Source organism: Epinephelus fuscoguttatus, linkage group LG13 (genome assembly GCF_011397635.1).
Source record: "Epinephelus fuscoguttatus linkage group LG13, E.fuscoguttatus.final_Chr_v1".
NCBI classification, from domain to species: domain Eukaryota; kingdom Metazoa; phylum Chordata; class Actinopteri; order Perciformes; family Serranidae; genus Epinephelus; species Epinephelus fuscoguttatus.
The window spans coordinates 4,527,490-4,671,668 of NC_064764.1; the positions used below are offsets into that span (position 1 = coordinate 4,527,490).

At 40.9% G+C, this 144,179-nt stretch overlaps 1 long non-coding RNA gene across 8 annotated transcripts; it reads right to left on the reverse strand.

Annotated features, from left to right (window-relative positions):
• Positions 1-4,529: 4,529 nt before the first annotated feature.
• Positions 4,530-106,856, reverse strand: LOC125900121 (uncharacterized). 8 transcript variants are annotated; one of them, XR_007450810.1, is made up of 6 exons: positions 106,592-106,856; positions 90,439-90,557; positions 89,485-89,623; positions 88,960-89,045; positions 8,597-8,697; positions 4,530-4,859 (listed from the first exon to the last, which is right to left on the reverse strand). It is a non-coding gene; the product is annotated as an uncharacterized LOC125900121 (long non-coding RNA). The 8 variants fall into 8 exon arrangements; XR_007450805.1 differs by lacking the exon at positions 8,597-8,697; XR_007450807.1 differs by lacking the exons at positions 4,530-4,859; positions 8,597-8,697 and adding an exon at positions 58,876-61,399.
• Positions 106,857-144,179: the final 37,323 nt, after the last annotated feature.

The following is a 144,179-nucleotide window of genomic DNA, read 5'->3' on the forward strand; positions in this document are numbered from 1 at the left end:
GGTTGAGTTAACTTTGACCTCATGACTCACAGCTTATTCTTCCCGTATAGAAAATGTCTCTGTTGCTCTTTCTGTGTTTTTGACCAAAAGGTCATTCTGGTTGTTGTTATATTTTTTCCCATTTGCTTGAAACTTGTTTTGCAGACAGTTTTGCAGCTTCTGTTACCTTTGGTGGCAGCACAAACCTCGTGAACATCTATAAGGCGAAATGTGAAATCCCAAAACACAATTAATCCTATGGGCCCGATGCACTGTGAATAGTGCCTCCAAATTCACACCTGTTCTTCTCTATGGATTTTCTCCGCGACCAAGCGTCATAGTGAGAAGCCTTTCCGACAGAGTACTTGTCGGTCGTCCAATGTTGTCACAGCAAAAGAAAATCATAAAGTTACACTAAAATTATACGTAACAAAGCTTTCATACAACTTTGCACACACATTACTCTTGGATGGATTACTCGCAAAATGCAGGGTCGCACAGAAATGCCACGCATATCACATGAAAGTGCAGGACCAGAGCTTTCCAGTGATACCACACACATCATTGTACTGTCATCCCATCACAATAGAAATACAGATCAAATGTCTACAAAATAAAAACCTGACGAATTTCTTTACAATCCATTATACAGATCTTGTTATCAGTCACTTCATATAGTGAGGAATATCGTATCTTACCACGTCTTAGGCTTGTGTGTGTTTCTCCCTGTCTATCCACATTTGTAGTCCGGCTTTCAAGATGCAAATATCTCCATATTGTCCAGTTGACACTCCATCAAACTTTGTATGACAAGACCAGCGCATTTACCTTTGCGCACCCAGACAACTGCAGCCTAATTATGCATGCTGACAGGGCAATAGTCACCATATACATTGAGGGGGACACGCCCCCCCCCATTCAGGTCAGGTCAAAGAGCAAACAAACTGGCAAATATTATCTTAGAGGACATCATTGCATTTGGTTGACTATTTTTCTACGATCTTAGATGTAATTATTGCATGTTTCTTTCAGATAAAACACATTTTTGACTTGTGAATGAGTCAATGGAATTTCTTGCAATAATGAAAAAATACTGGCAATTATGTCCGCCTGGCACAAACCACATGTTTTGGACAGCTGTGAAGTGACAGAATGTCCCACCATCATGGTTCTTATATTGCCAGATTCCAGAGAGTCTCCCCTCTTCATATATGGCAGAATATGTCAACTTCCAACTTGCTATGCTGAGATACATGTAAAAATGTAAGAATTTAGTCACATGGATTTGTTTTTTTCATTGATATAAAAATTAATATAAAATACAGGCACATAGAAGAACATGGAATGATGGCACATCTGGTTAGCCCAGATTGTCCTGAAAAAAACAAGATATAGCATGTGTATGTAGCCTTTATAATGACTGTGATATGAGCTTAAAAGTAAAGGCAGTAAAAATACCCCAAAAAAGGCCTAGGGCCCACAGATGCACAGACTGAATGTACTGATTATGTCATTAACCGAAAGGCATCAGTGATGCATCACGCATATGCCACCAAAATGCCTGTCAACAGACTGATTTCACTGGTCGCAAAATATATGGAAACACATAGATGTAGCCTACATGATAAAAAGTAGCTGGTTTGTGGTAACATATCAACCTACACAAAGTAGCAGGCTAGGTGTTCTTTGGCAATAGTCCAGTCCTGGTCTAGTTGCCAAACTATTTGTTTTGGCAGAGCCAAATAAATCATTAAAATAAATGTAACCCACTTGGAAAGGTAAGTAACACTAGACCAGGATACTCTAGATTCGATAGAGGGAGTGATGAAGAATGAGATGGAACACCGACTGAGTAAGAGGCAACCACACAGAGGTAGGTTTAGCAACAGCAGTGTATTAACACATATGAAAAAATAAACATTTGTACAGATATGGCCAGCCTTTCAATTTGTTTTGTTTTAAATTGTCTTTTAACCTGGGTGCACCCTTTAAAATAAAATAAAATAAAATAAAATGTCTCTTGTTTCCAAGGAGGAAAAAAAAATAAGGATTGTTCCTTTAATCTTTCCGAGTTTCTTTTCTTTTAGTCCTACCACACCGGCAAAACGACAGGCGAAGAAGAGAGGGTCCTTGTCACTCCAGCTCTAGTTGATCACACGGTTGGCTCGCCATCCCCCATCCAGGGAGAGAATCCAGAATCCAGGATCCAGAATCCAAGGTCTCCAAAAACCCAGCCTGTATAGCACAACAGGGTTTAATTTAAACTATTCACTTCTCTTAACTGTACAGTTTGTATTTTCCAAATATAAAATCAATATCCAGTAATGTAACTTCACTGTTAACTTATGACAAGGTAACTGTTGTTAACATATTAAACAAATTAAACTTCACTGTTTTCCTTTTAGAATGAAACCAAAATCATGAAATGACTGATAAACAATCAAATCCACATGTGAATGAGCATAAAATCACTCAGTTCAATGCCCACCTTAGATTAAAGTAAATAAAATAATGCAATCATGTAATATTCTGTACCTGTCTGCACAGCACTGCACTACACCGAAAAAAAAATTTAGTCTCATAACCCATGACACTGAGCTTAATGATCTCTTTTCACTCACACCATGTAACAAGCACACATACTCTTTTTTCCATTTACACACCAGAAAATAAGCAACACTGTGAGCTAATGCTTCAACTCGGTGGCTAACACACCACGAGGGCTTGCTAACGCTAACACACACTCACAGCACTCACCGGAAAAGAAATTTAATCGACACAGGTAAAATTCCCCCAAATCGGCTCGAACAGTTCCTCTTCTTCCACAGCTCCTCGGTATTTACGGTAAGGAGTATTTTTCCGACTTTTTCCACTCCAACTTCTGCGTCTCTGCGCTCGTCCTGCCGCTGCTCGGTGCTCTGGGTGTGTATCGTCTGCGTCTCACTACCTCGCACCAAGGGGGTGAGACGTGCGCCAATTTCTCCCAATAGCAATTCAGCTACACTCTGTGAGCGAATGGCATTTCTTTCTCTTCACAGAACCACTCTTAACTTTGACCTCTGGGATAAAATAAATACATAAATAAATGGGATAAAATAAATACATAAATAAATACATAAATAAATTAAATACAGGTTGAAATAAGGACTGCAATTAGGAATGAAATGAAAATCACTGTCAATGAAAGAAAAATATAAAAAATAAAATATCTTTAACTGTTGTAACACTTTTTTCAGGTAGGTAACAGGTAGGTTCTTTTTCCCTTTTTTTTCAGGTTACAGGCTAACATACTTCTCTTCCTTTCAACAGGTTACATTCTTACAAAACTAACATATTTCTTTTTTTTTCCCACAGGTTACATAAACAAACAAATCTTAACCTGTTGCTTTATCAACAATAAAAAATTGTTGATAAATGGCGCTTGTAGAAGTGTTGTATAAAAGCAATATCACACTCAAGGTTGTGCTGTTGTACTCAATATCAGCACAGTCTGCAGCCTTGTGCCTACCACCAAACTACAGCCATGCTGATACACAGTAGAACAGCACTCCCTCTTGTGTGATATTGCTCAATTCAACCAAAACTAAACTGGTTCAGAACTTGAAAAGTTAGTTCTTAGCTGGAACCAAAAAATAGCAGGTTTTTCTTAACCTGAAGTGCAAACTGTGATGACATCAGTGGGCATGTCATATTCTACAAGTTGGAAACAAGTGGCAACCTCCAAGGCTGAGCAATGAAGCCAATGTGGAACTGCCTGTCCCAGTACCCACACTTCCCCTAGAAATACTCACTTGCACTTGGTTGTGCACGTTCACGTTTAGGCTACTGGTGTCCCAAAACAGAATTGAGGTAGTGGAAGTGGTTTCCAACACTTAAAACCCGCCCTAGATTCCAAGGGAGCCCGGACCCACACTTTCAGCGAAGTCGAAGATGAAATTTCCCAGAACACCTTGTGAAGTCAGCAACTTTGGCAAGTTTTGGAAAACAATTTGTTACTGCACGATCGGCATGTCGGCTATACAAACAGATGGTTGGACTAGCGTAAACTCATCAGCAACTCGGTTGAACACAGTGTCAAAATATTTAAACAAATCAACTTACCCAAATAAAATCAATCAGAACCAGCCAAGATGTCACAGGCACCTCCTGTTTTCAGCATTTCTTCTCCGTTGATTCATTGATGGAGAAGAATAAACATAGCACACGCCACAACACAAGTGCTGCAGCCGGCATTTTCAAACCTGAATGACTACCGGTATCTTGCGTCACTACTACGCATGACGTATGCCTGCACGGCGGCCACGCCAATTTGCACGAAGTGGTGTCTCATTTCTTAGGGAAAGATCTCTACCCTAATATTTCTCACTTCCCTCACCAAGGGTTATCTTGCAAACGAGGGCACTCAATACCAAGTGGAAGATTTAAGGGGTAGAAATGGTATTGGGCCTAAGGCTGGCTTCAAAACAGCGTATAAAACAAAACAAAAACAGTTTTGGCCTCTATAGTTAATTTCAACCTTCATGACATCTGGACAGGGGGTGCACTAGTTTCATACATTTTTATTAAGGCCCAGTGTTATGCATATTTAAATACAGGGCTCCTTGATTAACAGGCTGTCTGTGAGGAATCGCTACTGGGTGCTGCAGTCTTTGAGTCAAAGCCACCCCTCACTCCTCCACAGCTCCAGCCTCTCATCCAAATATGGTCACTTCTGGCTCCAAAATCCAAGATGGCGACAGTCAAAATGCCAAACTCGAGGCTTCACAACAGCAGTCCACAAACAGGTGATGTCACAGTAGCTATGTCCATTATTCATGCAGTCTATGGTTGGAGAGAGAGGATGAAGAAGGCAACAATGGAGTATTCGAGAGGGTATTCATCTGAAAAAGAGCAGGCAGTGGTCTCTGTAACAGTTGGTCCATGCTTGTTTTTTGAATAAAAAACAAATATCTCTAATAACAGAACAAAAACTCACAGGTAATCAATGTGATATGTGACTTTGCTAGTATTGTTTACCCTTCATTGATGACCCATCCTTGATTACAACAGTACATCTCAAAACTGGAAGAAATGCCATCTGGTTTGCCAGATAGCACCAATGTTCCATGACTCCTGAACAGAACTGGTTCAAGAACCAGAGCTAATTTGGTGTAAAGGTTGTATGCGTGTGTGAACCTCTAACAACTTAAACCTCAAAAGTTGTGTGTGTTTTTAGAGTAAGAGGTGTTCTGAACAAAACACATGCACAGTTTCAGGCCAATGACACTAAAAGTCTACAGCCATGCCAACAGATCTGTTATGCTGTATTGAGACACAGCAGTGCTTTGAACTGAATGCTAACATCTACAGACTAACATGCTCACAATGACAACGCTAACAAGCTGATATTCAGCAGGTAAAATGTTTACCATGTACGCCAGTATACACGGTAAACATTTACCCAGCAGTGGGCTTCATAGTGCCATCTGGTGGGCCATGTGGTTATACTGACAGTATAGGCTACGGATCCCTGCTGCTTACAGTCTGGCACCTGGTTGCTACCCTTTTTTTTTCAAGCCTCGACCTCACCTGAGAGCTGTGGGGGTATGGAAATGGTGCTATGGGGTAAGAAAATACAGGGCAGAGTCTCTGCAGAAAAATACATTGCCATTAATTTTTTTTTTGATAATTTACAAAGCTAGTTATTTTTATTTCTAACTGTGCTCAAGAATGCACATAAATAAAAACCTTAAATTAAAATGCATTATATCAGTGACAGTGACCAGTTACTTTGGAATATCACCAAACCAATCCTAACACATCATCAGATAAAGACAAATGTGTTTTGCTACTGTCAGCTAACTAATACTCTCTCGGATGCAGTTATACAAAATAGATTGCTTTTTGAAAATATAAAGGTAATGTGGAAGACAACCCTGCCCCAGTGCAAGGTCCAAAGCCTGTGTTGATGTAATATGACCCTGAATACATTAAATGTGGATTCATAATAGCCGACAGTGATGCTGAGCTGAGTGTTGAATGTGGTGAAATCCTGTCAAATGAGGTGCTAAAACCATCGAAGCTCCAGAGACACATAAACACAAAGCAGCCAGGACGAATTGGGAAGCCAAAAGAATATTTCCGAAGGAAAAGGGACCGGGCTTCAGGCCCAACAGAAAGTCATCACAGCATTAACGGCTGACAGTGGCATAACACATATTCACAGCTCAGTTTGTTATTTCAGTTTTTTTTTGTATTCTTTCTATCTTTTTGTCTTATTTTTTATTGGAAATTTTTTAACGATCAGAAGTGGTCTTAAAGGGATAGTTCAGATTTTTGCAAATGGGGTTGTATGGGGTTTTGTATTGCATACAATTGATGTCAGCCAGCACACCCCAACTTCAGTTTCCCATCTGTGCTCTTGTCAAAGCCACCAGACCCCAATGACAAAACCAGTAATTATAGCTCTCTGTACACAGGAGCTTCTGTTCTACCACTGCAACGTAATCTCATATAATGGTTTGATATCCCATGAATTTGCACCCCACTAACAATGCTATGTCCATAAAGTACAGTTACGTCATTAATATTAAGGTACTAAGGTTAGGTTTAGGAAAAGAAATACGGTGAGGACGCACCTTAAAATGACTAGGTTCACTCAAAGTTTACACAAATCCCAACATGTGGGACTACTTCCTCATTTACTGCTGTCAGTGCATTGGTCATGTGATTACAGCCTTTCAAAATACGTGGGATATGTACGATTTTGGGTGCATTGCCTTTTGTACAAAAACATATGCAAAATTTGTGAGAACAGCCTGACCACTGCCTTGATCAGTAAGTTAGTTTGTGTTATTGTGTGACTTTGGTGAATCTGAACAAACCTTTTTAAACGCCAAGGTTACACAATCACACAAACAAGCTAACTTATTGAGGCAGTGGGTAGACGAGTAGCTCCTGTGTTCAACAATGTGAAATTATTGCTTTTCTTAGTGGAGTCTGGCTTTGAAGAGAGCAATACAACGGTTTAATTTTCCCACTGGAAATCACTGTCTGACATTCAGGTTTGTTGCTGACCCCTCAGCAGCAGTAGATTCCTTAGCTTCCTTGTCAGATTCCAGCCTGTTCCTTCAAACCAGTGGTCTGCCAACTGACATTCTCTGTATGTAGTACACTGTCTATGGATAAGTACCTCAAACAATCCCACTTCAAAAAATCTCAACCATTCCTTAGGATGGATTCAAACCCGGTCCACTGCAGCAACAACCTTGTACATGGGGCGCCTGCTCTGCCACTAAGCCACCAGCACCCCTCAACCATTCCTTTCAAGTTACAAATGCTTCAGAACACTTAGTGGATGCCATCTTTGCTTCTTTCGGTCCAACATTGACGCTTTGTGTGTGAATTTTAATGCTCTTAATTGTTTTACCCTCCTGAACAACCATTACCAAAACATATGTAACAGTTACATTTTGTCTGAGAACAACAAACCATTTTCCCCTGAATGATTTTGAAGAATTGCGCGTTGCTGTGTATTAGAGGATTTATATGTATTGTTCCCACCCTCAGTGTTTAACTTCGGAGGCAAATGAATTATCACCGATGAGACTGTGTTAAGCCTATTAAATGTGTCATTGTTTGTGACTTAAGGCAGCTCATCAGCGATCAACAGTTTAAGAGCTTGGGAGTGAAACAGCCTGTTTGTTTTGTGATAAGTTCTTTCCATTAAATCTATATATTTCACCTAGTTGTAAATTTTTGGAGAAGTTGAGAAAATGACAACTCACTCAGTACAATGAATCCAAAATGAATCCAGTAATTCATGAATATGAAATGGAGCCAACTTGGGAAATAGAATATATACAGCTTAAGTTCACCTGTACATTTTCTCAATGCAGCAAAAATTCTTTACAGACACTCGGGCCACTAGTGACCCATTTCATAGGCATCCTGGAGTGTCACAGTTCAGGCCAGGCAATGCAGCGTATAACCTGGTTTCTGTGTGACTGCTCTTCTATTTCTCTACCAGTTCTCTCCATTCAGCAGGTGACGGCTGTCCTGTCCTCACATGGCACTCTGCTGTGTTCTAAAACTGTTGACTACATGCTGAGACATCTACAGCGTGCAGCGACCGCCGTACTGTCAGAAACACAACAGAGGATTTCAGTGTGTTCAAGTTAGAGCTGGCGAATTAATCCTGTACAATCGTCTATTTGAGTTTATTTTCCTTTATTAGTAATCATAGATTCTTGGCACTGAAGCAGCAGAACATTTCATTTCAATAGGTTAGAAATAGTCCAGCTGTTGTCCTGACTGTCTTGTTTATGAGGGCAGATGAAGCATCCCTGTTTTGTGCCAAGATTGATGTGCAAAGTTACTCGCTGACAGGAGATACAGGTTGTTGTTTTCTGGTCAAATTGCATTTGCCACAAAGATGTCATCAGTGAGAGATGAGGTGCAGCGACCTCCGAGGATGATTAGAAAACATCATTATATCCCCAGCTGTGGGACACTAACTATTTATGACTGCTGGTGATTCATTCCGTCACCAAAGTGCATAACCTTTTCCTGTATTATCTTCTCTGTGGCCACAGAACAAGGTGTCATCCGCGTGGAAAAATCTGTTTTGCCAATTCACCTTCCTCCGGTCCTCAACTTCAGCTTTGATCAAGCGGCAGGGCTGCTGATGGGAGCAAAGTGCTGCAACCGGAGCCTCGGCCCATGCAGATGCTGGGATATCTGTCAGACAGCGAAATGATTTGTTATGCAAACCATTATTCATATCTGACAACATTCGGAGTGGCTACTTTGGTATTAATGGCCCCTCACACTGGAGAGTCCTTATTGATGTTGACAGGCACACCTTCTGAATAGCATGCCCATCTCACAGACCTGTGACATGACTAATAAATGGAAGAGTGATGGTAATTTAATGCAACCGTGTTGCTATTTTTGTGCATACTACGCTGTGTGCTTGCAGAAAAACCTTAATGTACTTGGATATTTCCTTAGAAATATTAATACCCTATAATTCAGATGATATTTCCAGTTTAGGTCTCTGACTGTCAATTTGTAGAATTAATTTCAGCGGCATCTGTGAATTTGAGGGCACAACATTGTGTCTGCATGGCAGCTTTGTCACATTTAATGGTTCAAACTTATTGGGGATGTTTTCTTCATACTCTAAAACTGAAGGGAATAAAGTTTGACAACCTCCAGCCTAAAGATAAAATTAGGCTCACTCATACTTGGAAACAAATTAAATTAAATCACTGAACTGTATTCAATACATTCCTCCTTTAACCATATCCTAAAAAACATAACCATACTCAACATGGATGTTTTTAAAGGAATGCTTTACCTCACAAAATGACCATTTGTGTATCAATGAGTATGTTTACATGCACACTAATATTCCACTATTATTCCAAATATAACAATATTCAGAATTTGGTGCAGGTCATATACACAGTATAATGCTGTTTGGACTTTCTGAATTAGGCCTGGTGGTTGAAAGATTCAAAGAGGGACGCTGTGTTTATGGTCCAACATGTCCACCACCGGCAAAAAAAATAAATAAAATAAAATCCAATAAATTCTCATCCCAAGTCATCACATATCACCACTTTGCCTGTGGACTTCCATATCTTCATATTACATAGGTATCCTCCTGCATCTGCTGTTGATGTACACTAGAATGCAACAAAAGCACTTGGTTAGATTTAGAAAAAATAAACATCATGGTTTGGCTCTACATTCATATGGGAAGCAAACAGTGGGCTCCCAGGTGAAAGTCTGGGGTTTGTTGGACCCATTCACCACCCCTACTGCTCGCGCTATAGAGATTGTCCAGCGCCTTATGTTGTGTCGTCACAGACAGTGTTTCAAACTGATGCTGCTCGTCCACATATCATACTGCCGCAACAGATGCCATCCGGCCACGTCATGAACTGATGCTGCTCATTTGCGCATCATATTGCTGCGACAGGTGCTGTCTGGCCTACCAGCTGCGCATCATAACACACTTAAACATTTCATCCAGGTGCATTACAAATTGATGCCACCTGGAGACATATCGTACCCCAATGAAAGGTGGCTTTTGGTGTCGGTGTCTGATGTAGAAATCCCTGTCAGAGTGATGGTATTTAACAACTTCAGAATCAGAACGGACTCAAAAATCCTATTTTGATGGAAAGAAGCAAAATGACACAATTGGCTCAATCTGTTCCACTGTTCTATGTTTTGAGGTGATATACAACATGTTGAGGTACAATAGTCAGAGTATGCAGGGCTGCATGTAATCAGGAGTATTAGAGGAATATTCATTTTCAATAGTCATGTAAACAGCTTAGTAGGAAAATTGGCTCTTCCATAGAAAGGGGAAAAAAACGGAATATTTTGTGGATGTAAATGTATTCAATGAGTAATGGTGAAGATGCTTCTGCAGGAAATGAACATTAAAAAAATTAACTTGATTGACTGATTGATTGATTAGTTGACTGATTAATTGGGGATCATGTTTAGCAACAACAAAACTATATCAAAACATCCATTTACAAACTCTCACACAACTCATGCAGTAAGTCTCATTTAGTACCTCCCAAACCTCCCATTTATTTTCCAATAATGAACTTTTGTGCATGCATTTTTGGTAGGATATAATATAAATGGGAATACGTTGATTTGGGAAGTACTGAGCATACAGCTGGATAAATGAGACTTGGATTATACTGCACAAGCTGTGTAAGAGTTTGTGAACAGATGTTTTGACATGGCTTTGCTGTTGGTAGACGTGGTCCCCAGTCAATCAGTAAATTAATGTTTGCCATTTTACATGGAGGCATGCAAGAAAAACAAACTTTTCCTCATGAATTCAAGGTAACACAGCATGACTCACTGATTTACAAATATTCATTTCGTGAGTACAGTATTCCTTTAACGCTTACCTAAAGGATAGGTCTGGTGATATTCTGTATATTTTTTCTTATCACAAAATCCCATGAAAAGACTATGAACAACTATGATCCTGTTTTAAATAGTGTGTGTGTGTGTGTGTGTGTGTGTGTGTGTGTGTGTGTGTGTGTGTGTGTGTGTATTATATGTGTTCACCAGCTCACTCTCTTTGGCAGATTGTCCGACATATGTGCCACAGAGTTACAATCTTTATCCTGTCTGCTGACTGATTTCTGTCTGTTTGGGGGTTGTGCTTTCCTGCTGCTTCCTTTTTACCAACTCTGTTGTTGCTCTGCTTCTCCGTCCTTCTGTCACAGTCTAATACCCAGGTAGATCTCAGTGGCCTCGCTATCAGCTCTGATCTAGAGGTGCATCACAAGAAAAACGAGTTTCAGATTAAATAGTTTGCAGTTTAAAGGTCTGGAAAAATGACGTGTAATGCTGCTCATGCTAAACCACAACTGCTCATTAATTGACATTCTCTCATTTTGGGTCAGCCTGGATCTATTATACTCAGGTTCCCTTCTTAACGTGAGGTTTAGATGGCTTTTCCTGAAGTCATTTTCAGATCAAGTCCAACATTTTGACCATTTGAGTTCCTCTCTGTCTTCAAAATCTGATCGCACAGCTCTGTCCTCCACAACTACCAAACATGCTCTTATTGCTTATTGCTCGTGGCAATTGTGTCAGGTGGAAACAGAGATGTGGTACTTATTCTCAAAAATGTCTCCTCCTACTGTGACTTAGATTTGACTAATTTGTATATCACAAGCAATGTATAAATGTAAAATTTGACCTGTCAAGCCCTCACATACACGACACCGTCAGGGGCGATTGCTCTGAGACAACAAGGGAGGCTGAACTTCCCCTAAAGTTTTGTAGAAGAAATGGTCAAATATGCACTATTGAATTTAAATTAAAATAAGAGTTTACACTGCATTAAATGTGGGCTAGGATGCGTTTCATGACTGTGATGTTCAAACGTCAGCTGTTTATCACCAGGTTTCCAAACGTGACCTCCCTGTGATACATTCTCGTCTCAGCACGGTGGACACGGAGCCTCCGAGCTTTCCTATGAGACAGAGCTGAGCAGTTTTTTTTCAGTGCATTAGTTGATCCATCCAATCCATCAGCACAACTTATATTTCAATATGACAACTTGCATTCCATTAGTTCTTATTGTCTCTCTTGGATGACATACACTTTTAGTAATAAGTGGATCTTCAAGTGTTTAAAAGAATATGTATTGACACTCTCCCTGCCTGAGTAATATTTTTAAGTTGCCAGCCACCGGCAGCCTTTTTGATCATATTCAGTAATCTGTCAAGACCAACAGAATAATTTGTTCTATGAATATGTAAACAGTATATTAATTAATAAAGAACAGACCTTCTCTTTTTATACACACAAAAAAAAAAACAACAACCAAAAATCATGTTCTAAAAATGTCGTGTGCAGCCTCATTCTGTGAACGATAATTGAGTTGCAGACTTCCATCTGTGTCACCGGTGATGTTTGGTGGAAACGGGCCATTATATGACCATACATGTATTTAGGTGAGTAGACATTCCTATTCCAGTGGAGTGTCTTTGTGACACTGTCATCTTTACGAAACAAATTAAACAGCAAGATAAAAAGAATCGGACTCAGACGGATTTGTTCATTGTGAAATCATGAGGTAAGCATTCTAGTTATGCAAACAAGATGTATTGTTTGAAACAGCCCAGTGGCTGAACTACTTTGTGATTTTAGTTTCTGAAAGCAGAGGCATGGCCTCCCTCTTTTCTTTAATCTTTTCCTCTCCCTCCAGGCAAGTATGCAGGACAGGAACGGGAGAGAAAAATTATTCTTTTTTTCTTTTCTCCATGCCCAACCAAGGTCAGTCAAAGCAGTCTGCAGAGCTTTAAACAAATTAATCCCTTACCTCTGGGCTTCAGGTACCATCTATCTACGCTGTAATGTGATAAGGGGACAGGGTAGAGAACAGGGAACCAGCAGGTGCTCAGCGCAGCTAACACACACTCATTTCATCACCTGACACTATTCCTATTCCTATTACACCCACACCGCGACAGCCTCCAAGGTGACTATGCCGCAGTAACAGGAAATGGGAAAATGGCTTATTCTTCCTGGTTATCAAAATCGCTTCAAAATAAGCAGATCTCCTGTAAATCCCTGCAGCTGATGTGCGCTGGCGCTGCATTAGGACTGATACACCTACGGCAGCCTGGATCTCCCTCAAGGCATGTGGATCTGAGGAGAAAGCATCGCTGCGTCAGAGTGAAAATCCTTCACTTACATGCAGACCCAGAGCAGCTGTGCTTTTGTGGCAAGTATAGATTATGGCAGTTTCATATCTGAAGATGTAGGCATTAATGAGGCCGGATGGAGGTGGTTTGTTATATGCGGCTGGGTAATGTGGTGATTCTGAGCAGACGGTGATCTGGCTCTGCATTGTGACAGAGTGGGGGAGAGAGCAAAGGAAAATGAAAGCTCAGCAGAAGGAGGGAGTGAATAGGGTGATGTATGGCCATCTCAATGCCCTTATGACATTTCCATCAACCTATAAAGACTTAATGGAGGATGCATTGTCACACATGAAAAGGAAGGAGAGAGGTAAGGCAAAGAAAGCCACTTGAAATTCTCAAGGCGGAGGCTAAATGAAAGAAATCAGGGGTCAGGAAGGGAAGGCATTTAACAGGAGCCGGCGTATTGTCAGGAGAAGTGGAATAGCATGTCATCTGTAAAAGGAAACTCTGAGAGGATGATATCACACCTCACCTCTGCTCACCTCCTTCTTTTCCTTCCATATCTTCCCCCACCATCCCAGAATTAACTGGTGTGTCTGTGCAGAGACAGATCCCTGTCTGCTGAGTGACGACGGAGTCTAGTGCATTTCACGCTTCCTGCTATTGCCGCTCATCAGCTGCGGGGAAAACATCAAGCGGAGCAGGCTGCGAGGATGTCACCGAGCCACTGATGGATGGCAGACAGCTTGAGGGAGCGTCACTCTTGCTCACTCATGTCTGCTGAGTCTGCTACAATCCCTCAGAGGTTTATCATTTTGCCGTTTCTTGTCTTTTTTTTGTAAAGATCACCGTGCAGCATATGGGAATGAGGGGCTGAGCTCGTATTGACAATTTGCAGATTGAGGAGCTGAGAATTTGTGTTGTTTTGTGTGTGAAAGTGAAAGTGTGGTGAGATGTGAAATGAAATTCTTGTCTCGGCACAGCAGATGGAACGATTCATCTTCCTGGGTTTGAAGTGACAAAATCAAACCTAATGAGGAAACTAGATCTGCATGTACAAATTGACTCACAAGAATGTCACAGTAAGAGCAGATGAAGGAGTAGTTTTAGTGTCATCTTATGTTGAGTCACTCATCACATGATCCTTTTGTCTAATTGACTGTGTGCTGAGTAGGAAATATGTGTATTGTTTTGGGTACTTCTCAAACAGGAATTTCCAGTCAATTCTAATTCTGATGCTATTCTATTGTTCCCCAGCAGCCAGAAAAAAGCCATTGGACTAAATGCCCATTTGTCTAACAGCCCATTTTCCCAACACAAATGCCCATTGCTCCGAAAATACACACTTTATCGCCTGTAATCAGTCAGCTTCAATATTTTTCTTCCAACTATGGTGAAGACATGATCCACCGTACTCTCCCTCTGATTGACTTCCCCTGATATTCTACCCTAACCAGTCTCACTCCCAGTGCCTAAACCTAACCAACCTGATCAATGAAGGCAATGATTACTAGCTAATCAGAGGCAGAGTTGGGCAAGTCATGCCATGGTTGGAAAAAAACTGGCACCAGGGAGAGGGTTGATCTGTTCAGGCTGCTCTTATAAACTTGACATACGTTTTCCTACAAAAAGTTAAGCACTGCAGTTCAAACTTATCCCACTTAATCATGAGCTCATAACCCAGGAAGGCTGCAATCACGTGACCAATGCACTGATGGGAGCAAGAAAGGATGTGGTCCAGGGCAGTCTGTAAGGAGGCAGGTTTGGGTGGTGGATGATGGGTAACAAACCACAGAACTTTGCACAGGAGACATTTGTTGGGAACTGTGTGAACTTTGAGAGAACTCTGAGTCATTTAAAGGTACCTCACCAAGTTTCTCTTCCTAAACCTAACTGCATTAAGGTACTTACTGCATAACTTTATGTTAATTGTGTAACTTTACGTTAAGGATGTGACATCATTTGTCAGTAATTCATTAGGTATCATAAAAACTGTTGTGTGTGCATTTTCATAGGGTATTATGCGAACCGTTTTATGAGGATACGTTTATCTGTTTAAGAGAGTGTGTATTTTTGGAGCTGTGGGGCCCTGTAGCAATGAGAGTTTTTGGTATAACAGGCTGTCAATCAAATGGGCTTTGGTCCAATGGGACACTTTTCGGACTATCGGGGTTTCAGAATAATAAGCCATTGAAAAAATGTCCAGGTTGTCAAATTCTGATGCTTTGTCACTCCCACAGTGTGTGATACTGATGTCAAAGGCACCCTTTAGTGTCTTTATGAGATGCACCAGGCTTTCAACTAATTCCGCTGTAAATCCATCCATGGCAATACTTGACGATGAGAGCAACTGATGTATTACAAAGTTTGGAGGTAGGGGAGGTGGATGGATCAAACAAAACATGACTTCCACCTAGGAGACTGCAGATTATGTCCCATGGGACAGCAAAAGTCAATGCTGATTAATGAAACATTACGTAACAACGCATAACTTGTGTATGGTTGTCATGCACTGATGTTACTCACTTGTCATATGTACATCATGTTATGTAACACACTTATTTTAACCAAAAACATGATCATCAATGTTACAATGTGTTTCAGTTATGCATCACATAGATACACTAATGGGTCCCCTGTTTGTCACTATGAGATGCTGAGGGGCATGAAAAAGCATTGGTATTTGAAGACCTGGGAATGAGAACAGGTTGGAATTCTTTCTCAACCAATTGTTTGTGCGCCCTTTGTCTAAACATGGAAACATGTACTGATACATCTCTGCACATCACACCACCTTAGTCGCAGAAAGTGATGATGAGTGCGGTGAAACTCAGTGGCAGGGAGGTGCTGTCTGCGTGGAGTAGTGACATATTGAACATAAAGAGGTATGGGATATTCAGGGTCTCAGAATCATAAAACAACACGGCAGAAGCCATCATTGTCCTCTCCACAGTCACTGTTGGCATAAATCTCTAGCCTCCGGGGTTTGGAAGAGATGTCACCTGGAAAAATGCAATGTCAAAACAATGTCATTTCTGCAGTTCCTGCAAAACTTTCCATCTACATACACTAGGGAGCATGTGTAAAAGGAGTAAACAATGCTGAATGACAAGTTGAACACCAGCGTTGTTTTCTGTTTTTGCACTTCACTTAGCCTTGGTAATTAATATTCTGCTAAGCAAACAGTTTCTCCTCTCACTGAACTTGAACTTTGTCGTGTTTTGGCAACTTTCTTGCCTTCTAAAAATTACATTTATATACGATTAATTAACAACAATAAAATATATCTCATTACTACCTGCTAGCATAATTGAAAAAGCATTTTGAAATGAAAATATCTGCAAAGTCACCACTTTTGTAAAAATTTGTTTTCTTACAATATCCATTTGAAAGGCATATTATGCAGAGTCTTCCTAAAATCTTCCTAAAAAGCAATGTGTATAATGTGTATGTGTATACTGTTTAAGTAATAACCTATCCCAACTGACACTGGGCAAGAGGATGGGTACAACCTGCCTGGAAAGGTTGCCAGACCATCACTGGGCTGACACATAGAGACCCCCCACCCAGGGTTTGAACCAGGAACCCTCTTAAGGTTCTTGCATATGACCAGCATTAAAAATCTCTTGATGCCCGCTGTGCCATTGTTTTCCTATGGAAGCTGGTGTTAATGCTAACGTCAGGGTACATTTCAACTTCGTTGTGTTGTGGGCTTCACCGGCGTTTTGACACGACGCTGAAAGTTCAATTTTATTGAACTTCAACCCCGTTTGACGCTGACCTTTCCATGTGGAACCAATGATTCTGCCGCTGGCAGCACTTTCCCTCGGCCGTCAGTGCGTGCATATAATCAGCGTTGGGTCAGGCTGACGGCGAGCACTGCGGCGTCGGCAAATTGGCAATCATGTGCCTTTACTGTGAGGTGAAAATACTAACCAAAGCACCACCGTACCTCTAGTCCTGGTAATACCATTTACAAACAGTAAAAGTAACTGACTATTACGGCTTAGAATACCTTTAAGGCAACTGGAACCATTTCGTTCCAGCTACATTTATTAAATTATTTATAAACAACTGATAAAATAAGACTTCATCAATTCCACACTGGGAAAATTCTCACGTTACAGTAGCTCAAGAGTCAGAAGGAGAAGAATAAGGGAAAAAATGACTGAGTGATAAATAAAAATACGATAAAATACAGAAAAAGATAAAAGTACAATCTATATACATTACACCTTTCACTTATACAGATACTGTCCATGATTGACGCTTGTGCAGAATAACCATAATACACAGATGGTGTGTATTATCAGGGCTGCCCCTCCCTAAACGCAGAACACGCGCTGTGCGTAGGGCCTCATCTTCCATGGGGGGCCACATTTTGTGCGAGGGGACGCATTTGCGCATATGCGCAATGGATGTGCATATGCGCTGCCGTGAGGCGCGCGTGGAATCAGCTCGAGGAAGGAGAGAAGAGACCTGACCGCACATGCATCGCTGCAATGATTGACAGCACTCAACATCTGAACAATCAGAGGTGTGCGCTGGCAGGCACTTGCAGAGCTGCAGCAGGTGAAGAGTTGTCGACATGTCGTTCAAAAGAGCCTCAGGAGTGTGTGTGGGGACGGGAGGGCGGATGCTCCCAGAGAGGGGAGAGGGAGGAATATAGCTAAATAAGATGAAAATAGAAAAGAATGTCTCTGTATTTTATTTCTGTTTTCAGTGTTTAATTAAGGTGGGAGAGGCGGAGGGCTGAGGGAGATCGGACGCCTCCAGAGAGGGGAGAGGGAGAAATATAACAAAATAAGATTAAATAGGGAAAACCTGTCTCCCTCTTTTATTTTATTTTCAGTGTTTAATCAAGGGTGGGGGATTGAGGTGGTGGAAGTCACTTTCTTTTGATGAGTAATTGATGGCTATTTGTGACTCAGATTTGTTTATTTATTTATTTCAGTTTGAAGTTATTTTTATTTAATATTTATTTATTTATTTCAGGTTGAATTTTTTTATTTTATTTGACTCATACAGCCAAACTACTGTATCTACAGTACATTTGTTATTGCCAGTAAAGGTTGTCAAGTTAAATGGCAAGTTGTTGTATGGTCATTTTGTACCTATGATACATTTGGCATGGGGGCCTCCAAATAAAATTTCGCTTAGGGCCCCAATTTGGTCAGGGGCAGCCCTGTGTATTATACTTACTAGAATGGATATATATATATATATATATATATATATATATATATACATATATATATATATATATATATTATTGTATGGTAAGTGGTATTATATATCTATATATTTTTGTATTTATCCCCCATAAAACTTCACTTAGTCTCAATAAAACACCCAGTCCCTTTTACTAGACTGGTGTGGCTACACATTTAGACAAATGAAGGCCTGCCTCAATTAGATGTGTGGTCTGGATCCCAAGCAGTTAATTTTAATAGAAGTACTTTGGGTGTATAAAACAGGGTCGTTGGCTACCCGCTGGAGCTAATGTTAGTTAGCTGCTAAGATCATGCATACAAATAAAAAAAAAGTTTGAACTTTTGACAGAATGGACATGCTACACATTGTTAGCTTGAATATGTTCTTTATAATTCAATTGTTCAGTTCATTTTACTGAAAAAAAATACCAAAAATAATTTGTTCAGATTTACAGTCATTGTAAACAAGAGGGATGAAAAAAAGGTGGTCACTCCAAGTCAAATTATGTGTTCATCCCTCGTTTACCCTGTAAGTTATTCATATTTCTTAATAAAAAGAATCAAAACATTTTTTCATAAAAAATTAATCCAAGTTGTGAGTATTGTTAGGATAGAGTAGTGTTGTGTTGGTATGTCGGGTGCCGTAAAACATGTATCATAACTCTCTCTGATGCTCTGTCTGTCAGAATTAGATCAAATGAATAATTCGTAATTAATATATTATCTGAAGCCTAATTTTATACAAGTGGTATTCATAGTGGTTTGAAAAAAAAGAATTATGTTGAAGAATAGAAGAATAAAAAGACTGTATTTTCCATCTTTGCTGAGCAACAGTGACAAATCCATAGTGGCTCGAAATCTCTGCAGGTCCCCTTGGCTATATGGAGCATTTTAGTGTCTTTCAGCTCCTTGTTTTGGTTTCACTGCATGCAACATCACCGTTTTGATTGTGTCCCTAGGCTCTCATTAATCTTATTTGCAGCTGTCGCATGTTAACTGTTGTCAGTGAAAAAGCTCAGAAAAACTCACTTCTACCCCTTTTCCTCCAAATTAGCTGTGGTTCTTCAACCAGTTCAGGATTCTTGGAACTGTGGTGCTATCTAGCGACCCACCCCTTGTTCCACAAGGTATCTGTAGAACTATGCTGAAAAACTGTAAGCATAGTGAAATGCACACAACGGTTCAAAATTAGGTGAAGGAACCAAAACAGATGTGGTTCCATGTTGGAGGAAAGGGGGTATCTGTGTGACTTGCCCGGCACAAAACAGCAGACAGACAACATGAACAATATTTAAGCAAACTGCCACCCTCCCCTAGCCTTAACTCAGTTGTTTCAGTACTCTAAACCACACCTAAAAACATGTAGGATGCTTGTCACAGGACAGGAACCATCAACCCTCACAACTTCTGTTATACAAGACCACACAGCACTTGAAAATATGTTGCCAGGAATGTAATTAGTGCTGGGGAAGCTGCTATAATACTGTAGTTAGTGAAGCTACACTCTACGCTTTATTGGAGTAAGTTAAATACAGAAATACAACACTTCAGCAATCAGGTTACCAAAACGTATTATGCAATATTATGTGATCATTATCCTTTTAGGAGTATAAACAAGGAGCCAGCGCTTCTTTATTACCCTGTAAAAGTAGACGACAAAGGGAAAAATCAAACAGCACTCCACAATATAAAAAGCAAAACTCAATTAATTCTGCTGATTTGCATGCCTCATTTCTAATATTCACTGCATCAGCAATGATAAAGTGTAGATGGCAGGCTTATGCTACAGGTGTGACCTCCATCCGTCTTGTCTTTTCCTTTAATTGCCTCTACCATGCAGACACTGTAGCTGTGACTGCTCATGTATTCTTACACTTCTTCATCACTAGTCTTCTTCTCTGGTTTTGGCAAGAACTTGACTGGAAGTTGCAGGTAAGGTGCCAAGGGGTGAAGTAGGGCGTGTATCAACACAAATAGCATATGGACACACAAAGAGGGCATAAGTACACTGGTGTGAACTTCCTGCACATCTGTTGACACACTGAATGTAGGTAGAGTGATGAACCAATGTTGCTGCCTTCTGCCTTCAGATAAAAGACCGCATGAATTGTTTGTCAATGGAGGCCAAAGAGGTGAGGGACTGCAAAGATCAAAAACCAAAAAAGGTCCTTGAGTATATTTGTGATAGCAAAGGGTGATTATAGTTGTGCCTGAGATCATAACAGCAGTAGATAAGAGTGGTCTGGAGCTTTTAAAAGTCAAGAAACATTTTATAGATTCTGTCATTTCAAGTTATTTTCCACAGTTACTATCCATTTCTGAAAACATCTAATCATCTGTTTATCAGGTGCTACAAGATTTAGTCCATTCCCATGTTTCCATTACCCTTTGTATTAAAAGCTCCCTTTCATTAGCGGCATTGTGGATCACACACTACTAGAATACAGTTCTCTGTTGGCAACAGTGTTAATTTCATCAATGAAATTTTTTCATTAGCATTCTTTTTTCCATGACAAAAATGAGATGATGATGAGCTAAAAATAGGTCTTGATAATAAAAACTAATACGAAATCAATGTTTCATTTTCGCTGACGAGACGTGATGAAAATGTTTGTGGTGGACTTTTCGACCCTGAAGCCGAGAACTGCCATGCTTGTAAGCCATATTCGAGTGCCACAGGAGCAATAGGCTGGTAAACTCCAGTGAATAGTCTGCACCAGGATGCAAAAACACTCACACCAGAGACAGCGTCAGCCATTGGTGTAAGTTGTGAGCTGTAATTCAGCAGTAAATAATCAGCCGTGAGTGTCTGACTGTGGATGGTGGAAGTGTTGGATGTTGTTGGATTTGTGGAGTTTGTTAGTTGCAGTGGTGTCTGTTAGCAGTTAGCTCTGCTCAGTAGCCACTGCAGAGCCAGCAGCAACCAGCCGCTGAACTTTACAGCTGATTTCCATAGGGCTCTCCTCAGTCCTGACTTGAGAATGTTTATGGTTTGATGCTGTTTAACAGGCAGATGGGAGGCTCAGTTATCTGTGAGTGTTCCTGGGCTGTACGTAAACAGTCTAAGCAGATTGAGAAAGATTGCAGGCTTTAATTAAGTTATGCCTCTGCTTCTTAAAGAGGCAACAGATCGGATTTGTTTTTTTTTAGCTTGGTGCCACCTAGTGTCAGCAGTGTTGCTCGCACTGTCGCAACGACCAAATTGACAGTGGGGATCAGAGATAATCAATAAAATGTAGGCTGTTAAGCCACCAGTATACCTCTATGTATATGTAGAATGAGAAGGTGTGTGGACACTCTACTAAATAAATGAGTAAAGAGACTGAGCAACAATTATCAGATTTATCTGAAGAAAAAACAAATAGTAATGCAAATAATTATACCAGAATGCACAGTACCAGTACAAACAACTCACAGTAAATTATACCAATATGTACAGTATCAGTACAAACAACAGTAGACACGTAAGGGATAATGTATAGTGAGCCGGTGACTGTTGAAAAATAACTCCCGACAGGGGAATGGAACCCTGACGCACAGCGGAGTTATTTTTCAACAGTCACTGGCTCACTATACATTATCTCGCTTAGACCATGTATGGTGCTCCCTCCATCTCTTGAACGCCTGACTGAGGTTTACTCTTGTTTTTCCTCTTCTTTTATCACTCTCCTTTTTGTGCATCCTCAGACAGATTAGCTTGTTTTCAAATGTTTTAAAAAATGTTATCAAAAGTAATGATAATCATAATTATTGCATTATACTGTATTAGTCCTTACCCTACCTGTAGACAAGTTCTTACAAACAATACAAACAATGGTATTAAGTGGAAGGTGGCTGTTCGTAATAAATTACTTTTTTGGACTTTAAACATTTATCTCAGCATTGCAAGTTATTGATAACGAGAGTCAAGACTCAAGCCAGCAGCAGCCACATGTAGAAAAGTGGATATACAGTGAATGTCTATACTTATGAGAAATGGCTTAACAACTAAACATTTCCTTCAATTAAACTGATAAACTGGTTTATAAACAGTGTGCTCAGTGCGCACCTCACAACCGTGCGTAATAGTCACGCGTAATGACCGCTCCTCATCGGTTAGACTGCACATCTTTCATGTTTGTCTCACTGACAGGTGGAGAGCCTACAGACTGGTACCCATTAGCTACGAGCCGCTCCGTCACAACCGTGCGTAATAGTCACACGTAATGACCGCTCCTCGTTAGTTAGACTGCACGTCTTTCATGTTTGTCTCACTAACAGGTGGAGGGCCTACAGATGGGTACCCATTAGCTACGAGCTGCTCCGCCACTGACTGCTCTTGCCCTGTCCTCTCCCTCTTCTTTCTCTCCTGTCATCTCTGACTATCACTAAACTATGAGCTTATTCATTAGCTTTTAGCTTAGCAGCACTGGTAATTGAGTAGGCTTTTGAACAATGCAGGAGAAATGTTGCAGACAGTTTATATTATCAGCCTGGGCCTGGGGCTTGTTGTAACAGTAAATGGGATGTGTTGTAACTTGTGTAAGTTAAACTGTGTCTGTGTGAGTGTACATCTTACCCTGCGATGCGCGATGTGGGCAGCCGGGTCCAGCCACACGCTGCTACTGCTGCCAAATACTTACGGCTGTGAGCCCCGCCTGCTGGAAAGAGCGTGGGATATACCACTACTAGGAATGGGAGGGGGGGACAAAATCTTTTAAGATTTAAGATTTAAATAGCACATTATTGCACGATTATAATGAGCACCGCTTACATTGTGCTTTCAATAAATACTATTGCATTGTTCAAAAATTATTAATTGTGTCTCAAATTATTCTAGGGGGGTACAGCTTTAACATCACTGGTTTCAGAACATAAAGCATGTCATTTGCATCAACAGTCAATTGGCTTGTAGTGAAGTCTGCTGGTCAAATCAAAATGACCACAGATGGCGTGTTCACTTGGTGCTCCGTCCCCGCCGAGCTCTCTGTTTCTGTCCTCATGGTGTGCCGGTGTCAGACAGTGGGTATGTTCTTATGCCCCATCACACACAGACATTCTCATTGACTGATTAATCGGTGCTGGTTATTTATATTACAGTGGTGTATTTGTTATGAATACAGTCCATCTGATGCTTGTATGGTTTCTGTTTTTTCGCCTTTTCATCACTACTACAATTGCAACTGTAGCCAGTGTCTCACTATCACTATCCTCATTCATATTTTAAGAGGCTACAAATTATATTCAGCCACAAAATAAGCCTGAAAATCTGGAAATCAGAATGGAAGTACAGAGAGTTGTTGCATAGAGATGATACACAGTCTCATCTAAATTAGTTGCACTGATGTGAACCAGCAGGTTTTTAGAAAGTTGCAGAGTGGTACATTGTAATTAGTTGCCTGTTTCAACTCCTTGGATTCTGTTAAAGCCCAGTTCAGGCGAGAGATTCGCAACGAGATGAGATGTGATCCCTCAGTCCTCCTCCATGCTGGGCACACAGTGTTCCTCCTTTACATTTACTGAGCACAGTGGTGTCACAGTGGTGATGGGCACATGTTTTGCACTGTGGTACACAGACAGTCACACAGCACAATGCTGTTTCTCTATCCAAGACCCCATATCTAACTCATTTAGTCAAATATACCAGTGAGCCTCTTCCCTCACCTGCCTCCACTTCAGAGTCCATTTAGCAACTCAGGCTGCTTACGCTGAAATGTTTTGCTGTTTTTTTTTTTTTCATTATATTTGTTGCCATTGGAGACAGTGTACATTGTGTTTATGTTTGCTGAGAGTTGAAGGATGAGTAGTGTGTGTGTGCATGTAATTCTATAGCTGGGGGCCTCATGAAGGTCTGGATCTCCTATTCAATTTCAAGTATTGCAACCGAATGAAGACAAGGGACAATCAAATATAATCAGCGAAATATAATTGCAGATGGGTGAATAATAGACAACAGAAAAATAAAGAACTCTGGCTCTGAAGTTGCCCTTGTGTATGTACAACCCCATAGAAAAGTGTACAAAATGTGAATGTAAAAAAAAAGCAAAAGTTGCTGATACGAAGAAAATGTGACATGTACAAAGCACAACTCCTGCCCTGTGCTTCATTACAGAGTCATATTTTGCATGCATGGGCAGCTGTATGTGATATGAATCCATGATGAAGTGTACAGATGTCAGCCTTTTCTTGCAGTCAGATAAACCAGCATGGCTTGAAATAAAATCAGCATCCATGCTTTCCAACTGTCTCCTCTAGAGGGGATGAAAAAGCATGACAAAGAATGACAAACAGATGAAAGAGAGAGGACAGAAAACTGAATTCTAATCAGATTAGATTGAAGAACAGAAGTGGTGATTAGCAACACAGGCAGCGCTCTGAATGGGCAAGCAGCAAGTTAACACTACATACCATTTGCACGTTACAGCTGGTCTCCTGAGGAATGCATTGTAGTGTAATAAATGAGGACCACAATTACACCAGCACCTTTCCATTGTATTTCTAGCAAGGGTGCTGGTACCAAAGCTCCTCACTTGCAACTTGATTCTCAGTTTTATTCTCTTGAAACCATGTTGCTTGCTGTCATGGTCCTTTACCTCTGTGCCACAGCTACAAACTGTTTCTGTGTCAAATCTGTCAATCCTAATCCGGCTCCAAAGAAAGGCCACAACAAACTGCTCAGGTACAGTGTCTCTCTAGCAGAGCAGGGAATATTACATGTTGGCATGTTGACTGTGTTTGGCCACCTACCCATCGAAAAAGGAGGAAAATGCAACCTTAAGCAACCACCAGAAATAGCCCACATCACACAACCCAAGTTAATTTTGTCTTTGGTGTTTGTGTTTAGAGTAGGGGTTAGTGATATAACAGATATACTCCATGTATCGCAGCTTGTTCCACGTGGGATGTATGACTATATTGCAAACATCAAGTATAAAATGTCAAGTCATTTTTTGAGAGACTCATTTCAGCGGATTGGTTCTTTGCTCTCTCCTATGGATCTCTCTCTCTCTTTCACACACACATATGCACACATTTTTCACATCACTGTATCACCGTTTAGACTAGTCCGATGTTTGTAAAGTCTATAAACACAGTGATTGAACAAACATTACTATTTCTTGGCCGTTAGCGATGTCTGTAATAGGTAATAACTCATTAAACGGTCCGTGAAAAAAATATTTTTTCCAGCGGATATCTTAGTTACAACATGATTGAGCTAGCAAAGCAGTTTTGTGTTGCTATGTGTAGTATTTATTCAGTTTTGGGAAATCACGATGTCTAGAAAGCATCAGTGGCTGCAGCTGACAGGGACAGTTAGCATCAGGACGTCATCTGTTCAAAGCCTCCTGTTGTCGGATACGACATGAAACTACTCCAGTTAGCTCAATCATGTTGTAACTAAGACATCCACTGGAAAAAATATTTCTTCACGGATGAGCACACGTTTGATAAAACAGAGTTTAATCTCTCTGCATCGATTTTCAAGCTCTCTGTGTGTTTGTTTCCTTGCGGATGAGAAAAGGGGGAGCGCACATTTCTGAGAAGGCGTGTCCTTTTCAAAAATGCAAGAGGCGTTGCTTTGTTGCCAGCCGTTTTCGCCGGTGTGTTAAACACACTTTAGAAAGGAGTGTCCCCAGACTATCAGAAGGCGGAGATCTCTGATTGTCTGGTGGCGAGACTAATATTAATCTTGTGTCTGTGTGTTAAACAAAGGAAAGACAGGAGGTACCTAGCCTAGGATGGCATGAAGACTGGAGGCAGGGGGAAACAGCTAGTTTAACAAAATATGTATGTGTACCAACACTCATGGAGCATAGTAATAAACATCTTGTTTGTTTAACTTGTACACAATCAGAATTTAGAATGAACAATTTGAGGTTATTTCTCAGTGAACAGCAACACAACTTCCTGAGGTCTTGTTGATACTACTGTACCTACATGGAGACTAAAACCAAAGCCTGACCTCACCAACAGCGCCTGGAAACCCATGCTAAGCCTGAAATGCTAAATGCAAGTAGTGGACAGATATTTCTGACAAGCAACTCATCTAAAATCACAAAGTACACTTGAGGGTTCATGTTTCCACATCACACTTGTGTCAAAGGCATGTTGGACAATGATTGGCTTTCAAAGTTGTGATGTCACAAATAATTCCCCTGCAGCAGGTGCATGTGAGAGCAGCTGTGTTGTGTCAGCCTCTGCACAGTGAAGCTGAAACATCCCAGTGAAATATTGATGAGGGAAACACATTTCATACAGATGAGATATTGCTTTATTAGTGAGATTTAGAGGGTTTGGTAGTTGTTTTTCCTCTGCCTCCCATCTTATGCTAAGCAAGGCTGACCACATTTTGACTCCAGCACTGTACTCAGTGCACACACATTAGATTGCTTTTAATGCAATGTCCCTGCTTTCTTACAGGAAAGCAAAGATGAAGCTAAGATGTCAGCTAAAGTCAAACATCTTTAAATGGCCAGTCAGGCTGTTAGCAGTGCTGGACATTAATATTGCTCATTTAGTGATGTTGCACATGGCAGTCGGAAAGATGTCACACACCAATAAACATACATTTTGGATTATTTGTAAGCTCATAAAACTGCAACTAAAGCACCCTTATGGAAATCTGGGAATATTGCATTTCATTTCATATTTTCATTTTCTGTGTTTGCATTATTATGAGCAGAAATTTCCTGTGTCCATCTCATCTCCCATTTGTTGTGATCTGACCCGTTTCTCTTGTTAATTATCCCTCTGGCAGTGTTTGTGTGTCACTGGGGCATTGAAGTCTGGAGGATTACAACCACATCAAAACAGGCCACACTGACTTTTAGCCAGTCAGCTGAGGAAAAGAGAGAAGAACTCAGGTGTTGACTGGTCAGCTGCAGCAGGACACTGAAGCATCTGTAGATCAAAGGACACAGAATCAGTCCCAGTCTGGGGGGACAGAGGGACTGCAGTGTCCTGTCATCTGCTCTTACCAGGTGGGGAGAACTTGGACATCTGGTCCTGGGATTGAGGAATGGTCTCACTTGTCTGGGTCTGGTTATTGTTATGGGGAGTCTTTGTATTCAGCAGTGGTGTGATCAAACAGCTCTCTCTGGGTTGGCTCAGATTGATTATAAGGTTCAGAAATGTGTCACCGATGGAGCACTTTCATTAAAAATAAATTATAGTTTTGTGTTGTTGATCTGAAAGTTTTTCTTATAATAATATATAAATGATTTATTTAGGGATCGCATAGCTTTGACTGCTATGCGCATCAGTGACTAATAAATAATGATATGCTGTTAATATTTTAAGAGACAAATCAAAATTATGATAACGGTCTAATTAATTTATTTAGGTTTAGAATATAGGGCTGGGATTGGAGTTGTATTTTAAATTATTTTGGGGATTAGTGCGTATGTTATCAAATGGACGAATTATGATAGTGCTTAATTTCATTTTTATTTATATTAATATATTAAAAAGAAATGTCACTGAAGTCTTGAAATCATGTAGAGCATCACTCTTCTTAATGCTTCAAATTCTGTTACAGAGCTGCCTCATACAGATTGAACATGAAACACAGTTATGATCACAGATAAGGGCACAGTTTTGGTATTCAACCAACTGCAAAAGAAATACATTTAGAAAGAGCATAAATATTGGAATAACTCTTTGAATCAATGCTCTGTAGATGTAAATACTTTCAGAAAGCACAGAGTATGTGTTAACACCATTCCTTCACCCTTTTCATTGAACTAACAAATTTGTGTCTGAGTTGGTTATTTGAAGGTCCTCTCTATATGTTTTTAATATCAGCGGAAAAATGTTTAATCTGAAAGAGCCTGGTTGTATTGATGAACTCAAAGAGAATTATCACCAATTCTGCAGTTCCTCTGAGTTTTACAGAGTTTTAGCATCTTTTAGCTTATAGTTTTGGCTTTTATGGCTCACAACTTTATTGTTCACTTTGATCCCTCTCAGTGACCTCAATTCCAGCAGAGCACCATAGACTGTAAAAAATAATGTATATTGGCACTGAGTTAGGCATTTCAGCTGTTGCTATCTTGTTTTTTTAAAGACAGAAGTGTTTGGACCAGGGGTTGGAGCGATGGGGGAGTGAGAGGTGGATGTGACTGAAAGACAACAGTGACACCCTGCAGACAGCCTTTCAGTCAGGTGACCATGCCCTTTAAAATTTGTAACTTTGGCTCTTAAGAAAATATGTACTGGTTCGGAATATAAAATTCAGCCCCCCTGTAGTTGTTGCAGCTGTGTGCTGTTGGACTGCATTTCCCAGTGTTCTCCTGTGTTTTCCCCGCCCCTTTCCCCAGTGTCTGTCTGTGTCTTGTGGCTTCCCTTCTCTGGCTCCTGGCTGATTACACTCACCTGGCTGACTACACACACCTGGCTGATTACTATGGGGTGCCGTTTGTAAAGTGTCTCACACTGAAAATAACATCAACATTTTGCCACATTTAGCTTCAAACAATGTTTAAAAAAGTATTGTGATTTTTTTAACGTCACCTTTTACCACATTTACAGCAATATTTGTTAACTTAGAAATATATTAAATAGTTAAATCTAAATATTAAATGTGGCACCTAAATGTTAAATGTTAAATCCAAATATTAAATGTGGCACCTAAATGTTAAATGCTAAATATAAATATAAATATTAAATCTAAATCTAAATCTAAATGTTAAATCTAAATGCTAAATATAAATATAAATATAAACATAAATATAAATGTTAAATCTAAATATTAAATCAAAATCGAAATCGAAATGTTAAATCTAAATGTTTTGGGTGAAACTAAATATTTAGCTAATATGCAAATTCACACTGCTGGTCACCGGAAGTACCAAAATAAAAGCTCGAGATGGTCAGACTGTTTATAGAATCAAATAACGAATTAAAACCAACTTATCAGGGGAAATAGACACTTGAACATACATTAGCATGATAATAACTACCTAAAATAACAAGAAACGTGTTTGGAGAAATTTTATTTGATGTGTACTTTGAGCTGTTAGTGTCCCTTCTGAGGGAATCACCTTGTTGTTTACAAATACTTCCAGGTAGAAAACCAGAGATATGCACATCTCACGTTTTTCACGTCACTGTATCACCGTTTAGACTAATCTGGTGTTTGTAAAGCCTATAAACACTATGACTGAACAAACATTACTATCACGGTCTGAAATTAATAACATGGTTATCGTAGATTAGCGGGGCCCCGTTAGCGGTGTCTGTAATGACTCACTAACTCTAAACGGTCTGTGAAGAAAATATTTTTTCCAGCGGATGTCTTAGTTACAACATGATTGACCTAACTGGAGTAGTTTAATGTCGTATCCGACAATGGGAGACATTTAACAGATGACGTCCTGATAGCTTTGCTGCTGCGGCCACTGGTGCTTTCTAGACATTGTGATTTCCCAAAACTGAATAAATACCACACATCGCAACACAAAACTGCTTTGCTAGCTCAATCATGTTGTAACTAAGACATCCGCTGGAAAAAAATATTTTTTTCACGGACCGTTTAAGAGTTAATGAGTCATTACAGACACTGCTAACGGGGCTAAGAACTGAGCTTAGCTTAGGTTGTTAATCCCTCTGAAGGGACACTAACAACTCAAAGTACACGTCAAATAAAATTTCTCCAAACACGTTTCTTGTTATTTTAGGTAGTTATTATCACGCTAATGTATGTTCAAGTGTCCATTTCCCCCGATAAGTTGGTTTTAATTCGTTATTTGATTCTATAAACAGTCTGACCATCTCGAGCTTTTATTTTGGTACTTCCGGTGACCAGCAGTGTGAATTTGCATATTAGCTAAATATTTAGTTTCACCCAAAACATTTAGATTTAACATTTAGATTTAGATTTAGATTTAATATTTAGATTTAACATTTATATTTATATTTATATTTATATTTATATTTAGCATTTAGATTTAACATTTAGATTTAGATTTAGATTTAATATTTAGATTTAGATTTAGCATTTAGATTTAGATTTAATATTTAGATTTAGATTTAGATTTAACATTTAACATTTAGGTGCCACATTTAATATTTAGATTTAACTATTTAATATATTTCTAATTTAACAAATATTGCTGTAAATGTGGTAAAAGGTGACGTTAAAAAAATCACAATACTTTTTTAAACATTGTTTGAAGCTAAATGTGGCAAAATGTTGATGTTATTTTCAGCGTGAGACACTTTACAAACGGCACCCCATAGATTACACACACCTGCCTTCCATCAAGCTCATCAACCTCCAGTCTATATCTACCCCTGGTTCTCACCCACTCATTGCCAGAATGTTGTTCAACCCTCTGTGGTAGTTCTCTCAGGCCAGACTTTAAAAAAAAGGGACAATTTATTGCTTGTGGTTCCCTGTGTTGTTTTCGCCTTTTTGTTAATCCTGATTCTCCGTATGTTCCAGGACCAGTACGCATCTGCCTCTCCGTTCTCCAACCAACCTGCCAGCCATCCACCCATCTGCTCCCCAGCCAGCCCTGCTCATCATTCCCCTCACCCTTCTCACTTGACCCTTGGACCCTGCTCACCACCATTCACCATTTTTTCCTTTTGTTGGAATAAATCCTTATTTTTTCCACCAACTGTTTGTGTCCTGTGTGTGGGTTCCCCCAGTGTTCTCAACCGTAGTGTTCATGAATGGAGACATTAGCTATACAGACCAAAACTGTTTTTTGTACCAGACTGTCAACATGTTTATTTCTGCTGTAAAGTTGGGCATATTAAAATGGGGGTCTGTGTGGATTGAGTGGCTTCTGGAGCCAGCCTCAAGTGGCCTTTCGATGAACTGCATTTTTTGGCATTTCTGCATTAGCTTCATTTTTCAGCTTCAGGGTTGGTTGCCGCTTGAGAAACATGCAGCTGTGCTCAGTTACAAACCTCTGATAAACCCACTGGGTGCTACTGGCACCAAATGGCGGACTAAGGTGGCGGGTGAACATAAACAGCTATCCAAGATATATCCCAAGTAAACTGAAAGCTGCTCTTGCTCTATTTTTAGTTTTAAATGCATGGTTTCATTTGAAAGGTAACACTGAAGTTTCATCTCCAACAGTCATAATCACTTTAACCTCTTGCACTCCACCCCCATTTTGTAGCGAAAACGCCTAAAATGACATACCCAAATTAAAAAACTTATAAAAAATTAGAAACACTCTAGGTGATACAGAGACAGAGTAATGGGCCTCTGAAGTCAGTAAAAAATTAAGATTTTGCCTAAAATAAAATAAAAGTTTTCCAGGATGAATAACTGTCTGTGGCTTCATCTGAGCAGATAAATGACACTGTGGGGCTGTAGGCACACTATCGGTGAACATTTGTTTCAAATTTGAAGAAGATTGCTCAAAGTATGACCATTCTACAGTGATTTTTCCATGCAAAGATCCACGTGGAGCTCCAAATGACAAGAATGCTCACTCGGCTTCAAAACAGTACTATCAGTGATCAAACAACACTCAGCCAGCTTCAAACGTTGTACCTTATTGAAATCAGGTGTGATTATGATAGCTGATGTTGTTTTATGACACAGAAACACCATAAAATATCACCAAATGTGCTGTTCATAGTAATTAAAAGTAGTTAATGTTCATTGTCTCTTTAAGAGCTATTGTTTACTGATGACATCATCAACACTCACCTTGTAGTGCAGGAAGTGTTGCAATTGGTTTGAAAGGAGGCCTCATGGAGTGAGGAGCAAATCTTCATTGGTCTTTGCTACATTTCATGCCCTTTGGAAGCCGCTGTCGGTATGTTTTTCGATTGAAATATGTTTTAAGTTACTTTTGATGGTCGTATTGAGAAGTTAATGTTGAGTTTAATCTCTTTTTGCTTTATCCCACCATGCTGATGTTAGCATATTAGCTCTTGAGTAATTATGCTAGCTGGATAAGATATGCTTTATTATAGCTAAGTGCATAATATGTTGCTAGTTATTTAGCCTATCTCTGAAACACAGAAATGTTAATTCATTGACATGCTGAATGTACAATGCAAGATTTATTAATGATGCTCAGTGAATTTCTTTGTGTTTTGTAGTTTTACCCTACTTCTAATGGCCAATAAACGGAGTTGAGCCAGACCCTCCAGCGTGGTAATTTAGGAGAGGAGTTATCTGTCTGCCAGTCTGTGCAGGGCGTACAGAGGTGGCAGAACACCAAATAAAGCCATATGAAACGTGAAAGTTATGATCCCACTTTCTAGGAGTGAGAATCTTACCTTTTATAAAAGATCTAAGTCCCCTCTAACGGCTCCGCTTAAGATCACAAGTAATCCTTTAACTTTTCCCGTTGAAAAACAGCATGACATGACTTGTCACCACTCATTGTGATTTTGGACTTTGTGTGTTTAGGCTGCTCTGGTGCGAAATACTAGCCTGGAAATCCAGACCCAAATCTAAAAAGATTTAGGGGTCTGGCCATGAGTAATGAAAATGGCCCAACTCGAGGGGCATGCAAGCATGCATTTGTAAATCACTGCATGCAATTGGATAACACTACGACCAATCAGAACAATACACGGGGTGACGTATAGGCCTACGCTTAGCTACCAGCGGAACTAACTGGTAGATTAGACTCTTGCCGTATCCGTTCGGCAAAACAGCAAAAACATCATTCTTGCAAAGGAAAGACTCGAGCGCCGTCTTCTGTTCCTCTTTTAGAGAAAAAGCCAAGTCTAACTCATTCATTGTAGCGGCCAAAGCCATTTCCATCAACTGGTGTTCATCTGTAGCCATCTTGCAATGTTTACTGACTGATTCCGGACTTTGTCGTTGCAGCGCTGTCGTCATCTGTTTAGCTCGCCTCTGGCCCGCCTATATCAGATACACCGATGTGATTGGTGCAGCTCGGTTTCATGGGCATAGGTAATGAGCATCATTATTGATGGCCAGAGTGACTCGCTGAGCAAATTCAAATTGTGCTCTCGCAAGAACTCTGGATTTCCAGGGTAGAGAAATACATAATGGATAAAAGCAAAAAAAAGTCGACACCTTCCTGAATCCAGCAATACCAAACATCACATGGTTTGATGACGTAGTGCGCCTGTGAGATACCATTTAACAGAGGAGGGAGGGAGCAAGGACATCGGTGTCCGGGCGGAGTTAGAGAGGTTAAAGTGCTTCTGTCACTCAGTATGTTTACATGCACACAGTAGTCAAGCTAATCTCATAGCTCGGCTAATCAGTCAAGTCGGACTTCTCGTCTTGTCTGAGTATACATGCCGAAGAGAAAATTTTATTTCTGACCAAGTATGTCTGACTCTAGCCCAATAGGCGGTGCTGTGTCCTTTTTAATATAGTACGTACTGAACTAGTTCCAATTGACCTGAAGAGGAAGCTAACGACGAATGAAGATGGCGGAGCACGAAAGTAGTTTCCTCGTCCTTCCAGAAGTGCGCCTTCTGCTTCTCCGTTGCCATGGTGTTTGTTTATTTGTTTTTCCGGGAGTTACTGCACTGCTATATGAACTGCTGCTACGTGCTACCCATCTATAAACTAAATTGGGAAAAACAACCAGCTCAGTGACCTAGTGGTTGTGGATTCGATCCCCGGCGGGGTCATACCAAAGACTATAAAAATGGGACCCACTGCCACCCTGCTTGGCACTCAGCATCAGGGGTTGGAATTGGGGGTTTAGATCACCACATGATTCCCGAGCGCGGCACTGCTGCTGCTCACCGCTCCCTCAAATGCGGAGAACAAATTTCACACACACAGGTGTGTGACAATCAGTGGAACTCTAATCTTTCCCATAATGCAACAGATGAGCCATTTCTTTATCCTTTATGTACATTTGTAACAGCCTGTGGTGCCGGGAAGTAAGTTTAAACCTCTTGTGGAGGTGAGGAGTGTCATTGACTGCAAGACCCATAAGCTATCAGGCCAATCACTGGCTACTGATTAGCTATAACCAGGAAGTGTGAGGTATGCACAGCAGAGTACTGCTCCTATTGGCTCAAATGAGGTATCAGTGTGAAGGTCAGGAGTTTGCTACCATTTTGATATCCAATTTACATGCAAACTAAAGAGATTATGGATAATATGTGGAGAAATATGAAATGAAATGATGCAACAGCAGTTTGGGGATATCTATGGATGTAATAATGTGTTTGGACTAAAGACTTTGATGCACTTTGATTGTCTGGACCTTTGGGAGTGTATGAAGGCTTTGGGCATTTATGTTTGCATAATATTTCTGTTGATTAAAGTCACGATTCATAGGTCAGTAATCACTGTTTTTTTATTGTTGTTGTTGTTTTCTCTCACAGAATCGTTAACTGAACTCACTGTTGTGGCTGTATCTTGAAATAGTCCACTTCAATAGAACAGATGGGAGCGTAGCTTTCGAACAATAGGTCGAATGTGTAAACCACTTCAACAAAAGCAAATACAACAGTTGCATATATTGGGACCTCAGCCAGGTGTTTTAAACAATAGAGAGGCCTTAACAAAACCAGTGAGTCTGAGAACAAAGGAAAGCGCCAGGCCTCCATCGGTCCAGTAACTGTCAAAGGTGTAAATCACTTCCACAATTCAAAGACAGCGGCCAGATCCAGGTGGAGTCAGGCGGAATTCCCTCTGACGTCACTGAGTTACTACTAGGGAGCACTTCAAACATTTGAATTCAACCGACCTAGGCCGCCCTTTTTCTTGGCTCACTGGACGAGGAAAGACATCTTTTTCTTTTGTTTGAACACCCCACTGAGAATCAGAGGAACGCCGTGCAACCCCGCCGTTCCTCAACATCTGCAGAGTTTGGAGAAAACTCTTTATCCAGAAGAAGACGAAACCACTGAGGCCCCACTTCTTCAAACGAGTCGACTCCACTGATCCCTCTTCCACCACGCCGAGGACAGCCCTTTTCATCCCACAGCGGCCCTGCGCACTCATCCCAGTGCAACGGACGGGACACATGCTGTCTTGCCAAGCGACCCAAGTAAGGGAGCTTCAGTCTTGGCAGAGACTTAATACTAAGCATGTAATCTAAACTGTGATTGCGACCTTTAAGGACTGCCATGTCCGTTTTGACAATCTGATCATTGATTGCTGCTTGTTGTTGTGCTTGCCAGAGCAAATTGATTGTGTCATTTGGTGGATAACCCGCCATTAGTGTGCCAGCTACACACTCACAATATGCTGCATTCCTATCTGGAACAAAGACCAGTGGACGGTAGGCTGACCCCAGTTAATCTACCGTCCACTGAGGGCTAGGAAGGTCACCATTGTGTTCCTCCACGGCCGCTGTTCCCTTGCGCCAATTCCGAGCGCCTGCCCTCCTTTTCCTTTTCTCCCTCTCTCTCTCATGTACACCTCCTAACTGTGGTAAAATCCCACATTGCCCGGTGAGCAACTCCTCAAGAGACGTTCACCATTACCACAGTCTCCACACACGTGTTGGCACAGCTACTTTGTTAGAGAATACAGTGTGTTTGATCTCGCAGGATGCCATCATCATCTTATCAGGCCAGCCGTTTTATGACCCATTGTCTTGCTCTAGTCTTGCTCTAGTATGTTTATTAATTCAAAAGCTTGATTGTTTAATCGTTAATTGTTAAATAAATATTTGTAACTTTACTAGAGCAGTCCTCTGTGGTCATTTGTGCATTGTTTATTGTATCAACAGCTGGTTGTGATGGTCAGTGCTCGGGTTCACGCCTTCTAGATTATTTGATTGTTAATATTAGCCTATATTAGCAAACGTTTGACTAAATACCGGTTGGTCATTGATCCCTGTATCCAGGGTGGTGCCCTGGAATTATTAATTTATATTAACGATTTAATTTCTTAATTAATTGCAATTAGTAATTAATAATCTATAACCAACTCCCAACATGTACATGTCATTATCATCAAATAAAACCGTACAAGGGCCCACAGATGGACCATTGGATTTTTAAAGTAGAAGATAGGTGAAGTTTTGGAGACCAAACCAGAAGTAAAATGAAAACTGCCCCAGTGTCTGGACCCACCAGCTATGGGTCTGACGACAATAAAATCCCCAAGGGTAACTGCCAGTATTTTGAGCTTATCCTATGTAGCCAGCAGCTATCGAAGATTTACTGTTTCAACTGCAGGTAATATGAATGCAAATAAAGTTTTAAAAAGCTACTGTAAAGTTAACTAATCTGGGCTAACTGGGTCTTCACATTCTGCCTATTTTGCTCCCCACATGGGCTGTTTACATGCCGTTCAAATGATATTGTGCAATACTACTCATACTAATGGACACCAGAATTCCTCTGATATCAAAATCTTGTCCCATCACCTTCGGATTTTGCATACACATGCAGATTTCTGTTTATTGAGATTAATACAGGCCTTACAATATCCAAGTTTCCAGAAACATGACTGCTAATGGGGAACTGCCCATTGGTTCGACAGCCCATTGGTTCGACATCCCATTGTTCCGACCATATTAAACCCTGGTTAGGTTCAGGCACAAAAAACACTTGGTTAGGGTCAGGAAAAGATCATGGTGTGGGTTAAAATGAAAAAGAAAGTAATAAACACATAAGCCGTGAGCCTGCTCCGCCTTAAGCCTTTCCCAGCTGACCCAGAGCCGGTCGGAGCGCACCATACGCCCGCCACGAGCCGTTCAACACCGCGAACAGTCGGACTAATGGGATGTCAAACCAATGGGCTGTCGGACCAATGACATGGACCCCTGCTAATGTTGCTGTGTATCTGTTGTATGCATAAATAGGCAACTGCTCGCTAACACGGTTTCGGTGTTGACTTTAAATGTTGATAATGTGTCATTATCTAGCTTGTGTTGCTGCCCCCTAGTGGTCAAAAGATCAATTAATGCTGCTTTGAATGCCAAAGATTTAACTCAAAAAATAAAAAAATATAAAAAAAATTAAAATCTTTTAACTTTCCCCCGGTCGAGGCTAGTGGGTAATGAAGGAAGTGCCTTTGTGGTGGCTGCTCCAAAGCTTTGGAATAGCCACCCGCTTTTAATCCCTCCATTGACACTTTTAAGACAAATCTTAAGACGTACATGTTTTCAAGTACCTTTTGTTGCTCTTAATGTTTTTAATATTTTAGTATTTTGTAATCTTTTATGTATGTAATGAAGATTTCCAGTTGTATTCTGTTGTTCTCTCTGTGTTTTGTGTACATACAATGTTACTTTGCAGTTTCTACCAGCATTTATTGCTGTCACTGTTATCTAAATTTTAGCTACTATTCATGTGCCATTCACTTTAAGTTTTACAGAACTTTTGTTAACTCTGGCTGTTTTTAAATGTGCTGTATAAATAAACCTGATTTGATTTTGATTTGATTTGAAGTGTTTTGGCTATCAGTGAAGCTCTTGTCTAAACTAATTACTGATTATGAAAGCATTGCTCATCCACTTCACCCACCAGGAAACCAACCAACAAAATGTCACCTTCACGCTACCACAAAAGCCTTTGAGCTTGTTAAGTCGTGACTTTAATATAACTTTTCAGCAAAATAATTCACAGAACTGTTTTTAACCCTGAATGTGATATCATTACTCAGAAACATGTGTTCTAAGAGTAGGAGGAGGTCCCATGAGCTGTTAGTAATTTCATAACCATAGCACCATATGCTGAGATTTCATCTCCAGTGAGCTCGCTTCACACTCTTCGGGTTTCGGGAGCAAGCTTTTAGCTCTATAAAGTGTGTTACGACTCTAACTCTTCCTGCAATAACAGCAAGGCACTGCTATTAATTTATACAGCTCTGTGGAGGAACATGTTACCTTTGTCCTCTAAACCTGTTAACAGCTTCACAAGAATATCAATTAGATCCACAATCCATAGCTATTAAAAGCTGACACTGCAGATCAGTGTTGTTTCAAGTATCACACCTTCACAGAAATCATTCACATACTCTTGCCCATTTTAATTATTTTCTGTGCTTTGTTCTTAGCCTAAGACAACCTCATTTAAACATGTTCCAGAAAATTCTCTAAACTCTGCAGCAAGACTTAGACCTTGTGCATATTGTCTCTTCCATGTCATACGCTATTGTTCACAGGCATCATAACTCACTGTGTGGTTCCCATGGGAACCAATGCTTATTTCTATAATTTTGGTGACTTGGCAGCAGCAATGTAGCAAAACCTGCCATCTCCTTGGTTCGTGGAAGAATAATTCCCTGCTGTCCAAAAACTGTAAAATGTGTTTGTGTGCGACTGTGCCAGAGAAAGCGTATGCATGCATGCTCTTGCCCTTGTGTGAATAAAAAGAGATTGATGATGAGCTGTTATGATAAATATGTTTTTGAAGCATTAGCTTATCTGGCCTTGCATCCAATCCATGATCCATTAGCACCCCATTAAGTTGAGTACATACAACACATCGCATTGATGAGAATGGATTCATCACTCACGCAAACAGTATTGAACTATGCTGAGTACTGGCTGATGCTACTTTAAAATTCTGCCAAACTTAACTGCACGCAAGCGAGGTCGTGTCTGATCAACACATTTTCACATTGGTTTCTATCTTTTGAGGTGAACAAACAGCATTTGATGAGCGCTTACTATTGAGTCTACATGGAGTCAATAGAGCAGAGGGTCAATATAAGAGGTGTTGTTTTCTCTCAGATTAAAACATTTGCTTTGTGGTGACAGACAGACCTATTTCAAGCCCTCCTCAAACACAGCACTGACAGGCCTGCTGTCCACTGGGTTTGTTCAGTCTCTGTATGGACCTCTGCAGCGCCTTGAGACTGCACAAATCTTAAGGGGGTTCTCTTGGGGTATTCAAACAACAACAATGGCAGGGGTATAAATCTCCTTATATAGACCTCGACTTTGATAGCAAGGCCTGGCAAGGTTTATTTAGCTAACTGTTGCTTCAGGGACTTTGCTGACATGGGCCTCCTTAGTCAAACACAGGCGGTGTTTTCACGACACAAATTGGTGTGACTGGCAGACTTTGGATCATCCTTTTTCTACATCGAAATGGCCTCCTCTGAAAAGGGGTTGGAAGTGAGACTAAACAATGCTTGCCTACCAGATGGGGGACCTTTTTTATTTTTCAACAGGACACTGTTTGCACTGTGTCATAAATCTGTTAGTCTCTTTGGCTCATTAGTAACATATATCATCTGTCAGAGTGTATATCAAAGTGCACAGGACAAGACTTCTTGTGTTCCTCACCAGAGTCATGACAGACTGTGGAGCTATGGTCACCAAGTGTACAGTGATGGTTAAAAAAGAAGAGAAGAAAACAAATAAAAGTGACCTGTGCTTTTTATAGTGCATGCTACAGCTGTTATGTATTCATTATCCTTTTGCCTCTGCTGCCAGTTATTTTATATTTCACATTATGTTGAAACAAAGGTTCCTAATTTTCTTAAACCACAATACACATTCAGTGTTTTATTAAGAATTACATCAAATTTGTTCTGTTCATACAAAATATTTGCTTACTGTTTAGATTTTCAGGGCCATCATGCACACATAACATCTAGTGATTCTATTTTCATTTAGCTCTTTGAGTCATTTTAAGTATTAAACATCTTTTTAATTGGCTAAAAATATGATAATAAACATCAAGATGTCTCTCAAGCTTACATAGCACCAATTGCTGCACTGAACAGTTTTACCCTGCAGAAGCATCTGTATGCAATACCTGGCATCTCTACAAGCCTTAAGCCAAATAATTTTCATTGTACAGTCTGAATTTATTTCTTGTGTTGGGCTCAGAAAGTGTGGTAAAAGAAAGGAAATGGTAAACAGCCTTTATTGTAGTGGCTAACTTGTCAAATGAGCCAACATGTTGTGACCACTGTAGGCCTCCATTAGGGCCTTGAAAACTAACACATTCTCCCTCCTGACATATCAAACACAGATGCTTGGTCAGCACTGTAATAATATCACTTTTTTCAGAAATATGTACCATAACTAACCTCAAAACCAAACAACTCATAACAATGTTACTTTTGTTATTACATCACTACCGACTTGACAAACAACAACCACATCAGTGGATTCTTTTTCATAATTGTCATGCTGCGCAGGCGTGTCACAAAGCAGCAACGAATTACTGTTAGCAGGGAGTAATAATTAAAATAATATTATTACTTTTTAAAAAAAGTAACAAGTAATGAACCCAACACTGTCAGTGGCCTGTCACACCATAATATGAAAAACTGTGTACTCTGCTGTGGTCCGTTTTGACGTATCTTACATCATCTTTTTTTCAAAATAAACCTCAAATTTTTAGAGGAAATGTAGAGTCTGTGCTCGCAAAATTTTTAACTTAGTACATAGGTAAAAAAAAAAACAAAAAACCTTTTTTTAAGACTTAGATCTTCAGGTTTAGACAACAAAATAACATGGTTAGGTTTAGAAAAACACATCATGGTTTGGCTTGAAATAACCACATTTGTTACTGTCATATGTAACAGCATAGCATGTTATACATACTAGCACACTACTTTGTTATTATAATAACTCAATGGACTTTTGGTTTGGTGAACAGATGGTGCCCGGGTAAAAGGCGAGAGTTTGTGTGACCCATCCACCTTCCCTCTTTCCTGCTCTGTATGGACTTTTTTGCTATTTGTACCACTGTGCTTGCCCAGAGCGTCAACAAATGCCACTGCCTGGGGTGGCTGATGCTGCCGCTAAAGGGTGCTTCCATGCGCAAGTTGGGAGTGAGGCCTGGTTGTAAAAGCAGACAAGGGTGGGGCCTCACCTATATAGTAGCAGCAATCAATTGGAGGCAATCACGACACAGATATTAACATGAGAGGTCAAACAAGTTAAAAATAATGAAAACAAAATAAAAAATAACATGAGATTAAACAGGGCGGCACGGTGGTGTGGTGGTTAGCACTGTCTCCTCACAGCAAGAGGGTTGCCAGTTCGATCCCGGGTGTTCTGTGCGGAGTTTGCATATTCTCCCCGTGTCAGCGTGGGTTCTCTCCGGGTACTCCGGCTTCCTCCCACAGTCCAAAGACATGCAGACTGGGGACTAGGTTAATTGATAACTCTAAATTGTCCATAGGTGTGAATGTGAGCGTGAATGGTTGTTTGTCTCTGTGTGTCAGCCCTGCGATAGTCTGGCGACCTGTCCAGGGTGTACCCTGCCTCTTGCCCGATGTCAGCTGGGATATGCTCCAGCCCCCCCGCGACCCTCAAGAGGATGAAGCGGTTAGAAGATGAATGAATGAATGAGATTAAACAGAAAATATCATACATCATAGATGGAAGTTATAAATCCATGTTTTACATGTAGACTGTGTAGGGGCATACTGATAAGTTTGATGTTTATTGCCCTGCCCCTGAACTGACCCCGGTCAGGAGAGATGCAGTGTGCCTGACCAAGAGGATCATGTGAGATGGTTCAAATGACTTTGTAAGTCATTAACTTCACCTTGGATCCCCGCTGCTAAAAGTAGGCCAAAACTTCCATAATGTGAGTGAGCTGCTGTGTGGTGAAAAGTGAGGTCGAGCAGGAGGCTTAGTTAATTATCCCGATTTTAATTTAGGTTTCATTAGGTCTAAGTGAAAGGTTTTGCACATTCCTGCGTTCCCCATTTATAATATAGGCTATTTTAATATACTCTCCCACTATCGCCAAACTAAGTAACTCACACGAGTGTTACTTCTCATTTCATTCCATTTATATACTGTAAATTTTGTGTTGTGTCATATAATCATCATTTGCTATTCATTTATTCAGTTGTTACCTATTTAGTTTAAATAAATCTTCATTTATCGCCAAGTCATTGTCTGTGTATATATCTTTTGGACAGGAGCTGAGATCACTGTATAGAGAATTCATAACCCAGATATTGAGATTGATTCATTGATAAGAGCGCTGACAAATTAATAAGTGATTTATGGAGTTATTAATTTGTGTGCAAATATTCTCAAAGAGGTATTTCCCCTACAGCTGTCAGAAAAATTGGGAGGCCTACAGAAAACACAAATTACAGAAAATGTGAAGTCTATATTCTCATTGAAACCAGAAACCATGTTATGCTACTACATCCAGCAACTGTGAACTGTGATGTCACTATTGTTTTTCTCAGGGTGTCTGTAAGTCCTGAAAAGTCTTAAAATGCCTTAAATTCAATTTCATAAATATTAGGCCTTAAAAGTCATTAAATGGAATTTGAATTTATGAAGTCTTAATTGCCACAAACATTTTATCTCATTTCATATATCCCGCTTTTGAAGTCTTTTTGTCAAAATGAGTCAAGCTCTTCTGCATGAAAGTACGTTTTTCTGATGTTATTAATCTTTACAACTACAACTGAACTTAATAATAATTAGTTTATAATTAGCACTCACCTGTTCACAAAATGTAGAGTAACCTAACTGACTCATTCATTCATTTTACTTAACTACTTATCCTGTTAGGGGTCAGCTGGGGGACTGGAGCCTATATCAGCTGACATTGGGGTTGAGGCGAGGTACACCCTGGACAGGTTGCCAGACTATCACAGGGCTGACACATAGATACACACAACCATTCACTCTCACATTCACACCTACAGGCAATTTAGAGTCACCAATTAGCCTATCCCGAAACCTGCATGTCTTTGGACTGTGGGAGGAAGCCGGAGTACCTGGAGAATATCCAGGCTGACACAGGGAGAACATGGAAACTCCGCACAGAAGGGCTCCCTCACCCCGGATTCAAATCAGGCACCCTCTTGCTGTGAGGTGACAATGCTAACCACTGCATCACCGTGCTGCCTGACCTACCTACCTCTGCATAGGATCACATATCGTAGGGATCTATGAGACCGAACGATGACCGTCACCACGGTCTTTACCTTGAATGATGCCCTCATCACCCTATCCTCTAGACCTACAGTATATCAACAATGTCATGTGACTGACCATAGGAGGCTTGGCTCACCACCCATAAAAGCACCCGGTGAGCACTCCTCCTCCTCTTGCTGGAATGCCTCAGCCCATTCTGAGTGACAAGAAATGGTGATGTCATCATTCGGTCTCATAGATCCATAGTTATAGTCATAACTTACAATCTATTTCGTCCTCACTCAAACCATCACCACGGTCTTTACCTTGGAGGACTAGTGCCAGCATTGTCGCAAAGAACAGAGGACTCCACCGCCTCACAACCGTGCCCAGCAGCTGAGAGTAACACGGCCGAACCCAGTGGAGCAGGGGATGCCATGTTGACTCTGTAGAACCTGGAAAAGGTACAGGAAGTACTCCATGTTGCAGCTACACAGATTTCTGAAAGAGGAACGCCCTTCAAAGCAGCCCAGGAAGTGGCCACACTTCTGGTGAAATGAGCTACCACATGGCCCGGGACGAGGATATCTTGACCAGAATAGGCCTCAACAATAGTTTTGACAATCCAGTGGGACAAGCACTGTTTAGATACAGGGTGGCCCACTTTCTTGCCACCAACGCAGACAAACAGCTGAGAGTGTGAGTGCCGCAAAGACTGAGTGCGCACAACATAAGCCCTCAGTGCCCTCACCGGGCACAAAGTAAGCAGGCCAGCATCCACCTGTAGCAGAGCCTGACCTGGTTGAAATGCGCTGATCTCAATCACTTGATTCACCATTTGAAAGTTCAACACTTAACACAAAAATGAGGGGTTAGGCCATAAAGAAACACCCAAGTCACCAGCCTTCCATCTCAAACAAGACTCACTCACAGATAGAGCATGCAATTCACTCACTTTCTTGGCCAAACAGAAAAGTCGCCAAGAGAAAAGTCGTCTTATGGGACAAAAACTTAAGACTACACTGTTCTATGGGCTCATAAGGGGCCTGCATCAGGGACCTTAGCACTACAGGGAGATCCCACGATGGAGCCTTGGGGGTCCTACTTGGTCGCAGCCGGTACGCACCTCAAACACATCCTCCCGTCCGCAGAGCAGCGTGCTGGTGTTTACAGAGATATGGCTGAATGGGGAAGTACCGGACACGATCGCCGCGCTGGACAGATACCAGCTCATCAGACACGACAGGACAGCGGACAGTGGTAAGAGGAAAGGAGGAGGGCTGTTTTTGAATGATAGATGGTGTAACTCTGGGCACATCACTATCAAGGAACATCATTGCTGCAGGGACATTGAGCTGCTGGCTGTTGACGTGAGACCATATTATCTACCCAGGGAGTTTTCTGATGTCATAATGGTAGCAGCGTATGCCCCCCCCCCAACTGCAAAGGCTGAGTCCTGTGGAGTATGGAGGAGAATCATATTAGATTCCTGGTAGGGGCTACATACGATATGTTACCAACTCCCTAGAACCTAAAACTGTGGGTAAATGGGGACCCATCATGCCCATTGTGTTCAGGTACCACAACCTTAAAGCATATTTTGTCAGGCTGTAAAGTTAGCTTGTCACAAGGCCGACATACATGACGACATAACTAGGTGTTGAAATATTTAGCTGCAGGCATCGAAGGGAAACGAAGAAAGCAAATTGAGAAGGTTTTAAGAATAGGAGTTTAGCAACTCAGTTTGTCCACAAGGGGGAGAAATACAGAAGGGATAACTTAGTAAGGAGGCAAGGGTGTGGCCACCTAGAAGGTGTTTGTGATTGGGAAATGCAAGTAGATTTAGGGGGAAAGCTTGTTGTTCCCGAGGAAATAGTTTGTACCAAGCAGAGGCCTAACATAGTGTTGTGGTCAGTGAGTCAACGGATAGTTTATTTCATTGAGCTGACAATTCCTTGGGAAGACTCAGTGGAAGAAGCCTATGAAAGAAAAAAAGCTTAGGTATGCAGACTTAGGAGCAGAAGCTGAGCAGTGAGGATGGACAGCTAGGATTTGTCCAGTGGAAGTGGGGTGTAGGGGATTCATAGCTGTTGTGTATTGATATGAGTGATTCATGTTCTTGTGGTCTTACACTGCCACCTGCTGCGCTTGTACTGCGCATGCTTGCTGTGTAACAAAAATAATAAAAGCCTTCCCCGATGTACGCACATGAAGACGTCTCCAAGAGTTTATATTGTATGACCGGTAAAGCTGGAATACTACCATAGGATACAATAATAGCAAGATCAGCTGTCTCGCTCCTGGGGGAACTCAGAGTGTGGGGACAGAGTTTGAGGAAGACAGAGAAGGAAATGTCAGACAAAGCAGCCACAATAAGTCAGTGGATCTGGAAGAGAAAAAATGTCAGTTGGGGGCCAGCAGGGGTCACTACCAAGCAGGTTACATAACTCCTTGAGATCAGGTGGAGAGATCCACCAATCAGTCCTCTCAGGAGAAAATCCAGGAAGAGGAAGGTTATTTAAGTGTGGGAGTGGCCTATTTGAATCCCTTTTGTTTGAGACCATGCTGCAAGGTGAGTGTGTTTTCTGATCCTGTGAGTTTATCTATCTCCTTTTAAATTTAGCTTATATTGGAGTTACGCTATGTAGTGTGTGAAATATAGTATGGTGAATGTGCTAGGAAAGGTAGTATCAGCACTGTCTCTACCTGGAGCTCGCATGTATTGAGCCTGGGTTTGTTGAAGGTGGCAGTGCTGTTTGGGCTGAGAAAGCCATGTGTAAGTGTGATCTCTGGGGACTTCAACCAAGCCTGTCCTTCCACCACCCTGCCCACCTTCACCCAGTATGTTTCCTGCCACACCAGAGACAATAAAACACTGGATTTATTTTATGCCAACACCAAGGATGCATAGAGAACTGAACCAGGTCTTTGTGAACTGGTGCCTGAGGAACCACCTTCAGATCAACGCGGGGAAAACCAAAGAGCTGGTGGTGGATTTCCGCAGGTCCAGACTCCTCCCCCAACACCGGTGAACATCCAGGAAAAGGACACTGAGATGGTGACATCTTATAAGTACCTGGGTGTTCATCTTAACAATAAACTGGACTGGACTGATCACGTAACAGCACTATACAGGAAAGGCCAAAGCAGACTCTACCTGCTGAGGCGGCTCAGGTCTTTTGGAGTGCAGGGGGTGCTCCTGAAGAACTTCTTTGACACTGTGGTGGCATCAGCCATTTTCTACGGAGTGGTCTGCTGGGGCAGCAGCATCTCGGTTGCAGATAGGAAGTTACTGGACAAGCTGATCAAGAAGACCAGCTCTGTCCTGGGATGCTCTCTGGTCTCTGTGCAGGTGGTGGGAGAAAGGAGGATGACCTCTGAGGACTAACAATTCTCACCCCCTGCAGGAGGAAATAAAAGCTCTGGAGAGCTCCTTCAGCAATAGATTGATTCACCCAAAGTGTGTGAAGGCATGCTATCGCAGGTCCTTCCTGCCTGCTGCTGTCAGGCTACATAACCAGCACTGCTCACAATAAACCACACCATGGACACTTTAGGGACACCATCAACACTTTATAAACACCACTATAAGCATTGCTGTCCCCCTTGTTGATGTTATTTGCACATACAATATTCACTTTGCACTAAATATGCTCACTTTAATCCATTGCTCACTTTGTAGCCACTGCTCATTATTATTATTATTATTATTATTATTATTTATTGCCATTGCTCGTATTTTTTGTACTTTTTTTTTTTTTTTTAAGTTTTTAAATATTGAAATCTTTAATCTGACCCTTTCCCCTTGACTGCTGTAACACTGGAATGTCTATCAATAAAGGTGTATCTTATCTTATCTTATCTTATCTTATCTTATCTTATCTTATCTTACTGATCTCCTTGATGGCATGTTCCCAAGGGGAACCCCCTGGAACAGAAGCCCCCTGTTCCTCCACTGGTGTAACACCCGGAGACATGTACGTGTCACCCGAAGTGTCACCTGCCTGTGCAACTTTGGGTGGAGTTTGAAGGCATTCAGCCACCTCTGCAGTGGCCGAGCCCTGAGGAGGTCCAAAGGAACAACAGCCACCGTGGCTGAAATCATCCCCAGCAGCCTCTGAAAATGAACCATTGCTAGCCTCCTGCCAAGAACCGATCCAGGAGGGCCAGAGTTTTCATCACCCTCTGAAGGGTGGGGGATGCCATCATTGTCAGGGAGTTCAGACAAAGACCCACAAAAACTGCCTGCTGCTGCAGTTCGAGATTGCTTTTCTTCACATTTACCTTGAAAACCAAGGACTGCACATGTGAGCTCACTCTCTCTGTGTCTTCTATGACTTGGCTGCGGGATGGAGCACAAATTAGCCAATCATCCAAGTTGGGAAGGATCTTGATCCCCGAAACTGGAGAGGAGACAAGGTAGCCCCCGCCACCCTGGTAAACACCCGAGGTGAGAGGGACAGGCCAAATGGCAGGAGTTTAAACTGATAAGCTTGGCCTTGGAAGGCAAAACGAAGAAAGGGTCTGTGTTCTGGATAGATGGGTACATAGAAATAGGCGTCCTTCAGATCCACTGAGGTGAACCACTCTCCCCTTTCTACGGCTTCCAGAATCTGAGCTATGTTCAGCATCTTGAAAAGTAGAACTTTTATAAACGTGTTTAGTCACCTCAGGTCTAAGATGGGACTAATCCCACCATCTTTTTCGGCATGAGGAAATACATGGAGTAGAAGCCAACAAGCTGTTCGCCTGGAGCTACTTTCATTATCACATCCTTTTGGAGAAGGGTCAAGATTTCCTCTGCCAATACCTGTGCCTGGGTGGGGTCCCTGACAACAGTCATGCTAAGCCCGGAAAAAGGAGGGGGGTGCCGCCAAAATTGAATTCTGTACCTCTTTGATACAGTAGCCAGTACCTATGGGTCTGACACTGTTTCTTCCCAGCTTTCCAAGCATAGCTGGGAACAAGTTTCGGTGGCTGACCCCCGCACATCCCTAGGTGACACCCCCCTGAGGTCCTGGACCTTTGAGAGGGCGCTTCCTCCGGGGCACATCCCTAGATGAGGAGTGAGGCTGGGACCCTTGCCGGAACTGCGAAGGTTGCCTTGAACCACCAGAGGCTCCTGCCATAAGCCCATGGCTCCTGTCGAGTCCAGAATGACTGCGGGACAGGCTGGGAGCCCCTAGGTTTCCACCTGGCAGCCGCAGCCCTGCTTAATGTGGGCCAAACGGAATCATTTGTATGCCGGGATTGTTCAGCCTTATCCAGTACACCCTGGGAGTCAGGGTGAAACACATGTGCCGGCGCAATCAGCATATTGGTCAGCTCATTCCGAATATTTTCCGGCAGAGATGTCTGCGCTAACCAAATCTGCCTCCGTGACATCATGGCAGCAGACATAGATGCACCAATGTCCCTTGTAAGCTGAGAATGGGTGACAAGAGCAGCATCAATCAGGCTCTTGGTGTCCTGGTCATCAGGATTGGCAGTCCTCCTAAGAGCTGTCAATAAAATAGCGGGAGCATTTCCTGAGCGGGCTGCTTGTGTGGATGCATTATATGGCGACACACCAGCAGCACAGTCTCGCGCTCTGGACTCAGAGATGTCAAGGCCGCCATTTCCCACTCTACAGGAGGCATATCCCCTAAACCAGTCTCCGGAGCATATTGGGTCTTAGCCAACCTCTGACAACCAGCATTCAACTGGGGCACCCCACTGGGGGTATTCCTAAGCATCTGCAAATAGTCCTCTGCCACAGGCACAGAGACAAATTGCTGGGAGTGCTGGGACTGAGAAATGACTGCCCAAACCCTGTCCACCAGGGCAGGGGCTTCCATGGGAACCTTGAGACCCACAATTTTTGCCGCACTCATAACCTTTGAGATGACATCCATGGGCGAGGGCTCAATGTCACCCATATTGCTGAGGCAATATGGCTGAGGTGAGTGGACTTAAGCTGTTCAGATTCAGAAGCACCCTCAGACTGCTCGTCACCCTCACAGGGTGAATCATTGGCACAAAAAGAGAGGACATCAGGCAGAATTACACCATCATCCTGATAAGGGGATAGCTTGACAAGGGAGGGTTCTTGTGAGCATACTTGCGCCAATGTGGCTGCCTTAACGGGACGCTGGGCCTCCACCCTACCCAACCTCTCTGACAAACCACATATGGCAGCCAGGATCTGTAGCTGAGTGTCATCCTGTGGACCAGTCAAGCTACTAGTCAGGTTAGGTGTTTATCTCATTATTAGACTCCATTGGCTTCAGTCAGGGTGTACAGAAACCCACTCACTGTTTTAACCATACCCTCGATCTAGTTCTGATGTATGGAATTGAAATTGATAACCTAACAGTCTTTCCACAGGATCCCTTGCTATCAGATCATTATTTAATTACTTTGATTTCTTTTTACTCGATTGCACGCCACTCAGCAACAGTTACTATACTAGATGTTTATCAGATAGTGCTGTTGCAAAATTTAAAGAAATGATTCCATTGTCATTAAATTTAATACCATCTCCTGACAGGGGAGGGTTCTTCTGAGCACACTTGCACCGATGTCACTGCCTTAACGGGACACTGGGCCTCCACCCACTGTTCAGTAACAGAGGTTTCCCGTACCGACTTTAAACCCTCCTGAACTGATCGTCTTATCGATAGCGCCGTAGGCTCGCTGCAAACAACACTCTTAAAAAGAAGTTAACACAGCAAAGAAAGTTCACTCCTTGGTACAACTCTCAAACCCCCTAGAGGCAAAATTCATGACCTCTTGTCCTAAGATAGTACCTATCTGCCCCCAAACACAGCTGTAAGACCTAATATATATTTAGATTGCTTCTCCCGGATTTCTCTTCAACAACTGACCACAGTTATTTCTTCATCTAAATCATCAACGTGTCTCTTAGACCCCATCCCAACTAGGCTACTTGAGGAAGTCTTACCTTTAGTCAACACTCATATATTAGACACGATCAGTATATCTTTATTAACAGGCTATGTACCACAGTCTTTTAAGGTAGCTGTAATTAAACCTCTACTAAAAAAGCCCACCCTGGATCCAGAGGTGTTAGCCAACTATAGACCAATATCTAATCTTCCCTTTATGTCAAAGATCCTTGAGAAAGTAGTCGCAGACCAGCTGTGTGATTTTCTCCAAGATAATAATTTATTTGAGGAATTTCAGTCAGGATTTAGAGTGCATCATAGCACTGAGACAGCACTAGTTAAAATTACAAATGATCTTCTGATTGCTTCAGACAAAGGACTCGTCTCTGTACTTGTTTTTATTAGATCTTAGTGGGGCATTTGACACAATTGACCATCCAATTCTGCTGCAGAGACTAGAACATTTAATTGGCCTAAAACGTTCTGCACTAAGCTGATTTAAATCTTATTTATTGTTTATTTATTTTATTGTTCATGATGAATCATTTCTTAATTCTAAAGTTTGTTTTGGAGTTCCACAAGGTTATGATCTCGGACCAATCCTATTCACTCTATTAATGCTTCCCTTAGGTAACATCATTAGAAATCACTCTGTAAATTTCCATTGTTATGCGGATGATACACAGTTTTATTTATTGGTGAAGCCAGAAGAAAGTAATCAATTAACTAAACTTCAAAATTGCCTTAAAGACATAAAAACCTGGATGAGCTCAAATTTACTTATGTTAAATTCAGACAAAACTGAAGTTATTGTTCTTGGCCCCAAACACCTCAGAGACTCTTTATCTGATGACACAGTTTCTCTGTATGGCATTGCTCTGGCCTCTAGCACTACCGTAAGAAACCTCGGAGTAATATTTGATCAAGATTTGTCTTTTAATTCCCATTTAAAACAAACCTCACAGACTGCATTTTTTCATCTGCGTAATATTGTGAATATTAGGCCTATCCTTACCCGAAAAGATGCAGAAAAATTGGTCCATGCTTTTGTTACCTCTAGGCTTTATTACTGTTATTCCCTATTATCAGGTAGCTCTAATAAATCTTTAAAAACTCTCCAGCTAATTCAGAACGCAGCGGCACATGTACTGACAAGAAGTAAGAGGCGAGAACACATTTCTCCTGTTTTAGCTTCTCTGCACTGGCTCCCTGTAAAATCCGGAATTGAATTTAAAATCCTACTTCTTACTTATGTGAGGGCTGGCACTTAGGTTAGAAGCACCACCCCTTGTAGGTAGGGTTGGAGAGCCCTCCCTCTTTATAAGGACAGGTGAGAGCAATTTGTGCCTCTTTGTCTGAGGCCTGGTAGCTGTGTGGTGGGACTGCTGTGTCTGTGCAGGTAAGGGAGATTTGGAGAGGAATCTAAGGTTGTATTTTGATGGGAATCTAACCAGTATTCTTGCACAGAATTGTGGTGTAGCTGTTTTCCCTCTCAACTCAGTTTGACGAAGGCCCTGTCGGCCCATGCTGAAGAGATAGGCCGCTGATCATTCTGGCCTTTAATTTCATAATACCTCAGTATTATTAGTGATGTGTCCAATTTAACCTTTTAGGACATGAGTCAGCCTTCACCTTTCTCCTGAATGAGTCACAGTGTAGAGCCAGTCAGCTCCACTGGTGCCAGTCTCTTAAAAGGGTCAAAGCTGGAGAAGGTAAAACAAACTGTATGGTAATGTAGGAGGGTTATTCCCTCCAAGGAATGTTTGCCAGTCTATTTAATGGCTGTGTTTTCCTTTTTTATTTAGTGCCAGACTGCTGCTTTGCTTGGACTGAGGTGCCATGCGGTCCGGTTGACGTGTCTTAAATACTCTTAAGATTGTGGACTTTTACTCAGCTCGTCATAAGATGACTACCGCCATCCATCTTTGCTTTGATGTCTGATTTGTTCCATGTAATAATCTGACTCCGTTGAGATAATTTGTGCCCCAGAACCAACCGAGTATTTATATTGTATTTTCTTGTGTTTGTTTTTCAGGCAGAGGGAGGATCTGCGGGGAGTACGCATGGTATACACACCCTTCCTTGCATGCAGTGTGGTAGGCCTGAAGTGTCGTGAGCACACAAACTAGTCTGTAGATTTACCTCAGTTTGCAAAGCACTGCAAAGCACTGCAACACACACTGCAGTGATCACGGTGTGCACGTGGTGAAGTGATTTGGGGTTTTGTGATAGAATCTCCCCGCGGTGACTACCCTGCCTGATATTTTTTCTTCATCAGGTAGTGTATTCCACATTCCTGCTTGTTTTCATCCATACGGTAATCTGTTGGTTCAGCTACTTTGTAGTTTTAAATATTAATAGTGTAACATTAAAAACCTTTTCTTAAACTGATTGTCCTTTTTCTTTGATTTTTTTAGGTCCATTACTGCCCCTTTAATCCCCCTTTTTATAATAAATACTGAGTTTTTGACTTGAATGCACGTCTCCGGCTCATGTATCTGTGAAAGAATTTCTTTGTTGGTTTATGTAGAGACCCTTATTGTACACTGGGGTGGGCCACATTTATAAAGCTCTAAATGGTCAGGCTGTGTCATACCTTAGAGAGCTCATAGTGCCATATTATCCCACCAGAACACTGCGCTCTGAGAATGCAGGGTTACTCGTGGTCCCTAAAGTTACCAAAAGTAGATCAGGAACCAGAGCATTCAGCTATCAGGCTCCTCTCCTGTTGAATCATCTTTCTGTTGCGGTCCGGGAGTCAGACACTGTCTCCACATTTAAGACTAGACTTAAGACTTTCCTTTTTGATAAAGCTTATAGTTAGGGCTGGCTCAGGCCTGCCTTGTACCAGCCCCTAGTTAGGCTGACTTAGGCCTAGTCTGCCGGAGGACCTCCTATAATACACCGAGCACCTTCTCTCCTTCTCTCTCTCTCCCTCTCTCTCTCTCTCTCTCTCTCTCCTTTGCGAACACTCATGTCCTGTTACTGCATCTCGCTAACTCGGCTGTACTGCATGTCACTCACTAGGCTTCTTCTCTGGAGCCTTTGTGCTCCACTGTCTCTCAGGTTAACTCATATCACAGCAGTGCCTGGATAGTGTGACGTGTGTGGTTGTGCTGCTGCCGTGGTTCTGCCTGATGCCTCTTGATGCTGTTATCATTAGTCATACTTCTACTGTTATTATACACATATGGTTATTGGCACATATGTATACTATCATACTTTCAACATATTGTACCACAATAGCCGTAATTACAATATTACTTTCATTAATGTTGTTGTAAGCTACTGTCATTACCGTCTGTCCTGCATCTCTCTCTCTCTGTCTCTCTCTCTCTCTCTGTCTCATTGTGTCATACGGATTACTGTTAATTTATTATGCTGATCTGTTCTGTACGACATCTATTGCACGTCTGTCCGTCCTGGAAGAGGGATCCCTCCTCAGTTGCTCTTCCTGAGGTTTCTACCATTTTTTTTTCCCCCGTTAAAGGGTTTCCTGGGGGAGTTTTTCCTTATCCGCTGCGAGGGTCATAAGGACAGAGGGATGTCGTATGCTGTAAAGCCCTGTGAGGCAAACTGTGATTTGTGATATTGGGTTTTATAAATAAAATTGATAGATTGATTCGACACAGATTGAGGAGCATGTTTCTTACCTGAGCCCTGCTCACGGCCAGGAGTGTGCTCTTGCCTACGCTTCCAGAAACATTTCTTCGAAGCATGTCTCCTTTCCTTCGGCTGAGCAGATGGAGGCTGCACTGCCCCTGCACGGACCGACTGCTCCACCCTTCTGGCTTTCTGAATGCACTCCTCCACCAGCAGCTCAACTGCTGCTGCACAGGGATTCTCAATATTACTCATCAAATGTGACATTCCCAGGCAAGCAGGGCATTCACGGTGGCCATCACGGGGGTCCATGACACCCCGACAGAAACAGCACAAATGTGAAGCCATTACGGCACCACAATTTTCAGTCAGAAGGTGGAAAAAAAGTACCCAACAGCGACGGATAGCTGACAAAGGGGAAGAACAATAAGTAGGCTGCTCACAGCTAGCTCCAGTCACAAATAACTGAAAAAAGTTGAATTAAATCAAATTTGCTCTGAGACACCCACCAGTTTTTTGCAACAAGGAAGAAAGGAGGGTTGGGGGAGCTGGAAAATGGAAGCCCAACAACTCCGAACAGAGCTAAAGGGCAATATAACCAACCAAAAGGCAATAATAATTAACTTAAAGCCGACTGTATTCCTTATACAGAGAAAACAAAACACATAACTACAAAACAAACTTACCTGCTTGTCCTGCACACAGCTCAGTAAGGAAAAATATGACTTTGTGTCCGATAACAATTATCAAACAAATCCAGCAGAAAAATCAAATCAAAACTAGTCTCCACTCCTCAGTGTGCACAAACGCATGGGAGGGGGACCTCAAAAAACCCCGCACTGCAGACAGTGAATTAATGGGGAAACACAAATGCTCAAAAAACAACAAATGAACAGCTCTTTAACTGCGGCAAAAACGTATGTTTTTAAACTTAATCCCCCTGAAGAAACGGCTTGAAAACACCGCAAGACAACAGCATTCACCCGAAAATGCAGCTAGAGTAATTAGTTACCGCCAGATGCAACAAATTAGGTTACCTGAAACAAAGACGAGAGGTTAACACATGCAAAAAAATGCACCAAAAAAATTATAAACAAATGAACCTTTATTAATTAGTGTACAAGCTTTTATTGAAGCTCTTGGCTTATTTTGTCTTTTCATGAAGAACCGAACATAATGCATTTCTCATTGGAAGATCTGTAATTATATCTGTGATAAAATATTCTGAGCTTTCTAATGTATGCCAGGTCCTTCTTCAGCAAATTGAACCTTCTCATGGACTGTGGCCACGTGATAACCAGTGGTCATTCATGCAAAGATCGGAGATGTCTCCTTTCAAAGATGGTCTATGTCATTGGAGGACGGCTCCCCTGACACCTGGGCAATGTCATTTTCATGACTATTGTTTCTTGTTTATGCCACAATTCCTCTCCATTCTAGCCACAAAGTGAATTTCCCTTTGTCTTTTTCTCCATGACACAGGCATCCTTTGTGCATAATCTCCATGGTAAAATAAAGGTTGTTTGAGAGTTTCTAACAAGATATTCAGAAGGTATTATTCATTTCTTAAAAATTTATCCTCTGTGCTCAATGATCAGCCAAGTCCTCATCTCCTATGCATCAACCTTGGATGAAATTATCTCCCTGATAGAATTAAAAAGCGCACAAACTGGAGGATGCACTGTCTTCCCTTCCGCCTACTGAGAAGCAGCGAAGCACTTCTCCTTGTTTCTCTCTTACTCTCATCCAGAAGCGACTCCTTCAGCCTATACGCCATTGTTCTTTCCTTACCCATACGCCTAATTAGATGCCTTTGATAAAGTATGAACAGAGAGAGGGACCCAGTTGGTGTGGATCCTCTAATGCACCCTCCAGTGGCTCTCACATTGATCCCTTTCTCTGTGAAGCTGCCGTGAAGACTGCACATAGACTCAGCGTGGGCTATCATAAAAGACAACGGAGCACAAGTGGAAAACAAACTCAAAAAGAAATGGGCTGTTTTATTTTATTACAGGCCGCCAAGGCTGCCCAACACCTGATGGGGATACAGCTGGCATGCTAATGCAATGCTAATTGTAACCCAAACAGATCAGTGACATTTGTTGAGCAGTTAAACGGGAGCCCTCCTGGGGGGTGTTTATATTACACCAAGATTTATATGCTTACGATACATTTAACCCGCCACAGTGACATCTACAATTGTCCAAGACGGGGCTTGGGAGGTACATGAGTTACGAGTTTAAATTCCCCAAGTCATTTGCAGCCTGTGAGGTAGTGAGGCTGACGGCGTTGTATTTGTTTTTCATCAGTGAGTGTTTGGCTTGGCAGCGTGTGTCTACAGGCAGACCAGGGTGGGAGAGGCAGGCAGAAGGGGGGAGATTGTGGATTTCGTTGTATGAGCCAACAGGATCCAGCGCCTCAGCAGACAGTGATTGGGCTGTGGCCATTGTAGCCTCTCTGGGGGAAAAGGTGCCAAGTGCTTGTCCATTTTAACAGGTTCTGTACTCTCTCAAGACAACCCCCAACACACCAAACCCCAACCTCTTACACCATACTCCTGCTTGAGTGCAGTGAGGATGCAACACGAGTGTTGCTGACATTTTCCAAAACTGCCTTAAAGCATTTTTGCTCAACAAGCTGGCAAAGGAGGACTTCAGTTGTTGGATAGCCTAAAATGAGCTCAAGAAATATGCAGAAAACAGTAAAACAGTATTTTAAGGAGCAATTCCAGGATTATGTCAAGAAGTCTGACACTGATCTCATTCCTATGCATGCAGCATGGAACTGGAACCATGTTACATTTGGCCTAGCTTAACTACCTAACTACTACTGAAACTACAATTAAGCTTCAACTTTTATATTTAACATCATGCCAAATTTTCATGCAATGCATTTATTGTACCTAAACTAATTAATGTACTACCTAAATGAATCAAAAACTTAAAGATACTTTGAAGCTAAATGCTTTTTTTTCCTCTTTAGAAATCCGAGTGGGAGGCCAGTTTTTGTGTTCAATAAAGCAGCAGGAGCACAAGACTAAATGCAAACGTACTTGTAGGCTACTAATAAATGCAGCTTACATGCAGGGACGTAAATATAGACAGCACAGGCAGTGCAGCTGCACAGGGGCTCATGAGGTGGTGGGCCCATAGAGAGTGGGCTCTCCTACAATGTGTTTCGGTGGAGAATGGGCCCTTATGAGTGATTGCCACCTTGAATACATGCCTCTGATTAAATCAAAATCAAAATCGTGCCATTTGCTATATAAGCCCCTGAAAAAGGCATACCCATATCTGTCATGTTTATTTTCTTCAGGTTTTTTTTTTTTTGTAAAATAATCAATAGCTTCTTTAACAAAATGATATGGTTATTCTATAACAATAATCAACTATTAAAATTGTTAAATTAATAATTTCTTCATTTCTTTAGTATTTTTTGTCATGTGCAGGTATGCAGTGATTATTGCAGGGTAATATGTATGTTGATCTTACCCAATGTCAAGCTTCTCATCATGTGACAAGATGAGTCAAGTACAGAGAGCATTTTGTTAGCAGTGATGCTGGAGAATGAGATGCACAATATTTAACATCTAAACTGATTAGTGGTGATCTCCATAAACAGATATCTGTGGGCATCAGAACAAAATTTTGTTTTCAGTCTGAGTAATATTTGCCAACTGTGTTTTGGTAGGCTTTGGTTGTCTGCAGGTAAACAGTCCATTAGAAGAGCAAAACAGGCAGAATGCATTGGCTGGAATGCTATCTCAGAGTCCATTGGTTATTGTCTAAATAGAAATAGATGCTTTATCATCATCGTACGATAGAAGATGGGTTCCAAGATTGGAGCAATGTTGACATTACTAATGAGCTATCCAACTAACTGACATTAGCAGTGCACATTTTCTTCCTGGTGGTGGACGTGCATGTTCGTTGATCCAAAGACATTAGCTAAAAAGCTTCTGTTGATTGTAACAACACAGTTAGCTGTAGGCTAAGTCTTCCATTACATTTCCATTCTGGTTAATGCAGAAACAGGGGGCACCAACCCTGTCACCAGAAAACCCCTCACGCAACAATATTTAATTTGGCCCCAACATAATTCAAACCTTTAAAGATGAAATTGACTATAAATTATGCTGTATTTTTCAAAACTACAGAAATACATCCAGATCTCTTGGCAAAAATAGTGTCACATTATTCATCCCCACTGAGTCTGTTTATGGACATCATACACATTCTCAGGTTTTTAGATATCAAATGCACACAGATGGGTGAATGTGATCATCCTCATAATTAGTACCAACAAATCATCAGCAGTAAGCACTAATGAACTCCTTCCACATGAAAGCTTGATGAGCTGTGTTTATGATAATGCACATGCACACACACACACACACACACACACACACACAAAATGTCCAAACCATGTTAACAAGAGGGGAGCTTTTCACAGTGATACAGTCCTACATTGCCCGAACATCTCTAAAGTGGGCATCCAAGTTCAGGTGTTCTGCAGCTACATTCAAACATCCACTCTGTCACCTGACAGCAGTAATCAGCAATGGTCTTTTGTGAATATAGTTAGTTTATTGGGTACTAAGATGCAAGAAATCTGTCCTGTAAGGATGGGTTCCTATAGACAGCTTCCCTTTGGGTCCAGTTCCCAGAGATGTCAAATACCAATATGACATGATACACTGAAAACCCACCAGCCCACTTAACTTTGTTAAAAGATGTGACGCAACATTTACATTTAAGAGTAAAATAAATTGTCATTGAGAGGAAAGGTGAATATGTTCTGATACAGTAACCCTATTTCAACAAGACAAACCCATGACTGATATTTAACACTGTGCAACGTATGACATCTGTGACTTCTTTTTAACTATATGTATGCATGTATAGGAAAATACGTAGGAATGCATATATGAGCATGTTTATTCAAAAAATAAATAAACAACAAAGGAAGTTAAAAACAACCACCTTTTTTCTCTACTTGTGACCTCACATGAGGGGAAATTTGGAATGGTTTATTCAACTGCTGAAATTTCTTCACATTAAAATTTTGGTAAACAGTAAGGAGCTTTGTGCCTTTACAGTCCTTAAAGTTCCTCTCCACTCAAAACTGTTTTGCTTATTGTTACTTAATTTGGATGTGTGACCTTCACTGTGCAGAGTTTGCCACTAGAAGACTGTTTTCATATTCACCTGCTGAAGAGAGAGTTCTGTGACATTCTGTGACATTTCAACTAGTTTGGAGCCAATCACGGTCGAATATGCAAATAGAAATGTGATGTGGAAACATGATACCTACAGGTCACACACAGTGGCAATGGACTTTTCAGTAAAGTAGGAGTTATCTTGTGCCCAGCAGTTAATCAATCAATCAGTTTTATTTATAAAGCCCAATATCACAAATCACAATTTGCCTCACAGGGCTTTACAGCATACGACATCCCTCTGTCCTTATGACCCTCACAGCGGATAAGGAAAACTCCCCCAAAAAAACCTTTAACGGGGGAAAAAATGGTAGAAACCTCAGGAAGAGCAACTGAGGAGGGATCCCTCTTCCAGGATGGACAGACGTGCAATAGATGTCGTACAGAACAGATCAGCATAATAAATTAACAGTAATCCGTATGACACAATGAGACAGAGAGAGAGACAGAGACAGATAGACAGAGAGAGAGATGTAGGACAGATGGTAATGACAGTAGCTTACAACAACATTAATGAAAGTAATAATATTATAGTTATATACTTTCAACATATTATATTATATTAATATCTGATAGTATACATATGTGACAATAATCATATGTGTATAATAACAGTAGAAGTATGACTAATGATAACAGCAGCAGTAGGAGGCATCTGGCAGAACCACGGCAGCAGCACAACCACACGCGTCACACTATCCAGGCACCGCTGCGATATAAGTTACATTCTGAATTAGCTGGAGAGTTTTTAAGGACTTACTAGAGCTACCTGATAACAGAGAGTTACAGTAATCCAGCCTTGAGGTAACAAAAGCGTGGACCAATTTTTCTGCATCTTTTCGGGTCAGGATAGGCCTAATTTTCACAATATTACACAGATGAAAAAATGCAGTCCGTGAGGTTTGTTTTAAATGAAAATTAAAAGACAAATCTTGATCAAATATTACTCCGAGGTTTCTTACGGTAGTGCTAGAGGCCAGAGCAATGCCATCCAGAGAAACTATGTCATCAGATAAAGAGTCTCTGAGGTGTTTGGGGCCAAGAACAATAACTTCAGTTTTGTCTGAATTTAACATAAGGAAATTGGTGCTCATCCAGGTTTTTATGTCTTTTAGGCAATTATGAAGTTTAGTTAATTGATTACTTTCTTCTGGCTTCAAAAATACAACAACAAATACAACTGTGTATCATCTGCATAACAATGGAAATTTACAGTGATTTCTGATGATGTTACCTAAAGGAAGCATATATAGAGTAAATAGGATTGGTCCGAGCACAGAACCTTGTGGAACTCCAAAACAAACTTTGGTACGTAAGGACGATTCATTATGAACGTGAACAAACTGAAAACGATCAGATAAATAAGATTTAAACCAGCTTAGTGCAGAACTTTTAAGGCCAATTAAGTCTTCCAGTCTCTGTAGCAGAATTTGATGGTCAATTGTGTCAAACGCCGCACTAAGATCTAATAAAACAAGTACAGAGACGAGTCCTTTGTCTGAAGCAATCAGAAGATCATTTGTAATTTTAACTAGTGCTGTCTCAGTGCTATGATGCACTCTAAATCAAGACTGAAATTCCTCAAATAAATTATTATCTTGGAGAAAATCACACAGCTGGTCTGCGACTACTTTCTCAAGGATCTTTGACATAAAGGGAAGATTAGATATTGGTCTATAGTTGGCTAACACCTCTGGATCCAGGGTGGACTTTTTAAGTAGAGGTTTCATTACAGCTACCTTAAAAGACTGTGGTACATAGCCTGTTAATAAGGATATATTGATCATATCTAATATGAGTGTTAACTAAAGGTAAGACTTCCTTATTAAGTAACCTAGTGATGGGGTCTAAGAGACAGGTTGATGATGTAGATGAAGAAATCACTGCGGTCAATTCTTGAAGAGAAATCGGGGAGATGCAATCTAAATATATATTAGGTCTTACAGCTGTGTTTGAGGGCAGATAGGTACTAGTTAAGCCTCTGTTAAAAACAGCACTTGCTTATGAAACATTATTTTTTTCATGAGTAAAGAGTAAAAGATTTTCCTGGTAACAGAAATAATTTTCAACTTGTTTCGCTATGTTTCCATTTTTAGTCTGACATTGCATATATTCTGCCTCAGTGGTTCTGCACAATTAGCATGCCAGCATAGTGGGTCAAGCCACTAGGTTGCAGCTTAAGCAATAAGCATAAATAAATTTGCACAGACAGGTAGCAATGGATGAGGTGTTTGTGAAGTGGATGATATGTGTAAAGACATAACTTCTTTTAAATAATCACGTTAATACATATATACACATTACAAATCTACAGAGACAAAGAACCTGTGGGGGAAGCAATAGACACATTTTCTTTACAAGAGGAAAAACATGGTTCCCTCTGGTCCTGGACCTTGTCTGGGCTGTGATAAGAGTTGGCTAAGAGGGGGCCTTAGCAGAACCCAGGCCAGCTATGAAGCATCACTCATCCAGCACCAGGGTCCATCTGGAAGGCCTGTGACCACAGCCCACCGCTAAGGCTCTGGCTGAGGACAGAGCTTGTTAACCAGATGCGCCACTCCGTCCCTTAGGGAGGGTTTGGGTATTCATCAGCATGTACAGTGGACTGTGTGTATTCATATATGGGCAGGGAAAAAAGAAAAGATAAAGACAAAAAAAATCCATGAACAGATTGAAAATCAGGTCACACATGCAGACAAATATGCACAGTCTGGAACACACACATTAAATATCCACATGTACATCCCCACACACAGTTAGACACACGTAATGTGTCAGGGGGCTACTTTCGGCTTCCGAAGCAGGTTTATTAGACACACCACAGATGGACTATCTGTATTCTGTCCAACTGAAATCACTGTCAGTGTCACTCAAAGCTAAAGGCAGAATGACTCAGTTGGTGGCAGATTGCAGATAGGCGCACACAGTACTTTCATGGGATGTCTAATTTGCTAGTAATGCTAATAGCCCCACCTAATTCGTTTCAGCATTACAAAGTAATTATTACCATTTCACAGCCTGCTGACAGTGGAGGCAGCCAAATACAGAAAGTGACATTGGCTAATATCATGGCATGATGACAAAATGTAGTGACAGCTTAGAAAACATAGTTTTACTGGGAAACAGAATATGTGTCTTACCACTGAGACTTCTGTGTTGTGGTTAAATGGGGATTTAGAGGGTGTAAATCAACAGGCTGTTCTAATGCACTGTTTGCACATTATCCTAGGAAAATGAATGCACCAAATTTGTACATATCTCACGTAATGATGAGGCAGTAATTCGAAAACCCACATATTTTGGAAAGCTGAGATCATGTGACCAATGTGTTATCAGGAGTAAAGAAAACGATCCACTTAAGAGCAGGGTGGGGTGGTGGAGGGAGCTACAAAACACAGGACTTCCTCCCTGGAGACAGGTGTTCAAATCTGAATGAAAGTGAACTCTGAGTCATTTTAAGGTACATCTTCACCATATTTTTCCCCCTAAACCTTACCACAGTAACTTTACTTGCCTAAACCTAAGCTCCGTAACTTCACGTTAATTACTCAACTTTGCGTTAATGATGTGACCTCATTCCTGGGGCACTAATTCATAGGATATCACACAAACTGTTGTCTTTGTATTTTTGGAGGATATCATATGAAGTGTTGTATGAGAATACGTAGTGAGAGCAACGTGATATCCTACGAATTTGCTCTCCACTAATGACATTGCGTCCTTAACGTAAAGTTAGGAGGTTAGGTTTAGGAAAACATGGTGAGGATGTACCTTAAAATGACTCAAAGTTCAGTCTAATTTGGCACAGATCCAAACTTAACTCTTGGGCAAAGTCCTGTGTGAAAGCATGGGTTTTTGTGACCCATTCACCACCCCAACCTGCTTTTCTTACAAGCACCCGGGACTGCTTCTTTGTGTTGTGCCGTACAAGGATTTCTAACAAAGGCCTACACTTTATCCATAAACTTTTGGGCCTACATGTAACAATCGAAGCCTGAGACCACATGTTGGCGCCCAAAAGAACAAAGGAATCAATCAACCCCCTTTCTCTGTGTGAATCAGCTGATTCAACCCCAACACAGCACCCCAGCTGACCAGCAGAGGTCCCTTGAAATACACAGCTCCCATTGGGTGAAATCCGCCACGGCCAACCCCGCACCGGTGACGTCACGCCGGGGTATATCATCACAGAGCGTACCTGAGGGAAACGCTTCTGGCTGTGATCCTCATAGCTAATAGAAGTACCCACAACTGTTCCTAAAGCTTAGCAACTCGTCCCACGTGGCGAACGCTTTAGAGAGAGTAATTACTGTGCACAGTTAGACGCGTTTTAGGCCTACAGATTTCCCTCGCTGGTCGAGCTGATCTCCTCTCCTCTCCCTCACTCTGTGCGCCGAGGAACACAGAGCAGCCCGGTACGAGACCACGGATTGACCCTCTCACCCGGATGCCCGCGGATGCGAAGTTTGGTAGATAACAAGGACTGCCTGCTTCAAGAAGAAGGACAAGGACCCCCTTCTTTCCCCGAGTGATTCCCCGCTACGAGCCGGAATTAACTCGCCTCGCCAGAGACTTGCCCCCTCGCCGAGGACCCGTTAGCCGCTGTGAGACGCTAACCACTTCACCTCTGCCATAACAAAGGACGCACGAGGAACGACTGACACATCACTCCACCTTCTGCAACAGTAAGAGGCTTTAGCTCTGGGCAGATAGTAGTTAGTGTGTGTTTTCTTTTTAAGTTTGTAAGGGCTTGTTGATACGGACCGCCGCGTCCGATTTTGGCTGAATTGATATTGTAAAAAATATTGCCTGTGTTGCTGCTGTCTGTTATTCTCCTGCCCGTTTGTGTCTGCTTGTAATACGTAGTGATCCGACCTCGTCGGACCGCTATTGTGTCGCCCCGCACGCGGGATTGATCAGTACTTAGGCTGTGTTGGTTCAATGTCCAGATTCACGCCGCTCACCAGCTGAGCCGAGCGCGTCTCTGCGTAACACAGACGGGTTACTGCATCTCAATACCGCCTGCATGACCACACTTCTGAGTGCTTCCCTTTCTCTCTTCCTCTCTTCCACTAACCTACACTTGGAGCCAAGCAATTTGAACTTCCCTCTCTACCGGCTCCCCTCCTTTTTTTTGAGTCGCATGCTTTCTTGGCGAGCCGCCATCGCGTGACGTAGCTTGCAGCGTCACAGCCGCCATCTTGCTACACTCACACGCCTCTCCCTCTCGCTCACTCACCCACTTTCTCCCACACACACACACACACACACACACACACACACACACACACCCTTCTTGATGCTTGCTGGTTGATTAGAGCAATGTTGATGTTGGTTGTAAATTAATGTCATCAGTGTGAATAAACCCTGTTATACTGCAAAGAGAGGCTTTGGTTTTTCATTGACAACCAGCTTCATCACAGTATACAAAGTCAGTGCCTGAGCTCCACTCCTTCCTGTTCATCTTATAGTTGCTGATATCTCCCTAGAATTAGCTTCCTAAGTGAACACTCTTGAGACTGAATTTACATCTGATCATTGGTCCGGTTTTCCCGGTGGTGCCCCGCTGTAAGCTAATTTGATTATTATGCTTATGTAATAATTAATTAGTTATTAATTAATTAATCAGATATTTTAATAATCCATAATTAATATTAATAATTATGAATTATTGCCAATGATCATATTTAGCTCCTCCTCTTCCCAACATTTGTTTACTGCCATCAGCGCATTGGTCACATGATTGCAGCCTTTCAAAACATATGGGATATGTATAAATTCAGGGGCATTGCTTTCCGTAGGAAAACATAAGAAAAAATTTGTGAGAACAGCCTGTGTGAGAGTTAAATGTGATGCTGTTCAACCCTTTGAGGTCATCATTCAGTCATAGGGAACTGCAATCACTTTTGAAATGGTGATGAAGCCATTTTATTTTGTTTTTTTCAGTGCTTTTAAAACCTTGTTAAACCATGTTTACTTACACAGTATAGTGTGTTTATGCATGATTTTAGTTTGTCTGTTACTGTCCTTTACAGGTGTGTTTGCAAGGTCACCACCTTTGGAGGTGGAACCCCCAGCCCATTGTCAATCTTGCCATTCAGGCAGGGGACTTAATGCTGGCCACATATATACTCCTCTCAGGAAACATTTATATCAAAATGGAACTTTTTGTAAAATTCATGAACACGGACATTGTGACCAAGTCCGCTTTCTTTGCAGAACACTTTACAGTGTTGTTGACACCATTAAGGAGTACTGTCAAGAAAACAGGTCCCATCGCAGAAATTGGTGAGTGCATGGAGATATATGAAACACAATTTATTTTAACTGTTGGGCTACAACTATCTGCATTTTGTGTTCTCCAGTGAATGGAAGAATGAACTGTCCAGGTGGGTCTTGCAGTTTTTGTCAGTACAATGTGTTCTCAATCCTGAATAGCACTTGAGAGCAAAAAATGACACAATGGCACTTGGTGAAGCAGCTATTCTATTGCAATGTGTTTCAAGCTTGGTGCTCTTAGTAGCTGCTTTAGCAAGCCTGTTGTGTCATTTTTGCTTTCAAGTGTTATTACAGATTGAGCGCTACCGAGAAAAAAAAGAAAAAAAGAAAAAGAAAATGCTTTATTCTTTGGCATCAGACAGTTTCCACAGTCTTTATTTCATCTACTCCCACCTATTGTGAACCATAGTTTTTCTAGTGTACTTTTCCAACCTGTAAGAGTGCTTTTTTAGACAAAAATAGGTCTAAATGCTGTGTATCATTATTTGTCTTTACAACTCCTCTGCCGAGCATTGTGCACTGTGCCGTGCATACCGTGGAGAAGGAGGTCTTCATAAAAACAATGGATCAACTTCTTGCTGAGAAACCAGTGAAAAAAATATGAACTAAAATGCTTCCGGGCCGTGGCCCCCCACACACATACGCAAACACATGCGAACACACACACACACGCACACACATGCACGCACTAGCACATGTGCAAACACTCAGCTTAAAAGCAATACTTCAGCCCTAAAATGAAAATATGTGTATCGGTTACTCTCCCCGTGTTAGCTGTAATTCTTTAATACTTTGTTCACCTTGGAGACGTGAAAAAAACAAAGAATCCAAAAACCGAAAAAACAAAAGCACAAGTATGGAAGCAGAAACTTTGAGTTCCCTCTTTGGGTTTAGCTATGTTGAAAGCCAATGTGTGAGTGAGTGTGTGAATGTGATGTGTTGCAAAAGGGTCTGTGTTAGTACAGAGGGTGTTTAGTTGCATAAACTACTCTTTGTTAAGCATTAGCAAACTAACATCACTTAGCTTTGATAAAGCCAACTAACCAATAACCTAACAATCACAACAATAACTCATTGACCAGCATTAAATCACAATCGACAACATTAAACAGTCTTTCGTAGCCTGTACAACTGTTATAATGCTATGCCCAGTTGTTACATAACGAATCCTTGAATGGAGGGAAGAGTTGTTTTGTGCTGCTGTTGTTAGCTGGCAGTTAGGGGCTGGAAAAAACTGTGGTTCCAGATGCAGTCCTTGCTGTGTCCTTGTTTCAAAGGTGTAGATCCGAGGAGACCAGTTGCTCGGGATCCTTGCAGAGTTAGAAATCAGGTGCTAACTCAGTTTGGTTCTCCTTGTTGCTGGAAAGTTAGTTGCAAACCTTGTGTTTGGCACACTAACTTGTCTGGTCTTCAGGTTCTGTGTCTGCTAGAAGCAGCCCATATTGAGAGCGAAGCTGTAGGCCCTTCTGTGAGCATTCAAAGGTCAAAAACGGGGGAAGGACGTAGTATGTCCTCCTGCCTACGTCCTACCTCGGTCAAGGTCTAGGACAAAGAGGCTCAGGAGAAAGAGAGGGATGGAGAGTAGAAACATCTCCCTAATTTGGCTTGGTGACATCACAAAGTCACATGTCACTTTGACAGTAGTGCCCAATCAAGTTTGAAAAGGGGTCTTTCCCTAAGGGGTGACAGTGAGACATCCTGTGGAGAAGAGTGCCAAATGCCTGTCCTTGGTTGGATGATCAAAGAACATGTGGTCTTGGCCACCATTTCAAATAGCAAGACCCAGAGGAAAAGTATTCTCATGTCTAGTTTAGAGCTTAACAAATGATAAATCATCTGTGGTCCAGTGAATCCCAACATATATATGGACCTTTTTCTAATTTTATCTGTCATACCCTAACACATTTTTATTGAAAACTATGAAGAACATGACAAAATGGTGGGTGGGTGTTAACTTAAATAAAACAAGATACTATCTGATATAAAGTTTGTATAATGTTTTTTTTTGGAATTTATTAAAAAGGACTTTTCAACTGATTTAAAACATTTTTAAAAATAGATTTTTGGTGACACAATAGATAAAATACACTTAAAAAGGTACGAGGCACGCATCGTCAAGTCTCATGGAGTGACTCAAATATGTCATGAGTGACACAAGTGCGGAACGACCATAGGTGAAGTATGTGACATTATGTTAAGACAACACTGACATTTGGCATCCCACGGGATACAAACTGCTGTCTCCTGGGTGAAAGTCCTGTTTTGTTTAATAATTAATCCATCTCCACCCCCTCCCAGCCTACCTGGATTTTTTGCTCTTTATACTACGTCAGCGGCTCTCGTGTCATGTATAGCCGTGGATGGGTTTATATTGGCTTTAAATGAAAGCCTTGTGCATAAACACACTAAAGGGTGCCTGTGCCATCAACATCGAACACCATGGGGAGTGACAAAAACTGGAAATAAACATGGGTATGTTTGTTGTGTAAAATATCATGGTAGTTTACATGAAGGAGGCAAAATTCCTGCCATGGAAATTGGTGAACTGTAGACTCTAGCTACCACAACAAAAAGAAAAGAAATGTAGCTTTTGCTCTGAACATTGAATAAGTATAGTCAGTAAGCAGCTGGACTGGAGAGGGGTGTTTCTATCTATTAATCTGTCTATTATAAATCAGTAGGTGACTAGCAGTCACTTTGTAACAATCTTCTAAAAACACTGTTTGTTGGAAGTAGGCTACACTTTTCTTTGGGGAAATATAGGCTACATTTTTGCCTTAGAATTTAGCACATCTGATGACTCCATCACTTGGCCTTTTTCTTTCCCTCAGTCCTTATTTGAAGAGACAGACCTGAAGTGAGTGCTCCTGGGAATGCAGGAGACCTGCAGGTATACGTCATGACTGCATTGAGAGTGTTTGTGTAATTACTCTCTTCATTGTCCTTGTTCATTTTCTCGCAGCATCAAACATGACTGATGAATTATGTTGGTAAAACATCTTGTGCTTTTTTTCCCATAGCATGTTTAGCCCCGTGTTCAATAACCCTTCAGGGTTGAACCTTAAAGGCTGAAGGACATATTTTAAAGAAATGCATTGAGTGTACTGTAGAACACACTAAAGAGGTTTAATAGTGGACAATAATAATACCAAGATGAGCATCCTATTTGCAGACTGGCTGCATTGTAAGAACACTGTCCCTGAGTCAGCCTCTGGATCCTGTTTTGAGCATCCACCATCTTGCCCACATACATTGTAAATGGCCTTGCACTCCACAAACATGTAGTCCATTCTGTAATCAATCAATCAATCAATTTTATTTATAAAGCCCAATATCACAAATCACAATTTGCCTCACAGGGCTTTACAGCATACGACATCCCTCTGTCCTTAAGACCCTCACAGCGGATAAGGAAAAACTCCCCAAAAAAAACCCTTTAACGGGGAAAAAAACGGTAGAAACCTCAGGAAGAGCAACTGAGGAGGGATCCCTCTTCCAGGACGGACAGACGTGCAATAGATGTCGTACAGAACAGATCAACATGATAAATTAACAGTAATCCATATGACACAGGGAGAGAGAGAGAGAGAGAGAGAGAGAGAGAGAGAGAGAGAGATATGCAGGTAATGACAGTATCTTACAACAACATTAATGGAAGTAATAATATTATAGTTATAGTTCTGGTTACTGCGGTACAATATGTTGAAAGTATGTATTAATACCTGGCAGTATACATGTGTGACAATAATCATATGTGTATAATAACAGAAGAAGTATGACTAATGACTAATGATGGCAGCAGCAGCAGGAGGCATCTGGCGGGACCACGGCAGCAGCACAACCACACACGTCACGCTGTCCAGGCACCGCTGTGATATGAGTTAATCTGAGAGACAGTGGAGCACAAAGGCTCCAGAGAAGAAGCCGAGTTAGTGACATCCAGAATGGCCGGGTTAGCTAGATGCAGTAATAGGATACGAGAGAGAGAGAGAGAGAGAAGGAGAGAAGGGGCCCGGTGTATTATAGACGGGTCCTCCGGCAGACTAGGCCTAAGTCAGCCTAACTAAGGGCTGGTACAGGACAAGCCTGAGCCAGCCCTAACTATAAGCTTTATCAAAGAGGAAAGTCTTAAGTCTAGTCTTAAATGTGGAGACGGTGTCTGCCTCCCGGACCGTAACAGGAAGATGATTCCACAGGAGAGGAGCCTGATAGCTAAAGGCTCTGGCTCCTGATCTACTTTTGGAGACTTTAGGGACCACGAGTAACCCTGCGTTCTCAGAGCGCAGTGTTCTGGTGGGATAATATGGCACTATGAGCTCTCTAAGATATGATGGAGCTTGACCATTTAGAGCTTTATAAGTTAACAGTAGGATTTTAAATTCAATTCTGGATTTTACAGGGAGCCAGTGCAGAGAAGCTAAAACAGGAGAGATATGATCGCGTTTATTAGTTCCTGTTAGTACACGTGCTGCTGCATTCTGAATTAGCTGGAGAGTTTTTAAGGACTTACTAGAGCTACCTGATAATAGAGAGTTACAATAATCCAGCCTTGAGGTAACAAAAGCGTGGACCAATTTTTCTGCAATGACTGTAATGACTCAAGCCAGACGATACACCAAAACAGTACATGGAAAATGAAAAGTCTGTAATAAACGTAAATGGCAGGAAGCTCAATAAAGGTAAGATTAAGTTGAGTGTTGAGTTTGTTATCAGCTATCTGATTTTACCCCTTTGTCTTGTTTGATGAACACAGGGGGCAGCGATATGTTTGGGGCAATCTGACCTCTCTTTGTACTGGTTTGTTAGCTGGTATGACTTTAATGTGGTGCCTTGTTTAATGGGCTTGGGAAGCTGTGTGGAGTGATGAAGTGACTTGAACAAACAGAAGAAATTTTTTATCCCCAAAAAAAAAAACCAACTATGAGGAGCAATACCTCTTAAGTGCCTTTTTCAGTCCAACTCTGCAGCTCTTTTCATCTCTCACTCTTTCTCATCTCCTCCTCTCTTCATCTCACTGTGGAGAAGATGAAAGGAGACACTGGCACTGGCTGTGAACTTCACTAGTCATGAAGATAATATTGTGTGTGTGTGTGTGTGTGTGTGTGGGGGGGGGGGGGGGGGGTTATGTGGGCCTTTTTATTGATTTTACAGACACTGCTCAAATAATGTTTTGTTGGTACCACTTATAAACTACAAGAAATTAGTTAATTTCTGAAAATACTTGTACATTTTGTGCAGGACAATGACTGTTGCAACTACTGCCAGGTTCCCTGTTAATGACTGAAAAATGCACATAGTCTTTTGAATTTATTACATATACTGTTTTAAGCCCTGTTTCCACCAAACAGTCTGGCACATGTCCGTTCAGTTCAGTACACATTTTTTCCATTTACACTGTGAAGTTGTGGATGGTACCAATAGAATCATTCCTTACTGTCCTCATTTTTGGTACCCCTTCTGTTGGGGTACCTAGCACACAGATCTGGTACTAAAAGATGGAGTTGTGAACACTGCAGTCCGTTGACTGGTCAATAGAGAATGGTTAGGCTGAGTTGTGGCGGGTTTTGATGCTTATGTAACCACTTGGTAACTTTTAAGGTGAGAAATTTACTTGTAATGTTACTCAATGCATGAGTTGAAGATGTGAATCCATCAACACACCTTGAATTTCAATATTACAACTTTCCACTGGTTTTTATTGTTGTACATGTTTTATTGTCAACAAAACATGAACAACATTAACAACTTTTATTCATAAATTTTTAAAAAGTGCAAATGCAGTAGTCAACCAAACAGAATGAAATAACACCAAATTGTCTGTGGGCTACAGTCCACTTCCAGTACAGTAATCAGCACAAATCAATTAGATTAAAACACAGCCCTACAGAGCCCTATATCAACTATACAGCTTATCCTGAGACCGCAACGGGCAGGCTACTGCCTGTTGGTTTATTTTTAGAACCTATCAACATAAATCAAATTAAAAGCACAGCTCTACAGCATCCAGTACTAGGGCTCATCAAATAAGAAAAACAGAACAATAAATAACAAGGCATAACTGAAAATGGGCATATACTGTATAATCCTATCCTGAGAATGCAATGTGAAATACTGTTTGTTGGTTTATTTTTAGAGCCTACCTTTAGTTTGAAAAGTTCACCCTCTCCAAGTCTGAACTTTTCTGTCCGTCAGAACAGGCTACTCCTCATTGAAAATGAAATAAAAACAAACTATAATGATAACTATAGCAGCATCCTATGCTGTGCTGGGTGATTCGGGTTGTCCTTCTCCCTCTTTTACTCTGATGGCCACTGGACCTGCTGCTGAGGTTATGAAGTTGTTGGGTTTTTTTGGTTTTTTTGGGGGGGGGGGCACAACTCGCTTGATGCGTGGCTTGCCATCTTTTCTTCCCTTTCTCACGTCCAAGCTGTCACGTGATGATGTCACATCCAAAAACTTTATCAAATGTCATCTCCCGACAACAGTTAAGGGCAGTTATAGAGAAACATTATAGCCTACTAACTTAATTTTAAATTGTAATAGTCTTAAATTGAAAACTCAACCATACATAGGCCATTCTCAGAACCCATCAGCTGTATTCGGCGTCTGACTTCCGGCAGACGGTGATACAGCCTCTGGGGGCAAACCCCCGATTTTTTGGCATTCCGGTTGATTTGGGTGGAGGAGGCAAATTTCCGTTTCCGACTTCCGTTTATATATAAGTAAATATGCTGAACCAATGCTTAGCCTACTAGAATGGCGCTGGTAATGGCGACAGGCAGCAGCAACTGTGGGGTGGAGTGCTGAGTGTGTGCTGGGTTTCTATCTTATTTCTTATCTTATCTCGCGCCTTTTTTTTAACTGACCTGCGTGTGACAGAAGCAACTATGGTTCACCTTAATCTGAGAGGACTCCTCATCTTTTTAATGCTTTTATGTAACTTTTTGTGTGGACTCTGTGAATACCGGGAGCCTCTCCAGTATAGCCACGAGTTCCTCCTGCTTCTCCGCAACTCTGGTGCGGGCACCGTGGATTCCTCGGCAGCCCTTCCCGCTGAGATCATCTGGCTGGATCCAAACCGACGGGCGTGAGGAAAAGGGGCAGACGTGGAGGCTTGCGCCAGAGGCTAAGGAGACTTGGTCATCGCAGGATACCTCTTCCCACCGTGATCCTCGCCAATGTTCAGTCAGTCCGCAGCAAAGTTGATGAGCTACGGGCAAATGTCAAGTTCCTGACGGAGTATACAGCGCCTGTCTCCTTGCCCTGACTGAAACGTGGCTCAAAGAACACGATCTGCAGTCCGACCTGGATATTGAGGGATTTGGAGAACCATTTCGTCTTGACAGAGACTCCACAGTGACTGGCAAATCACGCGGTGGAGGCTTATGTCTATATGTAAATAAAAACTGGTGTAACACTGTGGTTGTTAGGGAGACAGTGTGCACTCCTGATATTGAACTCTTGTCCTTGTCCCTACGCCCCTTTTACTTGCCGAGGGAATTTTCCTCAGGTATTTGTCACGCTTGTTTATATCCACCCTAAGGCTGATACTGATAATGCTACTCGAGTTATGGTTGACACAGTGCAGCGGCTTCAAAGGATCGCGCCAAACGCACCAAATCTTGTTATGGGTGATTTTAGTAAACCGGGGAAGTCCCTGGGAAACTTTTACCAGTATGTTACTTGTCCAACACGTCTCACGAAATGCCTGGATCTCTGTTATGGTTCTGTAAAAGGAGCATACAGGTCATTTCGCAGAGCTCCACTTGGTGCGTCAGATCACAGTGTTGTTTATTTAGTTCCGACCTACAAACCGGTCCTGAAGAAGCACAAGCCGGAACGACGTTTAGTTCCGGTCTGGTCTGAGGAGTCAGTGCAATGCCTCCAGGACTGTTACAGCTGCACTAACTGGGACTTATTCAAAGAAGCTTGTGTTGACTTAGATGAATTGACGGAAACTGTGTCAGCGTATATTACTTTTTGTGAGGAGCTGGTCATCCCACGGAAATCTATTTCCATTTATAAAAACAATAAACCATGGATCTCCAAATCCGTCAAAGACTTAATTAACCAGCGCAATATCAGTTTTAACCAGGGTAATGACACCCGATACAGGGAACTCCAGAAACAAGTCAAAAAGGAACTCAAGGTTGCTAAATACAACTACAAAAATAAGGTGGAAAAGCTGCTCAGTACGGGAAATTCATGCTCTGCTTGGGAGGGAGTGAAATCCATGATGGGGATGCAGTCCAAGAAGGGCCTCATCAACCTAAATGGAATATCTGACTTTGACTTTTCCAATGAACTGAACGTTTTTTACAATCGTTTTAATACTTATGATTTTAGTGAGGAACTGTCAGTTTTTAAAAATGTCGTGCCTGAGGAGACTGGTATCCATCTTGACAGTGGGAGGGTTCACAAACTTTTCCAGGGGATTAAGGAAAGGAAATGTCCTGGCCCAGATGGTATAGGAGGTCGCTTACTAAAAAACTGTGCCAAACAGCTGGCAGATGTTTTTTGTTCTATTTTTAACTTGTCACTTCAACTCCACAAAGTTCCTCGCATTTGCAAAGACTCCACTATTGTGCCTGTACCAAAGAATAACTCTCCTAAATCACTAAGTGACTACAGACCTGTGGCACTGACATCTCTCATTATGAAAACATTTGAGAAGATTGTGAAGGATGAGCTTCTAAGTTCAGTGCAGGAAAACTTGGACCCGCTGCAGTTTGCTTATAGGTCCGGTAGAGGTGTTGTTGACGCAACTAGCACCCTCCTCAACATGATTTTATCTCATCTTGAGGGTGCTAAGATGTTTGCACATCTTGTTTTTATCGACTTCTCCTCAGCTTTTAATTGCATACAACCTCACATTTTAGCAGAAAAGTTAATGAACATCCACAATATTGATCTTGGACTAATATGTTGGCTGGTGGACTTCTTAACTGAAAGGCCGCAACGTGTCAGATTGAACAGTGTTTTATCTGATGTTCTTATCTCTTCCACCGGATCCCTCCAAGGCTGCGTTCTCTCACCTCTTTTATTTGTGTTGTACACTAATGAGTACCAAAGCCAGTATTCGAGGCAACACATTTTAAAATTTGCTGATGATTCGGTGATCATTAGTCTGCTAAATAGTGACGATCCTGATCATGGCCCTGTAGTGGCAGAATTCTCCAATTGGTGCAGGTCATCCTTTTTAAACATTAACGTATCCAAAACCAAGGAGATGATTGTTGATTTTAGGAAGAACCCTACAGTTGTCTCACCTGTGGTGATATATGATCAGGTGATTGAATGTGTTCAGCATTACAAGTATCTTGGCACCATTCTTGACAACAAGCTGACCTTTGATCTCCAGGTGGATGCTGTCTGTAAGAAAGCTCACCAGAGAATGCACTTTTATCGGAAACTTCGTGCTTTTAATGTGGACAACACTTTTATGAAAATGTTTTATTCTTGTTTTTTAGAATCTGTTTTAACATTTTCATTTATCAGCTGGTATGGGTCAATCACCCTTATAAACAAAAGCCGGCTTCATAACATAGTTAAAGTGTGCAGCAAAATTGCAGGCCTAACATTAAATGACTTGACGTCTTTGTACCAGGCTGGGATCTTAAAGAGGGCCCAGTCAGTCCTGGCTGATCCCAGCCACCCTTTGCACGGAGAGTTCAGGTTGCTTCCGTCTGGCCGGCTAAGGATAGGCTAAGGAACTCTTTTGTTCTGACTGCCATTGGCCTCCTAAATAAGGCACTTTAACTTTGATTGTTGTTGTTGTACTTCTGCCGTCATTATATGTGTCTGGTTTTTTTTATGTGTGAGATTGCTGACTGCACAACAAATTGCCCCTCGGGGATAATAAAGTTTTCTTTGACCCTTTTTTTTTTTTTTTTGATCGATTCAGAGTTCACCGCACCAACCATTTAACCGCACCGACCATTTAGCCTGGCAACAACTGCAGCTGGCTCAAACGTGATTGATTAATATCACGTCGACTACAAACAGCCTAGCACCGGAAACCAGGGCTCTTCCGCTCTTCTTCCGGAGGCAAGCTCTCCGGGGTTTGCCTACAGACTCTACATTCACTGAATGTAGAGTGTGTATATAGAGACTACACATTGTCTAGCACCTATGTAGCCTAACATCCATTATTTAGGCATTAAATATATTGTATTTAATATTATATCAGGCCCCTATAGGCCTATATGCACGGCAGATTTTTTTTCTGACAGTAATGGAACTGATACTGTTGCTAAGTTTAGATACCATGGGATACCTTATTATCGTATTATCGCCCAACCCTACCCCACTCATCAATTTTGAAGCTTGTGTATGTCTTAAAAAAGGCAGTTACTAATAAGTGGTTAAGTCTCCTTTTCATCTCGCTAACTTACAAACACAAACACACGTCTTGTCTTTCATCTCAGCTAAACAAACGTTCACTGGTGAAAAGTACACTAATAATGTCAGTTATCAAGATGGATAGCTAGCCAATTAGCTGGTCAGCCGCAGCACATTATGCGGGCACATCATGCAGGCTTTAGTCAGTCTCTGCATCTTGTTTAAACAAAATTCCAACTGCGTTGTCAACCAGCAGCAGCACTTGTGGACTCATGTAATTGACAACTCCTTGCTGTGTTCATTGTGGTAATTAAAGTATACTCTCTTATAGTCATTGTAATATACTTCTCTAGATTTGTTTTAGTTTTTATGATGTCCTCACATCTTTGCTTAAAGATAAGACAATACATCTTCAATGCAAACCTCAAATTCAGATTTTCTCCCCAAAGAACTGGAAAGTGTTGACTTGGTGGTGGTGACATTGATGATTTCATTAACTTTCACAGAATGAGTTACACAGAGAACAGCAGTTACTGGCTTCTTAATTACAGTTCATTAAGTCTGAACATAATACTATTTCCATATGAATAGAAGCATAATGTAGTGAATTATTAGACAGAGAGTAAGTCTTTTCTTCAGATTTCAGCCCCTCAGGGCCAGTGTTTTACCACACCAAAAAGTACAGAGCCCCTAAAATTCTTCCTATTTCTGTGGGTCTTTGCCAATCTAAATCATTTTGCTGATTATTTTCCAGGGATTAGGGGTATTTTTCCGGTAGAGTGTAATAACCCCCGTATATTTTAACCTCCTTTTAATCAGTGGGGAAAAGGAACAATCAGTTACATCACTGAGACGGAGAGTACTGGTTTTCCCCCAAGCCAAAGTGTACTGCTTATTTATCCAGCATCTAAGGCTCGCCTGGTTTATTTTATCTGACTGAGTGAAATTCCAGTATCAGCCCAAATTTCTATGGGGCGGTGGGCCTTGTCTGGCTCCTTTCTGTCTTAGCAGATGTGGAGAAGTGGATTGGAGGTGGTGTTGGTAATGTGGGTGTGTAGCAGGGGGTGAGAGCTCCTACCTACTGTAGTCTCAATACTGGAAATGTTTCAGACCTGCAGAAATTGGATCATTTAAGACCTGGTGACAGACACAACCCCAAACAGGCGAATGGTTTAGTGACAGACATTGCTGAGAATGAATGGGAGCTAAGAATTGAGTGTATGCAATATTAATCAGAAAAATATATTTAAATACTACTACAAAGTTATCGTTTTTCATTTATTTGTCTTCATGCATTTCTTCAAATTGATAAGCTGGAGGAGTGGCAGGCTGAAATGAGTCACCATGCTCAAGACAAATGTGTTACATTTGGGGTTATGTACATAACCTGCACAATTATTTTCCTGCTCACATATACTGTAGGTACACATAGGCTGTGTCAGTAATCTCATACTAACGTACTGCATACTACATACGCAGTCAGTATGAACTGCACACAGTCTACTAAATTAATAGTAAGTATGTCATTACCAGCTGACTGTTTATATTGAAGCTACTGTATCTGTCTTTTCTGCATCACATGACTGTATCGATCACAACGTTAACAGTTCAAACTACTGTTTAATGAAAATTGATCCTTAAAAACTCTTAAAAGGTATTCATTAATATGGAAATAAGGTCTTAATTGTTTTTTAAAAAGTCTTTAATCACTCTTTCAAAAGTCTTAAAGATGACATGAAATGGAAAGTCGGTTTGTTATTAATCTTTTTATCTTTTTTTTGTTTGTTTGTTTGGTCAACGTTCAATTATTTTAATAGTCATGACTTCAAAGAGACATTAAAAAGACAATACACACCACAGAAAAACGTAAAATGATCATAAAGTGATGCAAAACTGCCACAAAGAGCCTGTTTATACGTGGTACATGTATTAACATATGTTTTGGGTGATTAGATAATAAGTGGACAGCACAAATTACCAGTGTAAACCACCTCCAAGACACTTTGTGATGTGATCACTCAAATCACTTGTTGAAGTGGTGTGAGATGCAATTGACCACATATCTTTTTTAGTGTAAATACTACTGTGCTCTGATGCATTCCCATGGACTACATCATTAAAGCCATAGTTGGTAATCCTGTTCAGAAACACTTTTTGTTATACTGGGTAAAATGGTCCTTCCATCCTGAGAGTAGTCAATACATAGTGTTCAGAAAAAGGAATGAAAAAAATCCGACCTCTGTGGCAGCTGCAGGCCTGGAAAAACTCTGACCAATGCCTGCCATTCGGTGCGAATGGAAAGAACCAATCAGATGCCTTCATGTCTCGTATTGCCTGAGCCCCCCTCCGTCCCTCTCTCCCTCCTCCCTGCGCACACTCATCACATGTCACTGTTGCCGGAAATATTCAGCACTCCTCAGTAGAAATACCAAGTTAGCAGGAGTTTGCTGCACAATGGCAGAGAAAGTGCAGTCAAAAGTACCACTTCCAGCGTTACTTGTAATGGCTCACCCCACTAAACAGCCTGAGAAGAGAAAGGCAGAGGCAGAAAAGGCTGCCACGAAAAAGGCTTTGGATAAAGTGAGAGGACAAACCAGACATCAACAGCAGTCCAGCTTTTGAACAGTGGAGACAACTGAGGGAGCTGAAGGGCCTGAAGAGTGATGCAGAGGTTGCTGTCTTTCTGTTGGACAGGTGATTATTTGTTTGCTTTGGGGGGATTTGTTATTTTACTTGGCTATCCTCTGCTCTGCTGACTACAGGATGTGTGTTCAGGCATGTCTGGGCTCGTGGCTTTGGACGGAGCACTGACGGGAGGGGGAGCAGGTGGTGGAGCTTAGAGGAGGTGCCGCTTTCAAATCTTGCTAGCTCTCCAACATTACCAACTATGGCTTTAATGCAGAGGACCCATTTGTATATGAGGGGACACACTATAAGTTTCACATTTTATGACAAGTTGGACTTAGTGTTGAATCATTTTGTCCGATAAAGAAAGAAATATTGAATTCTGCTGCTGGCAATATCTCCAGTTTGTGTGTGTGTGTGTGTGTGTGTGTGTGTGTTAGAGTGCGGCATGGGCAGCATATTTCTGTCTGAACCCGAACCGAGCCCGACATTATTTAATGACCAAAGCACTGAGTTTGTGTCACACAGTGGTAACAGGCTATTTAACAGGCCGGGCGTGTGCCGTGGGTGCTCAGCTGCGGAGAGGGAGACCTCCGTGTTTGAGACGGGAGCGGGAGGTGGGAGATCCGAGGCTTCTAGCGAGAGGAGAGGGAGACATAAAACAAAATAAGATAAAATAGGAAAAACCTGTCTCCCTCTTATTTTATTTTCAGCGTTTAATCAAGGCGGAGGCGGGCGGCTGGAGGTCCGAGACTTCCAGAGAGGGGAGAGGTAGAAACAAACAGCCAATGTGTGTCTGTGCGTTATGTTCAGGTGTTGTCACGTAAATAACAGTGCCCAAGCAATAAACAGGACAGACAATAGGATTTTAGTTATTTTTACACTACATTTTCACTGAAAGCTGACCGAATCCGACCCGAGCCCGAATACAATTTATAGCTATATTTTTGACCAAACCCGCCCGACCCATCGGGTACCGTCGGGCTCGGATCGGGTAGCCACACTCTAGTGTTTGTATCTGTCCCCTATTGGGGCCTATCTGAATGTCTGTCTTTGAGAGATATTATTTTGCAATATAACTGAATTTTCTATCCATACATATAAATTTTAAATATATTAAAATTATAAGGCATCTTTGAGTAAACTGCGAGTATCATTTAAGTAGGCTATGTCGTGGCTGGCCAAGTGTCCTCTTTTTTGGAAATCAAAATATGGTCACCCTACATATGTAGTAATATAATCTGAACACCAGTGGTCAGCAGGGGACATATGATAGACACAAGCGTGAACAGCAGTGTGTCTCGGCTGTCCAGTTGTGTTCGTATCACTGAAATATGAGTTAATAGCAGGTATGAACAGGCTCACTGACACAAAGATACATGTCATTTGTAGTCCTTTTGTACCTCTTTCAATCTGGGTGTCTTGCTGCTATGTAGGAGGGGTGAGCAGCTATTTACATGTCTGTGCCTAGATCTCATAATATGTCCATAAAAGGTAGATGCAAAATGTGTGTTTACATACACATATAGCACCCACAGGCTTGCACACAAACAAGAAGTCATTGCAACACACTCATTGTACCAGTGGTGTGGATGCAACTTTTAAAATGACTTCATATGATAAAAGAGAATGACATTCTGAGCTTAAGGTTTCCAAAAGTATGACAGCAAAATAGGTTTGGCATCATTATGGACAAAGGAAGTTGTCGAAATGGCAGAAATATAAACTTTTTAGGGAAAGTGTTTGGCATTTTCTGAAACAAAAATGTCACTTTCAGACCAGTTTTAGAAAAACAACTCAAGCTCAATAACTGGTGTGTGAAGGCAAAACTAGTGCTCAGTTCACTGATTTGGAGACTGTCGCCACCAGAGGCACTACAGTAAAAATGTTACCTTAAAGCAGCTGTGCGGAACTTTTTACCATTAATAAAACTGTCCCTAGTTCGTATCACCTCCCCTTCAAGATCCGCATATTTATTTGAACCCAACAGCGACAAAAAGGCCTTCCTCTATATGGCTATTTAGTGTAGCCTCGCTCGGGTCGGACACACAGCAGAAGTCAGCAAACCAGAATACGGCACTTGAAGCAGAAGTGATTCTGCTCACCAGCAGCAGCCCGCAGCAATTAAACCACAGAAGAAGGAGCCGTGTTTATGTAACCAGTGGTAGCTAGTGTTGTCTGCGTTGTGTTTTAATGAGGCCCAGACCAAGATGTCTTTGGAGACGATCTCCGTTTAATCTGATGAAGAGTAAATGTAACATAAACGTCGGTCAGACATGCTCTCTACTCCAGCTCCTCTCACACATCGTGCAGTGACAAAGGGGGAGAGGTTAGCGCGGAAGACATAATATATAGGGGTGGGGACCCACAAAAACAAACGGAGGGGTACAGGAACTGAGTCTCAAACGTTCCACATAACTGGCATGTCAGGTTTTAACTATTAACAGAAGTTTTGTGTAATTATAATGCTTAAACATCACAAATAAATATTTCAAACATTTGTTACTGCTGTATTTGACCATGTTACATTTACAGTGTTCTTCGAGTAAGCAGTACGCAACGGACATTGCTGAACACATAAGACCTAACAGTTTTACCAGAGATGTATCTATGAGGACTTGGTTGTCATGGCGGATAACGAAGGAGCATCTAAAATTATCTGTGACTGTGACCATGAACACGAATATACAGCACGCAGTTGTCCTCAGTTTATAAGAAATTCAGAGCTACACCAGAACATTTATGAACAGGTCTTATTTTAATACTAATTTGCGTGTAACGTTAGCATGTTAGCATGTTTCCACTAATTACTTGGACTGACTTAACGTTAGTAGCGTTAGCTTTGCAAGCGAAGGCTGCAGGTAACAACTTTGTTGTGTTAGGATTATGTTATGTCTTCATTGTGTATCTTCACATAAAAGAATACTCTGACGATTTGGGAGTTATGCCCTTTCTCTATCATTTTCATGTTGAGACAACATGATCAATATATTTTTTGTGTCTGTACATCCAGTGGCTGAGTCTCAGTGGTTAGCATTGCGCTTATAGGGGGTCGGTACGTCCTGCGCTGTGATCCGGTGAGCAGGTACAGCCACAGACGTAGCTTGTAAACAAAACTCAGCTGTTTATTTAGCCTAGCGATATCTCTGGACTACAGTAGCTGCAATGGACGACTTTGAATGCGATTTTGAAGAGTTTCTTGTAGCGGACACAGATCCAGACCCATACCTGTTTGAGCCGGAGTACACAGATGAGGAACTCCATGTGTTGCATGCTGAGCAGGCGAGAAGAGAGGCTGAATCCTCCACTCCCATTTTGCTGGACAGAATGGGATTCAGTGCTACCATCGTTGGGGAGATATATCATCAGGACGAAAACCGCTGCAGAAAGTGCATCACAAGGAATGAAAACTTTGCAGCAATCACTAATCCTGGCGTGATTGAAACTTTTTTTCATGTTCCTAAGATGAACTGGAAAAAACGCCCAAGGCCTGCAGGAGCTGATGGACAGCTTTCAGTCGGGTGAGTAATATCGTCCGTGTCGTCTCTTTGTCTGCTTTTACCGAGTGACCTAGCGTATCCCTCCGCGCAAGATGTACTGACCCCCTACAAGCGCTATGCTAACCGCTGAGACCCAGCCACTGGACGTGCAGACACAAAAAAGATATCGATCATGTTGTCTCAATATGAAAATGATAGTGAAAGGGCATAAATCCCAAATCGTCGGAGTATTCTTTTCACATAATAATGCAGACTCAGCAGATGACTTGTTAACTGTTTATTCCTCCTTACACCGAACGTACGCGGCTGCTTCTCATTGTTTCCAGTAGCACAACAACAGTTACTACATTACCCAGAATAACTTGAGGCTCACACTACTACGGTAGCCTTAGTAGCTCAAAATACACAACAGATCAGATCAGAACAGAAACATGACAGGAGAATTTACTGAGTAATTTTGCTGTTTCCACTAATTACTTGGACTGACCTGACGTTAGTTAATCCTCTCGCTCAATTTGGCATTTTACAACACCAGGCTGTGGGTGTCACACCGCTTCGACCAAAGGGGCACTATAATCAACGAAAACGAAAAGTTCCGCACAGCTGCTTTAAAGAGGCAACAGATAGGATTCCTTTTTTTTTAGTTTGGCGCCGCCTAGCGTCAGCGGTGTTGCTCGCACTGTCGCAACGACCAAATCGATGGTGGGGATCAGAGATAATCAATAAAATGTAGGCTGTAAAGCCACCAGTATACTTCTCTGCTTATGTAGAATGAGAAAGTGTGTGTATACTAAATGAGTAAAGAGACTGAGCAACAATTATCAGATTTATCTGAAGAAAAAACAAATAGTAATGCAAATAATTATACCAGAATGCACAGTACCAGTACAAACAACTCTCAGTAAATTATACCAATATGTACAGTATCAGTACAAACAACAGTAGACACGTAAGGGATAATGTATAGTGAGCCGTGACTGTTGAAAAATAACTCCCGACAGGGGAATGGAACCCTGACGCACAGTGGAGTTATTTTTCAACAGTCACCGGCTCACTATACATTATCTTGCTTAGACCATGGCTTACTACTAAAATATTCAAATGTGACAACTGGCATCAATATTATTAAATTGCTGGCAGAGTGTATTGACAGAGGAGAGACATTCACCAGACAAACGGGAGTGGAGGAGAGGATTTTACTCCACTTCTCCCAGTCGGAGATGCTGGGTGCCCAGTAGCTGCTCACATTTATGGCCAGTGACTGACATGATCTCCCTGCTCTCCAGGACAGCTTGGGAGAGCTGTGTGGACTAACATTAACTGATTTTGATGCTCCTCAGTCTAAGGCCGTTGCAATGAAAAGTTCAGTGTTCACAGCTGGGCATGGTTTAGCTGGGCGATGTCCGTTGATAGCTGCCTGAGAAGAAAACAGAAGGACGGAAGGGAGGGGGGGTATCACTGTCAGAGGGCTGCTGTAGAATGGCAATAAGGATGTCAGCTAACCAACACTCGCTACCGATTTGCGATGCTGGCAAGCTAGGAGTTAACTAGCAGCCAGTACAGTACAGTCCTCTCTCATCTAGCTAACATTTAGCCGTGTTACTTACTGATCCATTAGAAAGAAAGCTAGCTGGACATCAGTTTTGAAGCCTCTTTGGTCACGGAGCTCCCTCCATCTCTTGAACACCTGACTGAGGTTTACTCTTGTTTTTCCTCTTCTTTTATCACTTTCCTTTTAGCTATTTTTTGCCTCCTCAGACAGAGGAGCTTGTTTTCTTTTGCTAGGCCGTTTTTCACTTGTCTTCAAACTTTGTCCATCTGCCATTGTGTTCGCTCCAGTTCCTAATTGGCTGACTGACCAGTTTTGCAATACATGACGCATTTCCTGCTGTAAAGCAGATTTTTCTCCGCGAAATGTCGTCTCCGGTGGCAGAAGCTTATTACAAAGATTGCAAAGCTACTAAGTAACCTATGTAAACGCTAATAGTCTTATTTTACTGTGGCCACTACCCTGTGCAACCCACATTACTTTCATAATGATATATTTAGGAAAAAATGCTATCTGTTGCCTCTTTAAAATAAAAGGATACTGTATGGTACTATGATATACCTGTTTGGGTGAGACCAGTGAAACTCAATGAGGACATTTTGTGCTATCTTCTTATTTGGTCAGAACTCTACTTACCAACAACAGATCTACATTTTACTGACAGTATTTTTCTGCAGTGACAGCACTCCCTATATGAAGGTTCTCCAGGCTATCATATGGGCTTGAACAAGTGGCAACCTGTGGGGCTGAAAAACGAAGCCAAGATGGAAGTGCCAAAAACTGCTCTAAATGCTACTGGAGGTGGCTTCAAATTGACTCCATTTTCATTACGTTAAAATACCCAACTTTACTACAGAAACAAACGTTGACAGCCCAGTGCAAAAAACAGTTTTGGGGTCTGTCACTAATTTCCCTAGTCATGACCACAGTACAGGGGATGAATTTCATATAATTGATCAGTTCAAATGTTATTAAAGCCTAAAGTTCTGCATAATTAAGGGTGTGACCACATTGAGTGACAGGTGGTTACAGTCTGATGAAAAGTAGCAATCACCACATTAGTTAGGTAATGTAACCATGGCATAACCTAGCTCCACATATGTAGCCATAGCAGTAGCTGTTGATATTTCAGTGTGTTTTCAATTCATGAAAATTAAGTGTAACATTTTGGTCCCCTAAGACCCTTTTAAGGAATCGGATGTTCCTTTTTCTGGTGAGTACATTTTGTTGTAATTGCTTAAAGCTTGTTTTTTTTTCAGCAAAAGTTTGCCTTATCACAGTTGACCATTACTGTAATGCACTGTGATATTAAAGCTAGCAGCTACTGATAGGGTTATCTCCACCATCTCTAAACTAAGGGCACTAAGTTTGGTTTTAATTAGTTATAAGGTGCTTTAAAAGGGGATTTCATGTCATGATTGACAGCTCTGTGTGGCAGTCGGTTTGCTTGAAATCAGTGCTCACAATTGGTCGGGCAGTTGTATGGGCGGGAAATCCATACCAAGGATATCACTATTGCGCAGACTCTGGCTGCAAATGTTGTCACTAGGGCACATTGGCAGTGTTCTTATCCCAGATATTTGGCTTCAGTTACTGGAGTTTCCTACTGGTGTCCAGTTCTTTTGTGTGACCACTGCAATTCATGGTTTGAAGTGAATACTTTAATTTCTGACATCAAGTTTGCACCACGTCAAAAGGAACAACCTACCAGTGAGCAGCAAGGTCCTTAAACTAATTTCGCCACTTCCTGCAGTTTGTTCCAGCCTGGTCTCACTCTGAAGTCTCACCAGCATTTTGGGAGTGAATTCTAGCATCAGGCACCGACATAAAAAATCCTTTCACGTTGGTATAATACGTGGCCAGTCGGCTTTATTGTGTCATGGCACCCGGCGGCATCAGGAAAAAGACTTGACAACAATGTAAGTTAAGGGGGCAAAGACAACCATGTGATTGTAAGGCCAAACCCTGTTCTTTTTTCCTAAACCACACTGCATGGAAACAATGTCATTTCCTTTCCACCAAAAGACACCTTGAAACAGTCTATACTGATGACCTCAACCATACTTCTGATTCATAGGGTGTCATTTTTAGAATGTTTGAGGCCACAAGGCCACATACTGGTTGCAGCGAGTTTTACTATGTTGTCATTTGCCATAACTTCAACTCATTAACTTCCATTATGTGAATATGAGTTGTTCAAGATTAACATTTGATGCTAATTCTCCAGGCAGGTGTCACTGAAACATTGCAGAAAAAGAGGGTAGAACAGATGATGTAATTGACAAAGAGTCAGTCAAACCCCAAACAAACAAGAGCATACGGAAAAGATGATGGACGTATGGCATGTTAATATTTTCATAGCATATATTAATTTCAGAAACAGTCTACTACAGTCTCGTCATAGCTCCACAAAGATATTTTCATCTGCTACCATTTGTCATCTAACCAGTGAGTGGAAGCTTCAGTGGATGTTTTCGTCAATGCTTCATGTACATTATGATTTATTAACTAAGTCTGTTCCATTATACTTTGTTGCATTTTGTTTTTACTGATATATCAATTTGTCCTCTTCAGCCAAGTGTAAAAACCTTTTTGCTATGTTTCCATTCAATTTTTTAATGCAGAAATTGACAATGTACAGCCAGACAGGTGGAAAGGTATGCACTTACTCTGCACATGCCAAAATAACAAGAACAGAAAGTTTGGGAATCAGAACCGTTAGCAGTCTAGGCTAATGAGCTTCCACTTTCTAGGTAAAATACAAACTAAACAGCACAAGTGCTCCTCCCAGATGTTGAATGCTGTAAAGGCACAGATAGCATGGTTGATAGATTACAGGTTCAAGAAAAGAAAAACACAATGAGTCAATGATGTTCCCCAGTCAGAAGTGCAGTCCAAAAAGACATAAAGTGATTGGGTATTTCTCTTTTTACATTCATGTCTGATTTGCCCGTTGATTGCAGGAGCAGTAAAGGTTGATGAAGGGCTCAGGCTGGTTGGACATCCTGATTGGTACTGAAGCCACAGGGTCCAACAACAAACACACACATACACAGCAGGAGGGACACTGAGCCTTGGATGAACAGTGCAAATCCATTGGCATAATGACAATTCAACACCTCTTTCAACACTGTTCAGAAATCAAAGCACTTCACCAAATAGACAAAAAAACAAATGATAAATAATCACTGCTTTCCCTTTGCGCAGTCACATTTAATTTTCTTTTTTATTCTTCACATGGATTCATTAAACTATAATCAGCTTGTTGTTCCTGTGCTGGTCCAAATTGGGTCCCAAATTGATTTCTCTATCCTCCCCATGCCAAATATGAGCTGGTAAGTCTTTGATCTGTATTAGCAAAGTGTTAAATCTGTTTGATCTCTTCGATTAGACCCCAACGTGCTGTCTAGACCCCAAGGCCAGCGGGTGAGGAGTTCCTCTTCTCTTTGTTTCTGTCTGCTCTGCAAGTCTTGCCTGTAATAACCCCTGAGGGTATTTCAAAACACTCTGCAACGGGACATTCAAAGTGTGTTTAATTGCACTGGTAATTATTCTGAATGATAACATCACTTCACTTGCATCAATTCTGCATGGGTAAAAATAAAATAATGAATTAGTCAGTAAAAAGAGACATCCTTGCATATGAAGATATCAAATTCTGCCTTCAAATAACAGGCTTTTACTTCTCTCTATTTGAATCTCAAACAGTGCAGCCAAAGGGCCTATGAACAACATTTCATCCAGAATTATTTATTTCTTGTCCACCCCAGTTTACACTTCTTCCACAAAGTTTGCAATTCATCCTTTTTTTGACACCAAATACTAACTTTACGGTATAAGAGATGAAAGACATGTCCACATCGATGTAACATTAAAGTTTATAACACTGAATGTTTTCACAGTATCCTTTCCCTGTCCTCAGTTTCTTCTCGTGGGTGTCAGGTGATTGACAAGAAGCAGTGTGTAACATAATGTAGCATTGGAAAAAAAAAAAAAAAAAAAAACATCAACTTGAGCACAGCAAAAATATGCTGCCAAAACAAACTTAAGCATTCATAGTTAGTCTTATGGATTATGTAGCTCCGAGGGGAGGAGAACAAGTCCTTGTGTTTCCAGTTATTCAGACTGTGTGCAGACAGCAGCAGGATTAATGGAGAGAAGAGGCACAAGATTTGAAAATGCACTGGTATTGTCCTACTCATATATGTACATAACAAATCTGAAATGTTTGCCTTGTCCTTGCAGAGTGTGACTTAGTGGGCATGGACTTTAAGGGTAGCTCTGCTAGCCACTACCATCTAAGAGCTGATGGTCAAGTGTGATTATATGATGGCAGTTTATCTGCTCAAAGCACATTTGATGTGATGTAGTTATGTGTAAACCATATAAGAGTGGAGGAGTCATCACAAATAATTTTACAGGAAGAAAAAAAATAGAGTTTTTTGTACATAAATACATCAAATGGCCATTTTGACAAACACACATATACACAGTCACAAACTCATTAATACTTTTCTTAAGACTTGTAGCTTGTGTTAGCTCCTTAAAACAGAAGTTAGCAACTAGCCCATGAACATCATGGAGCATTTAGTGGCTGAAAAGGCTAACATTGTTCTCAGGAGTTGGTAGAGACAAATCAGGGCTAAGAGAGGGAATATTGGACTTACATTTATTCAGGCTTGGGGAGTAAGCAGCCCTTTCTCCCACACAAAGGTACATTTCAGGGCGTTATGATGAGTGTCATGTGTCGTGTCCAACATTCATCCAAACCTAACCTTGTTCTTTTGCTGCCTAAACTGAAGAAAATAAACCTTAAAAATGAGGTGTTTGGTACATTCAAGTTTATTTAAAAAAAAACAAACAAAAAAAAACTATATGCACGTAAGGAAAATGAACTGTACATTTCCTATAAAAACAGAAGTGCATTTTGAAAAGACACAGTGCATCTAACAAGCATGAAGCATGACACACCATCCCAGATTGTAAAAACTAGAGGCGGGAGTGTGTATATATATGTATATATATATATATATATATATATATATATATATAAGATGTCGGCCAAATTAAAATTAAATTCTAGCATTTTTTTCCCCATTAAAGGGTTTTTTGTAGAGTTTTTCCTTGTCCGTTGTGACGGTCCAAGGACAGAGGGATGTCGTATGCTGTAAAGCCCTGTGAGGCAAATTGTGATTTGTGATATTGGGCTTTATAAATAAAATTGAACTGAACTGAACTGAATAGTGATGCAGGTGTCAACCCACAGGTTGACTCACGGAAGTGGGCAGTGTGGGTAAGCTTGTTAAAAAATGTCAGTTTTGCGTAGGTAGGTCCTTAAATGACAAAGCAGTGTTCTGAGAAAGTTATTAATAACATACAGAAATTTCATGCAGTAGTCCCCCTTTCTCATGCCCTCTTTCTGTCTCTTGTTCTGTCTATCCTTCTCTGTCATGCTCTTGTAACGGTTTTTGTCTACTGTTGTACAGAATTTTGTACGTGCATCAATCAACACAAGTTTAATAGCGAATTATTTATAATTATTATTATTTTGTGAGTAGCATAACGGGACTACAACTATGGAATTTTTTATACAACCCTATGTTGTACTTAAAGGTAAAGGTTCATTTATTTATCATTCTGCAATTTTCTGTACCATTAAATTCAATGCGTTCTACAGTAAATGGGTAAATTTTAACCATTGGTGGTTTTAGGTGTACAGCTATCAATGGTGGTTCTTATGTTAACAAATCATTTTTTTCACTTTAATGAAGTCAAACTAAACCATGATGTTTAAGCACCTTACAGTGTTGTCATGTAAGACTGGAGGATTTAAAAATCTCATGTGGGGTGCCTGGCATAATAATACTATACCTTAAATCTTGAGAGTGATTGTTCCCAGTGATGGTCGGGCATTTGAAAGGGGTTAGCATGTCACAGTGTGGGGCCTTTGTTGTATTCTGTGAAAAACAGCAAGTCTGTCAGTTCAGGCTAAAAGTACACAAGGAGAGAAAAAAACAATGTGTCAAACAGCAGAGGAGCGACGACTGAATACTTTATGACTCACAGAAAGAGCCACAGCAGGTTCCCACCGCCATAGTAACAACTGTGAAAAATTCAATTCCTCTTGCCTTTCCCACTCAGAGAGAGGAGGATTAGGGCCCAAGAGGCACACTCGGCTACCCGCTGGTCCTGCGGGCTCTCTCACAGGCCCCAACATACAGGAGCCATTCAGAGGGTGGCCATTCTTAATGCCTGACTTATGCCCACGCTGCCATTTTAGTGACATCAGCACAGCATCCAGCAATCCTCTTTAAACTGCCTTTCCATCCTTCTCATCTGCTGTTGTTTTTATTCTCTGTCTCTGTTATTAAAACTAATCAGGATGACGTGTTTCACCTTTTTCATCATTCTTTTGTGCTACGTTTTCTTCTCCGGCGTCGGTCACAGGGAGCAAAACGAGGTCGACCTGGGTGTTTACATTGGTGTGGTGCCTCCTCCCTACTGTGGTATTGATGTGGCATTATGGGGCCTGGGACTGAAGAGGCACAGAGAGGTAGACAGAAGAGTAAGAGGCTAAAAAGATGAGTTTTTCAGAGTGCTTAACAGAGTCCAGGGTCCAGGGGAGTGCAGTTTGTCCCCCTCTGAGCTTTTTTTCTACCTATCACCTAATAGGACTGGACTGGGTAGGAGTAAAAAGAGATTAAAGGTTGTGTGTGTGTGTGTGTGTGTGTGTGTGTGTGTGTGTGTGTGTGTCGTGGATTTTGTAGACAACAGCATCCCTACTGGTCATTCCCAGAGCTGAGTGCTGCAGATGATCAAAGATGTGTTTTTTTTTCTGATACACTTTCCACAGAGCTGTCATTCCCATGATGCAAATACTATTGGGTTAAGTGATGTGTCCCAGTTACTCCAGTTAGACTGTCCTGGTGTTTATTCACAGACTGATTGACAAGTTCCAGACTAGACAGGGCCCATGAGGCCACTGAGACACTTTGATAATTTTCCATCACAGAGACATTTGTTGGAGGAGTGAGCCACATTTGATTTGGCTCATTGAATTTTTTTGCTATTTTGGGTGTTTTCTATTTTTTCTATTCATCTGTGGATTATATACAAATGCTTTTTTTTTCTTTGATTTGCACTCATCAGAATAAATGATGAATATGTGGGGAATAAAAGGAAAAAAAAATACAAAGTGGCTCAGCAGAGCTTGTGTAAAATAAAAAAAAAATGGAAGGTCAGTCAGCAGAGCGTGTGTAAATGGCAGAGTGGGCATCTCTTTGCACATGTACAGAAATATTCTATTCATGGCCTGACTAGGTTCAAAGTACCAACAAAATGAAATCATACCATTTTAGTGTCTTTTGAACCGTTTAAAAGGATGCATCAGCGATGTTGCATGGTATTAAGTATTAATGCAGTCTGTTGTGATGCCTCCATCTGCCGTCCCACTGGCTGGACTCAGTGCTCTAAAATAAAAGAAACAGATGGAAAAATACACAACACTGGCAGGAGAAAGCATTCGGCATGTAGTGAGAACCACGTGCATTAGAAATGGAAGGTATACACATGTAATCTCTGAGCATTTTGTGCAATGTAAGTTCCCCTAATAGCTGGCCACAGTGCACGGTTCCCATGGACTAAATAATATGTGGAAATAAAAGCTGGCTAAAAATACAGTGGTAGAAATAACCTAAAAGAACCGTTCCATTTGTCCAATTTCACTGATTTATTATTGATGTCAGGGACAAATGTAACCAGAGAAAGAAGTAGTAGATGCAGCAGGGACATATTTGGACTGTTAATCTCACTGAAGGAATTTCTTTTACTCCTGAAAAAGTCTTTGCACTGGCATACAAGTCAGAGTTGTTGGTCTTTGGAACTGGGACAAGAGGAGCTGTTGTAAGAGCTTGCGGAGTATAGACATAAAAATAACTTATCAATTTTATAATTTAAATTATTCAGTTTCTCGAAAGTCAGATCTGTTTCCAATAGGCCTATATAGTTCGAAATTGCTCATAAAATTAACAACTTAAAAATAGATCATTCATGCATCTAGAGGTTTTAAAAAATATATATAATCTAGACATAACAAACTCTTTTTAAAAACAACAAAGTACCAAAATAATTTTGCTTTTCTTGCCATACTGATGCTTTAAGGCAGTGATACTTGACTTACAGCCTGTATATAGGATGCCAGGTGGCCAGCCAACCATTTATTCACAATTAAAGAAATCGCATGCTTGGAACTTTTTTTTGGTAATTTGAATGTAAATGTGGTGCCAAAAATACAGCTTGTTTATTTTTTTTAAAAAATACCATGGATGATATTCCAGACTCCCTGAAAGAGGTCCAGGCAAATGATTTATGTATTAATTATTATTTTTTATTTATGAAGTCACTGCTGGTTTCCTGTCATTTTGGAAAAGTGATCCCCGGGCAAAGCAAGTTGAGTATCCCGGCTTTAAGGTGTCTTCCTCTCCTAATGACACATTCCTGTACAGCCCAGCCTGTAAGTCATAAAGCGTGTAGGCGCATGATGCCTGCCTGTCGAATGTTTCTGCAGATTTATACACGTGCAGTCTACTGTCTATCATATGTCACATGCCGTGCCCAGAGTCCACAGTTCCCACCAACGAGAAGATCTGAATTCCAGTGAAGTAACAGTAACATTATACTACAATTTGAATTGTTAATTTATTATAAACTTCATCCATTGAAAATGTACCGAAGTGCTTCATTCCTTACGTGCCATAGGGATAAGAACACAAACAGTTTTTGTTTTTATAAAACATATGCATGAAATATTCCTGTAAGTCAGAGTTAGTTATTGTAGATCATTGGAATTGATTCATTGGCGTTACATTGAGACTAGGGTTGGGACTCGTTAGGATTTTAACGATTCTGATTCCTTACCGATTCCTTCTTAACGGTCCGATTCCTTACTGATTCCTCTTACCGATTCCTACATTATATTCATTATACTTGCTATACTTGCTATACAAGTATATAATAAACACAAATGCAATCATACAAATACAAAAACTTTATTCTAACTGTTGCACAGTACAATTAGATGAAAATACACGTTTGTGTGTGGTGTGTATTTCAGATTTAGAGCTTGTATCATCTCCCTGAGAATATATAACAACAAAAAGTGATTCTCTGATTTCTACAGTAACACTATTACCTCAAATTAACCACAGCAATGTAATAAAAAATACTTATATGCATTCATGCTTGGGCACTGTTATTTACGTGACAACACCTGAACAGAACACACACACACATTGGCTGTTTGTTTCTACCGCTCCCCTCGCTAGAAGCCTCAGACCTCCCGCCTCCCGCTCCCGTCTCAAACACAGAGGTCTCCCTCTCTGCTGAGCACCCACAGAGATGCCCAGCCTGTTAAATAGCCAGTAACCATGACAACTGTGTGACACAAACTCAGTGCTTTGGTCATTAAATAATGTCGGGCTCGGTCAGGTTCGGACAGAAATATGCGGCCCGTGCCGCACTCTAATGGAAATGCACGTGACGTTTTTGGTTTTTTTTTTTACAATCTAGGAACTGTTTGCAGGAACCGTTACGCCAAATGTGATGGAACCGGTTCCAGAACAGGAACTTTGGACCTGGTTCCAAAAAAGAACCGGATCCGGATCCCAACCCTAACTGAGACACTGGCTATACACTTGCACTGCACATGAGCTCCTATTGTGCTTATTGTATGTCATTATGTTCTTATAAAAAAAGTTGTGACTGTAAGGCATGCTGTGCAAAAATGTTACTTATGAATGACATTAGGGTATTAAAAATAGTAAAATAATTATAAACTAAAACAAGACTTACAGTTTGATATGATAGAATTGTTAATGTTTAATGCATGCAGTTCACATCATTACATATAGAGTATGCATGATTAAAAACAATTAAAAAACTTTTTCATCATTTAAAACATGTAAAATTTATCAACCATATTGAATACTTTTATATTGTAATTAACTGTAAAACAGTGTAAAAATTTATATAAAGGTACTTAATACTCATTTAAATTTGCATTAACTGTAATATTAATTTAAAATACATTTTGTACATGTTTAAATGTAATTTGTCACATATGTAATGTGCTCGAAATGTTTATTAATATCATCATAAAAAAACACTGCATTAACATTACGCAGAACGAGTGAGTGTGTTATTTTTTTATATGGGCTAATGCTGTTAGGTGGGACACTTTCTGATAATTTATCTTCTGTGTCCTTTTTAATTATGATCTTCATATGATACTCTTCTAAATATTGAACATTTTTGGGGGCACTATTGGACAACTTTATTGGCAGAGTGGGACACCTAAAACACATTCTATTCTTATTTCAGTGACGGCCTAATTAATCAAATACACAAGGGGGTGCAGGTACAGCAGATTACATCCCTTAACAAATTATATAACATTTACAAAGTATCCATAATTTTTAAAATTTTGAAAACCTTTCCATCGTGGCTCACTGGGAAATTGTTAAATATGGTGTGCCACACCCCTGGAAATGATGTGTGTGTTGTGTTATCACATACTCGATTTTTAGTGAGGGAAGTATATACGGTGTTAAGTTAAAAACGATAATGATTAACTGTCCCACTTTACCCACTGTCCCTCTTGACCAGTATTCACTACTGTCAGGTTACAGGTGTTGGGTGATTTTCTGCTCATTGGTGCTGGATGAAGTTAATCTCTTATGTGACACAGCTATAATGACACACAATGGGTCAGTTTTTGATGTAGTGTCTTTTTATTATTCTATCATTGAAATATTTCAATGATAGAATAATAAAATGTATAATAAAATGTATGTCACGAGACAAGGCCAAGGATATTCAAAGGTCAAACGACGGAGTTCACTGTCCTGCACAGCACATTTTTGTGACAGATCATTGTAAGAGTTTTGAAGTTACACTCCTGTGTATGATTAGAAAGAGATGGAATGCTTTTTTTTTTTTTTTAAGGCAACACTTTCACCACCAATCAAAAACAAGGATTGGTGTAGCAGAGTGACCAGTTATGGAAGCTTTAGGAAGCTTTATTCCACTCCACTGCTGTAATTTCTCGCGCTCAATCCCCGCCATCAGCCACAACTGTGCCCAGAGGCTTCGTTCAAGGGTCACAGTGTTGGGATTATCTGAGAAAAAAAAAAAAAAAGAAAAGAAAAAAGAACTGAAAGAAACTGCTTGTAACCCCCTTTGCCTCCTCCTCCTCCTCCCCCCTCTCCCGCCCTTCTCCCCTCTCACCAACGGCCTCCATCAATAAACTTGTGCCAGCTGTTGCCTCGTGCTAAACCCTGCTTAAGAGAAACAGACCTAAAAGGCCCAATCAAGAGCGCAGCTCCACTGTGAGGTTATTGCGCCACCACAGGCTCTGGCCGGGGCCGTCGGTGCAGCAGCCCAACAGAGCTCAGTCGCAGTTAGAGACTCTAACTGAGTTAGTAAGGCTTAAGTTTAATTTGGAGGTGCACCGTGGATCAAACTCTGTGATACAGATCACACTGACATGCAGAACAGTGGGCAGTCTAAACACAGGTCCATTTTCTATGACTTCACTCACAAGTTTGAAACAAATTCCACAATAAATTTGTGGAAAAGAATGAATGTGACATGAAGGACAAAATTAATGAACCAACAAAATGTGACTTTGGAAGATTTAACTACACAGAGATTTAAAATAAAGTATAACTTTACTAGTAGGAGCACAAAAATATATGTCCTAATCCTCCTTTTCTTTAGTCTCAACTTTTTGCCTGAAGGAAAACCGAGGAGCAGCGAGGACAGAAAGGAGAAAATGGAAGGACAAAAAGAAAAGGAAACACTGCGTCCATTTGCAAATGCAAACATTGTGGTTGGGAGACTGGACGGCTGCGGGGGGCGAAAGCTCGGTGAGACCAACGATCAAAAAGCATGTGACAGTTTGGGGGTGAGGAAAAGGCCCGTGGGACAGACACATCGCGAGTTCAGGCAGGGGTTAGTGTGGCACGAGGAGGGAGCTGCTATTTCCACACCGACTGTTCCGCCTCCACCGCATCATCAGCATCATCATCATCATCATCATCATCACCACCGCCGCCATCGCCAGTCCTATCACAGGAATCTGCATCAGCATCGTTCAACTCTCTATGAACCCTGACGAGTCTGATAATTTGGCCACGAGGTCAGGCGGTTTTAAGGATGAGTTGTTTTTGTTTTAATCCATTATAAAAAAAAAAACAAAAAAAACCAGGGTGAATCAGAGGCCACCCTGACCTAAAATAACTTCTGAAGTACACGCTGGATCACTTCCTTCGCCATCATTTCCTAAAACAATGTACGATTTATTTTCAAATCAGAAATATATATATATATATATATATATATATATATATATATATATATATATATAATTATTATCTATGTATATATAAAATTAAAATATATTTTGTTAACCGATAGTATAAAATGTATAACTTACTAACTTCATATCCCATCTATAAGAAAGTAAGAATTTCTGTTTTATTTTACATAAAACAAACTATGATAAAGATTAATTAGAAAATATGATACAAAAGCCCATTACGCAACATATACACAATATATACTGAATACAAATACAAATTATAGTTTTATGTACATATATATAATGTTTGTGTGTGTGTGTGTGTGTGTGTGTGTGTGTGTGTGTGTGTGTATGATTATGTATTTATTAAAGAAAACAACTTTGAAATGATATTTTTAATACGGTTCAATTTTTATTTCTAACAATTTAAAATAAACATTTTCCAAATTACTAATATTCAACAAATCAAAATATGTAAAAATAATCACTCACACACACACACGCACACACACAAAGATAAAAATATCTATGTAACAAGAAAGAATGAGGGTAATAAGAATTAGGTCCCCATGTTATATTTTATTTGAGGTTATTATTTAGACAGGGATCAATGCTATAGTATTCATTTGTATTGCATACATGCATACAATTAAAACAGAAAGTAAATATACTTACTTATCCATGAATTATTACTTTACTAACTTTTGAAATAGGTTGGGTCATTTTTCTCTCATAATAAACAATTAGTTTTGTTTTATTACAAGTGTATTTGTGAATGATAGTTGGAATACATTTAAGTATTAAATATGAGTAAAAAAAAAAAAAGTATTGTATGCTGTACATATTTACACAACATACAATACTTTTTTTTTTTTTTTTTCAATTGAACCAGTCAGTCTATATTATGGTTGACTATGATGCAGGAGAATAACCTTTTATACAATGGTGATCATTTTAATGTGTTTCATATCTAATTTATTTACCCAGGCTAGACTCTCAGCCTGTCTCACAATAATTAAACATAACTCACAGTAAAGAACAAAACAAACACAAAGATAAGTCCACCTAGGAGTCTCCTGTTTTTGGGCCTTTTATCCCCCACATCCTGGCAGCGAGACATCAGATATTATAAGATAATTAAAAAGCCTGTGGAGCGATTACGTTATTCTGACACGTCGGGGGCAGCAATGGCAGCCCAAAACCTGGCTTCAGTAATCTCCCAAATATGGAGCGCTGGCCTCGTCCAATCACATGGCCTGATCTGCTCAGCTCCCACAGATACAAGCGAGTTCAAGTGGAGTTCATCATGGCGGCCATGGCGGAAGGTCTACTGGATGCGACGGCACAATGTCGGCCACACTGAAGTTAGTTTTGCCTCTGAACTCTCTCTGCGGCCTTGTACCTATTGAGAAGAACATTGTCATGAGGCTTTCAGATCTTTTCTCATCTACATCACTGATTTGTTTCTTTATATACTTATTTCATAGTAGTTGATTTCTCATGACGTTTGCACCTCTTCAAACACACTCTGGCAATACTTGCACTGTATATTCCTCTAATCCTGATCTCCTAAAAATGCTTTTCCATGCCCTGAGCCACCGCAAACACAAACCCAGTTATTGAATTCCCTAATAGAGTAATCTGTGTTTGCCCTGGTTTTGCATGTGGCGTTTGACTGGGACACTGCTGCCATCAGCAGGGCAGTGAGTGTGCCCTGCTCTTTAAAGCAGGCACATCAGAACACACAGTCCTACATTAGGTTCTACAGATTCCTCACTAGGGACTATTTTCTTTCCACATCAACTTTCCCCCCTGTGATGCAGGAACATGTGAAGTGGGAGCAGGACAGTCCATCTCGTGTGAAAACTGTTCCTATTCCCCTGCGCGTTCTTCATCTCCGCTGAGAGCATTAAAGTCATAATACCTCTGGGGGCAAAACCCCGCCTCTGACACAGACTGCAAACCTTTCACCCATTAATGCTGTCAAGCAACGGCTGCAGAGCCGTAACTAAACCAGGCCACAGTGTGTTGTCATCTTATCGTTATGTGCTGCTTTTCTCTCACTGAAAGCTGTCCGATTGAATTTACAAGATGTTTGTGTTTCAGCTCCTTTATGTGCCACGAACAACATATCCTCTCTGAATATGTTCAGTGAGTATGGTCTGTGTGTGTGTGTGTGTGTGTGTGTGTAAAAGTATTATCATCACACTGTAAAAAATACTCCATGACAAGTAAAAGTCTGTATTAAAGTGGTACAGGAGTAGTGGTAGCAGTGTTGCAAGTAATATGCAGTTACTTTGTCTAAGCAAAAGCAATAATAACATAATTCAAAAATACTTGTCTAACAAATATCATGCATTAAAAATCTTTAGTATTTTCAGCAAAATGTACTTAGAGTAGTAACATTTTATTAGCTGATGTAAAATCTTAATCTGAAAAGTCAGCTGTTAAATACATTTACTAGTACAGCACTGGCACTATAACGCCACGTCTGACTAGGGAACAAGATATATAAAATGTGATAAGAGATATAAAAGCTCACAGCAGTGATCAAAGAAAGTCCAGATATAAAGACAGCAGGTCAGTCTGTGAAGCGAAAATGAGATTAAACAAGTGATTTAAAGGATAATACGATCTTGTTTGAGCGTATAGTATAGGACGCATTATGGAAAAATAATCTGACGGCCTCCTATTTAGAATCAATCAAATCAAGCCACCATTCATCTCATATAAGCTTATACACTGTAATCATATATATGTGTGTATATATATACACACACACACACACATATATATATATATATATATATATATATATATATATATATATTCATTCATTCATCTTCTAACCGCTTCATCCTCTTGAGGGTTGCGGGGGGGCTGGAGCCTATCCCAGCTACATCGGGCGAGAGGCAGGGTACATCCTGGACAGGTCGCCAGACTATCGCAGGGCTGACACATAGAGACAGACAACCATTCACGCTCACATTCACACCTATGGACAATTTAGAGTTACCAATTAACCTAGTCCCCAATCTGCATGTCTTTGGACTGTGGGAGGAAGCCGGAGTGCCCGGAGAGAACTCACGCTGACATGGGGAGAACATGCAAACTCCGCACAGAAGGGCTCCCACACCCGGGATCGAACCCTCTTGCTGTGAGGCAAGAGTGCTAACCACCACCACCACCATGTGTATATATATATACATATATATATATATACAGACACACACATACATACTTTACTAAAATTAAAAAAAATATTTCTTTTTTACAATTTTTAGTGCAAATTTAGGAGTATTGACATTGACCAGGAGTGTTTTTTCCTTGATTCTATTTCCTCAATTGACTTAAAACATAAAAACAAAACATAAAGTGCAATGAAATACAGCATTTGTTTTCCAATCTGGGGTCCTGACCTCCAGCATGGGTCACCATAAAGTTCTCAAGGCCTTATTGATTTTAAGGGGTATAAGAATTTTTTTTTTTTTTTTTTTAAGCATTTAATTCATTTATGTGAAAAAAAATAAAAGGAATTCTTATTATCAAAGTTTAGATTATTATTCTTCAAAATATAAATTTAAATAAAATATAAAAAAATGTCAGAGGATAAGGCTACGGTGAAGCCCCAAACAAAAGCTTTATTCACAGAGCCTTTACTCTTTGCTAAACCGTCTCGTCCTGCATTAGTGGGCAGTCAAAAGCAAAAACCAAAGAGCGTGTAGCGCAATGGCTTAGCATCAGGAGGATGAATTTGTCAAAAGAAGAAGCCTATTACATACACATGATTGTTAAAAAAAAAAAAGTCTATATTTTAAACAGAAAGAGAATTGTATATAAAGGTTCTAAAAATATCAGGATCGGCTAATAGTAAAGTTTACCAGTTGTTCTGTTCTGTTATTGTCATGCTCTGAACATTACATGAAATCTCCATAAAATATGACACTAAGTCAGGGGTTGTCAGTTTACTCAATGATAGAAAAGGGATCCCTTTCAAGAAAATGGTTGGGAACCATTAAAATACAGTATCCAACCTTTGTAGACTTTCATCAGGTGCATTTATAAAGAGCAGATCACTGTAGTCTGAAAACATAAATGATATGTCATACATCTTTCCTTCATGTGATAGCAGTTTGCAGCATCTCAAATCACATACATTTAGAGAAAAAATAATGTATGTACACATACATATAGTATAAACATTTAAAATCAACAATTACATAGAAAGCTGATTATAAAATAAATGGGAAAAAATGATGAAAAAAGGAGCTCAAACATTAGGAGCAACTATTGTGTCGCATGTTCTGGATACAGACATAACCACTGTCTGATACTGTTTTCAGTATTTATGTAGGAAACTGTTTGTGTATTTGCAAAGTTTTAAGTGTACAGATATGTATGTCCATATTTCTCTAATAATATGCACCCATAAAACACAGCTGAGAAAATAATATGATAAAAGAACGATATGAATGGATTTGAGAAATGTTATGCCAATGGCCACCCCTAATATTACTCAACTTGTAATTTCATTAATAAAAATTGATATAACATTTTTATTCTACTTCACCGTTCATCTGTTTGTGGATAAAACAAATGTGAAGGCATAAATTGCTTAGACTAACTTGCTTCACGTCCGACTGGTGCTGCATCTCACCACACATAAATGAACAATGACCACACTACGTACAGACATTGTGAGGATACCTACACTGACACTCATATCAGTACTCTTTGCAATATGTTTTGATATTCATATCTGCAGTACAGTGAAAGGGTTAAAGTGTAATCACAACAGCAAAAGACAACCTGACTGAGGGCTTAATAAAAACAAACCAGCAGAATGATGACTCCAATTGTCTCAGGCAGTCTCAGTTTATGATATGGAAATAATTTAGTTTTGATTAGGCCACCAAGTTATTCAATATAGCATAATGTGCTTCAGTGGCTAAACTCAATACAGCTCAATCAAGAGTCTGTGTGATATTTCTGTAATGATCTGGGCCAATGGGACTGATTGAGCACCCATTGTCTTAATTTCTAAGCACCCTCATCATATCTGTATCAAGGAGCCCGGACGCCAAGCTCGTCGCAGCACCAAGCTGTTATGTAGGTTAGCTCCACAAAAGCGCTTTAATCCAGCAGTGGAAATAAATAAATAAAAGTGTTTAGAGAGAGGTGAGTGCTCGGTCAGCTCGCCTGCACAGCCCACACACTGCCACAGTTGTGTCACATCCAGGAGCAGCCATTAGGCCTCTGCTGATCTAATGTGGAGCGAGTGTGCCGTCTACCGTACAAAGCGGGCGCTGATGGAAAACCGCTAGCTGAACCCGCGCTTTCAGCGTGTACCTCCAGCAAGGCCACACATCCAATCATACCATCAGTCAGACTAATTGATCCCGTCGTTGTTAATCCGTGACATGGGGTGTCTGAGCTGCATGGGTTACAGGAAATGCCTCAAGTTTTGACATATTTGCTGTGATAACACTGACATTTTGAACAATGTACAGGTTTGAATCTAGGCCATGTGGTCATGTACGGTATCAAGCTATTCACTTATTCTCTGCTAGAACAGTAGACTGAAGTTTGTAATATAGGAACACACTTATTTGAGCCGTTAACTAATTCAATTAAATATTTTGAGTTGTAGCTAAAATTCAATGTCGGTTGCTTTTACATTTGAAAAACTTCTATTTTTTTTGTCCTACAATAAAACATAACTGTAGCAATCACAATGCTGTTCAGCTCTTACAAAATTTCATTTATTATTTTAATTTAAATACAATTACTGTTGAAATACCTAAGACTGTACATTTAATAAAATTTATTTTTACAATAAAATTTAACTTTAAATACATAAGATTGTAAGTTTGATAAAATATATTTAAATAAAGTATTTAAACATTCAAATGCATGCAATCCTCCCTATATGGACAATTTCAATTCAATATTAAAGTTGTTGTTTTTTTCAACAGCAAAACACAATTTTAGTTTCATAATAAAAAAATATGTGAAAAACATTTAAATGGGAAAATGTATGCAATTCTCTTGACATAGAGAAATTTAAATTTAAATTAAAAATATGATCACAATAAAATTATAATCGACAATGATTTTACTTTTTTACACAATGGATGTTATTTTGATTTTCACAAAAAAAAACATTGTGTTAAAAATTTCTCAACATTCACATTGATACAGCTTTATATGGAGTAATTTAATTTGATATTTAACTTTAAATAAAATTATGGTCAAATTACATAAGATCTTAAGTTTGATAAGGGTTTTACTTCTACAGTAAACTTATGAAATAGTTAAACTTTTAAATTAGTTCATTTCCTTGTACTTTTTTTTTCTTTTTGTATTTTATGACAGATTTAAAATGTCTCTCCTGTGGAATAGTGCCATTCTATTAAATTCAACTAAATTCAATTGGATTTAGATGATTGCATGCATGAGGACTTCACTGAACATTTGTAAAGTTGAATTTGTGGCGTGAGGACCTCTAACAAACCGCCGCATATGTGCAGATTTATTGGATGAAAAGCTGTCGGGTTTCCTTCCACACCACATTCAACACAATTTCAGATCTGTACTCCTCCAACACTTTACTCCCTCCACAACTGTAACGCTGACTCACTGGGAGAGAAACGAATACCAAAAGGCAAATTAAAGGAGTCCAAGGTGTTCACCTGTTGAATCCTTCTTCTCCTCTGAACAAGGTTAAGAGCCTGAGGCTGTCATTGCCATAAAGTGTGAACTTTTCTGCATGCGAGGCCAGGACATGGAAAAGCACCGGGGGGCACCGTGTCAGAGAAAATACTACTCCAGCCCTGCGATTGAAGTGTGGACTTAAAGCTGTGATGGAAAAGGGCAGAGCGGCTCTCGGCTGAAATGCTATATACGCATACCACAGTGAAAGTGCATTACCTATTTCCACACGGCCCTTTCAACCCTTTCCAAAGCCCTGCTGCTGCAATGTTACGAAAATACATCAAGAGGTGAGTTTGATTTGTGTGCATCTGAGTGTGATTCCCAATGTCCCCTCCATTTCTCAGTGCTTCTGTTGAACACAATGTCTGTCTTTCTCTCTCAGTCTTCCTCTCTGTGAGTGACCCCTCAGTGACCAGCCACTCTCGCCTACTCAGACACCGAAGGACGAGTCACTGAGAACATCTCCACTCAGAGGGGGAAAAGCAGAAACATGTAGTTTGTTTTTTTTTTTTTTTTTCATCTGAAAACGTTTTACTTTTAAAGATAAATGTTTTATGCAAGGTGGCATTCAAGTGATAGCCTGAGAAAAAGCATGTACATGAATTGCATGCACAGAAAAACAAAAGTCAATTCAATGCTTCAAGTCAAAGCAACAAGGGGTCAGAAAATTGTCAATAAATGTATTTAATTTTTTGCAAATATTTATGAGGTTTTTGTTGACGGAAAACCCCAAATTGCATTCCAACCCCGTGATGCCCAGTGCACAAGAGGAAGTATACTCATCCACGGAAATTAATGTATTGATAAATAAAATACTAATAAAAATAGTAGTAATACAATAAAACAATGCAGTTGTAATGCAGTAACTTTTCTGATTCATGAAAAAAATCACAGTAGTCTGTTATGTATATTAGGAATATATGCAATAATTTACCTAAAAATAATACTAATACTAATAATAATAATAAATAATAATTAAAAAATTACAAAAAAGGAAAATAACACTAAAATAAGAAATGTACAATGACAAGAAATGTATTATGATTTTGGAGCTAACGCTGTTTTGGTACTGAGCCAATAACCAGCGGGATTCCACTTTGTATTCTCCTACATGGAAGTTATCACAGGCCACAGTTAAACCATGACACTGAGAAACTACTGAAATTCATTTCAGGAACACACAACTTTAATTTAGAATGACACATCAAATTGTATTAATGAAAAAAAAAAAGTAAAATAAATACATGCGTTGTGTATCATTTTACTTTGTCATATATGAGCTTATTTGACACAAACATAGTAAAAAAAGTTAGACGTTTTCTGTACTGGAAAATAACAGCATTTTTTTCTGTACCCTTATTACAATATTCACAAAGTAATAAAAGTAATACATATCGAACGGTAATCCATAAGCAATAATAGTAAATATGCCACTATGTTCCTGATGCAAAGAAAATGTAAATGAGACATTTTAAAATAATGCCAGTATATGATTTTATGAGTTTATATTAACACTCAACAGTATGAGGATTTGGTTTACATTGGCATTTGGCTGAATAATCGTATGTAATTTATTTGACATTTTGTTACAGTTAAAATGTTTTACATATATGAAATTCCCTGTAAAAATGTGAAACAAATGATCTAACTTACGAATGTACAATCGTTCCTCCTCACATCTCCACTTTGGCTGTGTCAAACATTTTGTGCTTTGTATCAGCCTGTTTCCCAGCTCCCCATCACAGTATATCATTTATATTTCATGTTTACCAAATTTCTGTTCATGCTCTTTATAGTACAGTGCACCTTATGGTAATACAGGCTAAACAGTGAGTGAACCAGGCTGAACGCCTTGAATGACCGTCCACCTGAGACCTGGAGTGCAAACACAGCTTTACCTGGTTATATAAAAATATGGGAGACGGTACGACCGTGTTTAGAGAGATAGATGGAGTGAGAGAGAGAGAGAAAGAGAGAGAGAGAGAGAGAGAGAGAGAGGGAGAGAGAGATCCCCATAATAATAATGTCCTATAGCTGAAGGGCCACTGCACTCTCTGGCACATGCTGGCCTACATACACCCTGAGTGAACTTGATAAAAAAGTGCTGCCTTTCATATCCTCCTGTCCTTTGTGTATCATATGTACAGCTGAGTGTGTGTAAGTAGAGTATAATACACTTCGTACTACAAGAAAAGCTCCAGACTGAGGGCCAGTGGAGTTTGTATTTTCCAGGCCGTACGAACCCGGCGTCGCTGAAACGCGATAGTGTGCAATCACATAGGTATGGCTGTAATTTCTGCTCCTGCCTGATTATAATTGCCAGCTTGGCCCTTGACGATGTTCACCCTTCACACAGAGCCTGCTCTGCCGGAGAAAAACAACCGTTGTGCCCCCACGACTTTTGACCCTATCTTTTATCAAACTCTCATCCTCTAAGCGAAGGATTGAAACGAAGACTGATGATGGTGACTAATGATGAATCCTTATGATAGCCTGAGAAAATGATGGAACTTAAAGTACCATGTGTTCTCCTCCCATGATCATCATGAGTCCAGGTCTGCACTCAGCTTTTGATCCCTTTAATGATAATAATAAATACAATGGACATATAGTTTCTGATGAGAATTTGTGTGATTACATGACGCTATAAACTCATGAAGTGTGCTTACATTGAGCTGAGTGGAAGTTATAGCAGGGAAGCCAGCCGCCGCAAAATAAATAATCAGATCCTTTATTTATATATTAAAGGAGCAATAACACCATTTCAAGTTACTTTTTTTTTTTTTAAAAAGTCCTGCATTTTATATCTTAGTACTGTCAGCAAACTTCTTAAAAAGCTGTGGGAAAAAGGCACCTGCCAGAGAGGGGACTCCCTAAAAACTTGGATGGGCACAGTTCTGTAGGACGTAACAATGCACACTTTGGTGTGCCCATCAGCTCGTGCTCAGAGAGCACATTCCTACTCTATATGAAAACCTATGTGCACATTTGTTAGAATGCAGAACGAAAATCCTGAATTACTTTTATTTGATTTGATGAAAATGAGAAATTGGATTGAGTGGCAAAGTATGGGCTTGTTTAATTATTACAACTAGACTACAAGTGTATAACAGAATACACTGTTCATCTTTTCCTTTATATATGTGAATATATATATATATATATATATATATATATATATATATATATGTATGTATGTATGTATAACTTCATGTGTGCAATTACTTATTTTGATTAATTAATAACAGAGCATGTAATTATTTTGAGTCTGTTTTATCTTGCTATTTTTTTTTCTCTTACCATTTTTTTGCGGCAGTAAAATGTATCTAGTGGACTGAAAATCAAGTAATTATGATATTCTAGGTTACCCAAAGTTTAATTTATGATGACCAGATATTGCCACACAAAAACATTGTGATACTATGTTGTAAATAGTTTTTCACTCACCCCTTATATTTACTGTAATTGATATCTACAGAGACAGTACTATGCTACATTATCAGGGGATGTAAACATGCAACAGACAATCACAGAATACACAAGCAACACATACATAAGAAACAATAAGCCACAATGAAAGACATGCTTGGAGGAACATAGGTCAGCCTGGACACAGTGGTTAGTTGATCAGTAGCAGCTGTATCAGTTGTGTTAACTGTCAAGGATACAGAGGCAGCAGTTGTATGAGGAAAGAGTAATAATGATTTAAAATATGGCATAGAAGTCAGTAAAAGTATATCAATATTGTGTTACTATTATGTCTTTTTCGTGATATTAACAGCATTTCAAGACAAATTTATATAATTAATAATTCTATCAGCTACTTTACATTCTGTATGCAATATTTCACTGCTGAGAAAACACACCAGTGATTAATGTGAGTGGACAGAGGCTGGAGGATCAACTGAAGGAAGATGGATTCCAAAGTTTCAGTGGAGAAAATAGGTCAGCCGGTGTTAATGTGCGTGAACTTTTGACCTGCATGAAGTGGAGCTACTGTTTCAACAAAAGACTGACAAAACTTATCCTGCTGTTATTTAATTTGAGCCTTGTAGATAACATTAGGCTGATTTCCTTCACTTTTATGAATTTTTTTGAATAACTTCAGAAACAAGAAAGCAAATTGGGTTGCTGAGTGAGGAGACGGCAAAAGATGAATCTATGATAATTTACTTTTACTGCGGGAGGAGCTGTTAGAGGTGGAGATCTAATTAGGTTTCTTTTATTTATTTAATTGCACAGAAATCTCTCCTTCTAAAGTGCTGTCTGCTTTGTCACAACAGAAAGAGACTTATAGTTTTTCTTTCAGGGCTGTTTGCGTCACGTCTTTACACCGCCTCTGACCTCATTTCTGCCCACAGCAAACCTCCATTTAATAAGAGCAAGCGGTTGCTCCGTGCACATGAGAAACAAGATGGCGGCGTACAGTACCTTGCATTACGCTCATCTCGTGCATCGCTTCTTTCTTTTAAAGAAAGGCTGAGCCTCCTTGAAGTTTCTGTCAGAGCTGTGCTGCCTTGATTTTACATTTTCAATCCACGTTACAGGACATTTCCCAATCAGACTTTAACTATTCCGCCACAGAGAGGGATAAGAATAAACAAAATCAAGTCCGGCTGTCAATAACATGAAATCATTTCACAAAAACGCACTTCAACTGTGCGTCCCTCTCCTGTGTTTGCTGCGCTGTGTCTTTTTTGAGTGCTATTTCAAGCCCTCGCTCTCTGTGCGGCGGGGCTCATAATATCAGATTGCACAGCCGGTCTTGGCCAAATGTGAATTTTATACTCTAGTGACCACAGGCTTTACACTTTCATTAGCTCACATTCTCCTCAGCAGTGCAAATGCCATGTCGCTGGTGAGGAAGGGGGGGCTCGCTGAGTGAGCCTGATAGAGTAGAGGATTGGAGGGCGGGATGAGAAAAAAAGAGCTTCCGGAAAGCACAGTTCGCCCTGAGGCATGGGCCAACATCCCAGCCACTCTGAAGGAAAACATAAAATAAAAATGTGCCCCATCGAGCGCATATTGCTGACATCCAAACTTAGGAAGAGCACAGAAACAAACTGAATTCAAGCTTTATTTTAGTAATTATTTTCAGATAATATTGTAATAATTATCTATTTGACACCATTTTACCCTTAGTTACACAGCTTGCCTCACTAATCTGCCTTTTGACGAATATTATTTTCCCAGGTTTTTCAAACTAAACAATGCAGTTTTTGCATTAATGAGCTGCCTCATTAAGAAGAACTGTGCCCTCCTGAGCAGCACTGGTCATTGAGCCGGGGATGAGATATGATATGAAGCAGGCTCTTAACAGTGTTGTCTTCTTTGTTTATCTTTAAAGTGGTTTTCTTCCTCTCACTTCTGACTCCATTGTATTCAGTAAGAGAAAATGAGTCAACAAGAGAAGCACACATGTGCGGATCGGCAAATGGAGGGGGGCCAGGGAGGAACGAAAATCGTTTGTGTCAGTGCTCCCCCTGAGAGATGAAAGCAAATGCTGGCTGTGTCTTAAGCTATTAGGGTAAGGAGTGGTGTTTGGCCTAACCCCCCCACTTCTCTCCGCCAGACATGGACGGACAGAAAATACTGCCTCTCTCGAAGCTGCCCTTCTCACTTGAGAGAATTAACTTTCACTCGGGCTGTCTGAAACCGCAATGCTACGTATTTGTGTGACTTTTGCCCCACTGTTTCCAATTATCTCCTCACAAGGCTGTGGCGGCAAGAGCTGATCTAACGAGACGGTGACATCTCCGTGGGCTCCACTGGGCAGGTGGGTGACAGCATAGAGTTGTCATCTTCTTGTCAACACTTGTCTCCTGCACACTCCCATTTTGAAACAAACCCTCGAGTTCGGTGGAACGGTGGAACAGGTCCGTGAAGACAGCACAGAAGACAAGGAAGAGCATGACACGCAGGAGGCGGTTTGAAGTCTGTGGCCACCGGGGGCGAGGCAGATACAAGCCACTTCCTTTTTTAAGGTTTGTATCTGAGTTTTTTTGTCCGTGTGGTATAGAGGAGCGGGTTCATGCGGAGGGCAGTGATTACAGATTTGAATGGAGTTAAAATGGAAACATCTTCAGGGCACATTCTGACCTGTCAGCCTCATTTTCCTGAAGTGGATCCGATGAGTGCGGCTGTGCCATCCCTCCCAACGCACATCCCTCCTTCTTTTCCTTCAGCTCCTTCTCTATTTCCATGTCCCTTTCTCTATGCTAGCCCTGCTATGCTAGCCCTGCCAGGTCAGCTTTGGCATACAGAGACAAGCCCCCCCCCCCTCGCCACAGCACACACATACACACACTCTGTCCATTGTCAGCAGCGCCGAAAGCAGATTTGCTCTTTAAACTAATGGCCCGTTATGTGAAACAGACCTGATTACTGCCTGACAGAAGGAATTAAGGCCGTCCAGGGCCAAACAAGTGCGCCAGCATCCATGACCTGGCACAACCACTTAGGCTGAATTTTATTTATACTGCACGCAGTAAACATGCATTTGATATATTCAGGAGGCAGAAAAAAATATTGTAGTGCTTACAATGTACATGACTTTGGTGGTGTGTCATATTGATTTGACTTTTCTAAGGGATTGCTAGTAATTTATCAGATTAGGTACGTGAAAGACGGGCATTGATTTTCTAATAAAATTCAGGCCATGAAACATTAAAATCTGTATTTATAGTTCTGTAATAGCCGAGGATAGAGTGTATTTGCCCATTCAAAAGCCAACCTTGTTTATCTATAAACACGAGCTCAAGGGACATCTTTAGGGTTTGCTTTAGCAATAAATGAACTGAATGGAAATGTGATCTCCATTTTCAGTCTTCAAAGTCAACTTTCAAGTTTGTCAAGTCACATAGCTTTTGACTTTGGAATGACAGGCAGGTTAAGTTGTGAAAGCGGTAGACATGCGCATATACATATGTATATATATATATATATATATACAGAAGATATTGTATATACAGCTTCATATATTGGTTTTATCGTGATTCAGATTCAGCATTTTAATATTATTTGCTTTATAAAATATTGCAATATATAAGATGATCTTTTTATTTATTTTTTTTTAATTTATTTTTGTATCTTCGTGATTAGTAGTAGTAGTGATTTTTATTCCGAACATGCAAATGATATATAATGTATATATGAACAAATAAAACAGAAATAATAATACAAAAATGGACAATCAAGACAATTTTAGAAAAGAAAATATTTAATCTGATTGCAGAATCAATGAATATAAATGATAAGTAATGAAGTGAAAATGACTGTGTGGCCAAGAGCTGTTAAATCACTTTGATAGTCATAGATCAGTTGGCCACACGCTGAATATATAAAACCATCAATTATATGATGAAACACACTTTTCAGTTTTTACAGTTTACAACTAAATATAAAAGACTGAGTGCAGCACATGTAAACACAGACTAACATTGGCACATTAGGGCCACTGTAGGTAAAACAGATACACAAATACAGAGCTGGAGAAAAAACTTAAGATTGAAAAAAATTGAGATTAAAAGCGTAAATTTAAGAAAAAATTCTCTGAAATTACAGGATGGATAAAGCTGTTGAATAGACACTGTGCATAGGACTTTGACCGTTATTTGAATCTCCAATCAAGGCATCCTGTTATGGTTCAAAAATGGGTTTTTTTTTGTTTTGTTTTTTTTTGTTTGTTTGTTTTTAATAACCCACCTAACTGGCTTACCCTGATATTCTTACCTGAACCCTAACATTCTTTCTGACCAAGCCTAGCCTAGCCTACAAAACTAACCAAGGCAACAAGTTACAGCCAGTTAGAGGGAGAGTAGGGTGGGCCATGCACTTGCTATCCTCGGGGGAAAAAAAATGTGGCATCCAGTATGTTACCTGGTCATCAGCTGGATGTCTTACTGGATGGCAAAATGTGACGTTAATAAAAAACTGGCCTGTTCAGTGCATTTGGAAGCTTTATACAGCCTAAAACTAAAATAATGTCAAATGAGTTTCAAAATAATGAGCCAATTTTCACTCACACAACAGCATGTCAAGTCCTGTGCTTGACTTATTCATTCACCACGATTTCTTTGCTGTGTGGATTTTCTCACTTTCAGTTACTAAATTTACCACTTCAGTCTCAGAGACATTTTTCTATTTACCACTTTAAGCTCAGATGTTCAGAGCTCATAAGGGTTTTTTCTTCATCCCTCTCTCGCCTTATATATATATATATATATATATATATATATGTTAAAATACACTGTCATTTAGGTGGAGGCCCAGTGCTCTTTAAGGATATAGCTGCTTTGGGTTGTAATACCCATAAAACACTTCTGTTATTTAACGCATGACAGACTGCACCAAGCTGACAGATAAAACCCTGCGTTCATAAAAAGTATTACTAATTATGAACTTGTCTTATGCTGGAAAATTGCATGCTTGTACTATAAAGTGCAGTTTCACTTTCTAGTTTTATTTTATTTTATTTTTTTTTTCTAGTTTTATTTTAAAGGACAAGACCAAGGTGACTTTTTATGTCTGTTTTATGTAACACACATTAAAATGATTGCTTGCAAATGTATCAGAACATATAATATGAACAATAACATCCATTTCTGATTATCAAGTACTTATCAGCAAATAAATGTGCTTTTTTAAAGATATAGATATATTTTATATATTTATATTTATATATTTATATTTTTTATATCATTATTGGTAAATGAAATAATTGCTCCTTGTGAAAGTGTGAGTTAACTGAATGATCCTTTCAGAGCAAAATTAACATATGTGTTAATACAAGTGCTATAAAGTAATGTTCCAAAAAGAAGTGGATGTCTCCTCTCTTTTCTTTTGTGCCGTTAATTTAAAAGCATGGTGGGCTTCTATATTCAGATTGACAGTGTTCACAGAACAGCAGTATAAAGTTGCCACGTCACATGAGGAGGCTGGTGTGATATATGTGGAATACCTACACATTAAAGAGTTGAGTTGGGGGTCACATGCTGTCGCTCCCCATCCATCAGTTCACTTCCACACGGATAACGGCAGAGGGGAGGGGAGCTTTACAAAAAGGCCAGGGGGGAGCGAGGTTGGCAGGAGGGGAGTCATGTGACCCAGCACGTCCAACCACCGCTCGCTGACCTCAGAGATCTGCAGGTGTTGAAGTGGAAGTGATGTGACTTTGTGATGACCTGCAGGCACAAACACAATATGTTATACTCCCTCCCTCCACCCAAGAACACAGGTACTGTATATACAGTGAAAGCACGCATTGAATATACAGTACAAGCATGTACACTCACATAAGTTCACCGAAGAATCATTGATATAAAATTAGTGAGTTTGGATATTAAACAAAAAGCAGTGGGGGGTAATATTGGAACAGGGTTAAGTGTGTATGTTCACAGACAACACCGCACAACAAAATGACCAAGTTAAAACACATTTGACCTCACTTAATGATGACATGTTAGAAGTAACTCAGAGGTCCAGGTGTTATGGAAATTATTTCAGCAGCTGCTCACATTGCAGTCCAAAAACATTTTAAAATAAATAAATACAAAAGGTCATACTGAATGGTACGTTGATATCGAGGATGAAACATCAAATGAATCATAAATGAGGCTTGATGGGAATTTTCTCCGCTGCTGTGAGCCCTGTGCCCTGCCTGCAGAATCCCACAGACAAAAAACAAAGCATGAAAAAAACTTGACATGTGAGAAGAATTTAAGTAACAATTTATCATTTAGAGCGTGTTAAATAATGGAGTGATATAAACTTCAAAATAAAAATATGAAATGTGTGTGTTTTGTTTTTGTTTTGTGTTTTTTACTTCAGCTTCTGTTGCTGCCCTTGTATCTTCTGGCTGGCTGCGTGAAAGCCCGAGGCAGTGAGAGCTCAAGTCTGCCTCAGTGAAACTGTTCTGTTTTAAAAATATTTCATCCTCACTCTCAGATTTCATTTGCTCACATAGCACGTTTTTGCATACATGATAATTCTGGTTTCACAGGAGGAATTTGTTATGTCTATTTGCAGCAGGCTGTTACTGCTGGTTGCTTTAGATATTATTAATGGAGAAATGTATTCTACTTATGTACTCACTGTACAGTCTTTCCCATAAATATTAGATCAAAAACACACTGCAACGAAACAGATAGCACTTAAATGAGGTTTGACTCAGTCTCATTTTTTCAAATGAGAAACATTTGTGAGAAGAAATATACACTTGAAGTTTCCGTACTAGTTTTCCTAGAATTGTTACTAGTCAGTGGCGTAAGGCAGTCATAACGGCCCCTAAGCATGCCCCTAAGATGGGTCCTAGTGCATGCTAGCTAAATAATTAGACTTCTGATGGCCTGTCCCCGGGCCCTTTTAAGGTGGTTTGCGACGATTATGACCTCTGGTATCCATCCTTTCACGTCGGCATGATTGCGGCCGACTGCCATAATTCTGTAACGGTACCTGGCAGTGTCAGGGGGAGACGCAGCAACATAAGTTAAGGGGTTGAAAGTCCACGTAGGGCGGACGGATGGAGGGGTGGATCGGTCCAACAGCCACCGACTTTCACCCAGGAGGCCAGTGCTCGCTTTCCGTACGAATGTAAAGCTAAAAGTAATCATGTGCATTTGATGTTGAAAGAAAAAAAACTTTCAATTCGTGGTGTTCTACAGATGTTGTGCATTTGCAAACTGAATGCAAACTTTACATTTCCTGTGAAAATGGAAGTGTTTTTTGAAAACAGACAATGCATGTAACAGGCAGAATTTGACACAGCGTCCCAGAGTATCAACATCCATTGAACCCAAGGTACGTTGCACATCATATATCAACATGTAAAGTCCATGACCAAATGTCTATATGTGACGAGGTCTGAGTGATAATGTGTTACATTATGCTGACCATTTCAAGATACAACCACCACAGCAAGCTCGATATGCACTTCTGTCAGACAAAAAACAAACAAATCAACATTTATAACTCATCTACGAAACGTTATAACAGATCCATATTATCCAGACCATATCACAGCTTACACAGCTCCCATTTCATTTCTCACACACTGAGAGTAGTCCAGATGATCTAAACATCTAAACATCCACAGATATCTACAAACTGCCATTGCATTGTTTCAAACGTTAATATTTGTCTGCATAGCATCCATAATTTCTCCCATTCAGCATGTAAACAAACCTGACGAGCTCCTGGCCTTTTCATTGACACCTCACTTGAGCCAATCAGAGCTTCTAATGCTGTTGCTATGGCTTATATCCAACTGGGGCCTGAGCTGAAGGAATGCACTTCCTGTAGTTTAGAGGTATTTAGAGAGCCAGTGATTGGCCCACCTCACCTGAGGCTTATGGGTCTTGTAGTCAGAAGATTTTAACTCCTTGTTGTCATTATAGACTGTTATAAATGTTCATAAATGATGAACAAAAAAAGTCTTATCAATATGGGTTTTCTAGAAGTGTTATTTATACAGTACGCTCCTAAATAGACACTTCTATCTATGTATTTGGGTGTAACTTTGAGTTGAACATTGTGGGGGTTGAGATTTCCGCCACCAAGATGATGTTATTTACAAAGAAAACACTGATAAAACACTGATAAAACATTGTTACAACATTCACAAGCTGTACTCGCTTTGATCCACTGACGCTCTCCTACTCCGCTGACTTCCGCCCTCTCTCCCACAGGAACTCCTGCCACTACCGTAATGTACCGTATATCACTGGAAAGGTCCGCTTCTCAGCTTTCTGCAATCTGTTGGAATTACGTCGATAGCGTGAATGATCGAGGAGTTACAGTAATTGGAAAAATGCATGTCATTTCCTGTTGCCACCGACAGCTTCGGCTAACTGGCTAGCTTGCATTACAGCTAAGACACACACAACACAGCAGAAAGTAGGACTAACTTTCATTCAGTTAACATTATTTGACTCATGAGTGGTGGCGCTGGAGCCCTAGAAGTAGCGTATCTCCTGTTGGGAAGACATTTTCATTCTTTTGCCCAACCTACAACTTAAAATTGTTGGCTGGGCTTTCTTTTTCCCTTGGACCCTCTTCATACCACCATGGATACTTCATACTGTAACGAACTGGGCAAATGTCACTATTTTTTACTGCTAAATTGAGAAAATCTACCACATTGTCATGTTTATAATACTTAACATTCATTATCAATAATTATGATATGATATTGGGGGGGTTGTGGTGGCTGGTTTGGATTATTGGGTGGGTTACAACCCACCCACCATAAATTACGCCTATGCACAAGGGACCATTTTCTGCCCAACAAATTGTTAGAGGGCCCATTCTCTCTATAGGCCCCCTCACCCCATGGTCCCCAGTACAGCCGCCCTACCTGCACTGTCTATAATTACGCCCATTACTAGTTGATAATGCAGTCAATGTACTCAAGTTAAGACAGTTTATTATTGAGCTAAGTAGACAAATCACACATCTATGTCACTTGAGATTTTAAATTTCTGTATCATAATCAAAGACTGCGTTGATGTGACGTGAATATTTAATCTGGAGCATTAAGTGCTCTGATGGTGAATTTAGCAACGCTGCCCACTTTAGGTTCATGAATTATCATTTCTCATCAATCTTAGCTCTTCAAATCTGCTATTCAAAGATGTGAGTTTCAAAGAATTACAATCCACATTTTCACAATTCCAATTTATAAAAAATATTTAAATAAGTCAAATATTTGATTAATAGCCATCAAAAATGGAACTACAAAAAAGAAAAAAAAAAAGAAAAAAAAAAACAATTTAAGAAAACTAAACTTGAAACTTTTTCATTGCAATTGCCCAGGATATTTATTGTAATGTCCTGTCATTCTCTGCCTGTGGGCCTGCAGTATGTAATAAATGGAGCTGGTGAATCGATAAATTAAGTTTTCTGAGCCAAGGTACATATTTTGTGGTGGGCCCAAAGTCATCTGATACAGGGTAGGTATTATCCCACTGAATGTGCAAGAGAGGTTTTGTTTGTGTGCTTTCAAAAGGGGCTACACACACACAGAAGCACATTTAGAAATAATGGTTTGAACTTTACCTACATATCTTCATAAATAACTGAATCTGTATTTGCTGCTGAAGCCCTGTAAGCTTATTGCCACATTTATTTTACCAAGCATTACCTCACACACAAATCAGATTTTAATAATGACACATCTGATTAACAAACACATGGAATAAACAGCCCATACAGGATCCACCTCATTAGACAGCATATTGATTTTATCAGTAACAGTAATACAATTTGCAAAGTAATTGGTGTAGTAATTGAATAAATTCCACAGCAGCACAAAACCTCTGTGATGCCATTTTTGTTCCATGTTAAAAAAAATTTAATAGAGTTGACAAAATAATCTCACCTTAGGGTCCATTTGGTAAATGTTCAGAAGCTTTTTTTTTGTAAAGGTTATTTTGTGGGCTTTTGCCTTTAATGGACAGGACTGTGTGTGAAATGGGGAGACAGAGAGAGAGCGGGGACTGACACGCAGCAAAGGGTTGCAGGCCAGACTCGAACCCGCGACCACTGCAGCGAGGCAATGCCTCTGTACATGGGGTGCTGGCACTATCCACTTCGCTACTGACGCCCCAAACGTTCAGAAGCTTTTGATCATATCACATGACCCTCATCAATAGATGGCGTTTGCTCAGTTATGATAGAATTGTGGATGTTTGAAGTGCCGTAAATTTTGAAAAGCACTTTATTAAGGCTATTCCTTCCGTGTTGGCTGAAAAAATGAGGTCTACAATAATATTCTAGACCTTGGAAATAACCTGTGGTCATTGCTGACAGCCTATATAAACCCCTGTCAACCACGCTCCCACTGATCTAGATCTGATGGAACGAATCCCAGAGCGGCCTCGGGGTGGAGGGGAACCCTCTTCACTCAGAGAACCAGGGTTACACATGTAACCTCACGTTATCTATTGTTCTAGTCTTCCCCTCCACCCAGAGATATATTGTCTCTATTGGAGATCTGTAAGACACACCGCGAGGGGATAGAACAGCATCAACTTCGAATGATACATCCCTGCCACCAAAGTGCTCTACAAAATACACTGTGTGCCCAATGAACTATATACAAATGTCCACTATATACACACCCCAGGCTAGCCAGCTCCGCAAGATGCAAGATGCTGTTGCCACAAGTCCTGGCGCCAGACGCTACCGAGGCTACATGGCCCCGCAAGATGCAAAGGCCCGCTTAAAGGGGGTGGAGAGGCCACTCAGGCGAGCCACACAGGCTGGCCTGACAAGGAAACAATATGTCACTACCACTGGGCCAGCAGTGCAGGCACATCGTCACTACGATGTGCCTGCAGCTACACTGAACTGATAGAATTTTGCAAACATGGATGGGGCCGACCAGGTAGCTGCTGCGCAAATCTCATCGAGAGACACACCGCACCATGATGCCCAAGAAGTAGCCATGCCCCAGGTTTAATGTGCCCGCACCCCAGATGGGAAGGGCACCCCTGCCCCCACATATGCCTGCTGGGTAGTTCCCACAATCCAGTAAGAAAGACGGGCCTGGGGCGTCGGTAGCATAGTGGATAGTGGTGGCGCCCCATGTATAGAGGCGATGCCTCGCTGCAGCGGTCACAGGTTCTACTCCGGCTTGTAACCCTTTGCTGCATGTCAACCCCCACTCGCTCTCTCACCCCATTTCACTCTGTCCTGTTCATTAAAGGCAAAAAGCCCAAAAAATAATCTTTAAAAAAAAAAGAAAGACGGGCCTTGGACAGTGGCTGACCCCGGAGGTCTGGCCTAAAACAGACAAACAGCTGATCTGTCTGCCTATGGCACCATGTCCGTTGCAAATACACCCTGAGTGCCCTAACTGGGCACACAAGTGAGTGCCTATGATCACCTTCCTCTGTTGAGTCGGAGAAGAGAGACCGTACCACCATGTTTTGGCTCGGCTGAGAAAGAGACAGAACCTTAGGAAGGAAAGCAGGGTTTGGATGTAGGATCACCCCTGCCCCCTCTGGCAAGAACCTGCACAGATGTTCATGCACAGAGAGAGCATGGAGCTCCCTCACCCTCTTGGCTGTTGCCAGCGCCAATAAAAGAGCAAACTTAAAGGACAACCATTTTAGGTCCACTGACTCGAAGACTCGAACGGAGGTACCTCAAGAGCCCTTAAGACCAGCTCCAAATCCCAGGGTGGGAGAGACGTCCTGGAACGCAGGACAGCACATTGCCGTGATCTCAGGGACAGAACCCTTGAGTGTGCCCAAAGCCACAGGCAGTGCACCAGTTTACAAAGGCGAGAAGAGCCAATCCGTCTTGCCTGGTATAAGCCGCTGCTGTCACACTGTCCGTCTTCACCAGCACGTGCTGACCCTGAAGATAGGGCAGAAAATATCTCAGGGCGAGATGGATGGCCTACAGTTCCAGCATGTTGATGTTGTAAGTGACCTGAGGACCACTGCAGTGACCGCTGACCCCCCTCCCCCTGAACACTGGCCGCATGTGTAGGAGAGCCAAAGGGATTGCTTGGACTGAGGACGCCATCAGGCCCAGAGGGTGGAGACACTGCCTCCATGTGACCCCAGCCTGAATAGAGAGACCGGACCTGAGAGACAGCTGCCTCTCCTCTGTCAGAGAAAGTAGACCAGCCTGGGAATCTATAACTAGGCTGTGTCTCTTGAGATGGCTCCAGCCTGCTCTTCTCTAGGTTGAGACACAGGCCAAGGTGCTGGATGTAGTTGAGGAGGATAGTCGGATGCGCCCAGCACTGAGCCTCCAAATGTGCAGACAAGAGCCAATCGTCTAAATAATTCAGTATTCGTATCCCCTTCTGCCGTAGAGGCGCCAGAACTGCAAGTACCTTGTGAAGGTGCACGGAGCCAGAGAAATACCGAATGGCAGGACTTAGAACTCGTATTCCCTGCCGTCGTATACGAAGCGGAGAAAACACCAATGCATGTTCCAGATTGCAATCTGAAAGTAGGAATCCTTCAGATCTATTCTTGTGAACCAGTCCCCTTTGTTGATGGACTGTCTCACCCGGGGAATCGTCAACATTTTCCAAGGCAGTCACCTGAGATGCTGAGATCTAAAATGGTTTCCAATTTCCCATCCCTCTTGGGGATGAGAAAATAGCAAGAGGAAAACCCAGCCTGCATGTTGCCGCAAGGTACGTCCCCAATAGCCCTTTTTCCCAACAGAGTACAAACCTCGGCCTGGAGAGCTGCTTTTCATTCTGCATCTACCACCATGAACACTGTAGGTGTCACTGAGGTTGGGGGATGCCAAGCAAACTGAATACAATACCCCTGGGTCATGGTTTAAACCACCCAGGGGCTCGCATTCATTGACTCCCAGGCTGCCACTCGAGCCTGGCCTTGCTGGAGGCAGGCTGGATGTGATTTGGCGTCAGGAAGAAGACGGAGGCTTAGGCTTGCCTCTGCCTCTGCCCACTTTGCCTCTGGCAGCTCCTCTGGCTGTAACAATGTGACCGTGGCAAGCATCCAGAGTAGCCCTCAAGTCACCAGGCCCCCTGGCTTGATCCAAGTGCCTGTGTGGGGCCCTTGACCATCTTACCCCCATTCTGACCAGACCATCTGGGCTTGGCCTTGGGGGTCAGTGCACTGGAGACCTCCTTAGCACAATAGCGGGACTCCTGTGCCTGTTGTAAAAGACTAATGGCACCAGGGTCAAACATGGCTGTCAGTACAACTGGCAACTTCAGGAGGGCCCCTTTGTCCTCTGACTGCAACTTAGATCTAGACAAATACAACTGGCATCCCAATTCAGTGGTGTCCCAAAACAGTATATAACATATTACCACATTCTGTAAACATTTCTACTCCAATCAATCACATATTATGACGATATGACAGCTAAGTGGTTGTCGCTGCATCACCTTAGGCTGGACAATGCCTTTTAGCTTTTATATAATCAAAATATACAGCAGCCTGTCATGAGTTATTTCTTAAATATACAATTAAGGGGGCAGTGTATTAATCTCACATAAATGTCAGTTAACTCATGACATAAAACATTCAGTCTTTGAAAACAAGGATGTTCTGTGGCTCTGGCAACATGTTCTCACTCCAACTGCAGGGTACGCTGGGTGCATTGGTTGTTAATATTTGCAGACAGTCTCTTTCAAAATAAACGCACTACATCTGTACAAAACCACAAATTAACATTTTTTTCCTTCAGTAACAAAAGCATGTGGTTATATTTTGCCAAACATGGGTTTAGGTAACAAAAGCACATGGTTGGGTTAAGGACAGAAGGACAGGGTTTGACTTTACACCATACAGAAGGCGGGGTGAAAGTTGGTGGTTGTTGGACCCATCTACCACCCTTCCCACCTACCCTATTCAGACTTTCGCCCCTTTAACTTTCATCGTTGTCCAGCCACATTTCTCCCTGAAGTCTCTGGGCACTGCTACAGAATAACGGTGACTGGCCACGTATCATGCCAACATGAAAGGATGGCTTTTTCGTCAGTGTCTGACACTGGAAGTCACTGACCAAGCGCCTGTGTTTGATGACATCGGAGTGAAAATAAACCTTATTAGGTCACACTGATGTAATCTAACCCAAACACAGAACATTTTGGCATTGTATGGAAATGTTATATTTGTATGTTGTTATGTAGTGAGCCATTAAAACACTTATGGTTAGGAAAATATCATGTTTTGGCTGAAAATACCCACCTTCTGTAACACAGGATGTTTTGGTAAAAAACAAACACTTTTCATGTTACAATCCCAGGGGAAACACAGCAAAAGGTCACAAAAAACAGCGAAGTTTGTTGGCTTTGAAGTCATTGGAAACACAACAGTGACTTGCTAAAAACAACCGGTTTTGAGGTTTATTATTGGTCTTGAACAGTGGTCTGCAGCTTGGCAGGTGACAATGGTGATTGTTGTTAGTTGTTATGGTGACAAGAAATGTCAGAGGGCCAAGAAGGGTGTCACCTTGGCCTATTCTCCCACCTGTTTTCCTTATCAAACAGAAAAATACAAACGTATACCAATCAAAGTTTCTTTCTTGCACTGAACTTAGTTTAACGTTAGCTTAACTGCCTTTTAACACGTTGTAAAACACACTTCAAACTCCCCAGAAACAAAATAAAACTCGCCAAACCCACGTTAATAGGTCTTTTTAGTCATCTAGTTAGTCCACTGTTTCAGCAAACACCAACTCTGGTTTAGTTTGGTTTTAGAGTGAGATGTAAAAAATATGCTGGCTCTACCCCACGGTCTCTATAGCTCTCAGCTGCTGTCCCTGAGCAGTGGCTCTCACTCCTTCTTAGATTACATCATGTTTCAACAAATGCTTAATGGAAACAATAGAAACAGGGAAATAGCAGTTACAGTGATATTTGATAGTAACAGATTGCTTATTTAAAAACGTAACATTACTAACTCTACTGCTCATTTCTTCTTCACTGCAATACCTTACCTCATTGAGTTTGGGACTTGCCGTGAGTCTGTTTGTTTATACAGAACTTTATAGCCTACTGAAGTTAGCCCGCTACAATTGTTGCAATGGTGAAGGTACAAATAAAAATGGCAGCCACTCTGACCATCCTGCTGTGATGATTTGAATATAAATGTCCTTTCTTCTCTCAGCCATCATACCCTCCACATCCCCTTGACAAAGTCAGCTCATATGCTGTGTCACTTTAAAAATATTGATATGATACATGTGAAACGTACAAATGTAATGTGTTTGTGGTTTGCAGAAATGTATGATGCCAAAATATTCTTTTGGTGACCCGGCTAAGTCAACTTGACTTTCTTGCTGATTTGAAGCCTGAATTATAAACTGGAATTGTGGAGTTCCATTTAAGAGGTTACAAAAGTCTAATGAAAGAGGTTCAGTGTGAGGACAGTAAGATCCAGTGTTTTTGGAGCTTGACCAATAGTAGAGATCTTGACCCTATCCCAATTCTCCCCTGTGGCCCTACCACTCCATTTTCAGTGCCACTGCAAAGGGTAGGGTGACCTGTTTATTTTGGGAGATTGAGGGGTAGTGCTGATCCAGCCCTCCAGATGGCCTCCAAATGAAGTGTTTTCGGATGCAGACTCCGAATGCAGTGGTCGAGGACAATCCCCAGAATGCTTTACGAACTACTGCAGTCTAAATGTACACAAGCTACATGGCTGCTACCAGTGCAGGAAAAGAAGCTCATGTATGCAGGCTTGCCAACTCTCATGCATCTGGTTAACTGTCACTCTTTCACCATCAATGTGACTCTCTCACGCCCGTTTAAGAAATCTTACGCCGGATCTCCACTGGATACGTCGCACATCCGTCAAAAATATATAAATAGACCTGCCGCATATTCCAATGTCGCAGAGTCCTTTCCCTCTCCTATACTGGTTGTCTATTGGCTTACACAGTAAATAGCGCGGACGTCGCCTGTAGTCTGAATAACTAAAACAAAAAAAAAATTGCTAGAGGAGTCTGCTGAATTTGTTTAAGAAAAAAAATAGGTAAGAAGAAGAGAGTAGTTCTAAGTATATCTTTGCAAGTAGTCATGCTAAAATGTTAAAATCCTTTGGGATATCTTAGTTTCATGCAGACGCAAAGGAATATGTAATTTGATCATTATAACAAGCAGAAAAATTGCTACCGTGTAAACAACCCTATCAGATGTTTTCAACTGTTGACCATTTACTTTTAGCAATCTTTTCAATGATTAATCATTACTTTTAGCTAACTATTTCAACATTTAGTCATTACTTTTAGCCCAGTAATGCTTATTTTCAACCATTTGTCAGTTACGTTTAGCGAGCTATTTCAATGTTTAGTCATTACTTATAGCTAACTGTTTAACTGTTTATTCATTACTTTTAGCCAACTAATGCTATAAGTATTTCAACATGTATTGATAACTTTAGCTAACTATTTCAGCAAATACATGTATATTTAGCTAACTATTTCAACATTTATTCATTACTTTAAGCTTACTAATGCTTTTAGTTAACTGTTTAAACCATTAGCCATTAGTCTTAGCTAACTAACGAGTGGCTTCCCATTTTCTATGTCAAGATTTCCTTGTGGCTCCATTGTTAAAGGCCATTACTCAGTTGAAGGCACTCCATAACTAAGCATAAGGCCAATGTGGAGACTTGGAATTGGGTTTAAAGATCAGTTGTCTCAGCCTCAGCGAATTAGATTTAGACCACTCTTAATTTATTAATTAATATGTGTTTTCTGAGTCTTGAAATGTTATGGTAGTGACATACTAAATTGCTTGAATGCCCCTTTGTTAAAGAGGTAAAGTGATGTAGTGTGTGGCCTACAATGTGTTGGAGCGGTTTGGTTCCAGTTTTCCGGCGGCTGGATGGTGGGGTATCAGAGTTAAGGATTGGGGGTCGCCCAGAAGTCTCAATCACACACTAATCACGCCTCTAGTCCCGCTGTTGGAAGTGATACACCGCAGCCTCTGAATTTCCAGCCACAAACATCACAGTTTCCAGGCTCAGCTGGCGAGAGCGGTCTAGGAAAATGCCCCATGTTTAGAGTAGCGCTCTGTTTATGGTTTATGGACAGTGTAACAGTTCAGGCTGAAATTCCCCACCACTCTGAAGTAGTGATATTTCAGGCGCCTCAGTGACGCACTGTGTCATTACTTCAAACTTTTCATTATTTTAAATGTGTTTCATTTACTGGTGTTTTTTATTCACATAATATCCTTATACACTCCAAGGTATTCAGGCTACACTTAAATTAGTAATGAGCTTAAGTGGAGGGCACTGTACAAACAAAACTGGGTTATTAGGCCTGACCGACCACCTTTCCCCAAAACCCCCTGTGGCTCCTTCTTTCATTAATTCCTGTATATTAAGATGATTAAATCTGAAAAGAAAAATCTGATGAATTCATTAAATTCTAAAGTTATTTCAAATTAGACTAACACCGTTTTCTCTTTGTCAGATTGGCATCTGGAGTGCCCATTCTGTGGTTTGACGTTGTGTGAATTATGTTTGACAGCCAGCCTGACCTAGGGGCAGAGTGCCTGTGAATGGGAGGGTAAGACTTACAGAACACAGAGTTAGGAAACTGCTACATGAGTTAAAGGAAAACTACACCCCAAGATGTAAGTTTTATACCACCAAATACACATTAAGTTCCCTGTTTCTCAAAAAAAAAAACCTAGAAAAGTCAAATACTGCTGTCTAACGACTCAAAAGGACATCAAATTAGAATTCTGAAACAACTTGCACAACACGCTATGTTCCCAATCATTTGTATAATAGCACTATATGTTCTAATCTCCCATAATGCCACAGTTTTCTCCCTGAGGTAGTGGTTGGTAGCGTTAAAAATAAATGTATTCTCTTTGCACGGGACACCTCAGCCAGCATTTTATGAATGTTCAACATCTTCTGAGGACTGAAAGCAAAGAGGCAGAGAGTCTAATCTGTTATGCCATAGTGCTGCTTCAGTGACAATGAGTAACAGATTGGCTGTCAAGTGGCGTTCTGTGCAATTTAAAGCATGCAACAAATAAGTGGTCGAACTAATATCTCAGGGGCCTGCAAGCTTTATCTTGCGGCTGTCATAAAAACATCTGCAAATTTACTGGTTGGAGGCTTTAAAAGAGGATAGGACTAAAGCCAGGCTGTAACCAATTTAATTTCACTACTGCTTTTATTGCAGTTCATCTGTGTGTGCAAAAACAACTGCCATTTATTTCATTTTAATGTAAATCAATAAATTTGGTATGTATAAGAAATTTGAACAAATAAGCCAGTATTGACTCCATTGAAACAAACCCCCTATAACAAACTGGAAACAAGTGCTCATAGACAGAGACAGAGACATAAAAAAAAGTAAAGTAAAAATAAATATTAAAAACCCTTTATTGTAGTGGCAAAATCATTAAAAGACCCAACATGTTTCGACCAATGCATGTCTTTGTCAGGGCTTTAAAAACATACAACAAAGGTATGGCCCCATATTAACTGCCCCCTATTGGTAGCAGGAACGAATAGGAGGCCTCACATGACCCTGATAAAATAGAAAATAATGAAAATGTCTCAAAGCTCTGTCTGTATTAACATAAACAAGATATTTAGTTTGCAGAACAATATCACAGTGAAGACAATGCGTACTTTTAGAAAGACCAAACGGTTTGGTCAACCACGTGTCTTTTTTGTCTGCTGGAAAATGTGAATGCATGAGCCTGCCCTGTATGAGTATGATTTGTTCAGCATGTGTATTGTACAGGTGACAAAAGATGGATGAGACTGATGTGCATGCTTATACCTTTTTTTGAAGAAGTGTATCACACTCAAGTGACTGTGCTTTATCAAAAGCCTGCTTAACCACCCTAGGTTTGTAAGCTCTGAATAAAAACCTATTTGACGTAGCCTCAGCCTGTTCACCAGAATCCATCTCTTCACCACAGCTACATCGTAGGTGCTGGAATTGGCCATATGAGATGTTTTCTTTAGCACTATCTCTTCCATTTTCTGTCATTTATGATGAAACGTTTTCACTGTTATATGATGGGAGTGCTGTTACACATCTGGTGAAATAGAACCTGCCATGTCCAAAAGATCTTCTAGAAATGGAATGGAAGACGGAAGTTTACAGAAATGTAGCAGCTTGTGAACTGCACGAAAATGCCAGCGCCAACTGAAAGGTTTAAGGTTTCAACATTTTGAATTCAATTTGGACAAAGAAGCAAATGAGTTTGGTGGGACGAAACAGGATTTTAATGATGGCAACAGTGACACCCAGACTAGATGACCACAGAGGTGAGGGAGACAACAGTATTGACACTGAACGTGACAACGTGTTCCGGTATACCTCGAGCAGAATAAGATTTTCATTGCTGTTATTACTATTTTTATTTATACAATTAAAACTGACATAAGGAATGACAAAAGAAATGTAAATGTGAAATTGACTTTGTACTTACTTACTTTGTACTAAATGACTGCATTTTACACAGCTTTTTGTCCAAAATGTTTTTTTTTTATGAAAAGGCACAAATTAAAGTGTTGATAAAAAGGATTGGATTAACATAGAATAAAATGTTTTTCTTTTGGTATAAATACTGAGGGTCTCTTCTTTAGTTTCATGTATATACTTTAAACTTTAAAATAATACTCTGGCAGGGAAAGTGTTAAGGTGATGAAGGTGATTTGTTGTGTGTAGCTGTTCCTCAGCCCCTTTAAAAAGAGTCAGGTCCAAAAAAATTATGCTGTCCTGGCAGTAATCAATGGAGAGCTAATATTGTTTTCGATGGAGTTCTGTTTCATATGTGCTCCACCCTCTAGGCTTTGCAGTTGGTTTAGCCCTCCGAGGCACAGCCTCTGCACCCTGAATAAAGATCTTTTTGACTCACTACACAATAAGGAGGTAGTGGGCGCCAAGTGCCCTCCTCCTATATAAGCCCCTCGCCCCTGCAGCTCGACTCCCTTTTTCATTCAGCCACCTCGAACTTGATTTTCTGTGAGTGTTGTAACTTTTTTTTCTCCATTCCATTTTCTCCCAAGAATATGACTGACAACAAGCTGTGTCTCACATGTACCATGCCTCTGTCGGATGCCCACTAGTCATGCTTTCTCTGCCTGGGTCGTCGTCATCTGGAAGAGGTCGACTCCTGCTCTGCCTGTCTCTTGCTTCCCAGGGAGGAGCGTTAAAGCGGCTGCATTTCTCCCAACCTTCCTGCCCTCCCCACGACCCTGAGTCAGTGGCAGATGGTGGTAAGGCCCCACCTAAATCCTACGTGGACAATAATGAGAAGGATGACTGCTAGGCCTAAGACTTGGAGGACCCAACAGACCTTGTTAGGGAGGAGGAAACCCAAGCAGCTCATAGGTACCCTCAATATGACATGTCTGGCCTGTTCGCCTCAGCTGCCCTCCTCCCGAGGCCTGGACAAGAGTTTCACTGCGGGCCTCCATTCCACCAGACCCGTGGGAGGCCTTGCCAGCATGCCGTGTGCTCCAAAATTGCACCCATTTTTGCCTTCGCTCAGCGCAAGTGGGCTAATCCGCTGACTGCCAGGCCTCCAGCAGTGGCCTATACAGCCTGCTCCACGTGTCGAGGACTGGATACGGGACAGGATGTGGTTGCGTAAGAAGAGGCAGTCAGGGTCTGTCTTCTACCGCCGACCTCTCTCTGTACAGGAGCCAAGCCATTGCTGTTGTCAGAGAGAGACAAGCTGGCATCCAGCCTGTATGGCCATTGCTATGCCGGTGCTGCTCAGGGTGTTGCTCTCGCTAACAACATGCTTATTCTGGTGGGCTCCCTCAACAAGCTCACCCACGAGAGGGCCTAACTGTCAGAGGCAGCAATTGCAGAGGTTCAAATGCTGCTGCCTTCCTCTGTATGGCTCAAGCACTTGCCATTAACAGCGGCCAAATGATATGTGCTGTTTCAGATGTAAACACTACTGACCAGGTTAGCCATGCTAGCTCCGCTCAGCTAGCTACTGTGACAGTTTGAGGTAGAAGTTTATGGTAGAAGTTTTATGGACGCCCTTATATGGAATAGCGTCTCTGCGCTTCACAAGCAACTGAATTCTACGGCAGTGGGGAAGGCAGCAGAATCAGCTCACCCATGACCCATCACTTTTTCTGCAGTTTCTGTGGGATTGAGGTGCTCCAGGCCCGGGATACTAGGGATACATTTATTCTCTGGTGGCCGGCGACGTGGCGCTTTTCCTCACATTCACAATTGAAATGAAGTTCCTGCCATCTTGTTTCCCTCACCCCCGTGACCACCCGTGACCACACGACAACCACCACTGCAGCATTAACCTAAGATGGCAAACATGACCAGTGACAACAAAGCCTTTTTTTTGTCGAAAAGGAGTTTTTCTTCATCTATTAGTTTACCTAACAGACCCAGATGAGATACGGTGGCATTGCCTGCCCTAGACAGGGGTTTTTCTCCACCGCCCTCTGCGTTTTCCTCTCAGTTAAATAAGAGTAGAGATGTAACTGAGTCTCTGTTAGCATTAGCCGCTTCTCCGCCCTTTCAGCAGTGGCCCACCGCGTGTTACCTTCCAGGTGGGAAGGGACGGGACAAGCAGACCCGTTCTACTTCTCTTACCAGGACCCATCGCTCTGCCGCTCTGTCACAAACCTCCACCATTCTACGGCATACTTCAGACCTCCCTCTCCACACCCACAGAGAAAGCGGCTCTGGAAGAAAACATATTCTCTCTCTTCCAAAAAGGTGCCATAGCAGCAGTTCCCCTCCTTGAAGTGCATTCTAGCCTCTTCTCCCCGTACTGTCTGGTGCCCAGGAAATTGGGGGGTGAGAGGCCAATCCTGGGTGTGTATATCCTGAATACTGTCAATGCTGTCAATGCAAGAGACCTTTTTTGCATGCAAGCAACTTTGGAGTACATCCAGTCGCCCAGCTGGATGTACTCCAATAGATTTGACCAGTGCGTATTTCCATTTCCCCATTCTTCCAGGCCACAGGAAATACCTACCTCCGCCTCCCATTTGGATACTCCCAGACTCCTCCCAAAATCACCAAGTTTGTTAAGATGGCACTGGCACCACTCAGGGAGTGAGGCTTTGAAATCCTGATCATAGATGACTGGCTGATCCTTGCCAGGTCCAGGTAGGAGGCGGAGACCCACACAGCGCTGGTCATCCAACATATCACGCAGCTGGGCCCTACAGCCGCGCCAGCAGATGCAATACCTTGGGCAACATCTGCACTCTTGTATCATGACAGCACACCTGTCAGTGGGGGGCATGGAGACAATTCTACAGCTGACCTGCTGCTTGAGATCAATCAATCAATTTTATTTATAAAGCCCAATATCACAAATCACAATTTGCCTCAGAGGGCTTTACAGCATACTACATCCCTCTGTCCTTAGGACCCTCACAACGGATAAGGAACAAAAATCACCCCCTCCAAAAAAAACCAAACCCTTTAACGGGGAAAAAAATGGCAGAAACCTTAGGAAGAGCAACTGAGGAGGGATCCCTCTTCCAGGACAGACAGATGTGCAATAGATGTTGTACAGAACAGATCAACATAATACATTTATTAAATGTATTATTAAATTTAAGATCAGCAGCTTTGGTGCCTGCAGGGGACGTCATATCGCTGTTGGGGATGATTTCAGCAGCACCACTGTGGTGGCTTACCTCAACAGACAAGGGGATGTCTGATCCCCGGTCCTGCACAGGGCAGTGGTATCTGTCCTGACCTGGGCAGGTGGCCATATGTGTTCTTTGAGAGCCTGCCACATTCCAGGGTCCCTAAACACAGGCGCAGACATGATGTCCAGAGGGGGCCTCTCCTCAGATATAGCTGCACAGATCTGCCAGCGGTTCGGGCAACCAGTAACCAACTTTGGCAAACAAAGTAATTACCTTGTGTCCTCTCTGGTTCTCACTGACAGCAAATGACACGCACAACAATTCTCCATAGACATTAGCTAGTGCTAGCTAGTAAGTTCTGTTGGCTTGTTTTAGACAATGGAGGAAGATGATGTGAGTTCTTCATTCAGAAATACTTATTCCAAGTGCCCAGAGTGCGCTCTGGCACAGACTCGACCGTACGTAAATTCAGAGCGCTGTCGAAATGCATCTTTCGGTTATCCACTCTCGCAGTGGCAGAGCGCACTCTAGGCATTCTGTCAGGGGAGAAGGAGCAGAAGATTTGAACTGAGACTGAATCTACAAACACACCATGTCAGGTTTTTCACTCTCCGGGACCACAAGTCCAGTCTGATCCCATTAGTCACTGACCAATGGGATCAGACTGGCCGACTTGTATGCTCTCACTCAGTGGATGGATGATTTTACAGGATTGCTGAAGGTGAGATGGCCGGCTTTGTGACTGATTACTGTGTCAGTTTTCCAAAGCAGGAAAACACTTAAACCGTTTCCTCCAGTTTGTTTTGCTATTGAAGCTAATATTAGCTAATGAGCTACAAGTTAGCGTTTTGGAGAAATCTAATATTCTTCTTAAACCTCCCCAGTTACTACTACTAAACTGGAAAAGAAGGGAAAAAAATCAACACCACACAATGGTTGGATTTACTCGCACAACAGATAATGGAACAACAATCAGCTCTGCAAAAAAACAAACAAAGAACAACTTGAACAGTTCGATAAAATATTATCACCAATTCTCAAATCTATCCTGTTGCTGGTGAGCTAATGCTACCCAGGTATGAATGTGAATGCAAACATGCAACTATGGAAATGTATGTAAATGTGGGAATGTATGAATAGAAAGAACTCTAAAATGTAGACGAATTGCATGTTCTATTTGATTTACAGTAAATGTGCAGAAAACTTCTCACTTTAATGAAACCAGTATAGTAATGTTTTTATAATGAGCTGATAAGGAATGTCCACAGCTATACTGTAAAATATTTTTTATCTTTCTATGCTTTTAGGGATAGCACCAATACAAACAAGACTGTTAAAGTTAGCAGACAAAAGCAGTGACTTTATTGACTCTAAACTTGATACTTGCCAACATTCTGTGGAGCTATTGTTGTGGAATGAATGGCCTGGCATAATGGACGGTTGTTCTATTGTAATGCAAGAAATGTCCCTGCTTACTCTGTGCCACTGTGGTTTCCTTTAGAGAACCAGTAGCTTAAAAAAGACAGTTTAACTGCTCCAGACAGAAAATGCTACACAAGGAAATGAACTCACTCTCAATGGAGGCTAAGTGCTTGATTGAGTAATCAGCGCACCCAATATTCTTTGTCTGAGACTTACAGTTGACTTACAGCTTGTTCTTTCAGCAATATTAAACTATTATCCAGTTAATAATGCAGCATAATTCAGCACAGAACACTGTCTCCAAGTACATGAGATGTTGAGTGCCAGTGACTGGTTTGGGTTTGGTAGTTTTGCTTATTTGAGGCCTCTGCCCACAAATATCATTCCAGCCAGCACTTCCTCAGTGGTTAGTCTTTACAGCATGTCTACTGAAACAATCCGCTATAGCTTAAATTCATTTACTGTACCTACTTTGTGAAATCTGCTTTTGAAAGGGGTGGGAAGATGTATCTTAAAATTTCGACATTCTCTTTACTATGTTATCATTTAGTCAATAGGATCAATACCAAAAATATATCAGTTTCTCTCTTCTATGTTGTACCTATAGTAGGCCTACCATGTTCTAACTGAAAGCAACCAAATCAGTTGATTGCAATGTTTTCTATTTGACTGTCCTAACTGCCCATGAGCGATGCAGCGCAATAGAGGTGGGATACTCGACTGAAGCCCGACGGGTCCCGTCGGGACCTGACAGATCGGGCCGGTTTGGGTAGTATTCTAGAAGTGGCGGTCGGGCCGGGTGCAATATTTTTTTTCGTAGGATGGTAGGGGAAGGTACCGCCTTTTCCGCCTCTGATTGGCTAGAAGGGCTCTCCTCCGATTGGTTATTTGATTTGGCCGTGAAACATCATCTCACGTTCATGGCATGCTATCTGCTAGTCTGTTTTGATCGTCTTTACCACCAACAGAAGTAAACGAAGTCAATCCAACAGTGTGATAAGTGCGTGCCGTCAGATTTATATTAATGGAAAGCACATCACCGAATTTAAGGTTGACACCTAAAGTGTAGCCTACGTCCACATCTTAACATATGTTCTCATAGGCACGTCAAGTATCCAAGGGATGAGGAAACGGTAAACTAAGCGATTTCTCAAGGGACCTTGGCAGCACGCTCTGGAGGACAGACATGTGACAACACAGGACAGTAACACCGACTTCAAAACAGGTTAGTCCAACTTTCAGTTCCATTACAGTTCCGTTAGCTGGTTTGGAGACTTGAGGAATCCAGCCTTACCGAGAAAAAGTTGCAACACATGTCTGTCCTCCAGAGCGTGCTGCCAAAGTGCCTTGAGAAATCGCTTAGTTTTTCCTCGTCCCTTGGATACTTTTCGTGCCTATGAGAACATATGTTAAGATGTGGACATACACTTTAGGTGTCAACCTTAAATTCGGCGATGTGCTTTCCATTAATATAAATCTGACGGCACGCACTTATCACACTGTTGGATTGACTTCGTTTACTTCTGTTGGTGGTAAAGACGATCAAAACAGACTAGCGACAGCATGCCAGGAACATGAGATGTGTTTCACGGTCAAATCAAATAACCTATCGCCATTCAGAGCTGGGATTTCCGAAGATTGGCACCTGAATGCACCTGGGTGCAGCTGACACAGGTGAGGGACCCTCTGCACTGAAAAGGGCTGCCTTTGACTCTGAAGACTGGGAAAATTTACCCCTGAATAACAGTATCGATGAAGTGGAACTGTATGCAACACAGAATCACGTTATGCAGAGGAGGACATCGCTGGACCCATCCACAGTGGACCCTATCCTCTTCCTTCATAGCTCCAAGTAAACCATGATGGTTGGATGTAAATAGTTCAGTTAAACGGCTAAGTTACAGCTTCAAGTTCAAGACTGGGTTCGAGTTAACAGCGGTTGTCTTCAGGCTGGTTTCTTCAAAATGAGTTCAACAAGAGACAATGGACTTCAATCATTAATGGTAAGACATATTTTTTTTTTATTTATCACTTCTGAATGCTGGTAATGTGTAAGGTTAATGTGTTAGGTGTAGGCTACACCCGCTGTGGTGTTATACAGCAAACTCCTGCTGTCCTGTTTAGTTTCACCTTCACCCGCCGTGGTGATTGTTGTAACGTTAATATCAAGGTTACATGATAAATATGATGTGGTGCTGCTGTTTTCGCCTTCACCCACCGTGGTGATTGTTTTAATTATTATGATGACATGATTAGGCCTACGAACGTTACAGTATGAACACCCGCAGTGGTGATATTGGCTTCATATTTGGCATCTGCCATGGTGCTTTGTACATTATTATCCCTGGCATTTATATTCTTTTTTATTTTTTTTTATTTTTTTTTTATAAAACCTTGTAGGAGCGCCTGATTGGTGCCACATATGTATGAGAAATCATGTCATATTTTCATGTCGGAAATGACTCGTTTTTTGGCTTTATGGCAAGCATGGCAGTATTATTTTATTTTGCTGTATGTTGCGCATCTGCTTATATAAGTCGGGCTCGGTCGGGTCGGTAATAATTTTGGTAATGACGGTCGGTCGTCGGGTCGGGTTGGTCAGTACCAAGTCGGGTTTGGTCAGTAAAGGTCTGAGAATCTCAGCCCGATCCCACCTCTACAGCGCAATGCGGCTTGCCGTTTTGTCATCTATCATTCCACTCATAGTTCTCTCCTCTTAAATGTTATCATCCCTCACACTGGCTGTCAGTCAAGGGTTTTGATGTGTTACACACACCATTGGCGACAAATAGGTTCCACCTGTGAAGGTTTTTTTTTTAAATTAGACTAAATTAAATTACATTTGCTAGCAAGACTTTGCCTCTTTATTAGGAAATGGGTGTGCACGACATATTGATACAGTCAATTAAAAAGGAATTCATAACTTTTTGTGTATTAGCCCTGCAGTAGTCTGGAGATCTGTCCAGGGTGTACCCAGTTTGGATGGCTCCAGCCCACCTGGAACCCCAAACAGGATAAACAGTTACAGGAGATGAGTGAATGAATGAACTTATTGTATAGGCCCAGTTGAATATTGCAATAATAGGCTAATGTATGATTATCACAAAATCCCACAGCACACCTAGAATGGCACACCAGTGTGCTGCGGCACACCATTTGAGAACCACTGACCTATACCATACCTCCTCATTTCACTATAAAAAAAAAAAAGAAAAAAAATCTGGCATCAGACTGGAAGGAGATTGATAGGGAGATGAATGTTTCTGGTAAGAATTGTGTGCCATACTCAGCCGAGCTAGCTTGTTTTACAAAGTGGAGATGGTGGTATGATATTGTATGGTAGCTACGACAAGGATATCTAAGTCACCTGCAATAGTATTGCTGTGAATATAAATTATGAGGAAGTACGTACTCACCCAGCTTTTCAGTGGTTACACTGAGACCACAGGTGATGGTTTGTTTATGTGACGGAGTTCCATATTTAACGGATCCAGTGTGGAGAGAGGGCACCCAATGTAATGCGATGCGGTGCCATAGTCTGATGCTTGCATCCAGTTAGGACACGGTGTTAGTATTTTAAGAGTAAAACTGTGCAAACAATTTTCAGTTGTCATCAATGCATCTCGTGCATGTATTCTTTGCGTCTCCACTGCTTACGTGTTGCCTGCACTGAAACAACTTTCTCAAGACCCAGCAGCGTCTTCTCAGTTTTACTTTCTCCTAATGTCGGCGGCAGGAGGATGGTAAGCTCACCTCCCAGCCCTCTGTTTACTGCTGGGGGCTGATGTGGACTCTTGATTGTACTATAAATACAATCACGTGGGCATCTGCATGACCATAGCTGTAACCCTGACCCAATGCAGAAAGTATGCCGAGCCTAACAGTTTAATCTGACACATAATAGCAGTGATGGATTAGTGAATTAAGAAAAGAACACAAGAAAGAGAACTTGGAGCTGCAAAAGAGGGGAGGAGGAGGGAAATACCTCAGCATCCAGACCTCTGAAACAGAGGTAGAGTTCACTATAGAGTTTCAGACCTATATTCGAAAGGCTGAGCTAGATAAAAGGCTAAAGGGAACAGATGTGGGTTTTTTTAGTTTTCTTTGAGAAATATTTAGTAAGCTGGCCTCCTTGATATCTACAGGTAGTGTGTTCAATGGCTTTGGGGCGTAATTGACAAAGGCTGCAACCTCAATATTAATCCAGCTGTTGCTGGGAACCTCCAATTAACCAGCAGCAGATGATCGCAGTGTTCTTGGAGGCAAATAGTTAACAAGGGAGTTAGCAATGTGGCTTGGTCCGAGCCCATTTAGGGCTTTGTATACAAGGAGGAGGAGCTTAAAATTAATTGCAACAGGAAGTCAGTGCAGAGCAGCTAAGACTTGCCTGATGTGCTCTCTCTTCTTGGTTCTGGTTAAAAGCTGAGGTGCAGAGTTTTGAATGAGGTGAAGTCTCTCAGTGGTGTTTTCTGGGAGGCCAGTAAAAAACTGCATTACAGTAGTTGATTAAAATAAAGGCATGAATCCCTTTTTATGCATCTTTTTCTTTTAGAAATGGTTGTATCAAAGCTATGTTTCTGAGGTGAAAAAATTATGTTTTCATCACCTTGATAATGTGGGACTTGAAGCTTAATTCTGAATCCAGGATCACATCAAGACTTGAAACCTCAGCTTTAATCCAGGGCGTTAAATTCCCAAGATTATTAAGAAGAATTTCTCATTTTGGTTTAAGGATGATTTTAGTCAAATCAGAACTTCAGCACTGTCTAAACTGACATTTTCAAACTGTAATTGGTCATCAGTTGTTCCTCAGGCAGATTGATTATTCACCTCATAAAGTCACTTTTAATAATTAAAAGTATCGTGTCAGTATCAACATCGTCGATTCTGGTCCTATATTACTTAGTATCGGATTAAAACCATATTTTACCGATTGCCCACCTCTACTTTATGATTAAACTTACTTATATCTCAGCACTTTGTGATGTTGGAATCTATGTCTCACTGAGGGGGACCATTTGTTATAAATGACAACAATACTATGCTTCATACAGCGGCACCATTTGTTGGGACAATGCGTCACCAAGGGTGTGACCCTGTAATAGATCTGCAATTAAGGTATCAAATTGGCTATCATAAATAATTAATAATTATTAATAATAATCATTAATTATATTAAATAATTTGACTTAATTAACATTAAATCACCTCGTGGGGCACCATTCCCGAAAAGGGGAAATGATAGCCAGTTAATGATATCAGTCTCATAAAGTTCACTAAACTATTGATTGGGAATTATGATTAATAACTGAATTAATAACCATAACCAAAATTAATAGCAAAGCCTGAAGGATTTTGGAGTTCTTGACATAGCAGAAGTTGACTATTCATGTACTCTTGTGCAATATTAAACAGACAGCAGGTACGATTCCAAATATATTTATACATAAAGAAAGCAAAGCAAACAAAACACACAAATTCTAACTATATACAACCATGTAGATATGAGAGAGAGAGAGAGAGAGAGAGAGAGAGAGAGAGAGAGAGAGAGAGAGAGAGAGAGAAAGACGGGTGTGTGAAATAAAGGGCCGTTTGGCCTACAAACAAAATACAAACTACAAGATGGCTGAATCAAAGCTGGTTTCAGATCGGGGGAGGACTGCCTGACTGTGGTCAGGACAAAGACAAAGGAAAAGAACCGGGAACTTAGAGTTGCCTCTTTGGGTGTAGCTCTAATGAAGCCAATGTGTGAATGAGTATGTGTATGCGATTTGCGTTGCAAAGGGTTAGGGTTGGTGTAGAGGATCTTTAGTTGCATGCAAGACTCTAGCTATGTTTCCACCCAAAAGTGATTTGAATCATTGGGAAATGCGCATTAAAAGAAATACGAATCCTGTGTGTTTCCATTAAATGTACGGACTTTGGTGAAAACTACGAACTCGCGTGAGTTTTCTGCAGAACCGGAAACAAAACAACATTCTTTTTCTTCTTCTACGTTTTCTGGTGGTTGGCAACCAGCGTGTAAATGCATTACCGCCTTCCCGACCCGGAGTGTGGATATCACCATGGAGAGAGGTGCGCTACGTCAGACTTAATTCGAACATAACTGTTTCCATCCCCCATTTGCGAATGAACATTTTTTCGTGTCAACCAAAACCCGGCTAAAGCAAGCGTATTTTAGTTTGTGCGAATCAGGGGATTTTAATTCGAATTTTGGTGTTTCTATCATAATTTTCCGAGATGTGCATCTAAACAGGCTGATGGAAACATGGCTTCTGTCTGTACTGTGAAAGTACTGTGAAAGTACTGTCCAATCAAGTTTGAATACTGGTCTCTCACTTGAGTATGACCATTAGGAGCCTTCTCATGTCCAGTTTAGATTTTAACAAATGACAAATCATCTGTGGTCCAGTGAATCCCAACATTGAGTATAAGGTGTTTTTTACTAAAACAAAGGATGGCCAAAACTACATATATAACCCAAATTGTAATAAATCACAATTACTCTCTGAAGTGAGCTTTGTTTTCACTTTCTTGGCAAGTGCTAAGGTGTACTGTAACATAAGTACAAGTATAGACATTAGCAAATTGATTCTGTAGTGGCTTATATACAACCATATCCATCTAAAGTTTTAGTAAACATAAGCCACCATAAGGTTGTGGTCATAACAGATCAAGTCACCCATTGGCATTGTACGTTTTTGTATATTGTGGATATGTTACATTTGCACTTTATTATGTAGTGGATATGCTGAAACTTAAAGTTTCAACAACGCTGTGAGTAAAGTGTGGTTGGGTTTAGGCACAAAAACCAAACCACAAAAGATCATGTTTTGGCTGAAAATACCCCCTTTTTTTTGTTAAATATGTTTTTTGGGGGGAGTTTTTCTTTATCTGCTGTGAGGGTCCAAGGACAGAGGGATGCTGTATGTTGTAAAGTCCTGTGAGGCAAATTGTGATTTGTGATTGGGCTTTAAAATTCAGTTAAACTGAATTAAAAAGGCAGCTGGAAAAACATTAATGGTAACTAAAATAGCTGCTGGAAAATCGACACTCGGTGCATAAAAAGCCACAAAGTAATGACTTATTAAATCGCAACTGGTCTTGTTGTTTGTTGGTCTTCAACAGTGGTCTGCAGTATTCTGCAGCTTGGCAGGTGTCTTGCCTTGGTGTTGTACATATTTTTGGTTTCCAGAAACATAAAATGCCAACATTTTCTTCAGGTGAAGGCCAAAGTGGCAAAACCCCTGAGTGTAATAAATGAACATGTTCTCACTCCGACCTCATCATATGGACCTTCCACACTGAGATATGACATGCAAGGTATCCTGGGTGAGTTGGTTGTTGGTGTTCTGGGACACTGTGTCAACTTCTGCCTGTTAGATGCATTGTCCATTTTCAAATATGCTTCAGTTTTCACAGGAAATGTACAGTTTGCATACAGTCTCCTTCAGCACCATAAATTTATGTTTTGTTTTTTTTTCCTTCAGCAACAAACACATGTGGGTACATTTTGCCAACACATGCACATGTTGTATTAGGGTAACAAAAGCATGTTCATACAGGAACTGAACACTGGACTCCCAGGTGAAAGTTGGACTGTTGGACCCATCCACCACTCTTCCCACCCACCCTACTCAGACTCCCTTTTAATTAGGTTGTTGCCGGGCTGCATTTTCCCCTGATGCCACGGGGTGCTATGCCAATGGGGCATGTATCATACTGACATGAAAGGATCACTTTTTTCACTACAAGTCACTGACCCACCGCCAATATTTGACAGCTTCGCAGTGAGACAATGAATCAGTTGATCTGGGTGTGTTTTATTGCTTCTGAATGTAACTTTATTTTAACGTAAAAGAATGTGTTATTTCCTCACTCAGAATTTACATAGTTTATCTTTAATGCACATGGTTGTCATATATGCCACTGGTCTGGCAAAGCATGTGGTGTGTGCTGTGATCATGTACATTGTCCTACAGCAGGGGGCCAAACCATTACTTCCTTTGAATGAGTTGGGTCCTCACAGTGAACAGGATTAGTAAACACATGTGATTGATTGAGCAAAGGCTGTTATGCAATGATCAGGTACAGTGGTTGGACACATTTTTATCAGTTCAGTTTTTAGTAGTTTTGCAACTTTTTTGTGACAAAGTGTATATTTGTTCCACTCTGAATCTGATTTATTTGTTTATTTTCTTCTTCTTTTTTTAACTATCCTATGCCTGCCTACCAAATTTATCTTTCAATTTTCTAATCTTTCACCTCTGGAAAAGCAAAACTATTTTTTATTTATAGTGATATCCTGAAGAAATTGTTTGCAAGGTAAGGGAGAGCTATACAGTTGTACATGTTTAAACACTGCGGTAAACCAGCACAACAACAGCATTATTCTGTTCAGAAACAAGTGCCAGAGCAGAAGATAGCAATTTGCTCAAGGCGTTCATGATGGCAGTCTCCTATATCTGCTTCTGGTCTTTCTGTCTCTATTTACAGAAACCGCATGAGGCCAAACAAACAAACAAACAAACAAACCAACAGTGAGAGAAAAAAAATATCCTCACATACTTGTGTTGTTCTTCATTCCCAGCAACATTAAATACATTTTTACTTTTGGTCAGTCAATGTAAACATCCATAGTGTATTTCTTTGTGTTGCTCTGTCACTGTGGCTTGTCAGCATCGTGCAAAAAGAGAAAAATATCATTATTTCTAAAGGCTGCAGCAAGTCTGTCCAGAGCGTGACCAGAAGGCCACTGTTCTCACATCTTGATTTGGTCAGTCACAAACATTTTCATTAAATCATGACTCTAGTTGGGCTTGGCTACTGTTGAATATTTTTTTTCCTCACCCTAACAGCTCAAGTATCTTTTTCTGCCTCTGACAGCATCATCTACATGCCTTAGATCTCCAGGTTTACTAAGAAAATGGAGTTGTAAAGATGTGCACAAATGCAAGTATTGGAGAGCGAGAGACAGTCAGATTAAGCAGGTGGAGTTGGAGGTGGCAATGGCGTTGATATGGGTGTTAAAATATGGCTCCATGGGGGTGTCAGTAGCGTAGTGGACAGTGCCAGTGCCCCGTGTACAGAGGCAGTGTCTCACTGCAGCGACTGCGGCTCGATTCTGGCCTGCGGCCCTTTGCTACGTGTCACTCTTTCCCCATTTCACATACTATCCTGTCCATTAAAGGCAAAAAGCCCATAAAAATAATCTTTATAAAATGTGGCTCCATTATCATTATTATTATTTTTTTTTAGTTTTCTATATCATTCTGCAGCTTCCCAGTAGTGTTCCCTATGTATAGGTCTGAAAATTAATATTTTGGTTGTAGTATGTATTTATTAATTAATACCAAAATGCTATTCTCCTAAACCCTTCTTTTTGCCATGTGGCCTGATGTAGGTTTTTGCATGATGTCATGCACTGCTGTGGACACCACTTTAGTTTGGTTCCAAAATAGAAACAATAACAGAAACTAAAGGATCAAGGCCATGGTAGACCAGCAACTCCCATGTGCTGTTAGATACAATTACTGTTCCTGTCCATGAAGTCTAGTGACTTTGAAGAAAGAGATATATTAGCTTCCCTTCCATTTTGGAGAGTGCTGTCTGATGGTAAAGTCATGTGGTAAAATAATCTAAATACAGCATACACTTAAACTGATACATATAGGTTTTTTACATGGTCCTTCTTTTTAGGAGCCTAAAATAAGTTCCACTGCTGCTTTTGTCCACAGCCACCAGACTCCTTTGACAGAAAAAGTAATTTTACCTCACAGAGCATGAGGAGTTGTTAGTCTACTGCTGCCACTTAGTTTGGGTTATTGTGTTACTTTAGGAACCAAACTAACGACGCATCCACAGCAGTAGGCTACATTTTATAGCTTCTGTATTCAGGTGCTCCTGTCCTCTCCGAATTGGTAGCATGGTGACCGCCATCTAATTGTAAATAAGACACTGAGTTTAGTCTAGAAATGTGTTTGTACAGTACAAATGCAATATTATGTTATATTGAATCTTATTGTGTTTTTGTCTGACTAAATAAAGATTTGATAATAACCAAGTAGCACCGTCTTCCACCTCCAAGATCAGATCCTCCAGGTTAACACTTTCCTCACTCTCCATGCTTACACTGTCAGTTAACTGCATGTATGGGGATGAGAGAGGGGTCTGGTACCCAGTGGGTAACCAAAGAGCTGTGTAACAGGCAAAAGTATGTGTGATAAATAAATAAATAAATAAATAAATAAATGAGTGAATAAATAAATAAAATCACAGGTATGCTTAAAAATGCGGGGGCAGGCAGTGGGTGAGAACAAAAATACATTTTTGACAAAACAAAAAAGATGTGCAGTGTATGTGTAATATTTTGACATTAAAAATCACTGTTATCAAGCCACAGCTCATTTTATTTTGAAAGTCAATGACACAAGTTGAACCTTTGACCCCGTTGTCACATTCGTCACCAACGTGGTCTCCAGTGATGAAACTTTGCAGCCTTTACACCCAACGAGGATCCGTTTCAGGTTTTATTGTGGTGAAAGGAGCATGCTAAAATGTTTCCTTACCTGGCAGTGATTGCACAGAATGTTTTCACCATCCCAGCATACAGTACAGCCAGTGAAAAAGACTTTTTCTCTGCTGGAGTTGTAATTCAAGAATGGAGAACACAGCTTAACGTGAGTGACTGTAGCCTGTGTGTGTGTGTGTGTGTGTGTGTGTGTTAAATAACAGGTGCAGGTCAGGTCGCAGGACTTTTATTAAAGGGTGTGGGCTGGTTTTCAAAAATGGGTCTGTGCAGGACTCAGCACTGTAGCCTGCATCACCACTTTCTGCTAAGTGGGAGTTTCCATCTGAAGAACACAGACAAGAATACAGATCAATGTGCCTTTACTTTGGTAAATGCAACCAAACACTTATTGTAAATTAGGCTGACCAAATGTCCTCTTTTGCCCAGACATGTCCACTTTTCATGTCCCGTCTGGGGTGTCCGGGGGATTTTTATAAACTGATGATAATGTCCGGTTTTCCGTGTGTTTGTGTGTGTGTGTGTTAGAGTGCGGCACGGGCAGTATATTTCTGTCCGAACCCGAACCGAGCCCGACATTATTTAATGACCAAAGCACTGAGTTTGTGTCACACAGTGGTAACAGGCTATTTAACAGGCCGGGCGTGTGCCATGGGTGCTCAGCTGCGGAGAGGGAGACCTCTGTGTTTGAGACGGGAGCGGGAGGTGGGAGATCCGAGGCTTCTAGTAGAGGAGAGGGAGAAATAAAACAAAATAAGATAAAATAGGAAAAATCTGTCTCCGTCTTTTATTGTATTTTCAGCGTTTAATCAAGGCGGAGGCGGGCGGCTGGAGGTCCGAGACTTCCAGAAAGAGGAGAGGGAGAAATAAAACAAAATAAGATAAAATAGGAAAAACCTGTCTCTGTCTTTTATTATATTTTCTGTGTTTAATCAAGGCGGAGGCTGGCGGCTAGAGGTCCAAGGCTTCTAGCGAGAGGAGAGGGAGAAATAAAACAAAATAAGATAAAATAGGAAAAACCTGTCTCCATCTTTTATTTTATTTTCAGCGTTTAATCAAGGCGGAGGCGGGTGGCTGGAGGTCCGAGACTTCCAGAGAGCGGAGAGGTAGAAACAAATAGCCAATGTGTGTCTGTGTGTGTTATGTTCAGGTGTTGTCATGTAAATAACAGTGCCCCAGCAATAAACAGGACAGACAATAGGATTTTATTTATTTAGCCACACTCCAGTGTGTGTATGTGTCCCCTATAGAGGCCTATCTGAATTTCTGTCTTTGAGAGATATTATTTTGTAATATAACTGAATTTTCTATCCATACATATAAATTCTAAATATATTAAAATTATAAGGCATCTTTGAGTAAACTGGAAGTATCGTTTAAGTAGGCTATGTCGTGGCTGGCCAAGTGTCCTCTTTTTTGGAAATCAAAATGTGGTCACCCGACTGTAAATGTCTTAACAAAGAAAGAAAAGTTTTGTTGCAGCCTGTAGTGATTTTACTGTTCACTGATAGTCAAGTTAAAGGTGGATCAGTAATCAGATATTGTGCTCTTTTTAATATATTCCTGACAACCTAATTTTCTAGTCTATAAGTTTTTGTTATATATAAGCCTATTTTTAATACACGTTTTTTTTGCTGCTACTATAACATTTCCTGTGGCTCTTGTAGATCTTGTGTGCTGTGTTTTACACCTCCTTTTCAGAAACTGAGAATTTTCCCTGTAAAACTGCTTATCACATGTAGCATGACCTCAGTAAGCCCAGAATACATAATCATCCTCTGTTCACGTCCCCTCCTATTATTTGTGTGATCATCCCTTAAAAACATATGCAGTAAGGATAGAGACTCAAGCCTGCTGTGTCTGCTTGGAGTGAAGTTCCTCTGTGTTTACATTAAGAAATCTTCAAGTTTAAGGTGTGTACTTACCAGCATGATCTTGTGCCATCACAACTAGTTTGGAAGCCCAGTTGTGGTTCAGTACGAGACTTACCCAAGTGTGATGGGCCAGGCTGTTCTCATGCATTGCTAGTACATTTCCCTATGAAAAGTAATGCTCCAAAATTCTTACATATTCCACGTAATGATGACCCAGTAATTTCTGCACAACCCACTTATTTTGGAAGGCTGTGTTCAAATGACCAGTGCACTGACTGGGGTAAAGAAGGTAGCTGTCCGTGAGGCAGGGTGGGGTGGTGGATGAGTCACAAAAGACAGAACGTTTCCCCTGACAGTAGTGTTTGGAAGTGGAACTTTGAGTGAACTTGAAGTCATTTAAGGTAGTCGAACCTAGGGTGACCATATTTATGATTTCCAAAAAAGAGGACACTCGGCCGGCCATGACATAGCCTACTTAAATGATACTCCCAGTTTACTCAAAGATGCCTTATCATTTTAATATATTTAAAATTTATATGTATGGATAGAAAATTCAGTTATATTACAAAATAATATCTCTCAAAGACAGAAATTCAGATAGGCCCCAATAGGGGACACATACACACACTAGAGTGTAGCGATCCGAGCCCGACGGTACCCGACTAGTTGGCCGGGTTTGGTCAACTAGTCGGGGAATTGTATTCGGGCTCTGGTTGGATTCGGTCAGCTTTCAGTGAAAATGTAGTGTAAAAATAACTAAAATCCTATTGTCTGTCCTGTTTACTACGTGGGCACTGTTATTTACATGACAACACCTGAACATAACACACACAGACACACATTGGCTGTTTGTTTCTACCTCTCCCCTTTCTGGAAGTCTCGGACCTCCAGCCGCCTGCCACCGTCTTGATTAAACGCTGAAAATAAAATAAAAGAGGGAGACAGGTTTTCCCTATTTTATCTTATTTTGTTTGATTTCTCCTTCTCCTCTCGCTAGAACCGTCGGACCTCCCGCCTCCCGCTCCCGTCTCAAACACGGAGGTCTCCCTCTCCGCTGAGCACGCCCAGCCTGTTAAATAGCCTGTAACCGTAACAACCGTGTGACACAAACTCAGTGCTTTGGTCATTAAATAATGTCGGGCTTGGTTCGGGTTCGGACAGAAATATGCTGCCCGTGCCGCTCTCTAACACACACACACACACACACACACACACACACACACACACACACACACAATCACATGGAAAACCAGACATTATCATCAGTTCATAAAAACTCCCCGGACGCCCCGGACGGGACATGAAAAGTGGACATGTCTGGGCAAAAGAGGATGTTTGGTCAGCCTAGTCTAACCCTGTTTCTTTTCCTAAACCTAACCACAGTAACTTGCCCAAAGTTATCCTCTGCAACGTAAGATTAGTGCCGTAACTTCATTTGTGGGAGCTAATTCATAGCATGTCCCACTAAGCATTGTGTGTGCATTTGCATGGGATATCATATGAACTGGTGTATGAGGATATGTTGTATGGGCACATCTTCATAAATCCTGGACATTTCAATGATGGAAAAGGAGATTATTAACATAAATTATAAAATTGTTATTCGTTATTATACGTCAGCAAACTCCTTTTTCACTCCGGGTGAAAATTCAGCCATGACTACGCCAAACAGAGTAACTCTTCGTGTTTGGTAAGGTCACGCCAGCAAGCATGTCTGAATTTTTACCCAATTTTGACCAACTGGATCTGGATGAGCCATTTGAATTTGATGACCGGCCGTATTTATTTGAACACGGAGTACACGGACGTACACGGATGCAGAGCTCATTGAAACTGAAGAGCGGACGAGGAGAGAGAGGGAGCAGTGTTACTTCGGTAGCACATATACTAAAATTGCAACAGGCAGAAGAACATGTCCGAATCGAGCTAAAGGTAAACACAGACGTTCATTTCTCCTTTCCGTTATGTTGTCAGGTAATTATACTAACAATCCTAGCCTATCTGTGTGAAAAAAATGCACTTTTAGTGGACGTATTTTGGCATTGTTTGATGCTGTCTGAATGCCCTATTATTTAATATAGTGCGTGCTCATGGGCTGCAGGCAGGTCAGCCCTAGC